Consider the following 141,787-nt stretch of genomic DNA (forward strand, 5'->3'; position numbering starts at 1 on the left):
TCGACAGGATAGCATTGCCAGGTTGATGATCCTGGCAATGCTTTCCTAGGATGTGCTGCTGCCTTGGAGCAAGGGTCAAAAATACTCATGCACCAACTTTTCTGGCTGCCGTCATACCAAAATGGCAGTGGAAAGCAACCCCTTCCTTTTTGGCTTCTAATCTTTGTAATGAAAGAGAAAGCCGCTGCGAACAGGCACACTGGAAAACTGTGATAACTGAGTAAAGCCGAGATTAGGTTTCTGGCTTGCTCTGGGCGCTTTGTAATGTGCTCTCTAACGGCACGAAAAAAGGAAAAAGAAGATGGAAATCCAAGCTTTAATTTCTCAACAAACAGGACATCGTTGGTCATCCAACATAAGTCAGTAGAGCTGTGAAACATATGATCTTTCAGTTGAAACAAAAGGTCATTTAGCCTTTAATGTCCCTTTAAGGACATTAATCTTTCTTGGGCTACGTAATTTCAAAAATTCTGATCTGTCTGTCTGCATCACTCGATTGCAACTGCCTTGCCAAAAAACAGTTGAAAATATGCTTGAAGACGAAGGGCTACATATATAAACAAGACCATTCCAAGCTGCTAAAACCACTGCCATAGCTCATACATGGCTGCATTAGTCAGCACAGAGGATTGAGGCAAAATAAAAGTCATAACCGAAAGTACCAGTTTTTTTTTTTAATCAAGAATACATGCACCATTGATTTTTATTATAACAAGTGGAAAAGGTAACACCTAAAATTGCTCTTGAAGAGAAGGTAAATAATGGCAACACTAAAACAAAGGAGCCAGCTCAAGCTGTTACAATCACAACTCAAACAAAAAGTCAACAAATGGGGCACAGGAAAGAGTGAGAGGGCAGAAGCCTGTAAAAGATGGTTGAGGGAGGGAGGAGTGGGTGTTATGGGGCAGGGGCAGCAAACAACTATCATTTTTCGACAACATTTGCCGTGAAGCAAGCAGTGTGTGGCCGATGTTCGAGCATAAGCATTCTTTGTTACGTACCTCAGAGTACCAACCGTGTAAGCTGCAGATGCACAGAAAATGCATACTTGGTTAAGTTGACACGTCCAATCATTATAAAAGCGGAAACAAAGAAAATTTCAATAGCAGTGATAGAAAGTAGTCTGACAAATACTAAAAATGAACTAACAAAATCAAGTGTCCCGCATACATCACCCTCATACAACAAAGCAGTCCCGAAAAAACATACCAAAATGCGAAAAAAATAGTGGAAAAGCACCAACCGGATAATGTCCTGTAGCTTCACAAAAATGCACAATTGGCGAAGTTAGCACATTTAATTATTATAATGGTGTAAGTATACATCGTCGGCCGAAAGAAACAAAACTCAAAGCGAAGAGAAGCGGCATAGGAATGCGTATGCATCAGTACACAATTCTCGGAATTTGTGTACATTTTTTTTTGTTCGTTTCATGTTTAGTGGGAATTAACCAAAGCTGCGTGAATATTTGAAGCTGAAAATACGTTGCGAATGGTGTTTGCTAGTGGATTTAACTTGTAGCGCACTTTTACTGTCGCGTTAGTCTAATATTCGGCAATTTATGAAAAATTATCAACTGAAACTGGCTTCGCCTCACGGCACACGCGCCTTGGGTGGGTTTTTTTGCACGACGCCGTGGTTGTGCAGGAAGGCTCCCCACGCGTGTGTAGTGCACAAAACAAAAACAAAAAACATCCAGTACTAAACATAGTGTACGGCGTATAAGGAGGAACGCTGTAGCACGTAAAATTTGGGATCTAAGGAAGGTCTATCAGCACTGGTACAAGTGAGTGAACAAAATTTACTCCCTGATGGTTATCCTTGCAACGAGATATCTCATAAGATCCACCACTGTTACCTGGCATGCACCTGTTTTCACTGACTTGACAGCCTGAAAATTGTCCACGGTTCTTCGAGAAGTCCGCCAGACAGCTCGTGATGTTGAAAGAAACGTTTTTAGTCCTAGACACGCACTGGATAATCACCATTTTCCGGTCACGCCTCTACAGCCGCCCTTTTCAGCGCACGCGCTTGCGGCCGAAAGTTCCACTTACTCTGGTGGTTCTCACAGTTTCGTGCGGGTGTCATTCTCTCGAAAATTTCGTTTACGCCCGTAGTTTTGGCCGCTCTGAAAAGTTATCGGTGAATTTTTTTAGCCTAGCTTTTGTGGCCGCGAAGAGAAAAAAGAGCCGATAGACGGAGAGTTTCGCGAAATACCAACTCTGGCGCAGGTGCGAGACTCAGTCTTCAAAAGACTTCAGAAGGCTTCGTCTTTTAAAAACGAAGTCGAGGGCGCGGGCGTCGACTAGACTTCGTGCCCGGCCTGAACTAGCTGAAGCAGACACTACTCGCGCCCGGAACACCTTACAGGCCCAGCTAGCTTACAGCCCCCCCCCCCCCCCCCCCCCCCACCAATCTTTTAGCCTGAATAGAAGTTCGTTGCATGAATATCTCGCGCTTACTACTTGTGCAAATTTGTCACGGCTAATTTTGCTGTATTTGCTGGGCTATTACGGATCAGTCGCATTCATAGAATTACCGATTACGTTGAATTTTTTCTCCGCCCCGCTCCCTTCGTTATAACGAGGGTTTACTGTGAGCTGTTGTATTTATTTGAGATCACTCACATCGTTATAGGTTATTTCTAATTAACTTGTTGCTATCAAGTTCATATTTCCCGATATCAACACTTAGCTAGAGTTATGTGGGGTGAGAGAGAGAGTATGCATGCACCCGTGCGCGCGCCTGCTTCTATAGTTAAAGGAGCCATGAAGAGAAAACACAAGTTTGGTTCATTCGAAAGATTGCCTCGTTAGAACCATAACGACACCACTTATAACGCAAACTTCGCTCAAATAAGCTGACAGGCTATTGTTTATCCGCCCTCTCCGGAAAGGCCAGTCATGTTTCTGGCTGCGGGTTTTGTGACACCACATGATAGGAACAGATTGAAGGGTTGTAGAGCCTCCGCAGAAGCTAACCCTTCAAGGGTTAATACCAGTGACGTATGCCAGTGTGTTAAAAGGAAAAATTCACAACTGCGGCGTCCGTGAAAGAAAATTGTACAGTCTGTGAACTCGTGCGCGGAAGCGCAACGCTTGAGCAGTCTCCAACTCTTTCAATTTAGAATGTGTATTAAATATTCGGTTTATTTTCTTCCGGGTATTTAATATCATCTTGCCTTCAGCTTTGGCTGAATATTCCGGAGTAACACAAAAATTCCTTGTGTGCCCAGAGAGGCATATCCGCGGCCTTTCCCGAAACGATCGTAGTCAACCAATATGCAGTCAAACCCGATTGTAACGAACCCGGATAGAGCGAATTACGCTATATATCGAACAAACGCAAATCTGTTACGAACATGCATGCGAAGCATATTCCTTATAGCGAAGTTCACATCGTATATGTCGAACTCGGCGCGCCTACAATTGCCACCGAAATGCGTTGTCTCGGAGCGGCGATTGAGGTGCTCATTGGCCACGATTGAGATGTTGAGTTTCGCATGGACTGACGGGACGCCCGAAACGTTCCGTAACTGTTTCCGACGCACGGGAGTCACGACGGAGCCCACCCAGCCAGCGAGTCCGGACCAAGACGGCATCATCGGCGAACTGCGCGAAGAGCTCGCCAACGTTCCAGATGCTGTGCCGAAAGGAGTGTCGTTAAAGGATTTCGTGAGTGGTGACGACGATGTTGCCGTCACTGCGAGCCCCTCGAGCGCACACACCGTCGCCGATGTCACGGCAGCTGATGCCGCCGAAAGCACTGAAGAGACTGAGGATGTCACAAGGTAAATCAGTCCGACTCTTTATGAAGCGCTTTTGCCACCCGATGTTCTCCGCTAATATTGCTTCGCTATTGAAGAACACGGACTTGAATTGGTACAAATTAACAAAGTCTCGTGTAGAGGATGTGGTGCTAGTTGGTGCCGCCAAAACGAAAGTGAAAACAAAAATCACCCCTTTCTTGCGAAGTGGGCAGTTAAGGCGGAAAATAGCTTTATTGCATGCAATGAATGGATTGCTTTGTGCAAGGTAGTGGCAAACTTTATGTGTTCGTTTCGTTATGTGGGAATGGCAGGGAAGAAATGGGGGGGTCTCCCGCGTATTGCGAACCCGTAACAAACAAACAAAAAAAACGTTTTAGACGGGTTCGGCTTTTCCGAATTATATATCCAACTAATCGCGGCGCATATTAGAGTCCGCTATAATCGGGTTCGACTGTAGCTAGTTTCGATAACACCAACGTATATTTAAGGCCGACCTCCATGCAGCGAAGTTTCTCGGCGAACTTGGCGCGGCGGACGCCGTGGTTTGACGCGCCGCTCAGTTTTCGTCCACCCAACCTCCATGCAACGTGACACGGCGAACGCCGCCGACGGAAGACAGGACAGGAAGTACAACGAAGTACGAGGCTGTGATTGGCTGCGGCCTCAAAATGCAGTTTGCCGCTTCCGGTCGCGTTCGCCGCCGCGCGTTCGACATCTAGCTCGCGTAGATCGCCGGCGAACAGCCGTATTTTCGACGCCGGCGGCAGAGCGGCCGCCGCCGGGCGACGTTCGCCGCCTTTTCGCCGACATTTCGCTGCATGGAGGTCGGCCTTTAAGTTAAATCGCAGCCGCGGTGGGCGTTTTAACAGCAGAACTTTTAGTTCGCCGTGTAGCGTTACAAGAAAAAAAAAAAAAAAGACCGAGCGCACATGAGCGTGCGCCTCGTGAGGAGCGCCCGGCGTCTACCAGCTCGACTTTCGAGTACACTCTGGCCAGCGTTCATGGCGTGATCTCTCGCGTGTTCTTTTATACTAACCGGTTCACGTGCATTCACACCTTAAGTGGGGAGCACAGACTCCCAGTTCGCGCTACAGACGCCAAGTTATCGAAGCCAGTTGCCGCAGGTTACAGTGCGTGCGCGGTCCACTTTGGGAGGGATGGGAAAGGCTGCGGACAAAAGGATCCGGGCTTGCCATTCATGGAGACCTTTCAGCGGCAAGTTCGGAAATCCATGCGAGGTGCAACAGCCGGGTCTCCGACGAAGGGAGAGGGACCGCCACCTCTGCTGCTTCTCCAGCTCTTCCAGCACTAGAGTGAGTTGCGCCAGTTTTTTTCTGACGGAGGCGAAATACAAAAACGCCGTATAGAAATTTCAGCGCATGGTAAAGATCCCCGGGTGATAAAAAGTAATCCGGGACGCTCCGCTACGGTCCGCCTCATAACCCAGGTGTTGCGTCCGCACGTAAAACCCCCTAAACTCTGATATCTTTGAACATATATCTGAGCACAATGCTATGTGAATTAAGGCCTCGGTTGACGCCTCAGCTGCAGTGTACTAATTTTAAGCGGGTATCCATTGAGTTTATTTTTGCCAAATCAGCGTATTGATATTCGAATATTCGTTTTCGGGGTTTGCGTTATTGAAAGTACATAAAACGCAGTAAAAGAAGCACAACTTAATAGATATGATAGGCCTAAACAACTACAGTCGAACACGGATATATCGAACTCCAAGGGGATCGCGAAATAGTTCGATATATGAAAAATTCGATATAAAAAATATGGGCTCTGAGACCTCACCTATGGCGGACGATCACTTACCGATCGTCGCATTCAAGAATGACAGCAATTCCGCACTCACGACGCAACAGGACGCTTTATTTCCGTGAAAAAAAATCGCTGATCTTGGCCTGCTTCTTCGCCCAGGAAATGAAATTAAAGACGCTGGTCTCGATCTTCTCGAGGCTGCACAACTAGAAAATTCCAGCAGTACGCTGCGCCTTCGCACACCATGCACAACACGCACGCAAAAGAAGAACAACGCGCACGTACCAATTTCAAGGCTCTCTGAACGGACTGCAACAAAGCGCTCGCGATGGTCATCTGCGAGAGAAACAGTGATCTCCGAAAGGTGCGGGACAACTCGCCAAACAGCACCAACAGCAGCAAAATGCAAAAGGAGGAGGAGGCCGCCAGCGCGCCTTCGTTCCCTCTTCCCTTTCCTGAGACGACATCGGGGGAAAACAGGCCCAGAGAGAGAGAGAAAAAAAAACTCTTTTTCGGCAAGCCGGGGAACGTACGCAGCCGCAAAAAAAAAAAAAAAAAAAAAAAAAAGAAGAAGAAAAAAAAAAAAAGAAAGGACGTGCGCAGTCGGGTCATCCCTACCTCGCACTGTCACATTTTTCACATTTTCCCAGCGTTCGGGCTTGTGTGCCTAGAGAGATTTAGCATACTGGGCTCCGTCCACTAACGCTACGGCGGCCGGTAGCGGGGCCCGACTGGGCAAGCGCAAATTCGTTCCGGTAGGGGGGATTAGTTCCTCGACCCAGTCTTCGCGATGCCCGCGCATTCCTCCATATCCTCCTCAACCTCAATCGGGGGTGCAGCGACAGCCGAAGAGCGCCTTCCAGCTCGCGCGGCGTTCGATATACCCAATCTCGGGAAAAATACGGTTCGATATAAACGTACGAATTCCTATATTTTTATACAGTATTTTCACGGGGATAATTTATGAGTTCGATATAGACAATAATTCGATATACCCGTGTTCGATATATCCGTGTTCGACTGTATACGAAATAGTATCGTTGCTAGCCCAAGTTATATAGTATCGTTGCTAGCCGGCTGCTACACTTGCTGTCGCCCATAATCCCAGAGTTCGACAATTAATTATGCATGTGCTGTGTGCACTAGGCAATTTTGTAAAGTAAATACAATGAGCCCTTGTTATAGCGAAGTCCTCCGGACAATGAACTGGCTTCTTTATAAGCGGTAATTCGTTAAAAGCGGGGATGAGTTGCTTTCCCCGCACAGCAGTTGGGTCCGCGAAAAACTTCGAAAAAAGCGATAATATAATAAAGCGATTTCGTCATCACGAGGGTTTGCTGTACCTGTTTATCACCTTCTGTTCACGTTTATTGCCGTGCCAGCGCATACCGACACCGGTGAACGACATCGCGCATATAAAAATATGATTATTATACGACTGTCATATTTGAGGCTAGTTTCCTTTTTTTCCGCCTTATGTACGGAATTTATTCGATTAGAACACTGCACTATTCGAACAAAGTATACGATATCTGCGGTACATCACTGCGGCGGGTGTGTTAGAAAAGCGTGTATAATTTGGAAAAGTATTTTCGTGCCTTGCGCACGAACTACAGACCGATCGTAGGTGCAGCCAGGGGTAGATCGCATTCTGTAATAAGGTGTCACTGAAAAAGGGAGGGAGGCCATGCAAGAAAGCAGCAAGTGCGACAAGTACTATTAACAAAAACCAAGAGGAAAAAAAATAAATAAAAATACGCACTATTTGCTTGCCATGCAGATCGATTTCCTGCCCTTTATTTAACGCCTCACGGCACCCTCACCGCCTTTGTGTTTTTCAGTGCTTGATTTGGAAACGCTGCGACGCGCAGACTGCTCAGCGCGTTGTAGAGTTTTTTGAAGATAGGAAAGCCGCGCTATGCGCGGTACATCATGGGCGCCGCTACGCATGCGCAGGACGCTCTTTGCCACTCTGGCGCACGTGCTGCAAAGACGGTCGACTACACTGTATCGTACCGGGTCCGACTATCTGCTCTATGGACAGTTTCCCTCCAAGGTCTCACAGGCCTCATCCAACACATTAAATTTCTGCATGCACGTCGCTTCACAGAAACTTTTCGAGTTCGAATTGTCACACATCTGGGGCGGTATTCTCGTGTTTTGTCCGTTTTGTGTCCGTTTCAAAAGGGGTCTTTTTGAGTAAGCCCTGATTGGCTTAAAGCGAACACCCGGATGTGACGCCATGCAAGCACGACGGAGCTATGAGCCGCGGCTTCTCCAAGCTGACGATTTGGAGCAGACGATTTTTCGTCGCCTTGCTGTTGGTTCGCTGGCGGAACAATAAACACACAAAATATAGTTTGAAATAAGTTTAGACTTTTAAAATGTGTTTACAAGAACAGTTGCCAAAAGTCAACCCAGAGCCCGCCAACACCTGGAAGTACGTAACAATAAAACGGACGCAAAACTGACGTTTTCAAAACGGACAAACACGAGAATACCGCCCCTGGGTACGGCCTCATTTGTAAGGGGGCCACACACTGTGCACAAGCTACACCCACTTCCTACCGTGGAGCTAAATTACTCGTAACAAAGTTCTCTCTGTTTCCCCCTCTCTCTCTCTGAGTGTCCCTTAATCTTACGAGGGAATTCATAGAAAGCAGACAGTGCGGGTTTAAATTACCCGTGATGTTTTTAAGCTTTTTTTTGTTTTTCAGCCAACAAGCTTGCACAGAGATGGCCTTGCGATAGTAACTCAAGCTCATGGTCCCGAAATGCGTGTTTTCCTCCATGTTATCTGGTGAAATACACAGAACACGATTCCCTAAAGAAAAAAAAAAAAAAAGAGCAGAGCCGCTTCGTACCAATCGCTGCGGAGCAACGACGATGTGTGAGACACCCGGTTTATGTCACTTGTGTTAGCTTTTTCGTGGAACTGCAGTAACAAAAAAATGCAGAAACTCTCGAGCGGTAATTGCCGGATAAATGCGTAAGCCGCTTTGCTATACACCGACCCATTTTACAGTCGCCTTAGCTACTGTGCACAAATGCATTGCAAGGAAGACATTTTTTCAAATTCCGCCTAAGCAGTCTGATAGCGAAGTCGGAAGGTCGTAAGGCCCTACATTAAATACCTCCATAAATGCCACGCATCCCAATTAAGCGCTGTACACCGAGTCCTTTTAAAGTCGGCTTTACGACCATTATAGGAAGACCTTCCCAGAGCCTGACTTCAGCATTACAAAACTGCACCATTACAAAGGTTTCGTGATTCCCACCCGATGGCTCCGCAAAGCAGCACTACTGAGCCTAAAGTGGGTGTCATTCCCCTCTAGGCTCTCCCCCCTCCCTACCCATAATCCATGGTATCAGGAGTGTGTAATAGGAAGTTCGACTCTGAACAAGACAAGCATTATTACTCTTTACCGGCCAGACAAAACGCCGTCTATACCGCGACAGTTACCAGAACGCCTCAAAACCGGAACAAAATTTTGTGGGCTCTACGCGCCGAAGTGCGCCGTGGGCACCGATGTGCGCCGTGGTGGAGGAATACTAATTCATTTACACCACCTCCGGATCTTTAACGTGCGCCGATATCACGACACACGGACGTATTCGTTATTCGTTCCCATCGGAAAAACGGCAAAAAAAGGGGGGTGGGTGGGGTGGAAGAAAGAAGGTGGCTATCCTAATTCGAGGATTCCACTAGCCTCCAACGCCGCTGTGGCTCTCTCTACCAGCCATCGCTGGAAGGCAGGGTCATTGCTGCGCAGGGTGGCCTCCCACTGCTCCCTAGCCTAGACGTGTTTGTGAGTGGGTGCATATAGTTGGTGTGTACTGGCATGCCCATACCGTGTGGTAAGCCTCCGCCTCCTCCCGGCAGTGCGGGCAAAAAGGAGAATATAGCGTGGGGTACCAGGAGTGTAGTTTTAACCAGTGTGGGTAGTGTGTCTGTCTGAAATTTCCTGAGAGTGTGCTGTACTTCTTCAGTGAGGCTTTTTTTCCGGTGATGGCTAGGTTCTTCTGTTGAGTCTCAATATGCTTAAGTATTTGGTGAAGGCCACAGTCACCATGTCGAAGAACGGGGATTGGTACAAGGGGGCCGGGATAAGAATACCTCGGGCTGTGGAATCGGCGGCCTCGTTCCCCTTTTTGACCCGTACGGCGTCCACATGATAAGCACCTATTCCGGTTGGCGTTTACAAAGAATTTGGTGGGTGAGTTTGAAGACATTGTCCCGTATAAAGTGTCTGCAGGCCTTTTGCGAATAAGTTTAAATTATTGCCCTGGGGTTGGAAGCGATTGCCAGGGCGATGACTACCTCTTCCCCCTGGGTGGCAATTTTCGTCTTTAAATTAAGGTAGCCGAGTTTACAACTCTTCCATCAGATGGTGTAACTGCCGCTACCATCTTTCCCTTTTGAGGTCCGGTAGCGTCCACGTACAGGGTGTTCCGGTTGCTGTCCCATAATTCCAGCAACCGGAACACTGTCCCACGGTTACAGCGGTAGTTCAGTGGTAAGGCGTTGTGCTGCTGGATACGAGGACGCGGGTTCGATTCCCGGCCGTCGCGGCCGCTTTTCTGGTGGAGGCGAAAAGCAAAAACGGCCGTGTGTACGAGATTTCGGGGCGCGTTAAAGATCCCCAGAGGGTCAAAATTAATCCGGAGTCCTCCACTGCGGCGCTCCTCATCGCCTGTGACGCGTCGGTGCGTTAAACCCCATAATCAATCAATCCATAGTCGCCCCAGGGACTCGACCGGAGCTAATCTCCTCTCGGCATTATGTAGGGGGTGCATATTTATAGGTATCCTACTCTGTAATTTTCGCTCTCATGCCTGGGCTAACATCTTCTAGAGGCTCTGGCTGAACGCCGACCATGGTGAGACCTAGCCGCACCAATAGCCACTTTCGATTGGTTGTTTGGTTTAGCCGCTGAGTTTGAGCTCTCTTCTGGTCTCCCCACAGCTTCTCCATTGTGCTTTATACCCAGAGCTCCAAAAGTCTGACTGTGGATGTCGAGTTCGGAATCTCCAGGGCTGTCTCGTACGACGCCATAGTTGAAACAAGCTTACTACGGCCGTGTTGCAATTATGAGTAATGCTCCGCTATAAGTGACGCTATTGCCTCGTGTGTATTATTACTATTATTATATTATTATTACTCAGGATCATCTGTGCCACAGTGGCACGTTGATTGCGTGCATGAGACTAATTCAACCGAATGGGTCAACCTGAAGCACGAACCACTACTCATATGCTTTCCCGAAAACCGCGCTCTCTCGAAATTTCATGAAATACGTGACGCAGGTAGCGTGAGCGAGGTATCAAGCGTTTCGTCACCACGTAATGGGGCACCCGATAAATGGTGCTCTTTTTTGCATAGAAAGTAAAAGTGTCAAATTGCAACAGTGCAGCTCAGTATATACGGATGATCTCAGGGTCGATTTTGCGTCGTGGACGTTCCATTTCTTCAATGCGGTTTCCTATTTTTCTTGCCGTGGCACTGCACTTAAACATATTCGGAGGAAAACAATAGTTTAACGATTTATGTCCTGCAGCTGCGGACAGTGCTAGCCTGCACGTCGCAAAATTTCTTAGTGGAGGAAGCATCGTCCGCAATATTCTATAAGCGCAGCGCAAACATTTCACAGGATCTCAGAGTTAAAACGTGATGTCCTTGAAAAAAAGCTCAAATATCCTGTACAGCTTGAATAAAAGCTGACAAATTTCTGTACACGCCATTCGGGGATTAAGCTATCCCACACACTGGCAGTACATCTCGGGGTATTGTCGGGCTCTGAAAAAAAAAAAAAAAAAAAAAAAACACAAGGCAAACCGTACGCTGTTGCGTACGTAGGAGCCAAAATTTCTATACTGTTGCTTCGTGGTGACACGCGCTCAGACTCGACATCCTAAGAGGGTTGGTTATCTTCTAGGTCAAGACTCAGTGTCTCGAGTTCTACTTCATTGGAACCAGTGCGACGAGACGCGCCGGAAAGTATTTGGTTTCGACTGTTTGCTGTCTTCAGCTCCGCGGTTTCTGTGCTTGCCGCAGATAGGGCCTGTCGAAGCAGATAGCAGTGGGGTCCTTTTGCCAACTCCGCAGTTAAAAGTTTTTGAGGCCACTCGCAGAACAGACATCGAAGCAGCAGTCTGAGGGGCGAACTTGTCTCAGCTTTTCGATCTTGGCCACTGAGAAGCCCGAACCTCAAGGTAAGCAACTTTCTGCTCCCTTGCTTTGAACTATTCAAGTTTCGTCTACGTTTTTCTAAAAACATTCTCTGGGAGACGCGACGTTATAGTCAAAGAACTGGGCTAAGTTCCTCAGAGAATTACAATAAAGAGGTCTCACTCTGCCTAGAAAATGGATCTTTCTCAATGCCCGCTAAATGTAATACTGCTACTGCACTGAAAGGACTAATTATTGTTGTCGTTATGCCTTTTTGTAAGGCGCATGTACTCTTAAAAAAGGTGGTAGCATTTACTAAAAGAACACTAACCAGTTACTTGTCACAGCATCCACTAGACACTCAATGTAGCACTAGCAAGTTTATTAACTGAAACATGTCGTAAGCACGACTACCTTCAGCACGAATGTCCTAGTGAATAACACTCTCCTTAGCTACATGCTTTTACCAACTGGTCATGCATAACCTAGTAAAAAGTGCGACCCTAACCTCGTGTGCGCACACTAAACTGCTTTGCACTTTTTTTGGCCGAAAATGGTATAAAAATCTTGTCCCATGGCACACACCCTTAAAAGGAGTTTTAACAAAAAAGAAAGGGGTGTAAGCAGGAAGAAAGGTTGCACTTGTGAACACTCTAAAATAATGGTGTGGGCAGCGCAGCTACGGGTGACAGTGTGGATCGACTGAGAGCGCAGCACGACATAGAGACACAATCAACACCCACATATTGCACTCAGACAACAGATATATTGTGCAAGAAAACCAGCAGGATGCACGGAGGGAGCGAATATAACTTCGTTAACTTGCAAATAGATCTGCTCCTCTTGCTTTCATAGCCAGCTGCCGAAAGTACACTGATGCAGTCGGTGGGCTTGGCTTGTCGCAAACATCAAATATTTTAGCGAAAATTTTGAAATTATGCCCTTTAATGTCAGCATATACAAGTCAGCATGCGGATTCGCAAAATATTTTTGATCGTGAGGTGGAGTGGCAAACTTTGTGAAGTTACCTTCAATAAGTCGTAGAATTTTGTTGCTATCAATGAAGGTTAGTATCAAACAAGCAGCAGTATATTTATGTTCACGGTTTAGACTAGTAACGATAGCATTTAGGGCCCACACTTATGGGTAGAACGTATGTACCGTTCTTGGGGGTACTAAAGTTCGTAAGGAGTTAGCAAATACAGCCGTTACTACCCTTTTACTAGCTTTTTTGTTAAGAGTGTATATATACTAAGGTCGGTGTTCTGGCCTGCATATCGGCCAAGAACAGGAAAGTGGGCCGGGCAGGAAATGCTAATGCAGATAAGCCCAGCTGGTTCATCTAAAAATGCACATTTAAAGAATACACATTGCCCCATAGCTGGTTATGATGTCGCCACCGTGTCTGACCTTCTGACCAGTACCTCCTCGCCGCGTCCGGTAGTACGGCTGGCACGCAGCCCGGGAAGAGTTCTTGGAGACTGCAATTTTCATCGTCGGCGGCCTTGCTTTTCTTTGTCTTACGCCTAGTTGTGAACTCCCTTTATCTCTCTCTCCCCGTTCTCTTGGCTTTTCTTTTCGTCTCACAAGTAGTTCTCTGTGTCTGGTCTTGTGTGTGGCAGAAAACGGTGCTGCTTCAGGATCCTTTGTAAAAAGCGTTGTTCTTGCTTTCTCTGGTTTAGAAAGAACGACCCGAAAATGCACCGCTACTGTCTCGTCGCCGTCGCTGTGCTCAGCTGTGGTAAGTAGTTGAAGAACCTTTGTCCCTGGATTTCAGTGATCTCAAAAAAAAAAGTGCATGGCGCCTCTCACCTGCGCCTTATCGTGGTGCTTATCACGGCACCACATCAGCATATCGACGGCACAACACATGCGGGACGAATGGTTATAAGCTGGATTCACACCAAAGAACCATAGCCATTGTTTTTTACATTTTAATAGACGGGCGTCAACTTCTGGGGCATGTCTGCGGGGAAACCGGTCAAGTGCGTTTGGTCGCTGTGGGTAAATTCTGACCATGCGTGTGAAAAAAAAAAGTACAAAGTAGAGTTCTAATACGTATTACATGTTCTTTAAATATCATCGTTAACATTTTGTGAGCCAGATGCATTGATTGCTAAATAGAAATACGCACGTCCGAAGTGAAAGTGTGCAAGGTCCTTTGCAGCGCAAGGGTCCATGTAGCTGGACCAGGAGAAAATAAACATGGACATTGCCGCCGACGGCGTGGTCTCGTCATGGCATCACGAAACAACCCACGTCTAAGGAGTGGTCAGAAACACAATTGCGGAGCTTCGTGGTTGCGTAAAGACCCATTGACGAAAGCGAAGGAACGGCTTGGGTCAGTGCCTGTCACAAGAGCGTCCTTCTGCCAACACGCAGGTGGTCTACAAGGTACAATATCGCAAGGTGTCCAGAGTACCGTCAAGCTGGACCCCGTCGCGTGGCCATCCCTACCAACGCGCGGCAGCGGTGCCCAAACCGCACTGCAAGCACCGGGTCAGACCACCACGTCTGATCGTCCGATCAAAGCTGACAACTCAGTGGGGTGTCGCAGCACAGTTGTTCTTTACAGCGTAACACGCTCCCCTCATGCCAAGCCTCCGGGTGGCGGTTCTTCATTAACAACAACAACAAAAAGCATCCGTTGCACCAACTCAAATGATTCACGTCGAATGTCGCAGCAAGTTCTCGCTATGCAGCTCATATAATTTTAGGTGCTTTCTAACAAACCTGCTTGTTAGCGCCTCTAAAGTGCACTGACTGCACGTTCTTGGCGTTGTTGGCTCCTCTTCCCCACGTTGGTTGCCCAAGAGCTCCTCTTCGCTATTTGCTTTTTCCTCGTACTCCTATACGTTAGGCAGCGGCATGATTATCGCGCTGATAACCCTCTAGAAGTAGTCAAGGTGAATGTCTACAATAGGCCCGTTTAAAAACATGCGCAAACGCTATTTGCTTGGGAGAGGGGGCTTTATAATTGTTGACATCCTTTACAGTGTTTAAGGTAAAGAGAAATCAGAATGCAAATGTATTCGTCAGCATTAAAGCGTCCCGTCAGGAACAGGTCTTTGTTCAGACCTTAGAATATGTCTGTTCTAGGCACTCTGTCGGTTTCAATCATAAAATTAACGACGAGCACGGAACAAGACACCTGTTGAGGACTCAAAATTGCCGTGTCCGCACTGAAGGAGACGCTTTTGTAACTTCTTCATTTGTTTTTTTTCTTTTACTTGCAGTGTCAGCAGGCACCATACAAGACGCCAACCGCTACATGGATCTTGTTCTCAATGAATATCTGCCACCACTAGTCAGGGGAACGCCTGCGCTATTCCCTGAGGTCCGGATCCCGGACTTCAGCTTCAAGGCTAGTCGCTTTATCCCATTTGGCTTGAGGCATTCTGTGCCTTATAAAACGTAGCTGTCTTAGAGTACGAGCCTCCACTATCTGCAAACATAGTGGGTTGCGGCACGAGTGCGTGTTTTAAATTAGGCGGCCAGACAAGAGGCTATTACAGCAACACAGCAGCCCTATATAAACCTGCTGTGTTTAAACTGTAAACCGGCATGATAAATCTTGAGACAGACGTGTGTAAGGTTAAAAAATAATGAATAAATGAGAAAGGGGTCAATTATCATTTTATTCTGTGCGCACCCGGTCATGGGTACGTTTGCTGGATGTAGCATAATCGCGTATACTATATCCACATGCCTGGTCCTAGCCTTGACCAGACTCGCGGTGATGTACGCTGAGATCATGCTGAGATCTTGTATACATCGAATCAAAACCTTCTTCTGCGTTATTGAGGTCAAACGGGGTAACTGGGTGACTTGGCTGTTAGCGCACGTTATTGAGGACTCGTGCTGCCTGTCGGAAACACCCCGATTGAGCTGTTATATTGTGACCGAAAACAGGGAGTGGAATTGAGGTGCAGCATAAGGACCCGCAGAATCCCCGACCTCAAGGCAACTGGTAATGATGGCGCATTTGATTGGCGTTAGCGGCCTACATAAAAAAATGTAGGAACTCTAGAGTGGGCATTGTCTTTCCAGTTGCTCATTTTCGCACTTACACCTCGACGTGTGCTTGCCTTGGAGGCCGTAGGCCTTAGGGCCTGAAGCATTTGATAAGGGACCCTTTCTTAAAAAAGGCACTAAGGCAGTTTATCAATTACCCCCGTTATGGTCCATGTATATCCATGGAGAGCATCGTATCACGAGTTACGGACCGGACGGACGGACAGATTTCTGGGGAGAGTCGCCAAAGAATGCTTACGCACTACAGAAAAATTACGCGACGATTGAGCGATGTGATGGCGCAGCAGCCACGGTGATAACAAGGGAAATAACGTGTCAAAGCGGCCGCCTGCTCAGGAGCATTGGTAGGACGACCCATTGGCGGATGTAAACACATGCTGCACCACGCTCCTAGCATGACTCCTCTGCGCCGGCAGGGAAGATATCACTTCAGGGGGTCACCCGAATCGCCCTTTTCCCTCTCCTTGTGAATGGTTCTCGTCTCTCGCCTCGTGAGCCTATAGAAGGTGATACCTTCGAAAAATATAGCGCCGATAAGCACAACAAAGGAAAGGGGAGACTGAATTCGCCCAACTACCTACCGTACTGCCATAAGGTAATACTGCTATAGTACTGGTAGTACTATAAGGTAGTACTGCATACCGTACTGCTATTTCGGGGTGAAGTAGGAGAAATGGAAGGTCGCTGCTGCTGGCTTTGTTACGAAGTAGTCGTTGCCGCAATGCGCTTTCTCGCGGAACGACATATTCGTGACTGACACCCTCTTAACGTCGGAGCTGCAGCTGCGCTTGTTATGGACTCCGCGGCTGAGAATCGAGCCCGTGACATCATGCATGTGACCTCATAGTGGGTGGCATTCGGTCTAATGACCGAGGCCTAGAGCCCAAAACTTTGATAGGGAGCCTGAGGAAGGAGAGAAAAAAGACTATTTTGCCAGCAAAATTTCGCACGTCGCCTGAAGTGATTCCAGCAATGAAAATAACCCGCGATATGTTAACGTAGTTTCAACCGACGTAGCTGAAGAAACGCAACAATGATGACTGGAGATAAAACACATCAAGCAAAACTGTGTCTTAAGATTTTTTCCCCCTGCATGTGTAACTCAGATCCTGAAGACGGGGATTACCAACAGAGACCTGAAGGCCAACATTACCGATGGCGGCATTCATGGCTTCGACTTAGGCATACAGCGCCAGGGTGACTGCGAACACCCAGTTCTCCTGGACGGCAACACCACCGTCAAGTGTGTGCTCAACATGACCGGCATCGGCGCCACATTCACCGCTACGGTATGAATACTCAGGCGTCCGTGCTCGGGCGCAATCAAGGCAATTTTTGGCGGGAAATGGGGGAGATTAAGTCTATTCTCTGAATGCAGCGCCCGTGCACATGACTATGAGTGCGGAGAAGTCAGTGCTCGTGCGACCTGGTAGTCTTTTCAATCGCTGCAAATCGCCAATGTTGGTGTGCTTAACGCCTACGGTTTAGGGTTCTTTTTTTTTAAATACCTCACGGACGGAATTCTGGGTTTTGCCCATTTACATTTCATGTCCGTTTCGAAGTGTCCGTTTCAAGAGAGAGAGAGAGAGAGAGAGAGAGAGAGAGAGAGAGAGAGAGAGAGAGAGAGAGAGAGAGAATTAGCGCATTTATGGTCTTCTTGTAGGAGTGGTTCCCTCTTCACCTCCCTGATTTCATGACTGAGAGCAGACGACACGCTTCTGACGCCAGTCAAATAATGGGGTTCGTTGGTTTCTGTGCAATGGTACTGGATGAAGGCGTCGCCATTGCAGCTATCGTCACGTCTTAACACTGACGCGAAATGACCATTTTGAAGTCGTATAACTCAGCCCCAGAAACGATCTTTTGTTTCTCTGTTAATGCGAATTTATTCAGTTATTGAAACCTGCAGGTCTGGCTGGGGACTTCCGCCGGAAGAGCATATATTTCGCCGTCCGCTCAGCGGTATTCTACTGCTGTAGTATTTGTTTGCAGCATCCTATTGCAGTGCTCATACCGTGGCGCCTAACTGCCCCCTTTTTCTTCTTTGCTTTCCCAGACTAAGGGAGACAATCTTGCGGGCACGATCAAGACGATCTGGGTCAACGTCACGCTGAAGCGCGAGGCCAAGATCAAGGTGGGAGTGACGGCACACATAGGGAAGACCCCCGCGCTGAACACCTTCATCATGGAGGACGTCAAGCTCAAGACCAAGTACGACAGCCACCTGAGCTTGAATGACGAACGTGAAGACCAATTCGAAGACCACATTGAGGAGGAAGTGAAGGACACTCTGCTCGCCACCGTATACAACGTTTACAAAGTGCTTTTAGAAAGGGCCATCCAGCTGGGCGCCCGGGATTTTCCAGTTGTCTGAAAAAGTGCGCCCTCGTTAGAACTATCTTCGAGAAAACGTCACGTGCAGTCATCGTTCAAGCTCGTTACTTTTGTTGTGAATATGAACAAAGAATAAGAATAAACCGAATGTTTTAATGTAATGGTGTGAGGTGTTGGTTCAAGCCTTTCTTTAGAGCTGACTACAGGTCGATCGCCGCAGTGGATGGTCATAACTCAATGAAAAAGTTTTCTTTTTGGTCGGATATCATATGCTGCATTCTAAAAAAAAAAAAAAAAAACCTTCAGTGAAATAGCAAGACGCCACTCTTACAATGTTCAGAAGTGTCATCACTTCAGAAAGTAAGGATTTATGAGGTGCAGTTTAAATTGTGAAAGGGATTCCGATGTGTTTAAGTGTGATGATACGGTTTAAAATTTTCCTGATTTACGCCATCTTAGATCCTAACATTTTGAAAACGAAAATAAAAAACACCCATTTTTTTGTGAGTGATGTTTTGTTAGTTTTGTTACTGGTCGCGAATCACGTATTTTGTGTGCGATTTTCATTAAAGAACACCATCCCTGACATTGAAAGGTGACCAGACGTCACCCTTGATTTATGCCCAAGAGCTTGTTACACTGGTAGCGAGGCCTTGCTTTGGAGTGGAAGTATTTTTACCAGGAATAAAGTTCTGCCCTAACAGTTGAAGAACAAGGTAAGCAACTTGAATGTTTCCATGCAGACATGAAACACTTGTTCACGGCGCACGCTTTCTGCTAAGCATCCGCAACAGCTGACCTGACTAAACTAATCGTAGCCAAACCATTTCCCTCAGTCAAACTTAGTGCATAATGATGTTGCAGGCTCCTAGCCGCAGATGATCTAAGGAAGGGAGGCGCCATTTTCCGTTCTAGGAAGCGTCGTGACTACCGTTGCCGAGTATATAGTGCGACCCCCAACATGTCACCATGGGCTCGTCCCTGGAGCTTTCATCGTGCGGTAGTTGTAATAACCACATCAGACCAGACGTGCTGCCAGTGCCGAAAATATACGAAAGCCCCTATATGGAAGGAATCTTGAATCGCACCACTGACATGCTACTTAGAGCTTCATAATATGCCAGTGCTTTCATTAAAGATTGTAGGTCAAATCACTGTCTTCGCAGTACATACTGTACCACTTGATGCAGTGTATCAGCACAAAAATGAAGCGGTAGATGTATGAGGTTGGGGGAGGAGGAGGGGGAATCCCCTTTTGAACTAGTTCTGCTAAATCTGGAGATCATGCCACTCCTGCCCCGCGGCGTCGTAAGAGAACACGCTCCCACTGTCTTAATAGGCCAGAAACCTGTCACTGCACAAAGGTATGGCATGGCCTACCTTACGTAACCTCTTTTATTTTTTGTTTCGCGTCAGCTTTTCGTACCATGGAATATCTTCTTTTTTATAGGGGTTGCCCGACATATTCACAGAGGGAATTGGCCAACCGTAATCACGCTGTTCGTTGGTAAAAACAAGAATTTTCGCCATCACTGCTTGATACGGGCAGGACACGGTAGCTAAATGTGCCCTGTGGGTGAATATTCGCCATGTTCGTACTCATATGCGCTCTCTTCCCCTCTCGGTCCATCTACCCTAACGCATACTTTCTAAGCCAAAATTCGGTTTTGTTGTAGTTTCTTGTTTTGCTGACTGCTGCAGTACCATACCTTGTCTTCTTTTTTAGCACAGATTAATCACATTACGCCCACAATCGCTCTCTAGGTCCATCATCATCATCATCATCATCGCCGTCGTTGTCACCGTCGTCACTACCCCACAACCTACAGCATACTCTACAAGAGCCATAAAAACATCACTGCAGGCATAATACCCATCTGACCCAAACATCTCATTCCAAGAGAGCTAAACCGCAAACACAACATGGCATGTTTCACTGCGCACGAAGCCCTAGAAAAAAAAAAAAAGAAAAAGAAAACGAGAGCGATAACTCGCTTGCGAGGAGCCTCGCTTACCAGCCGTATACGAAGATCACTCCTACGCCCTTCCACCATACGAATCCTACGGAGAACTTCTTGAAAGGAAAATACTTGAAAGAAGAGCGCTGCAACACCTAACATGGGACTAAACATCCACGAAGCACGAACACTGAGAAGAATACAAACACATTACCGAACAAATCCAGGCTGGCGCTTATATTCCCCGACAGATTTAGTGAGGGCTGTTCTAGATGTAATGAAAAAGCCTCCCTCTTCTACACTGTACGGAACTGCCGAGTTATAGCTGGCAGACCGAGAACAATACCACATCTCATTCACTAGAAACATGGGGGGCAACCCTAGCCAGCGAGGCCTTGGAAGACACGCGCAAGCTGATATACAGGGCCTGGGCCGGGGAACAAGGTCCTGGGGCCCCGGAACAAGGACTCCACCCACGTTTCTCCCTTTAATCCCCTCCCAACTTCGAGTTTTACTGAACTGAACAGAGCCTATCCATGCTATATATATGCTGCACGACCAAGCTTCTCCCATAGACTATCGCTGCTATCATGCGCGATCCGAACCCACTCTTCTGTTAGGCTGTTTAGATCGGCGCGTAAAATAAATAAAATAGGCTGTTTAGATCGGCGCGTAAACACGCAAGCGTCAGCATGAAAGTAAAGTTTTTCAGGCTTTGCGTAAGTGCTGCCAAAAATTCGTAGCCCGTGTCTGTAGAGGCGCTCTCCGTTGTTGGTATTTGATTCCGGCCTCACATACATACATGCCTACATGCATACGGGCATGCAATTCGATATATGTATGAGAGTACACGCGCACACACGCACAAAACAACACCGCATTCCCACGATCTCGCGGCTGAATTTTCGATTCAAGCGCTACTTCTGGGGGCTGCCTTGGCATCCCTCCCGAATCAGTGTACAGCCGAAGCAGATTGGTTCCACTCAGAATGAAACTTTATTGAACACAACGGTGGGAACACGTCCCTCACTCTTGGATCCCTCACTCTTTGCCACCTCCCCCCCCCTCACTGTCTTGCCCGCCAGTTCACGGTGCGACGAAATGCCCAGCCGTCACACTACACTTGTCGCACTTCTTTGCGGCGCAGGTCGCACTTTTTAAAGCTGCATGTACGAAGATTGCAGCGCTGCGCGTCCTTCTCTTTGCGTGTACAGCCGCGCCTCCGACGTCCACATTTTGGACCACCCACCAAGACGGGATCCATTGGACGAGAGGGGACAACGGCCCTTCTGGCTCTTTCCCCTTCTCCCAAGGGACTCACGGGCGCTCCTTGCGTGCGGACTTCGCCGACCCACTAGAACATTCTTTAGGATCGGGCTTGGGTGCTGACTTGGGTAGGCTAGCTGCGTTAGCCGTAGCCGCCAGCACAGATGTCGAGGCAGCTGGCCGATTCGCAGGCTGCTCGTCAGAGTCAGCGGTAGACGACGACGACGACTTTACAGCGTTGCTGTGAACCATGTAAACGTGTCTCTCGAACAGCTTGTAGAGGTTGAACGTTGCCGTGCACACCGTGCACTTGTAAGAGAGGTGGGCCGGCTTCAACACCGCCTTGTGCGTGTGGCTCATGTGGGCGACCAGCTTGTTGGCGTAGGTGCGGCCACACAGGGGACAGCGGCCAGCGTCCTTGCCCGAGTTGGCGAGTTCCTGCATGTTGGCAGTGACTAGGCCATGGGAACCCAGCAGGTGACGCTCCAACCCTTGGTCCGTGTAGAAGCGCCGCTGGCACTTCTGGCAGTTCAGTGGAGGCCGCGAGGCCAGCATCCTGGTGTGGATCTTCACCTTGTGGATCCACTGCATGTGCGTGCGGAACTGCTCCATGTCCTTGATGCTGCAGTCGCAAATCTCGCAGCTTATCAGGGATGCTCCCGAACCACCCGACTCGACGATCGCCAGCACTCGCGGCCGCTGGCCCGCTGCACTTTGCGGTGGACCCTGGGGGCGTGCTGGAGCCCGCTGCTGGTTCGAGCTTCCATCGCTAGAATATGTTGGGCCACGAGCCAGGGTGATAGCCAGCTGGGATCCTGTGTTGAGCAGGGGTAGGGGTATAACTTCTGAAGTCCCACGGACGACTTGAAACTCCTGGTTGGATGTAGAGGCTAGCTGGATTAGGGCAAGCCTTGGGCCACCACGTTCGCTGTTTTGATTTAGAGAGGTGGGGGACGTCAGCAGCTGGAAGAGAGACGGCGCCACGCCATGTTGTCCCGGCTGGGGAATGGGTCTGCTCCTGCTCAGAGCAGCGTACGTGCGCTTTGGAGTGGTTTTAGCTTTGGTTTCAGAACTTTTGGTCAGCGCCAAGAATTTTTCGTGAGCTTTAATGTCCTCTATAGTGACAGGCTTGGCTGTAACTCCTGGGAGCGGGTATTCGCCGTAATGCTTCTGGTTTACGTTGTTGTTGAAGTACTTCTGGCAATGCCGCACGTGACCTGTGGCTTTGACCTTGAGGTTGGTCTCAAAAGGGCATATCGGACATTCATACACCTGCGGTGGAGGCTCCATGATCGGCAGTTTGTTGTGGATGGCCTCCATATGGAACACGATAGCCTTAGCATCCCGCGTGGCAAAGTTGCAGAAAGAGCACTGAAGTTCTCGACGAGAGGTGAAATGCGGTGTGAGTCGGTGACCGTCCAGAACAAGGCTCGATTCAGTCTTGAAATCGCACAGTTTGCAGGATTTCATTTTGAAGACAAACGGGGTATTCGCAGTTTTAGCTTGCTGGTAGGCCTCCGTCAGTTTGCGATGCTCCTCTGCCATCTCCTGTGTCCCCACATTGGCCTTCTTCATTTCTCTTTCTTTATGGCGTACGAGGTCTCGCTTGACCACTTCAAATGCTCGGCTCAGCCCGATTCCTATGAGGAACTCACCAGCCGTGCTTCGAAAGAAACCAGCTAGGTCGCGGCTCTTTTTCGACGGCGGCTGTTTTTTTCCCGTTTCCTTCTTAGCCGCGCCGTTCTCCGCCAAAAACTGATGTGGTTTCGTTTTAAGTAATGGTGTCACCTGAGATGGAGCTTCTAGCAAACTTTCAAACTCTTCCATGCAAAGACCACCAGTCTGAAAAGGTACCGGTACGTACTCACTGATCTTCACATGGCGGCGAAGAAACTTTGGAAGCCCCGGCTTAGCGGCTCCTTCTTCACCCTCCTCTTCATCCTCGCTCTCCTCTTCCATCTCCTTCTCCTCTGGTTCTTTCGCTGCAAGCTGTTGGGCAGTGTTAACAATGGCCGAGTTGGTATCTTCTGATGACGCAGAATTCCCCTCGAGGACACCGTTGCGATCTGCCTCAGGGCTGGTAGTATCCATGTCGTCGTGGTCGTCTGGCTGGGATGTGAGGCCGCCACCCTCCTTCAACTTGGAGATCGGCGTTGCAGCGTCCATCCTCTCGGCACTGCCCCGTCCGGCCTCTCCTCGACCCTCAGCGGAGCTAGGCATTGACTCGGTAGTGCTCCCCGCTTAAGTGGACGCCATTCTTGTAGCAAGAGCCTGGTCTTCCACAAAATCTCCGCGCAGCAGCGCAGAACGCAGTTCGTCGTACGCGGTGGCGTGGGCCCACACGAACAAGCCAAATGTAGCAGGGCAAACGCAGCAAACGCGTTCCAGTAGTTCCAACGTGTCCTAAGGCTTCTTTGGAACGCTGCTATATGCGACTTGAAGAGGCTACATGGCAGGCGATGATGATATTTATTGACTCCCCTATGTATCTGCGTGGTTGCAAGTGCCCTCTCGCGAGGGGGGTACAGCCTAAGACTTACGTAGCTGCTTTTAGGCGGAGGCGGCGAAAGCGCTTAATGTCACGTGGCCTAACGGTCAGCAGTGCCTACACGTGCTGTGCTGTGGCAGTGTTAAAAGCACGCGGCCGCTACGCCTACACGACTCTCGCACCTGTCATCACGTGAGGGATTTCCCATAGCTTACGAAATAGACAGGCCGATGGAATTAATGATTAGTTCTCTTCCTGCCTTGGTTCAGACGTTATTTTGCAGAAAATTGAAATTTCAGCCGCATTAAAAATAAAAATACAAGTAGTTTTAAAAACCAGAGAAGGGAAGTAACGATGACGAAAACGGAAACCGAAGGGGGAAAAGCGGGTCGTTAAAATGAATAAAAAGGGCCGACAAGCCTTTCTTTTTTTTATTCCCCGCACCCCTCTATTTTTTTCTGTTCTCTTAATCATGATCTCGCTGTTGGAGTCCTTAGCTTTATTTTTTTCAGCTCGGTGCCCATTTCTTCGCCGGTCCCGATGAGTGGGTGCCCGGCACCACCATCGTATACAATCCGGAAACACTCGTATAGGGAACTAGAATGGGGTGCACTCTGTGCCTTTCCAGTAATTCTTGGACTTAAGACGATAAACTCAATCATCATCATCATCACTGGGAGCTGATAACGTGATTATGTGGACGTCACCGCTATTTTAACACCGACATTCGAAAGCTTCTTAACAGCAGCTTCGATGTTAAAAAGTCAGCCAAAATTTACGCGCAAAAGATGGTAAAGAAACGACAAACAACGCTGACGCCGCTACGCTAACTTCGTTACTTTAACGTATCCGCAGTAACTCATTGAATACAGTATCTACGGACCACATTGTTAGGCTGCGTTGTTGAGGTGACTACATCTCATAACGTTGAGGCATTGGATTTGTGTGGTCATGTCAGCACCGTACTACCTTTATTCTTACGTATCGCCTGTGATTTCACAGTAGCTCAGGAATTCCCAGTTTTCAGCTACATTGGCCAGGAACCCGTGAGGAGCACGCAGTCAGCACTAAAAGGTGACGATGTGAAAACGTTACATTTACGCAAAGCGGCAGGTGAAATAGCGAGAGCCGCAGTGGTACCTTGCAACCACCAATTGATCGCTTCGGAACTTTATGCTAATGCAATTGCGTAACGATGTCGATTACGTCCAGCAGCACCTTCCTAGCGCCTTTCCGCGCGCTCTTCCCAGGAGCAGACCTCGTTTATATTTATGTCTACAATGGTGTAACAACAGGACGAAAATGCCACAATATACGTAATGCGGTAAGTTTACACACAATATAATTCGAGCAAATGGTGGACCAATGCTTCGCATGCGTGCCTTAACGTTTCTGTGAACTGACTTGTAAGCACTCACAGAGGGTTCTTTTTTTCCTTTTTGAGTGGTCGGCGCCAGTGCAGAAACTTTACTAAAATATTTCTTCAGCGTCCGGCTTTGATTGATTAAGTGATTTTGATTGATTGTTTTAGCACCACATTTGTGGGGGGGGGGGGTGGCGTTGCCCCCCCATCATATCACAGAGTTTCTTAAAACATACTTACTAAGAAACTCTATGCATCATATGACGACGACGATGATAATGATGATGATGATGTTTTTTCTGATGATGATGGTGATGACGGCGACGATGATGACGGTATTGTCGCTGAATGATGATAATGACGAAGACGACGACGGTGGGGGAGATAATGCAGACTTCTAAAGAGAACCCTTGAAGCCGGCATCATAAGAACAGTGCTCCGTCCTCCCCATTCCTTTCCACCCCCCCCCCCCGCCCCCCCCCCCCCACCACCTGACTTTTGGCCTTCCTTTCTAATAAAGTTTACAACAACAACAACATAATGCAGAGCCATCTCGCGGCGCGAGGATGATTTTAAGAATGGCCAAAACTGTTAAAAGCTTTACTACTACTACTTCGCGTAAGGGAAAATACGTCTGGAACTCAAAGGTGCGGGTTTTCTCGTGCTCTCTCGGTTACCGTCCGACGAAAATACGGCGCCTTGCGGCAACGGGCCTTTGCTTGCGCGGTGAATTCTCCTATGTTGCGCGGACACAAGGACCCCATCAACGTTTGCTTGCAGACTTTGTTCGAGAGGTCGACGTTTTCCTGTTCATCTTTCCTCAACATCATCTGACTGTCATCGTATACTTATGCCCTGTGGCAACATAAACACTTAAAAGTGGTGGGGTAGCGCGCCGAAGGTGTACCTTGACCATGAGGCGCGCCGTAGGAGAGGGAGACATATTAATTTAGACCACCAGGTCATCTTTAACGTAATAGAATTCCTTGCTGGGCGAGTTCTTTGCTGGGACTGATATGTCGAAAAAAATGGAAGCATCTCCACTCTGTGGATGATGGCGAGGGTGCGGAGTACGGGGACTCGAAATGGCATCCAAGTTGCGCCCCGAGTGACATCCGATTTACCTCCCGACCGTCATTCGATTTGAGCCGTGAGTTGCACCTTGATTATTCCCTAAATGAAACTGCAACTCACGGCTCGAATCGAATTTCGCATCATTTTCGCTTAATGGTGGTGTGCGCGCGGATGGAAGCGGACGGACACTGGGAGGTCCTAAGGTACTCCGCACCGTTACAGGCGAGGGAGTAAGCCGTTTGACTCAGGGGTACTAACTCACCGTCGTAGCCCACTGGGTAAGACGACTGAAAGTAACTCCATCTGGTCTACCAGACACAGGCTCGAATCCTGCTGGTGCCTGTGTGACTTTTTGCGATTGTAAATGCTATGCGCAGGGACGACAGACATTGTACGGACCTAAGGTACTCCGCACCTAAAACAAGTTTACGGGACGAGAGCTTCTCCCGTCTACTCGTCTTTCGGTGTCTTCCATTTTTGCACTCTATTTTATTTCAAAATCTTTAATGTGCCCCGATATCTCGATACAAATGTGTTTTAGTTTTGTTTTTCCTCCATCAGAGGAAACGGTCGTGTGTGGTTAGGATGTGGTTAGGATCGAACACCCGTCCTCCTGCTGAGCAGCATAACGCCTCAGGCACTGAGCCACCATGAAGGGTAAATAAATTGGGGTTAAAAACAGAATATCCTTAGGAGTGGTTCGGTTGCAGTAAATGCACTACATACGTGCAATACATAATTTGGCTATTATGCCCAAGAAGCGCACTCAGTAGTTAAGAAATCGGAAATCAGAGGCCACATGTTTAAGGAACACGGTGAGGAGGATGAGGACGACGGTCCCGAGAATATATTCTAAAGACCATATAGGTAACTATATAAGTTTTTCATAACTATACAGACGGTTGCACTCGACGTCATCCGGTAGAAACGCTACTGGCGCTGGTAGCAGTCGCCATTTGTACGGTCGTCCTCGCGGAGGTTTCTCGCCAGCCATCCCGGCTGTTTGATGGCCGTAGCTTCCGCAGTTACGAAGCAACAGATTCGGTGTAGTAACCTTTTTACGCAGTTTTGCAGATATTATGGGCTAGGTGCCTACGCCCGTGACCAGAGTGGAACAGAAAAGCGTCGGTACTTGGAGAAAATACCAATTTCAGGGTCTATGCAGGTCTATGAGAGAGAGAGAGAGAGAGAGAGAGAGAGAGAGAGAGAGAGAGAGAGAGAGAGAGAGAGAGAGAGAGAGAGAGAGAGAGAGAGAGAGAGAGAGAGAGAGAGAGAGAGAGAGAGAGAGAGAGAGAGAGAGAGAGAGAGAAAAGGCTGTTTATGAGCAAAGAAAGCTGAGGTGTTTGCCGAATTTTCGACACCGACAGGCTACTCGGCGGGGGAAGGGGGAAAGGAGGATAGAAAAGGCCCGATAGATTGCAGGGTAGAAGAAAGAGGAAGGAAGAGAAGAAACAAAAGAAGACAGAAAAATAACAAAAAATGAACGTTCAGTTTGTGTCAGTAGTGTGATTAAAAATTCCGTTCTGTAAACTCTAAATCACTTCAATGACGTCAAGCTAGCCCGGGTAGTCGTACAACGCCGCCAGTACTTCGCGTTGAGCTGGTGGAGAGGGCCATGGACCAAGAAATACTTTCAAGGTCATTGGTCCTTGGCTGAGGCGCTCTAGTTTCTGCACAAGACTTCACCATTCGTGTATATATGCGGAACATTCCAACAGCAAATGCTCCACGATTTCTAGCCATGCGCAGTTGTCGCAGTAAAAGTTTGCAGTGGCACCAAGTTGAAAAAGGTATGACTTCGCAAATCGCAATCGCTGCGTTGAGACGTAGTCGGTGGTATAACGTCTCTAATCGGCGCGGAAGTACCTCTGGCAGCCTCATGCTGAGCTCAGGGTCTATGATATGGTGCTGCTCTAGAAGGGGACAGATGGTTCCGTTCCGATGAAGCAAGTGCCCTCGCCATAGTTGAGGCATCACGCTTAGTGAAGAAAATCTTCCTCACATTGCGCATTTCCAGGCCCTGCGAGCAGCTTCATCCGCCTTCTCATTTCCTAGAACACCACAGTTACCGGGAAGCCACTGAAACGCTATACGGTGTCCAGCGTCGTTGGCAAGGTTGTGCAGGTATGTGATGTCCCGAGAGGCATGTTCATGAATGGTGAAGCAGTCGCCGCGTTGCAGGTTTTGGAGAGCTTCTTTCGAGTCCGTTAAAGCAGTCCATTGCCTCGGCCGCTGGCGTAAAATGTAGCGTATAGCTTCCTTGATGGCGTGAAGCTCGGCGGTCATAGATGATGTCGCACGCTCGAGGCGATAGGAGAACGTCTGGCCAGTAGAGGGAATAAATATTCCGGAGAAACTGCGCTCAGGCGTGCAGGAGCCATCTGTGAAGATGTGGTTTGCTTCAGAATACAGCCGGCTGATATGGTGAAGTGTTAATTGAATGAGTCCACTTTGAGGCATGCTCTTTTTGGAGTCAATTCCGGGGATGCTGCATCTGATATGGAGGGGCGAAAGTGTCCAGGGTGGAAAGTTAGATGGCATTGCTTTTGTTGCCTGGGAGGGAATAGAAAGATTTAACGTCCTGAGTGTTTTCCCGAAACACGAGTTACCATTTTGAATGATGTGGGTTAGTGTTTGGCTTTTTGCGTGCATCCAATGTCGTAGATGTATTCGTACAGTTTACTAGAGCCGAATCACTTTCAAGGGAAGACAGCCAGCTTCAGCGACAGTACCCAAGCACGACGACCCTCGCACAAGTTCGAGGAAGATGCGGGGACAGTTGTTTCTGACCGCATCTAGCTGCTTTCTGCTTGTGGGTGGAAGCTTCTGGAGAACAGGGAGGCTGTAACACAGTAGACCGTCGACATGGCTTCGAAAAGCATTACCATAGAGCAACAGTAAAAAAACTCTATGTCAGTGAAAGTTTTGTGCGCATCATCTGACATTCTTCATTTTTAAAATGATTTTGGTTTTCTTTTTTGTTTTTCCTTTTATTCTATCATCTGGTTTTGCAAGCCAGCGCGACCGCTCAGCTAGCATCGCCGTTTTTCATTAAATTTATTCTTTTTCTCTCTCTTTCTTTCTTTCTTTACCATGCATTCGAAGTACAGCCTCTATTCGCGCGTACTAAGATATCTTGTTCTTCTCGTCGCTCTTGCTTGCTATTCGTCGCTGTAGGCAGCTCCCGGATAACATCGACACCTTCATCGACGCCAACTGGTTCGTTGAAAAATTAGTTATTGATTGTTTGATTGTGTCCTTTTGCTCATATATTTATACACGTTAGAACTGTACAACGCTTATTGGCCATCTACGGTCAAGCGCTATAACTTCCTACACGAATACGTTTTTCACGGCTATCGCTTTTATATTTATTTCATTCCCGCTCATTTCATTCATTATTCATTTCATTTCATTCATTCATTCATTTCATTATTTCATTCCCAATGTAGCACTCGAAGAGCCCTTGGGGTGAATGAATAAATAAAATAAACAAAACTAGCCCTGTTTGTTTTCCCCTAGCTATGTTCTAGCAATGCATGTGCGTTTAGTAGCGAAGCCGACTTATAGAAAGCCGGTGTAGAGCGTTCTGTAGGAACACACGGGACCTTCATACTTCAACAGTACTGCCAACATTACTTGTGGTAAAATCTTATGCCAGCAATTCAGTTGTGTGTAACACTGAAACAGATTTTTAAGGAGTTTAGTGTATAGCACAGCGGCGTGAATAATGATTACGCAATAGCAGACAATCCGCAATATTTCTGTTCGAGTTTTCTTTTCTCAATTTTTTAAATCTTTCTTGCGCCTGTTGCATTTTTCTAGATGTGTGCTGCCCCAGGGTTGAGGGTATTCTTAAGCGGTGCAATGTGGCCCCCTTCACTAGCTGCAAACAACGTACAGCGCACGTGTGTAAAATGACCCGAGTCGGCCGATAAAATTTCCTAAAAGAAAGCTAGATTTAAGGGAAAGCCAACTTCAAGCAAGCAATGTACTGCACACAGTACATGTAGGTGTTGCCCTCATTCAAGTGATGACGTGACGTTCGCGTTCGTGCGCCCGTAAACAACATATCTCTGACGGTAACGTGGCTTCGCGAGGTTCCGCTCGTACAAGGCCTCCTCGAAACCTGAGCAAGGGCGCTGCGAGGTCGCGGAATCGAAGGGGGTGCAAGGAGGGTAATGGGAATTCATCAAATAACGTGGCCAGCTGGGCTTATTGGCTCGTGGGGGCTAAATACACAAAAACCAGTGAAAAAAGACGCTGCACACAGAGAGAGATTGTGTCGGTCCTTGTGGTCTCTTTCTGTCCGCAGCATCTTTTTCCACCAGTTTTGTGTATTTAGCCACAAATTCATCAACGGCATACGTCACGTATAGGAAGCGGCGTCATGATTGTTATCGAGGCAGAGAGTGGCGTCCCTTCCACTTGCGATGAGAGATCTGACACCTTTGACGTTGATAAGCATGACGTCATTACAGTGCAGCAGTGTAGTAACGGCGGCTGAACTAGATGGTCCTGCAGCGGAATAAAGGGTAAAGCGAGCAAAGCAAGCTCGCAAACGCCGATGCATAGAATCCTCAATCTCGTCTTACGGAGAAAGACGTCTCATGTATTTGAGTTTCGACGAATCAACGAGTTAGCTGAGATGGTGTTCTCCCTTTTTAACGAGGTAATTTAGTCACACTTCATAGCACGTCTTAGCCAATGACTTGTAAATAGGGCAGAAGCCAATGAATATTAAAAAAAACTGTTGGGGGGGGGGGGGGGGGGATAGCTTTATCAATCAATACAAAACGTGAATCTGCACGGTACGGCAACCACAAGTCCCTAAAGAAGTATCTGGCTAGTATTAAGCTGACTTTTCCGCTGAAACAAGCAAACAAAAAAAAGGTCGGTTAGGTCAGTCTATGCATTCTAATCAAGGTACTGTTTCACAGAATGAGAAAATTGTCCGCGCCTTGTCAACACGAGTCTGCACTTCGATCTCTCCTGCATCCTGGTTTTCTCCCTGTACTTCTGCGATGCCCCACTGCCCCTACACTCTTTTTCTGCGGACGTAAGTGCATTGAGTCCTGCTCCTCCTTATTTCAGGGCTTAGAGCAACACGCTGTCGACGCAGGGCTAGTGTACACGTGCCCCTCGGTGACAACACGCGCGACCGACAAGCGCGGGCTCTCGTGGCTGCTAATGACGTGAGCTCTGCTCGACGGAGGACGCTAATAGAAAAGAAAACGAGGAAATACAAAAAAAAAAAGGATGGTGGGAGGGGGCGAAACTGGTTCCCGTTTGCCCATGGGCGCCGGTTAGCTTCACAAGGGTCGCGAACCGCTTATTATGCGAAGCGCCCAGGGATAAGATAAGAGACAAAGAAAACAAAAAGAAACGATCACGAAGCGCCGGAGCCATAGCGTCAGCGCGGGGCGGTGTCCCGTTTCAGTCTGACGGAACCGCTTGCTGGAGTCAGCTGGAAAGGTAAGGCCGCCGCCGCCGCCGTAGAGGCGTTTTCTTATCCGCGCCTTACAGCGTGCGCTGTGGACTCAATAGCGGAGTTTGTCTCTTTTAGGATAGAGCTAAAGGCGCGCCATCAGTTTCGCTGGTTTGTAGAGTATTCCCCCACTTAGCGTTTTTCTCCACCGAAAGAGGTTCGATAGTGTTGGAAAATTTTGGCAACAAAGCGTACATGCTGTAGTTGTTTTTTAGAGTCTTTATGTCAAAAACACGTTGCATGTGCAGACAAAGCGGGACAGAGAAAATCATTGGATTATTATATTCGTACGTTACGTACCAGGATGCTGGAATACCCTCACTGTCGTGTCACGCATGCGCAGACAACACAATATCAGTGTTCAAACCAGGAATGCATACCGCGCTCATCAGGGTCGTTTTGTGCGGCCCCATCAACGGCTGACGTCGATGCGGAAATAAGTGTCCCTGCTTTGACTTCTGATTTCGAGTTGTAAATACTTCAGTGCACAGTCAAGATGTGCCCGCTTCATACTTAATGAAAATGTACTGTTTTTGGGTGAGGCCGAGTAGGATAACGTTTATTCCATTGGTGACTTCCTTAGTGGAGGTAGCGCGCGTGCTTTCGCTGCTCGACTCGAAGGACCCGCTAGATCACAATTGGCCGATCCTGCTGGTCGGGGCTGGTCAGCACGCATCTCCGCTGCTAGGGAGAGGGTAAGAGAAGCATTGAGGGGTGGTGTGGGCAGAAGAATACGAGGTGAGGGGTAGTGGCTGGGTGAGAACGATAATTTCAAAAGGTGCACTTGGACCCAGAACACACACATGGACGCAATCACACTGCTTCCCCGTAGAAATAATGGTATCGGGCTCATCGAAACGTAACAAAGAAAATTTTATCAGAGTAATGTTCGCGAAACCATGGTGAAAAATGGGGAAGAGGGTAACATTCTATTCTGTGTGATGTTTCGTGTCGGGCCGGACGATTTGGACGCCAAAGGGCTGTTTGACCTCCAATTCCCGCTCACATTAAAACGTAGCTTTACTAGCAGCGAAAAAGAAATATTGTGCAAATGTAAGAGCTAGCCTTCAAAATCATACAAAATTATCAACAAATACCAAGTAGCCAGCTTAGCGCACATGTTTTGAAGCTGGCCGCGGTCGGGGTCACGAAGAAGACTTATTTCTGCTCGGTTCTAACCGCAAACTTCCGCCGCGAGTTTAGAATGTTGTGCAAGCGGAGGATAGAGAGGAGGAGGGCTGGAAAGGCAGTTGCAATTAGCACTATCAAGGCTACAGTACGTGCCATCGACCTCCTATGACTATGCGCCCAAACATCCTGCCCCTCCTCCCTCTTCCAGGTCTGGATCCGCCCCCACTCTTTACGGAGTTATGCGCTGAGATCGCCAGAGCGTTATAACTCAGCATTAGCCTGTACTGCAGCAAAGGTTATTGCTTTGCCATAGTATCTTAGCCAGGAAACACGAAAAGAGTTGCTAAACCTTGATTATTTTTACCAACTTTCTTGTAATCGTTGCTCCTTTAACTCGATAAAAAGGTCATCCGCGAATATCACTGGAGTTATATACTTATTTTCGCGTATTCCTTCCTGATACCCCTCGTGTTTGGCCAAGATGTCATTGAAGTTGACTACGACTGTGCTTTGACACTACGAAGAGCTGAGCTTTTCTGTTACTTTTTTTCCTCCATTTTTTTATCCTGAAGTATAAGCACTAAGTGAAACCGGCAGATTGCAGAATATTTCGAAGCTTTTCCTTTATTTCAACGTAAATTTGATGTTATTTATTTTTGCTTTTTTGTTACTAGTTATTATCTTGCTGGTTTGTTTGTTTTATTTATTTCCCTTAGGGATTCGGCATATATCAAGCTGCGATTTGCTCAGTCCCTCCGAAAATGTTTTCTGGCCCACGCCATTGTTTACTTGTGCACCCAAGCTATAGTATATCAAAGTTAAACTATTTTTAGACGACTTAATATAACAGGCATGGCTGTTTAGAGGTCAGAGGTCTGGGGGCGATCCGGTTGTGCAGTTTAAAGTGTCATCCGACTTTTTGGGTGGGGCAGGGGGTTCCATCTTTTTCTGTTGAGGTTCTCCCCTACCGTACAAAGCAAACTTGACTAGTCATACCCGGTGAAATTCTTAGTCCCTCTTTAAATTCAGTCGGTGTTTGAAACGGTTTGTCCGTGTAGGTGTCTAGTATAGTTAAAAAATACTTCTGCTTGCCTACATAATTTTTTAAAAATTTGGCAGTTGATTGGTCGCTAATCTTCCACGAAGCTACTGCCTCTGCAAAGTGCATTTATACGTCTCGTTCGAGATGTCTAGGTATGCAATGAAAAAAAAAATTATGTTCGATTTTTCTACGATACGCAAGCAAGCTTGGACAATGGGAATTACAGGTGGATTATTCCCCACCTCACTTACTTTTGTGACGACAGCTATAGCTGGAAAGTTCTCGGCCACTGGCCGTCGCAAGCCCCTCACCCGAACAGAGCTACGAAAAGTTTTCGCGTTCGCGTGCAACCGTTGGTGCAAGTACGATGAAAGTTAACCCGAAGACTCACCCGAGAAAGACGTAAATGTTGATATACCTACATTTTCGCTTTTCCAAGCTGGAAAACAAAGAAAAATGAGAGTTTCACGCCCCTGCCGAAAGCGGGACACATTTTCGCGATAGCGGCGCAAACTTAGCCCGACGTAACTTAGCACGTAAACGCACGTGAGGTCCACTATACTCGGGTACAACTTAAGAACGGCAATGGAATTCCCGCTGTGCCTCGTCACCACAGCCGGATGTTACTCCGCGCATCGCAAGTAGTGCGTTAGTTGGAATATTTTGAACATGGAACGAGCCGTTTTGGTGATTGTTTGGACTTAATATACTTATAAACTGCTGCAGCGACGTCAAACAAACTACGTGAGAGAAGGAGGATGACATCACGCATTAATTGCAGTCTCCTTTCAAAACGCGCGCGCCAGTTGACACCCGGGTCCGTCGCTTAGGAGGAGTGATACCGTACATAATCTATTGCCGTCCTTAACTTGTTCTTTACTGATTGCGTTGTACAGACCCAAAGTGCGAGGGGCAGCGTTGTGAGAAATCATTTCGTGCGAAACCTGCCCGCCTGACACTGAAAGTTGCATCACTCTGGGGTACTTTCTGTGCATTTCTCTAGAAACACGAACACAAATGGAACACGGGTTGCAAATTTTATGAGCCAAAACAAAAATCTAGCATGTCAGCGAGATTCTGGCCGAACAAGTGCTTTAGTCGGTCGTGGCTTTGATTAAACGGAGCGTGCTCTCCTTTTGCAGGTTTACAGATTTCAAGATGTTCAAGTCATATCTGATCTTCGCTGCCCTTTGGGCTTATGGTAAGCACTTTCGCTCGGCAGTGGATTTCTGCCGCGTGAAATGGTTAGAGGAGACGCTAAGTGTTGTGACATGGGCGCTGAATTAAAGATAGGTTAGGTCTATCCCGTACGAAGCTGCTTGACCTACGTCTCCCCGTTCAAACTTCGCTCGTGTGCTCTAAAGCTTTGTACACTGCACGCAGCAAGCCTAGTCGACCAGAAATTACTGCTCTGACATGGCGAGAATTAATTTAGAGAAAACCCTGTCATATCCGCTGTAACGTTGAGGAAAACGTTCTTTTTTTTCTAGTTATTTAGGCCCACTTTTAAGCAGTCTTCTTGATCTAGCTTAGTTCGGAATGAGGTTGTATGCGCTGTGCTTTTTAAAATGAAAGAAAATAAACCAATTCGTGCATGTAGCGGGAAACAACTGGTCACACAAGCTTGAAAAAGAAAAATGAAAATCCTTTTATACCCCCGAAATTCGATGTGCGTGACAGGAGTTTCTGTTATGCGGTTAAGTCTTGCTGATGACCAAAAATGATATCAAGGCGTGTCAATACACTACATCTTAAGTAGCTTAGCGTTGCTTTGCCTCCCTTGGTAGCGTGACCTGAATGGCACAGATAACAGTCTCGGAAAGAATTTGGTCGGCCCGCGAGTTCGTTTCTTCAATGTAGGCCAGTTACGGAAACGACGCTCACCCGATGTTGTTGACTTCCCCCAGCCTCCGCGGCTACAGTAATGGACTCCAACGTGTTCATGGACACTGTCATGACTCAGAAGATGCCCTCACTGGTCCGAGGAAACACCAAGCTCTATCCTTTTGCAACAATCCCTGACTTCAACTTCAAGGTAAGACCGAACACCCCGCTCTGTAGTTTAGACGATGGCCGCACATATTTGACAAAGTGCTCAATAATATTTCCATCACATGCCTTTGCATGGGTAAAATTTGCAGATTCAGAGGTGAACCAACTTGATAACTAGACTAAAGGGTGTTGTCTTATCTCTCCGTGCTGCGACAACGGGTCCCTACGGATTGGGATCCGTAAAAAGTCGCTCCTAGAACAAATTCGGCCTCTCTTCCGTATAATCTCTCTCCATGCTGCAAAAATGAACCCGAATGTAAGGAGTTCCGTGCTCCCAAAACTGGTTCCTCCTCGCCGACGCATTCCAACACCTCCTCGCATTCCTCGTTCCTCCCAAGATAACACGCCGGAGGTTAGCCGAAGTCACTTTAAATTTACCGCGTTCCACCGCTCCAAGTCGGGTGCCTCGATGCCAGCGCTGCCGTAATGGAGGAGACGCGCGTGAATCAAGGCACCCCACTATAACTTTTATAGAACCACGTTGCCCTACTCTGCGAACATTCCAAGCGGAACGTGAAACCTATCTAGTGGAACCTTTCGTTGCTGTTGCCGTTTGGTTTTTTAAATGTCGCCAGGTAGCGCGGGCTGCAGTTTTCTGCTGTTGATGTAGTATTTCATTTGCTATCGCAAAAACCAAGCACCCAGAAAATTTATAATAAAGGAATGCTGCAGATATCACTAATGCATTGATTTTCTGCCTTATATTTGCGGAATGTCTTCTTCTTGTTCAACAATGTTGGCAAGTATGAACATTAACACCGGAATTAGACGTTTACAATTGGCTGTGGGTATATAACAATATTGCGCAGTTTCTGCTTCACTTTGGCCGGGTGGCCGAATCGAGTCACAGGCAGACAGACCGACAGACAGACAGACAGACAGACCGCAATCTCTGCGTTTAAGTAGCCCAAGAAAGACTATTGTCTTAAAAAAAACGAGGCTTAAAGAATGTTCTATGGGCGTTCCGTGCAGGTCAAGTCGACAGGGTTGTTCAACCGTGACCTGAAGGCCAACATCACCGAGGGAGCAGTGCGGCACTGGGACACGGCGCCACGCAGAAGCGGCAGCTGCAGGCCGCCCGTTCTCGTCGGAGGCAAGACCACTGTCGCCTGCGACCTCGACCTCAGCGGCATCAACACCACTTTCGTGGCTAAGGTATCTGCCCAGCGGTTGGCGCGGAACTTTTACACATTTTGTTTAAGGAACGGAAGTGGCCACGGTTAAGGAAAAAGGGTTTAGTACATTACCTTCGTTTCAATATTAGGCAATAAGCCCACATTTTTACCTTCGTACGGCTGAGCAACTGCAAACGTTTTGGCAGACTTACGCGTACCACCGTAAAACCAACTTCATTGAGCTTTATTTGAAAAAGGCGGCGAATGAACAAATATAAAGGAAACTAAAATTTGATGTAAAAATGCTCATTATCTTTCAGAATAAAGAACATATTGTCAGAAGTTCTTAAAAATTATTTGTGCTTCGTTGCACAGCTTATTATAACTAATCAGCCCCGTGTGTTTCCTTTTAAAAGTTAATCAAATAAGCTCCTCGGGTTTCATGTTAAGAGTTAACGAACAAAAACTTTGTCAAGATTTCTCTCCCCAAAAAATGGTGTCAAAATTGGTTCGCAGAAGCCTTCAACTTTTCTGGCGCGGAATGTATGGTTGTAATGTGGTTGCAACTGATGTGGTCGTAATTTTTTTCCAGTGCAGTTTAAAATGCGGAGCAATGAGTGCAATACGTTTTTTTTTTAAAGTAAAGGTTTAAATGTGACGTAATTCATATCCTACGTGGACAGAAATGTCTGCAAAAAAGATTTACGAAAGGCTGCGAGCACCGCTAAATGCGGTGCTCGCATTTAGCGGTGATAAACTGATAAAAAAGGAGCGTCGGTCTTGTTATCACCGACTTCGTACGATAGCTTTAAGTGACGCCCTCTGACCACTCCCTAGTAGAAAACAATGCTGGCTCCTCTGCAATCACACCCATGCCAACGCGCCGTATAGTCACCGTAACTGTGACTCATATAGATGTATGTTCAAAGAACGTGTTAGATTGTGATTTCTCACCGCAAACGGATGACTGCTGGAAGCTTTGCCTTTAATGCTAAAGCAAGGGTAGATTTTGGTTTCTATCAGCTTGCGCCCGGGAAGCATTTGCGCCCGGGAAGCATCAATCACTCCATGAAGAATAAGGTCGGTGCTAAATTGGTTATTGCTGCCTGCACTTGAAATCGTAAAACACTGTGCGCGATAAATCGTCGTACGAAAAAAAAAATGACGAAGACAACAGACGCAGAAGTTGCATCAATGTCGACGAGTGGGATGAGCAGGCCGACGCAGTAGGCTTCCTTCTTTTCCTAGTACCACGACACTTAGCGAAGCAATGCGCACACTGAACCTGTGCTAAGCTCCGCAAGCAAGTAAATAAAGCTAAAGAATACTGAGTTTGTAATTTTTAATTATCAATGCAGCGCTCTCCTGTCTTCTGAATTAGAATGCACACGTATGCAGTGGGGTTGAAAATGGGATGCATAGATTGTAGAACAATATAGGACGAACAAGAAGCGCACAGGGAAGGTCTTCTGCCGCTTAGTATTTTTTGTAAAAGCAACGCCGCGCATTTTCCCGTTCATTTCACGTCCATGCAGGTGCTAGCAGCACTCATTTTCTTTCTTGAGGGAGAAGGGGGGGGGGGGGAGGAATCAGGTACTCCTGATCCTCGAGCTGGAAGCTGGTCAGCCTGTGCTCCCACTGCTCCAGGGGTACGAATACACGTCTTGATAGTCACCTTTTTTCCTCACTGCAGACGAAAGGGGACAACCTGGTGGGCACGATCAAGACCATCTGGGTGCACGTGAACACCACCAAGGCTCTGGCCGAGTTCGAGGCGGCCGCCCTGCCTGGAAAGGACGCCACTCTGCAGACGTTCCGCATCAAGGACTTCGAGCTGAAGACCAAGTACGACAAGGCGCTCAGCCTGGAGGAGGACCGCAAGAAGGAGTTCAAGAAGGAGATCGAGAAGAAGGTGCAGACGACACTCTATGAGCTCGTCTATAACGACTACAAGCCGTTGCTCGAGAGGGCCGTCGCCGACACCTACTTCCCGAGAGCCTGATTACGCGGCGTCAGGGCTAATGAGATTGCTTTCCAGAAACCAAAAATAAACAAAAATGTGGCACTGTGCCCGCTGTGATGATGCCCCCGCTGGCAGTTGGAGTGTTGGAGAGTCAAAGGTTATGTTTGTGAGTGGTGCTACAAATAAACGAGATAAAAATTTGGCCGCGTATCTGCTTGGTCCGCTGCAAATGCCGAAGGACAATATAGCCTCTATTCACTGGCGAGGTACGCATGTAGGCAACCATGTGAGTGCGCCGTCACTGATTACGTCGGGCTCCGCGGGATGGCGGTACTCGTCCGTGCTAAGCACATGACCATGATGTGTGTTGGACATTCCAAACTACCCCAGCGAACGCAAAGTAATGCCTCGACTCCAAGGTGAGTGCGATTAATAACATCTCTGTTTACACCACCGTTGAGAATCGGGTTGAAACGGAGCAGACAATGCACGCTGGTGTTTTTTTTTTTCTTCAGCGTGCAGGCGTAGTGGCACAAGCCGCGCGATGTCCGTGGCGCTTCGGCCATGTCCGTGGTCGCTTCCAGTGTTGCCAAGCGAAGAAATTGAGAGCTAAACTTTTCAATGAATACCACCTATAGACGTCTGCCGTCCCTGCAACGTAACGCGTAACATGGCGATTTTATCAATTCAATTTTCCCGCGCGCCATCAGGTAGAAAAGATTATGGAGGCGGTGGAAAAGAACTTCAAGTCTGTGTCTGAAAAAAAAGGCTTAGATATAAAGAAACGTGCCCTGCCCTCCCCATTGATTTGAATCTAGAAAGAACAGTTGCACTCTGGAGGGAGATCTGCAAAGGGTCTAAAGCTCGATACTTTTTTTCAATGCGGAGACACATAAAGCTAACATTCCTTTCCAGGCCATCGTAACATGGTGAAATTCATGGCAGCACGCTGTGTCACGTTTTTTTCTTTTTTATTCCACAGAAACATTTAGATACACTGGAGTTTTTCCTTGTACGCAACTCTGAGGAGGAGTTTGGCCAAGCGCAACCCAGCAGGCTTTTACGCATTTCGTGTGGAGATGCAGCACCTGTTTTATCCGTTGCCTCACGAGCACTTGATAAGTTGCGAAAAAGATACTAATTCAGGACAGCAATGAAGTCACGTTCAGAAATAATGCGGTCTTCCCAAAGAAAACTTTTTAAAACAATTATGGTTTTATTTGTGCTCCACAGTTGTTTCGTTGGGGCAGTGTCTTTTTGGTCAAAGGGCGGGGGCGGGAACAGTAAGATCTAGAGTGACGCCAGCACTAAGCAATATTTTCCCGCGAAAAGTTGACAGACCATTGGAACGAGACTTATACGGAATACGACACGTGTTCAGGTACGTGGATGATTACTTGGTGTTTGTTGATCGCGCACACTTAGCGCGCTCTGTGACCGAGGTCTTCAAACTGTTTAAAAAGGGGTTTGAGGGATGTAGAAGGGGTCATTTTAAGCGGGCAAGCCTCTAACTACCCCACTGCCGGACAGGTCGACCGTAACGGGAGTCTTTCAGCGCTTGGCAAATGCGAGAACAGCTCGAGGGAGATGTGGGGTTTAGTTTTTTTTTTTTCTGAATACAGTATAATTTAAGTGTGCTCAGACATCTTAGTCACTCATCAATGAGTGGATTTTAGGTCTTTCCTTTGTACTGACTAAGCCATGGTTTCAATCATGGTAGCAAACTGCCCCAGGTTTAGTAATCAACAACAAACTACATTTAAAGCGTCCTTTCGGCGGGGGAAGAGAAGGAGGGTGGGCTAATTTCTATAACGAAAATTTGCCGCCCAAGCGTATCGTTTGTTTAATTTAGCTGCCCCATTCGTTCATTCGTTTTTTGTTTTTGTTTTTTTACAGTAGTGGTCAGTAATCATCTTCCCAATCCGCCTGTCAGTTTTCATTGCAAGACAAAGACCTCTCCTACGTTATCCAAACCATTCCTGTCTTGCGCTACCCTAGTCGATTATTTGCCTCTGAATTTTTAAAGCGAAGCTTTACTACTTTTGGCCAGCGATTTCGTGGAGCGTGCGCAAATGACCTTTTGACCGCAGACACACCCCCGGCGACACACCCCTCGAAGCGCATCGCGTGATTCGCTGAGCCCGCTGTTGCCGCCTGCGGGAGCCGACAGAGGTCGCCACCGCCGTTGTGGCCAAGGCAGCCAACCACCCCCGCAGCCTCCCATGCATGCGGCTCTGGGTCTTTTCGGGCAACGTGACTCGTCTCGCGCCCGGCGAAGAGGAACGGTGCGTTCGATATGAATGAACGCCGCGTTCGCCCGGCCTCCTTCTGTGACCGTTGCACGGAACCGAACGGCTTTGTGACGTCGTCGGCCATACAGCTAAATCAAAGGTTAACCAAGTGAAACAAAGACTGAACCAGACTAAGCCAAGTTTTTGCTTTGCATATCCAAGGTTAGCGGGGCTAAGCCGCGGACATTTTTTTACTTCATCCCTCGTCTCTCGGTAGCCACTCTGTGACTCTATAACATGTGGTCAGTTCTCCTTATTGCATGCCCAGACCATGTCCGCTTCTTTCCACTCGAATTTATTGTCTGGCATGGGATGCTCGTTTTCTATTAACAAAACTTGTTGCTGAGCTAATTGGTACATACTTTAAGAAAGAAGAAAATATGGTGCAAACCAGACATGGACGAAGAAAACAAGGTAAGACATATATGGTGCCTGTATATTACCTTGTTTTCTTCGTCCACGTCTAGTTTGCGCCACGTTTTCTTCCTTCTTATCGTTTTCTATCCCTAAGCGTTACTCCTATCATCTTTCGCTCCATTGTTCGTAAGGGCGACCTAAGTTTTCCTGAAAGGTGCTCAGTAAAGTGCCATGTTTCTGCCCCTTAATCCTTTACCGGCATTATGCATTGGTTGCACACCTTTCTTGAGTGACAGAGGCTCATTATTTGAGCGTGCTCGCCGAATGACCCCCCCCCCGTTCCCGTTCGTTATCTCAACCAAATTCTGTACTGCTTCGGTATCATACATCAATGTTGCACATAAACCAGACCTGTAGGAATAGGAACACAATTTTTTAATGAAGTTATTAAATATTTCGCTCACAACTGTGTGCGAAGGTGACACAATGGATGTGAAACGTACGTTTATCACACGCCTAAAGAATATTCGCCGTAAGCCATCGTTTTTTTTTATTTCAAATGAAGCTAATCTCCGTAGCAACGACTGCAATAAATTCATACCACGTGCCTTCCCCGGGCTACGTTTCTGAAAGAAGCTTCGGAGAAGATTGCTATGCAACCACTCACGTCGAAACACACGCCATTTTGAAACTGAGGAAACGCACATTTAACGCTAAATAAATCTGTACAGCTATAGTTTGATCACTGGTGCCAAACGTGCCATAATTTGTTTTAGTTTTTCTTGTTACACCAAGATCCGCCTGTTTTGGCGAGCGTATACGCTCCCGTCTAAACTCAGAAAGCGACGCCGACAGACATGCGACGATTCGGCACGGTGCGATTCGCATACAAATAGGGTGCATCATCTCAGTCTACGTGTTTTTGTGTGTGAATCGTCCCCAGTGCGCACACGTGCAGGCCCGCCCTGTTGCCAGGGCTGACGGCAAGCCCATAGCACCCAAGGTTACAGAAGCGTGAAGAAATGCTGCGTGGCGCGGCAGAAGTCCTGGACAGCTTATAGCCAAGCGACCGCTGCCGAGACAAAGCTTCATACATATTCAGAAACGGAACTAGTACGTATGAGTCAGTGGAGTGCAACCTTGCGGCCCGACACCCTTACGGGTTTCGCTACTCGAAAGCATCAACGTAGCTCGACGTCACGAATGGCCGCAACCACTAGGTGCCGCCACCACGCCCTCACGAGTGCCGCCTCGGGGACAGTTCCGTACACAGGGACACGTTCGGCAATTACGGCCGCTCCAAGGGCGAGGACGCTTCGTGGAAAAGCCGGTCGTGATTTGGGTCGCCAACAGCGAAAGACACGCCCGAGGCGAGGATGAACGGCACACTGCGACATAGACAAAAGACACAAGGAGAGAGAGGAGAAGGACACGATTCAAAACTGGCGCTCGGAGTAAGCGGCGTTCGCCCGCCAGTTCCCAGTCAGGGCCACCGATTGAAAACACGAGAGACTCGAAGTACAAGGGCGCAACAATGAATTCGCTAATGAATCGCATAAATGCGTCTGATTTCGCGCGTGCGCGCATAAACATTGCAACGGCCGGGGGCAAGGGACAGATTGCGGACAGCGCGGCAACTCGTCTTCGTTTTCGTTTGTTTGCGTACTTGCTCTCTATCTGTGATAGCGAAGCTACGCCGACAGTTTTGTGTCGTCTCGCTTTTGCACGTGGGAGAGAGGGAAAGTTGTTGGGAAGAGGAAAGTCCCTTCGCGTGGACGACTTGCACGGCATCGGTGCTGGCCGCGACTCCCTCGTTTAGTTGAAGGAAACACCTTGACTGCGGCTAGCGGGACAGGTGAGCGTCTCGTTCATTCTGCTTGGCTGTTGGCTGCTCCAAGGCTACTCGAGCAGCTAATTTTATTCGAACAATGACGAATAACTGTGGTAAAGAAAAGCTCCTAGGCATTTTAAAAAGTACTATTTTATGAAGAGCTGAAGCTAAAGCATTTTTAAGTCGCACCAACCCACACCCTGAACTAGCGCTTTTAACGAGATGCTTACATTTACGAACGACGCCCGCCGTAAAATTGAGTGTCATTTCTTGGAAAATACATGCATAGCATTGTAAAGCAGCCGATTCATTGCAACAGTGGCAGAACGTGTAATAATTTAATTACTTTATAGTTTGTCTACTTCAATCACGAACGGTTGTTGGGAGCTCCAAATATCTACAAATTCCCCATGTTAAGTTATATGTTAAATGATCACTTAACTCTATTATTATAAATTACCCCAAAATATAATCACCATACTTAATTAAAATTACTATATATGAGTAGTGGTTTTGTGGCCGAACGTGATACACTTAGTGAACTTAAAGAAAATTTGCTTTGCCTGTTTTATGAATGTGAGGCAATGTAATTTCATTCTATTTCAATGAAAATAAAACAACGCCCTGTTCTGCTTTGTTGTTTCGCTTTAAGCAGTTCATTTTTGGTTTACGTGATTACAAATAATGACGTTATTGTAATTGGGTAGGAAGGCTAATTTTCTTCTTTATTTCTTATTCTAGACCATTACCTTGAAAGCAACATGCTTCTTTTCACCGTGGTTGTGCTGGCAATAGTCAGTTACGGTGAGTTCTTTCTTCCCTTATTTTTCGTTCTAGTAATTAGGCCTGCTAGCCGTAACATTTCTGTGCTACATGTGTTTGTAAGGACTCGCTAAGTGTGGTGAAGTTAATGTTTTCACAGGACGTCAATGAAGAACAGACGTACATGCGAATATGCCTGGGCAGAATACCACGAATTTCGATTACAAGTGTCGATAGTCCTACTGCTCTACCCTTGTATCTCATCCAAGCATAATGCCGCATGTTTAATGTAAACTGCGCCCAATTTCCTCGCCGGTTTCACTACCGGGAAATACAGTTTTATGGCTTTTTTGGTTATCGGCGTCTTTTTATAATAATTCACTCAGCCAAACGCACGGTTGGCTAATCCGGCATCTGTGTGTATTTGTTTGAAGACTTTGAAGTATAGGCGCTTGCTATTGCTGTTGTGTTGTTGCGGCGGGCTGAACACTCCTTTGGAGTTTTTAGCAGCCACTTCATCGCGTTTACGAGAAGGAGAGACGAATTTTATGGGCTCCTAATCACCTCTTATGTCGGAGTAAGCAGTTGTCCGTGTTTTGACACGTAGGAGCCACTTGAAACAGAATAATTTCGGACTTCCATCCTGCCTCTTCCTATGCCTTGTATAACTGGGAGAAATTGGGTTATCTTTTAAAATCTCACAACGCCACACGCATATGCAATCGTATAGCATGGCGACATCCATGCCTTTTCGCGAAGCCTTCTCCCGGAGCCATGAAGCCATGTCGTGATTAAACCGTTTTTCTTTCCGTCCCCCAGCGTCATCAGCATCCGTCAGCGATGCGAATACTTTCGTGGATGCCGTCTTCCGCGACAAGATGCCGCTGCTCGTGAAGGGATCGGCGCGGATGTTCCCTTACGCTTCGATACCTGACTTTAGATTCAAGGTATTTTTTGTGTGCTTCGCTTTGACTCAACGTGAGAATGAGAGTTTATCCGACAACGTAGTTGCTGTTCTGGGGTAAATTTTTGTCGCTGAAACTGACGTGCTCTTGAAGAAGCACTATAAGAGAAAAGAGATCACTGCGGATAATTTTTTTTTTTTTCGTAACGTGTCATGCTGCTTGGCGATTCACAGTTCGCAGCGAGAATTGCCCCACCTGCGGCTGCTTTACAGCGAAGATGCTTCGCGTGCACTCACGCATGACCACAGGTGTTCAAGAATGCCCTGACGAACCGCGACCTGAAGGTGAACATGACCCGTGGCGAGATCCGCGGATTGGACGAAGCCCTGTACCGAGCGGGTGACTGCCAGGCGCCCTTCCTACGGGACGGACAGACCGTCGTCACCTGCCGCCTCGCGTTCCGCGGACTTAACACCACCTTCGTGGCGCTGGTAAGTACCAGTAACCAGAATCGGGTCATACGCCGCACCATCTGACCTGCGGCACGAGTATGCGCTGTGAAGAGTGTTGATGCCGGGGTTGTGTGTGGGTCATCAGTCGAGGAGGTTGACGCGAAATGCTGGAGCTTCTACGACACGTGTAACTACAGATAGAAAGGGAGTTTTTGGGTATGGTCTTAGCAAAATGTTTTCAATGCTATTCGTGACTGATTGCATGTTGCCAATGCCAGCACTAGGATTCTCCAGTAATTTCCCCTGTAGCAGTACCTATCTGGAAGACCCAACTGATCCTGGCACCGGAGGTGTTTATTATTATGCTTGAAGGATGATTTCAACGGAATCCAAATAAACTTTGCCTATCCGTGCATTGATATATACGTCCTAACCTCCTGTGAAACATTCAAAAACCGTCATTCTTGCTATCAATTTATCTACAAGTATTGACTACACTCGACGTCCTTCCACTTTAAACACATAACTTGCACCCCTTTCACAGCTCTCTATCCTGCCTTTACTCATTCTTCTGGTACCGATTCATCCATGTTTAGTGTTTTAAGGGCGAAGCCCCTTAGGAGCTCGGGCTGTCGACGTCTAATGTCGTCGTCGTCGTATCTCGTCTCATGTAGTCGTGGTACTGAAACACTGGGACACTCGTTTTCCAACGCCTCGCGCTAGAACGTTTCGTGCTTCAAAGACACGAGACTTCTACAGCAAAGCTGTGTCTACTCCCCAACGGTTACGTCCCCTTGGGCAAAAACGCCAAGGCGGGAAGATTCACTTATACACTGCATGCTTCGCCCCTCCCCACGTTTGACGTTAGTAAAGATAGCCCGGGATTTTCTTATACACTTGAGCATGACAGTGACTTACCTTTCCAACGGCCAGACGTCAGGGAATCTCATCAGTAATCTTATGGAATCAGTAATCTCATGGAATCAGTAACCTGAGTAATCAGTAAACTCAAGGAATCTCATCAGCGTGTCAGCTTACTCCTGCAGAACCACGCTCATAAAAAGCAAAACTGACAAACGGTGGCTCAGTATCACCAAAGGCGTGCGCGACAACGTCGTCAGCGGGAAACTTCTCTCGCTCTCTCGCTATCTCTATTGATCGATTGCGTATTGTGCGCGTAGAAGAAGCATGTCTGCTTTTTACATAACGACAACTGTAATCGCAAGAAGCAACCGCGATAGGCATGAGCAATTATGTAAGCTCACTATATATTTTTCAAACATATAACAGCCCCACCCTGCCCAACCAACTTCTCTCGCAGGCCAAGGGAGACACCCTGGTGGCCATCTGGAAGACCATCTGGGTGAACGTGCTGGTGAGGGACACCTTGGCCCAGTTCGAGGCGAACGCCCCGGTGGGCAGGGACGGCACCTTGCGCACTTTCCAAGTCGACGATTTCAAGTTCGACACCACGTACAACAGCGACCTGAGCTTGAACGAGGGCCGCCGGGAGAAGTTCAAGGAGGAGATCGAGAGGCGGGTTCGGGAGGAGCTCATGCACCTCCTGTACAACGACTACAAGGACCAGCTGCGCAGGGCCGTCGAGTCGGTCACCTTCCCCAGGGTTTAGCGCCGCTCTCGCTCTCGCGTAACGAAACCGCTGTAAACCGCGAAGCCATTCTCTTTCAGTGGCAATCATAGCTCATCAGCGGTTCGGACAACAGTTGAACCTTGTTAAAATGAAGTCCTCAGAACTGTAAACTTGGTTCGTTATAGGCGCTTCTTTTTTAAAAGCGACGATAATTTTCTCTCCTCGCCTAGCAGTTAACGCCCTAAAAATTTCAAATAAAGCGGGACTTCAAATTAACCAATGTCGCTGTAACGAGGCTTAGCTGTATGCCTTCCCACCAAGGATCGCCCATCCCTATATTCACCATGCCATCTGAGGCCCAACATAATGCATTGCGTCTGACTTGAAGACGGTTTGTGACGCCCACCAAATAAGGGTACATTAGAGAGCGACTGTGTGGCTTAAAAATGCAGTGTATAAATGTTCCTCCCAATAAAAAAGATCTATATTTTCTCTCTTCTGTGTATCTGATATTTCAATGCAGAGTTATGGTTAGTTTTCTTCGTTTACTAGGGGATATTGCAGGCATGCTATGTTCGGATAGATTCCTAGTAAGGGTGTGCGAATATCAAATTTTTCGAATACGAATCGAATACGAATATCTAGCTTCGAATATCGAATCGAATATCGAATAATTAGGAGGGATGTGGCATTCGAAATCAACTTTTTGATTTCTTTGTGAATTTTGAGGAAAATTAGCACAGCAACTGGAAATTCTTCTGTGATAACACCATAAAAATATCAAAGTAATATTTTGAAAACTTTTTATTTAAATTTTTTTTTCTATCCCCCTTGTATCGAGATCGAGCGGTCTATAAAGCATGATAGCAAACTTGTTCAAACTGCTTTGAATTTCCAAATGAATGGACGAGGCCATGACAGTCTTAGATTTATTTATTAGAACACAATTTTTTTTTAGTTTTCAGTTTTTCAGATGTGAATTTACGACAGGCATATAGACAATGAATGACTATTTGAATAAAAAGATTCACAAAAAGTAAACCTGAAAAACTAAGAGTGTCACAACCTGAACTGTTCATCAAGGAATGGAAGGCAAAAAACGTAATCAAAAATAGACCTGCAGGTCACGAAGATATCACTGGAACAAGCGACGCAGGGGGCAAAAAAAAAAAACTGTTTTGAGAAGACGGCTTCCGAATTTGCAACATAGATTAACATAGATTTCATTCCCCAAAAGTTGCTAGGGTTGTAGCCTTTCACGTTCTTTTGAACACGGTGCTTCTGGAATGCCTTGCCTTGAAATTGGAGTGCCTTTTGCAGCCTTTTTCTTTACATAAAACATTGTTTTCAGCTTCTCTGTGAAAAGAACATAGTCCAGTTCGCGGACCTAACGGGGCGTACATTGCTTTCAATGCAAAGTAGGTTAGCTGGTTGCTTGTATTGCACTGGACAACTTCCCTCTGCTGTGTTGCGACCATGGTAACAAGTTAAGCACTCTTTTTTTTTTTTACTTAGATTTGAAAACTGGGTTTTGACTTATAACCTTGCCTGGAGCCGCAGCTTGCGTGCAGGCGTTCATTGCCAAAAGACACAGATACAAATGAGCTACTGTGAAGCTTGGTATAATATTCTGCATAAGTCCAACTTCAATACATGCACATTTTTTTGGTGCTCTTAAAATTCAGGCCATCCAATATTCCTCGCAGCACAGCCAATATGCACGAAACTATAGTTGTATGCATTGGTAGTATTAATTTTCCTGAAAAATCAATTTTCAAATTCAACGACAGTCAGGGACATTTTTAACGCCGTCAACCCGTTTTTATTCCGAACTCACACCTGTTTGCATGATTACTCGAAGTGCACGGGAAACGTTGCGCAAAAAAGCGATATGGCTCGCCCGCATCGCGGCGCTCGTATACCGCAACATGTCATGCTTCGTTTATCCCTGACCAGGCCCGTCAGGTCGCTTTTAAGATTAAATCTAATGTCAAAGGCATTAATTGCAACTACTGGCGTTCACTCGTACCAGGTTGCGCAGTTAGGCGATGCTCCAACGCGCAGCGGCTACGCCGTGCGCACCGAAGCTTTTGACGCGTCGGCCTTCTCTTTCCCAAGGCTAGCGAGCCTACTAAGCGTCTAAGCATCGCAAATAAGACTAAAAGTTCACTGCGCGGACTACTATCACAAGTGCGAACACCCCGTTTTACCTTCCAGGGTAAAGTCACGCGCACCACGAAGCGTTCGATGACCTCCGCCTTTCGAGCCACGCAACTTCCCGTAATACGGCTTGGGATCTCAGGCATTCCCATCGCGATAATGTCCGTGTTGAATACCACAACAGATGCGATGATTGAACAGAAACTTGGCCGAGCGAAGCAGTAAATGACTTCAGAAACGCGCACTACGCAGTTCAGGCGGCCGCCATCTTGCATTGCCGCAGCAACGCCCGATCAGAAGGGCCGCTCCAGCGCGCGCTGACCTGGAGGCCAACCGCGCTTCAGCATCTGTTTCTGGCTACGTTTGTACGCCTTTATTTTTGTGCCATTCGTGCGTTTGCGAATGAAGGAAGGTAAAAGAGACGGTAAGGGCAGGAAAGAGGATCGCTCGGTCGATCCAATAATACCAAAATGGCCGCGCCCAGTGGCACCATTGCGAAGATACAGTCAAACCCGTTTATAGCGAATTGCAATATGCACCGCGATTAGTTCGATATATCCAATAGTTCGATATAGCAGAACCCGCCTATAACGAACTTATTGTTACAAGTTCGCAATCCGCGGCCAATCCACATCTCAATCGCCGCTCCGAGACCATGCATTTCGGCGGCCATTCTAGGCGCGCCGAGTTCGATATATCGGATGTGAACTTCGTTAAAAGGAATATGTTTCCCATGTATTTCCGTAACTGAATTATTTTTGTTCGATATATAGCTTATTTATTTCTAGCCGGGTTCGTTATAGCCGGGTTTGACTGTATAGCGCTCCGAAAATTGCAGTTTTTTCGCCAATTTGCGCTGACATATTGTCACCGCGGCTGGCAAAAGTATTCTTTACACCACTTTGCGACGGTTTTCGGCGGAAGCACTTCGCAAACGCACAGGACAGAAAACATAGAAGCCGAATGTGTGGCTTTCAAAAAGACGATGTTATTGCCATTTTTCCGAAGTTGAAAGACGCGTCCCCCCTTGAATTAATCAATCCAAATATTCGATAGTGGCCGATTATTCGAACCCGTTCGAATATTCGAAATATTTCGAATACGTATTTTTCGAAGAGAATACGAATATAACATTTAATATTCGAGTGATATTCGAAATTTTCGAATATTCGCACACCTCTAATTTCTAGTAATTAGTTATTATCGGGCTTAGATCAGCCGGTGGTTTTTTTTTTAGAAACATTAACATAGCATGTGTCTTAGAAGCCAGGCAAATATTAGCACCCCATTTAACAGGCTGACCAAGCACGTAGCATGGTGAAAGGAAAATTGGCCGATCAATCGGAGCGATTTCTTTTCACGCGCACAAAACAATGTGTTCGTGGATAGCGCCAAACGTGAGCAGTTAAAAACAAGTCAATGCCCTACTAAAAAAAACCGCTAAACAAAGACCGTCGGTATAGCGACAAAGACCGTTTTGTCGCTATACCGACGGCGGCCACATCATTGAAGGTCTAATCCGGCTACGTGAGTTAAAGCTTTTATTATTTATTTATTTATTTATTTATTTATTTATTTATTTATTTATTTATTTATTTATTTATTTATTTATTTATTTATTTATTTATTTATCCTAACGGCCCGGGCAATACATAGGGGGGATTAGCTTACAACCAAGAAAGAAAACACTTCTTGGCAGCAATGTTTGGAAAAATAAGGCATGCGAACACTAAAACTGACGTTAAAAAACAAAGAAAACAAAAGAGCCATAACATAGGAGCCAAGCGTCGCAACAGGAAAAATTCACGAACAGAAAACCGCAATACATCAATAAGCATCACATGACTTCATTTCCAAGGAAGGCTAAAAGGGCAGTTTGAAATGAGGACGTCTCGGTTAAGTTGGTTACGTGTGATGGAAACGAATTAATTCCATTCGGCGATACTGAGCAAGAGCGGAGAATTTTGATAAATGTTTGATTTGACTAATTAATGCGGTTAATGCGGAAGCAACGAGTGGCCATTGAGCGTAAAAGCCTGTTTCGGCGTAAGCATTGGCATTGGCAGCCGCAAAACAGCTCACTGGTAAGGGTTCCATAGCGTGAGGCGTTCCATGGCGCGAGCCTAAGCGGCGTTAGGGAGAGGTGGCCGTCCACGCCAGTACACCGCAAATGAAGCAAGGGAGCGGATGGATGAAGGCAGCCAAACGAGCCAACTGACAAGCAGAGAAATACACCATCGTCGTCAACTCTCCCATTACACGGCAGCGGGGGGTCAGACAAGCGGATCAACGCGCAGGAGCGTTTAGGCGGACCACGAATCATGATGGGGGCGAAAAGCGAAAAGGCCCGTGTGTTCGAGATTTCGGCGCACGTAAAGATGCGACAACTGGGCTAGTTGGTAATGCATTTGGGACATCTTGAAGGCAGCGCACTTCAACACGAAAAGAGACGACAAACCACAGCGCTAGCCCAGTTGTCACTTCTTCTACAGTATATTTCTTCTACATCGGGCTCTTTTCTTCATCCTAACTGCTGCTACGACCTATCTAACCCTAAAACAGCGCTGTGGTTTGTTGTCTCTTTTCCTAGTGTCCGTGTTGAAGTGCGCCACCTTCAAGATGTCCCAAATGCACGTAAAGATACCCAGATGTTCAAAACTAATCCGGAGCCCTCCACTGCGGCGCGCCTCATCGCTTGTGTTGCATGCTGCTCACACCTTCGTCGTTGTCGGTGTTAGATCATGACGATGATGATTAAGATGCCCTCGATGTTTTTGGCTCGTACCCGCAAGAGGGGATTGGCCAGGCTGAATACATTTGGTTTTATTTGGCCAGAGGACTCGCAGTGCCAACCCGTTCCAAAGGGCATAAGCAATAAATTATCATCATCATCATAATTACCATACGGCTACACGTCGGTTTCTTTTTTTTGTCTTCTCGTGACAATATAATACTGCGTGTAGCATAATCGTTCCAAAAAGCGCGGGAAAATGTCTGTCAACATTTTTGCCTGTGCTACCAACACGACCACCACAACACCGGCAATTGTACATTTTGTTCTGCGCTTACAATATTCTACCTGCCGAGTGCTAAAAGGGTTCATTCGCAACGACCTGCGAGATCTGCTTACATGTATTTAGTTGGTTTATTTTGTCGTGGCCTAGTATTAAAACGATTAATTTAAATACAATACAAATGGTTACTTATAAATGATTAATACGTAAATCGAAGTATTTGTTTATAAATCACAGCTTTCGCACAATCCCAACATTTTCGCTATCTCTCAGCCTGGTGTACATACAGCCTGTATACGCACGAAAGAAACCCGAATGTGAATCAGCGGCTAAGTTAGACTACTGTGCGTGGCAAAGGGGATGTACAGGATGCGAGAGGAGGACTTGAAGATCCAAAACAAGCGAGACGGGAGAAGCAATTACAAAAATACAAGCCGAAAAAAATCCTGGTCAAAACAGTAAGCAACGAGTGTCAGCATTTGCGCCGCTGCTAATGACTTCCTTCGCCCTGCACCGGACGTGCATTATTCTCAACGAATGCCGCGTGCAATAAACTGATCGTATCCGCGTATCGGTGCTCCCAGGCTTCCTTTCCCGGTGGAGGTCATGGCCGCGCGATTTCTTGACAGCTTCGTGAAGTAGGGATGTAAGTGTATCAAAAATACGGTGACGCTTTATTAAACGGGTTAACACGAACGGAAGCCCTTCTCGTGTCACCAAGGTATAACGGGGTAAATAATGCAAAAGAAACATCCGTATTGAATCCGGCTATTCCGATTGAAAAATCAAAAGGCATGTAAAACACAGGATTATTACACGATATAACAAGACAAGATAAATGCACGAGATAATTACCACAGAATGATTCTCGCGTTACTTGCCGCTCATTTTGTGTCGGTGCACAGTGGCTGTGAATGTGTCTGTATAATTTTGTATTACGGGGTTGTTATGATCTAATATCATCGCTATTATATTGCAATTGCTTCTATAATTTTATTGTTTCTGTATTTCTTATTAATTCGGATTTTCTCGCCGAGAGATTACCCCTGTGGTCGATGCAAAGTTTTTTATGGGTTCTTTTGTAATGTTCACTGACACTGTCGATACTTGACGCAGGATGAACCTATCACAAAAGAAAAGTACAAATCCCACTTTCTATTGACTATGGATATTACAGCTCCAGTGCAAGTATTGTAAATTTGTCGCTCACAGCTTACAGTGAACTATCACAAAACAGGTGGTAGCGTAGAATCGACTACCAAGTGCTCCGGACCTATTGACATAGATCTAGTTATTATACACACAGGAGGCGAAACAGTCCGTTGCGGCGGCCGCAGGCAAGCGACCAGATAATATCACAATGAACACCAATGCTATACTCGGTGACAACTTAAGAACGGCACCGGAAGTTGCCGCTGTGCCTTATCACCGTAGCCGGATGTTTCTCCGCGCGGCGCAAGTAGGGCGTTACTGGGAATAATTTGAACATGGCGTGAGCCGTTCCCGTGATTTTTTGGACTTAATATGCTCCTAAACGACTCCAGTGACGACAAACAAACTAACTGCGTGAGGCACGGCAGACGATTTCACGCATTCATAGCAAACCCTTTCAAAACGCGCGCACATTGACGTCACGGGTCCGGCGCTTTGGCGGAGTGATACACTACATGAGGTGGTGCCGTTCTTGAGTTGTAACCGAGTATACCTGCGAAGCTATGTAGCCGCCACGGTGAAGAAAATGGTAGCGGGACCTGATGGACAAAATGATGGCGGCCAGAATTCTTTCCGCGGTGCGTAGTGAAATACTGATTGCACCGGCCGCGCACTTCCTTCTCTCCCGACAGATGCCTATAGGTTAACCTAAGGAAAGCGTTTGTGACATTATCTTGCCGTCCTAGGAAGCGTCGTTTCCCCACCTGTATTGTTCTTGCTCCGTCATAATGGCGAACTTGGCAGCGTAGAACGTCGTTAATAAAGATGGTTCACATCAACAAAATATCTTTGTTGGGCTAATTAGTGCATACCGCTTGAATAAAAAAAGAGCGCTAAAATCACGTGTTGTTTTTTAGGAAAAAATGGCAGCATCTCCACTCCGTGGAATTATGGCGAGGGCGCGGAGTACGGGGACTCAAAAAGACATCCAAGTTGCGCCCCGACTGTCATTCGATTTGAGCTGTGAGTTGCACCTTGATTATTCCCTAAATGAAACTGCAACTCACGGCTCAAATGGAATTTCGCTTTATTTTCGCTTGATGGTGGTGTGCGCACGGATGGACGCGGACGGAAATTGGGAGGTCCTAAGGTACTTCGCATCGTTACAGGCGAGGTAAGCCGTTTGACTCTCGGGTACTAACTCACGGTCGTAGCCCAATGGGTAAGACGACTGACACTAACTCTGTCTGGTCTACCAGACAAAGGCTCAAATCCTGCCGGTGCCTGTGTGATTTTTTGCGATTGTAAAGGCTATGCACACGGACGCGGACGGACATGGTGTGGTCCTAAGGTACTCCGCGCCTTTAAAAAAAACAGTGCCATATAAATGGCGCAGCTTGCACTAGTGGTGCAAGGCCGGAGAAACCGCAGATCTGGCGGCCCCTCTCCCTTCCTCGGAGAGCCGGCTGTTGCACCTCACATGGATTTCTGAACTTGCGGCAGCGATGCCGCTGAGAGTTCTCCATAACTGGCAGGACCGGATCGTTTTGACCGCAGCTTTTCACATCTCTCCCAAAGTTGATCGCGTTAGCACGCGCTAGAACCAGCGACAAGCGGCTTCGCGAACTCGGCGTCTCTAGCGCGTACTCGGCGCCTGTGCTTCCCACATCAGGTGCGAGCGCACGTGAACTCACGAGGAGAAGAGCACGCGAGAGGTCACGCCACGAACGCCGGGCAGGGTGTTCTCGAAGGTCGAGCTGGCCGACGCCTGGCGCTCTTCACGAGGCGCATTCTCACGTGCGCTCGGTATTTTTACTTGGTAATTTTTTGTGGGCTCCTCACGTGGCACAAGACCGCGGGAAAACCTGGCCGACGCCGGGCGCTCCTCACGAGGTGCACGTTCACTTGCGCTCGGCTGGGCTGAGTTTTCCGGTAACTCGCGAAGGTGGAACTATGTATGTATTTACTGCACAAAAACAAGAAAGGAAGGTCCACCAACAGGCGTAAATTGTCTCGCCTAGGGGAGGACACCGGAACGCCTGCTGGTGTAGGGGGAGGTGGGATAGGGAGGAAAGAGTACATAGGAATAGGGGGATAGGGTAGAGGGCTAACATAAATATATAAAACATGGGCAAGAATAACCTATATACAACGTTAGGTGAAAAAAAAAAAAAACGAAACACTAGACAAATAAATAAATATCAAAATACAGGACACGAAGGAGTAGGACACCTGCACACTTACACACACACACACACACCCACACACACACACACACACACACACAGGAATTCTACCCTAACAGCTACACTCCACTGCGACCCGGGCAGTTACGTAGAGTTGTAGCTTAGTGCATTGTGGAGCCCCGAGGCCCCCAGGTATGCTCCCAGGGCCTCGAGCCCCGCTCCCTGGCATTTCCTGGGGGCCAAAGCAGTTAAAAGAGGGATTTTTAGATGCGACTGCATCTCATTCACTCGCCTTGTCCCTGCATCCGGCGTCGGCGTTGTTGGCGTCCGCCCCTCCCCCATTCTTCTTGCCGCGCCAGCTGCGCTCTCCACCGCTCACCCCCTCTTCTCTCCGATAGCGAACACTCCCTCGCGAGGGGCATTGGATTGGATTCGATTGGCTTGGCTTGGCTTGGGTTGGCTTGGATTGGATTTGGATTGGATTTGATTAAAGTGGATTGTGTTGCGTCATAGCCGCGGCAGACGCACTGGCGCCGGCGCGCTCTCTCTCCCCTCACCGTTATGCACGCTATAAAACGCGGTGCCTGCGCCGCTCCGCTCCATCGTTCCAGCGCCGTTCCTCCGCTGTCCAACGCTGCAACGTGAACCCCCTATGCGTCGCATCTACACAGGGGTTCCCGCGAGGGGAGGTGGGCGTTTTTTCCATCAGTAGCGGCTCCTTTCTTTTATCGCATCTTTTAAGTTTTCGTGTTTCTCTGGGTATGTCTTCGTAGACAACCTGCGTATACCCCGTCCTTCCTTGCAATAAATTAGTTAGCTGCGTTGTCGTTCTTCATCTTTGTGTTGTGTTTGAGCGCTCTTTTTTCTTCAAACATGGTATTCATAATAATTTCGTTTTTTTTATTGATATCATCACTCATTTAGCGTCATCTCCCAGAATTCCGAGCATTTTGTAGCTTAAAATTTCTGATACATTCAACTTCAGGCGCAAGGTAGGAAATTAGGAAGGAAGGTAGGAAATGGGCAGCTGGTGCAACTAATTTTATCGAGTCCTTCTAGGAGTGGAAACCACCTCCTCCGGGGTGGGCGCACCCCAAAAAGACTGTAATGGTCCTGTGATCTTGCGAAATATACCACGGGGATACACACCATAATGAAGGCGCCTTCACCTCGCCTGCCGCTTTTCCCAATCCTTACAAGATTTCGGAACACCCTTCCTCTAATTAAATGGTAATAATGATTCACTTGCTAGCCGAATACACGCCGAGTGCAGCACCTGAGCGCAGGTGCCGTCGGAGCCTACGTTCCGGCGAGTAGTGTTTTAAGACAGCTATTCTAGGACATCCGATAATTCAATCCATTGGCGATTATCGTAACTATGCGGGTAGTACTGTCGCAATCAACTATATGGTTTTCTTATCCTACAGATAATTTTCAAAAAACTTTCGGCAAACCACATATACAATATGCAAAGATTGCCACGTCATGAATTTCAATGTGCGTTAACAGCATTATTTTTCTATACCTTTCCAACAAAATTCATTGCTATTTACACCAGCAAATCGCATATTCAATATGCAAAAATCGTGTTATCATTCTTGTCTCACAACACAATTTTTATCTGTGCTGACAAGAACAAAATTTTCAGGGATTAACTCTGATTGATGTGCTGTGTAATTACTGCGCAGCAACTGTTATTACCAAAACGATAATTTTACCCATATATGAAGGGGGCCGCACTGATTGGAAATGATAAGCACGGCCGTGGAATTGAACATCTTCCACAACCGGTTGGTTGGAAGGGGGGATGTTTTGTACGTCAACGCCACAGCGGTTAAAATCAGGTATATAACCTTAATTAATCATCGGTGTAATCAAACAACAAACACCCATTACAAACCCATTCAACACCATACAGAGGACACCCGCTGCGGTGGCCCAGTGGCTAACGCGTCGTGCAGCTGAGCCCATCCATGCAAGGACGGGGGTTAGAGTACGGTCGCGGTCGCTGCTTTTGCGGTGGAGGCGAAAAGCAAAAATACCGATGCGTCGAGATTTCGGCGTGCGTTAAAGATCGCTAGGTGGCCAAAATTAATCCGGAGCCCTCCTCTACGGCGCGTCTAGGTGTCGGCGCGTTAAACCCCACCATCAATGAAGCCTACAGAAAACAGAGGGTGTTGCAGTCGGTCATTACCGTTTTTGCCACTCAAATGGACGTAAAAATACAAATTAGGGTGTTGGGACCTAGAAATATGGGTGTAATAACTTTCCACCACCCTTATCAAACCTATACTACTCCTTTTTTAGGTTATTGTAAAAGTTTCGTGTGCACCAATGGTATCTCCCAATCCCCCTCAGACATGAGAAGGGATATAATGATTGTTCTCGTCTAACTGGGCTCTTTACGCTAACCAGGCACAAGAAGAAATCAAAAGGCACATGATTTAAGTTCCACCCCTCATTCCACTGCTCAGACGTATTTAAAAGTTCGTCACTTTTTTTTTGGACAAGATTCCGACTACACGTCACTTCTTTTTGGGCAGGATTTGAATTCCAAAGTATTGTGTGTGCGAACCAGTAGGGCTACAAGTCAGCGCAGGAGCGGCTAGAAGAATGTGTTGGCATAAATAAGCTAATGATGAGTGCATTACCGAATTACGATGGGCGGGTACCCCAAGACCCACCGACATGTTTTCATCGGATGAAGTGCAAAGGAGTGGCCTTTCACAGAACAAGATGACAGGGCGCGCATCCCAACTGAACACTGACGCGCCCGCCGAAGGCGCGTTATATCGATTGGGAACGAATCCGCCTCATATGCCGGCAGGCACGCCCTTGCCCTCACTGACCGGCCATCAGATTCGCAGAAACATGAGGGTGAAGTTGTACAGGCGATGTCATGGTCATCGACGGACACAGGCAGCCCTGTGGGAAGCGTAGGCAGCTTCTTTTACAATGACAGCTTTGTCAGTACTGCGGTATCAAGTGAGAGGATGGTGCGGGCTAAAGCTGGTGGCAGTTCGGGTGAGTGACACCAAAAAATACAAAAAAAAAACGATCACGAAGTTTGAGTGCGCGAACGAGGGGTACAAAGCGTAGACAACCTTCACCTCGAGGGGGTCAAGCTTAGCCTTTAGTCGTCAGTGGAGGGCGCAAAACAAAGAAAGATATTGAAGTTCAAAGAAACGTGTGACGCTTTTAATGACCCCGTGAACGTATCTGACTTCGTGCAAGAAGAAAACGTGGCAGTGTGGAGACGAGATATAAAGCGGTCGAGTCACAAACACGGTGGCGCTTTTCTCTTTCGTTTTTGTCCGTCTGCAAGAGTTGGCCAATAACTTCAGCTCCTCCGCTTCAGGATGTTGGAAAGGGAAAAAGAGTTCAGCGAGAACGGGAAGCCCTTCGCCAAGGGGTGTGCTTCGCCCGTGCCTTATATTCCGCCGGCATAAGACAACCGGGAACTCCAGCTGCAAGCCGGGTGCGAGTGAGTGTTTCAATTCTCGTCCATGATGTTAGGAGCTAAGCGAACACAGTAGTTGTTATTAGGGGTAATACACATAGCTGAACAACCTGAACAAGTGTATGGAGTACAAGGACGCGGGTTCGATTTCCGGCGGCGGCGGGCGCTTTTCTGATGGAGGCGAAAAGCAACAACACCCGTGTGTTCGAGATTTCGGCGCACGTTAAACATCCCCAGGTGGTCAAAATTCATCCGGAGCCCTCCACTACGGCGCGCCTCATGGCCTGCGTCGGCGCGTTAAACCTCATATAAAAAATATATGAATATGCGTATGTTCTGGCATCGTAATAGGGATAAAATAACTGTTTGGGCAACAAGAAGCGGTTTCAGACTACTTTGCGCGATGCTGACGACTAAACCATTCCTCAGTAAGAATTAGGCCGGGTTCGGACTGCTGCCGCCACTGTCGTAATAAATTTAAAGAATGGCGTAATTTCACGTCTCAGCCAGCCGAACTGCGTGACATGCCGTTTTTTACGCCCATAGATCACGATATGGCTTTTGTGGCGGTAGTCTGAACATACCATTAAGTATTGGGGTTGTGCTTAATGCAAGAGTGTTTCTTTTTTATTTTTTCGCTTTGTAAAAACTCTACTTAACCAAAAAAAAAAAAAAAGAAAACCAGGATCTCATTGCTAAATTATTGCATTTAAGGAACTGTATTGTAATAAGTTATCTTATGATACTCTGAAGTGCTCCTCATCGCATTAGAGGGAGACAGTGTGGTTATTTAAAGTTCACCGGCCTTTTCAAAAACGGATAAAAGTTTGGCATTTGTTTTCATGCAAAACAAATGTGACAAAAATGTAGCATTAGCATGGCAAAAAATTGTTATTCCAACGCCGCCAAACTTTTCAGTAAGGAAGTTGCAGGAGGAGTAAAAATCCTCGTTATAGTGCTGCTGAATCAGCGCGGATCATGTATCGAGAGTTTCCCCGCTATAATTACCTTTTTACATCGAACTGCAAAACCCTGTTGGTAAATTAGCGTAACGCAAACCATGCGTAACGCTAACACGCACGAAAATTTTCCAATCGCAATAATAAAACGCTGGATGACAAGAAGACTTCTTTTCGCAGCCAGTATCACAAATTGTCGATGCAAATCGCAAATCATCAACAGCGATTATTACTCACAACAAGCGTCTTGTAAACTGTTACTATAGTAAAGTTTATATGAAATAATTTCTCGCGTGCACGGCGAGCATTTTGGTACTAACTTATAAAACACTCCATGCATATTTTTTTCAGATAACAACTAGAGAAGAAACATGCTGAAGCTCTGCATCTTCTTTCTGGCGGCTGCCAGCTGCGGTGAGTTTTTTCAGCTTTCAAGCACTAGGGATGACGAACTAAGTAGTACCAAAAAAAACAAAAAAAAAGGTAAATGGTAGGTTAACGTCTGTGCTACGCACATTGTTTGGACAGGATTTCGTTCCTAGCAACATTCACGCAGCGATGGAAGGTAACAGAAAGGGCCAGCGAAACGCAGAGGCTGATGGACGTTGATAATGTTGGCAGCTTTGTTCGCGGGAATTCCCGGTGAGCTAAAGCGTTCTAGATCCAAGCGCAGCCAGCGAAATCTTTCCGACGACACGGTGTCCGTCACTGTGGCAACGAAACCCTACCTATGAGCAGAGTTTGGCTCTTATTCACCCCCTACTGTAGGCGGGATTACGTGTAGTCCTGGTGGCATATATGCCTGGATGACAGCCGGCATACACTGCGAAATTCCGATGGGAACATGAAAGAAGATCGCCGCCAGATGACAATGCCGTGCTGAGCGTTGCAGGGAGACAGGGGGTTGTAATACGTGCATGCCGTAAAGTTTTGAAACCTTGCCCACTCTAAAGATCGCCCGCCCCCAAAAATCCATCCTTTAGCGCCGATGAGTCAAACAAATGAACGCGAATCATCTACTCATGTGTTGATACGATCACCTATTTGTCCTTTGCGCACTTGACCTGAAAGTTCGCCCACCTCGTATTATTTCTTTATAACTCCGCAGTTTTGGTTGGGTGCGGTCACTTTTTTGTAATTTTCGCACCTGACCCGATAGATCGCCCATTGCGTATTTTTCACTTGCTATATATGTGCTTTGGGTGGGCGTTCTTTCGGAACTTTACGGTAGCGGCATCAAGGGCAATTCATCGGCAGTGTACGAGCATAAAGCTGGCTTTCAGAGGCCGGGACCAGTGCTCTAGCCGGGCCGAACGCAATGTTAGCGGTACAGGGCCATCGTGGACATTTTGCTCCACGCTGCGCAGTTCTGCCATCGGGAATCTACACGACGCGTGTCTCCCCGCGGGCGGCGAATCTTGCGAATGAGAGATGACAAAAGCGGCGTTAAAGAGGCCATGAAGACAAAATACAACCTTGTTCTATTTGAAAGAACTAGACTTGAGCAGCTCACCCAGCTCCATTCCAGCCTCGAAAGACATTTTTGTAACCGAGAAAATGGAAGGCATGCATATCGATCAAATTTCAAATTTCGCGCCATAGTGACGGGATGTGGACAGGAGTGACGTGTTATAAACCACCAGTGTGTTAACTGCGCCCTAGTATTCAGGTGATACGATCAAACGGAACTAGAGGCTCTACTAAAATCTCCCAGTCATGTTTTTACGATGGCTTGGTACAGCCACCGCCAATCGCACAAACAATATTCTATGACGTCATAGAAAAAATGCAGTAAAGTTGCAAGGGAGTCGCCACTGGTGAGTATGTTTCCTTTAATATCTCGAGTATTTTTTGGAAGATGGCGATAAAATTGGTATTGTTGTTATCGGGACAAAACAGCCTAGCCGAACTTGCATTTTGTATTCATTGCCCCTCTAAGCGTCATAGGGGGTCTTTGAAGGGAACAGGTGATCTTTGAATTTTGTAGAGAAACACACGCACCGATGGAGGAATACTTTTTGAAGGCAAAGATGTTGGAGCTTGAAAGTCTCACCATGGCGTTTCCGTAATTAAGGGCTTAATTGTGCTGTCCTGAACGAGAACACCCGCGTGCCAAGAAGGTTTCCAGGGGGCTTGAATTATTCCCTAGCCGTTCACTATGACATTACCCGCTGCGGTGGCTCAGTGGCTAAGGCGTTGCGCTGCTGAGCACGAGGTCGCGGGTTCGATTCCCGGCCGCGGCGGCCGCTTTTTTGATGGAGGCGAAAAGCAAAAACGCCCGTGTGTACGAGATTTCGGCGCACGATAAAGATCCCCAGGTGGTCGAAATTAATCCGGAGCCCTCCACTACGGCGCGCCTCATCGCCTGCGTTGCGTCGGCGCGTTAAACCCCACAATCAGCTCCACATCTTCCATCTAACTCCTGCGCTTAAACGTCAATTTAAAATTGAAATTTTAAGTTCAAGAGCCTCACATGTTCTTTTATCATTTTGCCTAACGAAAAGAGTTTACCCTGAAATTTACTCGTTTCAGCAAGGATGCCCGTTACGCCCCTTTGTTGCTTTCGAGCTGCTTCAGTAACCAGTAGGGGAACCAAGGCCGGAACTGAACTATCCCGATTGAGTGTATACTATATAGTGTTGTCGAAATACCCGCAATGCTCCACATCATACAAAAGGGAGAAGTACCCTGTGCAACCCTATAGAATGCCACATCAACAGAAATCATCTAGGCCAAACGTCATCCATCCCAAATAGAGAACATGTAGAGTCATTGACAAATGAAATGAGAACACGAATATATGAACCAGCACGCGCAAAATAAACGAATATGGATAGTGGAGATGACATAATGGCTCGATAGTGGTATACAAAGCAGGGAACAGCGCACATTTTGACGTAGGACGGACAGAAACACACACAACAAGCGCTTGTGGTGTGTTTGTCTGTCCATCCTTCGTCAAAATGTGCGCTGTTCTCTCATTTGTATCTCCCCACTAACTAGCCCAACATGGTACCCTTTTGGATAGTGGTATATTTCTAAAGACACATTTTAAATCTTTGTTACTGTAATAAAGGTACGCGAAAATTTAACTTTCACACAAGGGAATCGCGCTATTTGTGTGTTGTGGTTGATAATTTCGTTGCCAGGTTTTGTTGTCCCTGAATGTACTTCTGCAATGGCCATACCTTGTCCCCACCCCTCCCTTCCTCCTCTGACGGAACAGCAGGACTTGTAAGTGCTCTTAGCGTCGTCTTCTATTTCGCAGCGCTCTCGGCATCAGTCCGCGATGCGAACACTTACGTCGACGTCGTCTTCAACGAGAAGATGCCGTTCCTCGTGAGGACGTCGGAGCGGCTATTTCCCTACGCGGTCATCCCTGACTTCAGGTTCAAGGTACTCCCCAAACGTACATCGCGTGTACAATAAACGCTTACATAACGAATTAGATTACGTATATATTAACTAGCATTTATTTGTTTTCGGAGGGTTAGCTTCAGCGTGAGCACTCGTGAAGAGCAACTCCTAAAAAAAGGTACGTGATCGTGCGTAGGTTCAAAAAAAAAGAATAATACACATTGAGCAAGAAAGTAAAGACAAAATCAATTGAAAACTCAGAATCAAGTGAAGATGATATTTGCCAGCTCATATGAAGGGCCATAAAGAGAGGTGGCACTAGAAAAGTGATAATGTTTATTATAATGATAGATTTTACACTAGTGTTCTCTAAGGTGTGAGCAAGATAAAACCAGGCAACTATGTGTCTATCCAAAACTATTCATCCCTGAAGTCGACGCTGAGGGTTTGGGATGTGCAGCCATGGAAGGCATCCGGCATAATAGAACCGCATACATTGGCTTCTTACTCGCAGGTCTACAAGAACGCGCTGACGAACCGAGACCTGAAAGTAAACATGACTCACGGCGAAATTCATGGCCTGGAGACCGCATTGCGTCGAGCGGGTGACTGCCAGGCGCCTTACCTCCGGGATGGGCAGATGGTCATCGGCTGCAGCCTGATCGTCCAAGGAGTGAACACTACGTTCGTTGCATTGGTACTGGACACTTTTCAGGACTCTACGCTTGTTACGCATCTTGAGCCGATATTTCTGCTATGGACCTCTATCTGTGTGCGTGATGTGTAAAAACCGAATTTAAGAGCGCGGGTAATATACACCGACAGAAGAGAACCCAGCTTGAAAGAAGCCATCGATTTGCATGGGGTCGGAAATGAGCAGAAAAGCAAAGTAGGAGGACATGTCGCGTCTCCCACAAGCAAGACTAAAAAAATCGCCCAGCGCTTCTGCCGGTACGAAAACTACCGCCACCTTAGCTTACCTGTAGCCAGCGTACGATCAGCACAATAATAACTGCCATTGGCTACCTCAACAAAAATTTCAGGTTTGGACTAGCCTTTATGCTGCCAGCACGAAAGGCGAATACTATAATCGGGCGCGAACGTGGCTAGCAGAAGAACCACGTGACAACTTTTACGTCCACCTCAGCCCGAACTGTCCGCACAGATTTTCCGTACTGCCTTGTTTGTTTACTGCACATGTGGTTTAAGTCGAAAACAATGCCTCTGATGAGATGTTTTAATGGAAGCACCGCTCTTGCAATCCTCGCTTACATTTGTGCGCACTTATGATCGTTACCCTAGTATGCACTGCACAGAAATCAGCCGTGTCCGGGACATACAAAGGAGCGATTGTACTTCCTCTCTGCAGGCTAAAGGAGACACCCTGGTGGCGATATGGAAGTCTATCTGGGTCAACGTGGTGGTGCGGGACACCATGGCTCAGTTCGAGGCGATCGCTCCCCTCAACAGAGACGGCACCCTTGCCACGTTCCTGCTCGGGGACATCAAGTTCGATACCACGTACGACTCGGACCTGAGCCTCAACGCGGGTCGCCGCCAGAGCTTCAAGCACGAGATCGAGAACAGGGTCAGAGAGGAGCTGAGGCAGATCTTCTACAACCACTACAAGGACCTGCTGCGCAGGGCTGTCGAGTCGGTCCCTTTCCCCAGAAACTGATCCGGCCTTTCATGAGACCTCGTCTGATCGGGTCGCCTGTTTGTTCCGTGACATTTTCCCCCCAAAATGGCCCATACTGGCCATGGCCACCTTCTCTTATAAGGATGTCAACAAGAAAAAAAAACGAACAAAATGGTGCTTTGAAAATAAAGAATGAACGGTGGCTGAATATAACAAAATAGTCATGCCGTTAACGATAAAACATTGGTGTATTTTTGTCTCCTTTACTGTAATCAAGTTTTTCCCTAGATACGCAGTGCACGAGACTCTGTTACACACCCACTCTCCCCTCTTGATCCATCGTTTGCAACTGTAACCTTACAGGGATGCTTTGTTTACTTTTTAATTCTCCGTACACTACTACAGCAGTGGTAACGAATCTCACATATCAGTTTGGGTTCGCCCCAAACCTGAACTTGGCCCTCAAGGATGATGTTACCCAGGACATACCGGCCGACTGACCTAAGGTTCTCCTTCTTCCAGCATTCCATGGGGCAAAGTGGGGTTCAGCATATTCCTACAATACGCTACACCATAGGGACCACAGTATCTACCAAGACCCCGATGTAGTGTTCGACTAAAAAGGGCAAGATGATCTAGAGCATGGCTTTAATATCCCGTCCCCCCCTGTAGTCATGAGATAGCGACTCTTTTTATTGCATGCTCTTTATTATTGCATACCTGCAATAATCAAGTTTGGTCTCTCTCAAGACTCTGATGACATTTGGCACAATCGTCACTTCGTACCGCTTGCACTAACGATGATTGTGTATAGCGAAAAGATAAACCCGATGATTCCCTTCGGACAAAAGCACACATAAAAAAGTGAGAAATTAAATCACGCTTGAGTCCTCCCCAGTTTTGTCGAAAATGTGTGGTAAGCATATTTAACCCGACCGTGGCTAGTATTTCACGTTGCTAAATATCTTACAAGGGTTTTTAATAAAGTGTCTATAGTATTCCACGGTGGTATATCGGCACGCGTAGGGCTGTGATCAGATTACCTGCAGGTTTACTGTGTAAGTAGAGCGACGGACGGGAGTTGGAAATGCAAGAAAATATTAAGGAATGATTGGAAGTGCCGACCGTATTGTGAAGGAAGTCCACGTCATTTTTTAAACCGAAACAGGAGGAGTGACGCATCATTCCAGCATCTCGTAAGCGTCAGCATCATATAGGTGTTGCGACTGTTAACCTTGATGTAACGAATTCGCTACGCTGATTATCCCTTGTTTTTTGCATATTTCTAAATAATCGCCTGGAGAAATGCACTACTTTTGCGAACTTCGCCCGCACCGCAAACTTCCGTGCGTTTCCAGTGTCAGTTCGGTGTCCGTTAGGTGCTAGTTAGGCCTGCCTGTCGGCTTGTTTACTCGCGAATCTCCACTGCTATCTGTGGTGTCGGTGCGTCGGTGATTAGTTCTGCTGCCAGAAAACGGTAACTTTTGTATTTTCAAGACAAGCTCGCCATTTTAAATGTCGTCCCCGCCGGCGAGAAAGAAGAACGTCGCTGCCCGGCACAGTATCCCAGCTAGCTCCTTCTCAGCAATTTTGAGTACGGCGTAAAGTACCGAGTTCGTGAAAAGGCGCCCTTTCAGCACAAGTTTGGTCCTTCAAATGGGTTACGGCACCGAAAAGTGTCAAAAAGCAAGAGTTACATTTAAGTTACGATTGTGAATAGGGGGGTAAGTGACCTTGCTTCTTTGGACTGCATTGTAGGGACTAAACTCGTGCGAAAGCTGCAGGCGCAAATCACGCAGTTTTTTACTGTGAAATAAATCCCTGTAGGGTGAGTTCATCATCACTGATGTCTAGCATTTTGGTTTCATTTCTGCTTCGTTCACGCGAGCTTTAACTCGAAGCCTGCATGTAACGAAAACCTCTCATACCCAGCTTTCTCGCTCAAAATTACAACCTCTCGGGAACCTAGAAAAACCACTTTAGGAAAATGAAATTTGGCATAACGCTAGAAGTCAACGTGAAGATTCAAACGCTAAAAGAATCTTTCAGGTTTCTCACTATTTGTTTCTGTAATTCGCTGTCAAATCTGCCTCCCCATGCATTTCTATGGGATAATTCCCATGGCTCAGGAACCCAGTCGCGCAACGTGCGCGACTTGAAACTGTGCACAAAGCAAGTATTCACCCCAAATATTAGCTGTGCAAAAGAACTTTTCATTTCACTAAAAAATTGCAGAGTAATCACTGTTGAAAGGACTGCCATGAGCGGGAAAGCTGCACATGGGTAACGAAAAATTGCGAATTTTTGTCAACTTCGTTAAATCCAGGTTTGACTGTAGTTTAAATTGCTCTGGCACCCTGCAACATGAGCTGCAACTGGGAGCAGAGGTGCAGCACCGGGGCATCAAAGCACCAATAATCTCAAAAGTGTTTTTTTTCCCCCGGAAAAACAACAAAAAATAAAAGGGCACCTCATATGGTTTTAGATTATTACGAGAAAAACAAGCAAACTTGAATAAGCAAAACACCAAAAGGTGGATATTGCTGTATGGACATCCTTTCCATTGTCCGAAGTTTCACAACCAAACGTGTGATAAATGCAAAGGATGCGAGTGCCCAGGTTCCTGGCAGAATTTTAATTTTTTCAGGACGGTAGAGCGGACAAAAGTTCGTGTTTTTAACACAGAGAAATAGAATACATGTAAAAGGGAAAACTGTTAGCTTATGGTGCGCAGTTATCCCTTTTTCAAGAAACTGCATCTTAACTTTACTTCGAGATGTAGTTTCGTGAAAAAGGGATAAGTGCGCATATGTTATGTTAAAACTACCTGTTATGCCGTTGACCAGTCTCTCGCAACTAAAAAAAAACTGCATCCCAGGACCTTGTAAGCACTGCCATATTTCGTTTTTGAAAAGAAAAACAGCACTAAAGCGGATAATACGTGCATGAAAGGCAGGCCGGCCCACCCTGTCCCATTCGCCCAGCGGACGTTCTTTCTGCTTGTTCTGCAGTTTTCAGCTCTGATTTGTTTTCAGGGGTGGGGGAGGGGGTGCACTTTTACTGACTGCCCAACTCTCTACTTACTGCTACTGCTACCCGTTTCATAAGGGGTGTACTGCTGTCGACGAATTAGAGACCGCCTCCCGAAGAAAGCTCCACCTCGTGCTTCACTCTTCAAATAACCCTTTCAGTTGGTAATGACATAATCTCTTATAAGATGCCGCAATGTAGCGGACGAAACGATGGCCGAAAGCCAGGCGGGACGATGGCGTATTCTTGTGACGCACAAAACCGGGATAGCCATCGCGAAATGTATTACAGTGATCAGAGCAATAATGTAATGACTGAGCGTTAACTAAAGATTAGGTATTTTAAAAACACTCCCTCGAGAAGGTGACAGCTAACAGATTATTCTAGGTGACCAAATAATCGAATTCATTGGTAGCACTTACGTTCCTGCTGTAGGATTTTATTTTCTGATGCTACAAGTGATAAAAAATGTACACCGCTGGTATTTAAACACGCCAGTCAGCTGGTCAAATTCTAGGCTTTGACGGTTACGGTGACGGGCAATTTCATAGCGAGGGTTTCGACTTCAACAACAAAAAAGAAAGGGTAGAAAATAATCTCACCCTCATATATTTTGGCGGTGGCGTTACGCAATCCCTAGGAAAACATCAGATGTACGCCAGAAAGTAGCTAGTAAATCGGCACTACTTCATGTGATTTCTTAATATATTACCCATGTTTAAAACTTGCTTTGAAATTGCACCACTGTTATTGGGAAACAGCAGCATTTTGAAGTTTTGTTTATTGCTTGTTTTTGTCGTTTTAAACTACTAATTATTTTTTTCACACTTAGCTGAAAATTCAACTTATCGAACCAGTTCGTGAACAGGTTCGGTACGTGGTTTAGCCGAACCGAAACCGAACCGGAACAAATGATTTCATCCGAACCCGAACCGCATAACCGAACCGGTATTTTTTTCGGTTCGACACACTGCTTTTAAGGTAGTTAAATTGTTGGGTTCGCTTTGAGCTCTAAAAAATATCAGACAGAAACAACAGAAAAGAAGAATGTAGCCACACTTGTCTGAGGTTACGAAGCAAGGGTCGAATTTGGCCAAATGTAACACTTGATCGTCAACTGTTGCGCCAACCCGGAAAAGCGATCACATTATTTATACGCGCATAACTAGTCTCACACTTAGCTAACAATAATTTCTTATTGCGCCAACATAATGACTGGTGTGCAACAAAAAGGCGTAAGTGTAAAAGCAGACGTCTCTTCGTCCATTTTATAAGCCCCTAATTTCAAGGTTACGGGAAATAAATCCGGTACTACTGGAAAGTACAACTCGCTCACGGAAACAAATCAATGCTCCCGCCCGCTCGCACGCACGCACGCACGCGCGCGCGCACACACACACACACACACACGCACACGCACGCGCACACACGCATGCACACGCACACTCACACGCACGCAGCCGCGCACAAATACGCGCATGCACGCACGCACACACACACACACAGACACGCGCACACGCACACGCACGCACACACGCATGCACACACACACACAGTTTGTGCGGGTGTTCCACTTGTTTCACTTAAAGCATTTATACAATGGCAACCAGAAAAGAAAAAGAAAAAGGCTAGTACCTGGTACGACAGCGCCCATCCCAGAAGCTCAAGGCTATTGTGTGGATTAAATTCATGCCGCAGCATGACAGAGAGAGAGAGAGAGAGAGAGAGAGAGAGAGAGAGAGAGAGAGAGAGAGAGAGAGAGAGAGAGAGAGAGAGAGAGAGTAACTTTGTTACAGTCGTTGAGTATTACGGCGTGGCGGGTGCCCCTAGTCCAGGGCTCCAGTTTCCAGGTGACAGCTTTGGTGATTGTTCGGCACTGCTCGCCGTAGTCGACGCTGGACAGCGCCCCCTTCTCCTCTGCTCGAGGGTGTTTGTGTATTTGGTAGCCCTCTGCTGCCGTTTTGCAAAGGGTGGCTAATTGGTTGCTATTGTAAACGCTTCGTGTATTGGACAGGGTAAAGTATGTGTAGTCGGGAACGAGGTGAGCGGGAGGTGTTCGTTTGGTTTGGCGGAGTACTGTTTTATCCTGTCTTTGCAAATTGGGATGAGGTGGGAATTTAGCTCGGATTGCTTTGTAATAGCTTAGGATTTCGTAATATAAGGGCATAAAGGGGCAGCAAAATTTGTTTGGGGATGTCAGCTCGGGAAGGGGTGGTGCGAACCCAGGCGTGGGTCTATTGATTGCCCTCCAGAGTTTCGTGACCAGGTGTCCATATGATTTGGAATTGGGTGATTCGATTTGTAGCCTATTGCTACTCTGTGGGCTGTTTTGCTGATTTGCCCTCTCGCCCACCGCATGCAGGCGTTTTGGGAGTCTGCATCTGTGCATCCTGTTGGCCCTAAGCGGCAGGTGATGCGGTTACCGCTTCTTTTGCTTCAAGAGATGAGGTTGTCCGCACGCTGGAAGTTATGGTACGTTGCTGTATTGGGTTGTCCGCACAGATTGCGGCTATGCCACCAGTACTCGCAGCACCTGTGTGCCACTTGTGCGGTGAATTCCTGTAAATTCTCTCAATGTTACGGCATCTGACTCACCTTCAGCTGTGATGTACTTCTAAAGGCAATCAAAGCGGCTCTACCCAAATGGACGTCGACGCAGAAATTAAATGAATTTGGAATCAACAATACAGTCGCAGAAAGCCTCGAGGCATATAGAATCATCCAGTTTGAAAGATTAAAAAACCAGCCACACGGGCGGGGAAATTCTAGGGCAGCTGTGCTACTCAGTACATGACACAATGCACACAACTACCGACGAGATTCCCTATTGCGCGTCCAGAGCCATGACAGTAGCGCCTATACCTAAAAACATGAACGCAAGAACAAGAACGCGCTAGGAAGAGCGAGAGCGAAGGGGGGTGGCACAGGCGGACCTTTCGGCTGGCACCGGAAGGGAAAATGTTTTGAAGGACAAGCTGAAAGCGGAAATCGGCGCCGCGGAAATTCTAACGACTTCCTTGACAAGCGTGTTTTGACTTGCGCCGGAAACATACGATCGCGACAATAGCTTGCTCTACTAATGAGCCCGCTATGACGGGTGCATGTTGGCTGTCTAGAGATTGCGCTCTCGTTCCAGCCCACGCCAAGTTGCTCATCAACCACCATCAGAAACAGGACGCCCTTTGAGTGAAGGATAGAAAAGCGTTACACATTTTGAGCTTAGTGACCGACAATGACATTTGAGTTCTGCAACCTTGGCGCTTCACATGTTTCATGACAGTCCTGCCCCTTTTATTTGTGGCATGCGACTTCGCCAGAAAAGCCAAAGAAAAATTTGCTAAGAGATATTCCGATCCCGCAACTCAAACGAAATATCAGCGGCTCGTCTCTCTCCCCATCTTTCTTACCCACGCTGGCTCCACGCTAGTTTGACAAATGCAGTTTCATATGCGTTTTATGCCTTCAGAGACAAGCCAACTTTGCTGATCGCCAATCTGGCGATGACATTTTCTGGCTTTCCTGAAGGCGGAAACCCCGCACTGGAGTGGTCGGCTGGGACGTGACCAGCGGGACGCACACTTTAAAAATCGTTACATACACTTTGGCTTGAAAAAATGGTAGAAAAATGGCAGCTTCAATCACTTGTGTTTCTAAACCATCAGGGCAGGCCTCATAAGATTTAAGACCCCAATTAGCTCGTTTTGATTATCATGTCATTATACAAAATTGGGACAAAAATCATCATCTGCTGGTCTCAAGGCCATTGTGGTAGAGCAGAAATGAACCTGGGGACAGCGAAGTAGCTGCTGATGCTCTCTCCAACGCTGTGGACGTAACGTTTGTTCTAGAGCCTGAAACCACTCCGAGTACTTCGGCAGAGAAAATAAAAAAAACGGGACGAACAGGTCTTAGAAAAACTTTTTAAATTCGAAATGAGCAAGTGCACACCAGGAAAGTGATATAGAACTCTGGAAATCGCTCTTTCTCGATCACGAATCGGACATGCGTACGAAACCCACGGCACTAAAAGTCCCGTCTTGCCCCGATGGTAAGGCGAGCTTTCCATACTCCATCCCTTTGGTTCGATTGCAATGAACTTGAAAGAGAAAGACGCATACTTAACAGAACTGTGTGCACGAACTGAGTTCACACAGACATCCGTCACGTCACTCAGCGGACTTTCAGAAGACTTCAAGATTACGTTAGAAGAAGAGTCATGGCTCCCCACCACTTGTAACTATTTCTCTCTCCTCTTCTCTCCCTTTTTCTGAATAAACATTTCCACCATCACACCGTCTTTATAAATTTTAATTCCAACGACATATTTATATGCACTGAAACCATTTTGGTCCTTGTGGGGGCAGAGAGAATGGGCAAGGCCACCTACCCGGACTGCCATCTAATAACGACGATCTATAAAGGAGATTCCGCCTCCTGTCTGTTCCCCACATAAATTCCCATAGTTGGTAGCATGATTCATCAGCCTTTTTTTATGCAGCTGTGTGCTTTTTTACACACAGTCTGCTTCTAGCCTCTTGTGCGCTCTTTCACCAAATTAACCTGTCGCCATTAAAACACGCGTTCCTCAATGAACAACAAGGCACCGTTTGTCGTCGAAAAAAAAAAATCGGTAAGGGGTACGAAAGGTGGGACGTTTGTGTTAGAAAAAAGGTATTCAGCCCTGAGTACGCCATACGAATACATGTTGCATTTTTTTTTCTCTCTCTCTCAAAAAAAAAAAAAAGAATAGAACTGCGGCATACTTGATTGAGGTCCCTGTTTCTGATGAAACCCAGAAATGCTTCCAGGATTCTCGCTGCTTGGAGCGCTTATAGTGCATTCATCAAGTGTTCTGACTTTCATTTTTTGAGGTAGCCACTGACCTCCCGCTGTCTTTTCATTCTTTTGCGGCTGCGTTTTTGTTGCCATTTTTTAGGGTATACTAGAAGACAACAATCGACTTTTTGTACATCATCTTGGTGATATGTCATTCTGAGGTAAATTATGATCGTCAGTGTTAATGTTATTTATGTTACATTTGTGCACTCGAAAAGTTAGCCAATCAGCAAAGCACAATGAATGCTAAGCCTGTTTTTCTTTCCAGGCGTTTAACCTTCAACTCAGTGTGCAAGCGTTGAGTAAAAACCGGAGTTTCATATGCAACGGGTGATAGTGCGCCCGTCTGCCTCCATTCCGCTTGCGGGATATGTTCTGCAACACGAAGTCCACTCACTTATTGCCGCACCCATGTTTTCGCTGCTCTCGATGGAGGCCGTCTTCGTATATTTTGTTTCTCGTCTGTTGGTGTACAGAGTTCTTACTTCGGGACCTTTCGCACCCCCCCCCCCCTCACTTAAAAAAAAAAAAAGTTCAGTGCCCCGATAAGACTTTTTACCAAAGCTGACACCCCAGAATTTCCCGATGTTGCAATATGACGACAACAACTATCTGCTAATTGGACATCCGCGGAATTTCTGTTCCCGTTAAGCCCTGTCGGCAAGGGACATTCGCTAGGCTATGTGACCCTGGCTTGTATGTCTCTGGACCCATTTTGCACGCCGGCTACGTGACCCATACTGACCTGCGCCCTTCCTTCCCAATCCTGTATCTTTGCACCCAATATCAAGGGGGAAAGGAAGGAGATACACTTTGTTATACATAAATCGTTCCCTGCCGTGCTACAAGGGTAGCGGGTCCGATCCAATGTAACGTTTACGGCGGTCATGCCATTCCTGCCTATCTGTGACGATCTCATTGAGGGAAAGAATACGAGAGCGTGGCCGGTGTAGCTCATTCACCCCCGCATTACGGGGAGACCTACTATCACTCGAAGACACTCCCAGCGCACTTATTAAAGCCTGGAGTATTGCGCCTAGATGATGTTGAAACACTGAGCTCCTTAGCATAAGCCATCGATGACAACACTCAATTCCGCTGAGTTGGCTATGCAAGCCTCACGAGGAACGGAACCTTCGGTTCGTATGGCTGTGCTTAGATAAGCGTGCAGGCGCTATCCCGCATGCAAAATGAAGATACGGCGACGTCACGCAGGCCCACGATTCGCCTCTCGGGTGTCTGTATATTAACCATGAACGGCTTTTGGGAGGATGACTCAGTCACTGCCTAAACGACACGTAAGTCAGGCCACCTTTTTGTCTCGCACTCCGAGTGTGTGGCTCACATAAGTGGCGTGTCGAGCGACGTCACGATATAACTTAAATACCACTTTGGTTGAAAAAGTTTTCGTTCAATTTGGGTAGCTTAAAGAGCTGAGAAAACAGTGGTATAGAAAGAGTATTCTTCTTGGAGGATTCGCACATTAACTATGTTTTCCACGTATTTTTCTTCTCTTCTTCGCAATTTCAGCGAGCTTGTTTACCTACAGTGAAGTACAACAATACATAGCGTTACGCGGTTACGGTTCTATTGCCCGGTAAGCCGAACTGGTGGTCAGTGATGTAAAGGCGCAGAGTTCGCGAAACAACGAATCTTATTCGTCGGTGCCCGAGGATGCATTATGCTGAAGAAGAGCAACCAAAAAAGCTCCTCTGTACTAACGTGCCAACTATGCAAAGGAAATCGTTGATCTTAATATGAGGTGGAGGAAATCGGGAAATTTTTTCCCTGTTTAACAGAGCGGCTACCGAGAGACGGATCTAGAATAAGAGGAAGGCCTTCATGTTAATGGTGGGCCGAAATAGGGAAACTCCAAGGCAAAGAATGAACGCCGCAGGCACTGCAGGACGGGAACGGTGGGAGGCCAATGGAAGGGGTATTCGGCCTGCAGTGGACTTGAATAGGCTGTTGTTGTTTTTGTTGTTGTTGTTGTTGTTGTTGTTGTTGTTGTTTTTATTATTGTTGTTTTTGTTGTTGTTGTTGTTGATGATGATGATGATGATGTTGCTGCACTTTTGATGTTAGAGGAATGCAGTCGCAATTTTAAAGTAGAGTTTCTCATGGTAGAGTCGAAATGCGTTAGTAAAAAGACGTCGTCCAGGCGCTATACGATTTCGCCGAGAATTGCGAAGGGCTATTTCAGCGATAAAAGATGCACGGTGACTTTCTAAGAGTCATGACGTATTGCAGAGAGCGAGGCGGTGGGCAAGGTCACGACGTCTTTCAGTGTCGTAGAGTTTTGAGCCAAAAAGCCATCAGCGTCCGAGCAAAATTGAGCTCGAATTATTTTAAAATGTGCCGATTAATTGCTACAAGAATACAGAGGCAAGAACACAATAAGAGAAGTTCGATTCATCCAGGTGTACAAGGGTCGCTGATTGCTTAAAAGACAGGGCGCTATCGCGATGATGGGAGCCTTACATGGGTATTGAATAAATAATGAATTATGTGCTGTGTAGTGGGAAAGGGTGTCGTCTTGTTCCCCGCTGTACTAACTTGACCAGCAGCGTAGGGCGTCGCACCTTGGTCTCACTCGTCGAGAGGTGGAGCGGTGTCGCGAATGGCGCTTCACTGAAGACAGAGCGTGAGTATAAGCGGGTGGTGTGTGATGCTCCTATTCGTCAGCGCGCCCCATCCGCTCCCAGAGCACCCCGTAAAACTGGTTACAGTGCTCAAACTTGTACGAGGTGGCTTGTACGAGGTGGCCGTGGTGGCTCAGTGGTTAAAGCGGGGAACACATGTACAGAGAGCGAGGCGTTTTTCCTCTCTGGAAACCGCTCCGACGGCGTTCAGGAGCACGCATGAAGGCTACAGGACCGGTTTTGGACAGAGAAAAAACGCGCCCGGAAACGCGTCGCTCGACGATCATGTGTCTGACCCTTAAGGCGTTGTGCTTCTGAGCCCAAGGACGCGGGTTCGAACATGGCCGCGGTGGCTTCATTTCTGATGGAGGCGAGGAGCGAAAACGCTCGCGTGTCAAGATTTCGGGCACGTTAAAGACCCCCATGTGGTCAAAATTAATCAGGAGCTTTCCACTAAAGCGCGCGTCACAGCCCGCGTGTAGCTTCGACGTTTAAACCAGTAACATGATATAAAAGTTACACGAAAACAACGAGGAAAAAATTATAGGCCTTTCTCGTGCTTGTTAGCGTTGAGATATTGGCCGACGCGTATACAGTTCTCGAGCTTGCACTTTCTCGCTTTAACCCCATGTCAATTTGTTGGTTATTGAGGGAACTATGTGCTCGTAAACACACAAACAAATGAACGTAAACGAAAGTCATCGCTTCCGTTTCATCTTTTAAACAGTTCGATACAAGGAATCATGAAGTACCTCCTTCTATTTCCCCTTGCTCTGGTGTTCTTGGGTGAGTGACAATTGTTTTTCCATCTGTTCGTATTTTGTAACTGGGACTCAGCGTATATGAAAAACGAAACAATAACGGTGTGCTGAATTAAGTTCTTGATTGTCACTTTGAAATGAGAGAGTTTAGTATATTGGGGACCGTTAAATAACGCTGCTTTGATTTTGCGTGTCCATGATACCTGTCCAATTATGAAGCGTGATGCTACCTTACGAGTTAGGAAAGTAGCTGTCAGAAGCAGCGGAGGTTCAGGAACTGAAAGCGCAATTTGTCTATTCGCATTGTGTGCTGCATTAATTATGACTCCACATTTTTGACCCGATTTCCAATCGTTAACGTTTGCTCTGTCTATCTTAGAGTCGCCACTCCTATCTGCTTTTCCTTGTGTACCTGCGTAACCTAAATACATCTTCAGTGTAGTACGTAAAATACCAAGTTTGTGTTTGGTTCGGCAGCCATGGTAGTACGCAGTAACAGCACACTTTTATAGTGACAGGTGTAAATACCTTTCTTTCTACCCGCCGCGGTGGCTCAGTGGTTAAGGTGTTTAGCGCTGCTGAGCACGAGGGCACGGGTTCGATTCCCGGTCACGGCGGCCGCTTTTCTGATGTAGGCGAAACGTTAAAACGCCCGTGCGTACGAGATTTCGACGCACGTTAAAGATCCCCAGGTGATCAAAATTAATCCAGAGCCCTCTACCACGGCGCGCCTCATCGCCTCCGTTGCGTCGGTGCGTTTAAACAATCAATCAATCAAATACCTTTCTAGAACTTGGTGGTGTTTCCCAAGTCCACATTCATTCATCGTGCGATTTTGTTTAGTTGCCGTTTAATCTTTTAGCGCTTAATTGTGTAAAATAATGATGCTTCTTCTGTTCTTTCAATAAGGACGTTGAAAGTTGGTTCCGTTGCTTGGAAATTCAACATTTGTCATCAAGCCTTTTCATTAAGTTGCCGTTTACAGGTCCCTCGTACGTCATTTCAAGACCTTTCCGTTTATTATCCTCGGTGATTCCACTTAAAATCAAGCTCTGTAATCTCAAAATGATTGTGTCTCATTCTCAAATTCTTCATGCTAATTGACATCTTTGCCGTCTCTGTAGGAACTATCGAGATTCTCATCCTCCGCAATGGAAAAGGAACATCCCGAACTAGGGAACAAGTGTCGGTGGTTCAGACTATGGCGTAAATTGAGAGGAAGGAGGGGTATTGCTTGGGGCACGAGATGCGGAATACAAATAGGCATTCTCCGTAAAGAGTAGCACCAACATTGATGAATGGCACGAGAGTCAGTGAGAGGCAGGGCGCCATAATAGCGAGCGAGCGAGCGAGAGAGAGAGAGCGAGAGAGAGAGAGAGAGAGAGAGAGAGAGAGAGAGAGAGAGAGAGAGAGAGAGAGAGAGAGAGAGAGAGAGAGAGAGAGAGAGAGAGAAAATACAACAGAATAAAAGGAACCACTACTGTTTTCCGAGCGCCCAGAAGAACCAGACAAGAGCATTTAAGTGAAATGGATGAGGCTGACGATGGATAGATCAGTTAGAGAGACGTTTTATTCTGTACGCCTGGTTTTTCGGTACTATTCCTTCTTATATGGTTTGCATTGTTATTGCGGTCACTCTGTACCTCGCCGCCAAAAGCCTTGTAGTGACCCTGTCAGGCTGTGTGCAACAACATTTCGCCCAGGAATCTTTGTCAGGAACCTCAAGAAAAGGTTAAGGAATTGAAATGGATCGAATTCGAATTGAGCTCTAACTCTGTTCGGATAAGTGGGTGAAAGGAAGTTAGAGGATGGGTTGTAGGTGAAGTGGGCTCTTGTGTAAGAAAAGTCTTAGTCTTCTCCTAGGTCTTCTGGAATGAGGAGTCTTGTGGGGGTTGCACTAGGACTTGGAGAGAATGCCCGTCTTTCTTTACTTCCCATGCTAGACGTGCCATCTGATACCCCGAACAATGCCATTCAGATGCACCTCTAATGCACTCAACAATAAAGATATTTACAACACCTTTCAAGAAGGAAAAACATTGACATGAATATTTTACAAAATAAGTAGAATGAGTAGATATTTGATTTCACTGATTTCACCTAAAATGTCGTATTAGTAAACGATCAATCACAAGCTGTGCAAAATATAAAAGCTTCTTTTGCAGCTGTATAGAAGGAAGCAAAATTACTTACAACAAACTAATATTAGTTATCTGTACATGGCAACGATTTTGAAGCAGAAGCAGTAGTCACCCTGAAAGCAAATGAATACGTTCATACCCAGATTTAACGAAACAAGTGTACACAAGCAGTCTTCCAGCAAAAAAAAAGTATTCTAATTGCTCAAAACAGAAACCAAATAATTTTTGCGGTAGAACAAAAAAACACGAAACAAAAAGCTGAGATTCTATCACTGTAACTTTTGTATTGAGGCACAGCGAAAACATTCGAAATAAAACTGCAGGCAAATTGGCACAAAAGAATAAAATATGGTATACATATATACTCTATTGACACAAAAAAAACAAATTTCGTTGTTTGGTGTCTGCCTTTTTTTTTTTTTCAGCCATAATAATTGTGAAAATAAAACTTGGCTTACAGGGCACGCCAAAGATGGCAGCGGTCAAACTTACCCGTACGTCCTCGAAGGGAACGGAACGGTTGAACTACAAGACTTTGTGAACGGCACGTATTTCCACCTTCTTGTCACTGCCGGGATGTTCAAAAACCAGATAGAGCTACCACGAACGCCTCTATAAATCATTGTGTGCAAACTATCATGACCTCCGCTAATCAGCAGTGCTTTAAACAGGGTTTCATATAATTAAAGTTTTGATTTTCCTTGACAAAACGATCAGAAGTCTTCATAAAAGGGAAGTTGTGGAATGCGACCTCTCCAGCCCATCCACTTTTCGCAGTGGACGGGCTGGAGAGGTCCCATTTCGCAACTTCCCTGTATGCAATTTCCACTGTGAGACACTAAATTATGCTTACTCCACTGGTTACAACTTTCAGCAACATGAGATTCCGTCTTTTACAGAAAGCAGAGTCAACGATTCGAACAACTACATAGACATGGTCTTACAGGAAAGGATGCCTCGCCTCTTCAACATGAGTCCCTCATGGGATCCTTCTATACCTTCCTTCACGTTCACGGCAAGTCTAACGCACACTGTCTTCTCGATGAGACTTTCGCTTGTGACATCTCACAAACCTAATATCTACGGGGGGACATTACAGACGTTAAGATTTATCAACTCCAAGAAAAGTGCTGGGACAGGAAGAAACGAGTCTCCGAGCATTTTTACAGGGCGGAGCAACTTAGGGGCTCGGGCTCTCGGCGTCTCCTGTCATCTTATGTGGTCACGGTACTGAAACACCGGGACACTCGTTTTCCAACGCCTCACGCTAGAACGCTTCGTGCTTCAGAGACACGAGACTTTTACAGAGAAGCTGTATACCTCTAACCCCAATTGTTTCATCTCCGTGGGCAAAAACGACAAGGTGCCACCGTCTAAGTCGCCGAGGGCTCAGCATCGAAATCGCATTATGGACGATAAGGCACCCGTGAACAATGTGACCCTCTCTCCCTATGTGTTCCTGGTAAAGGTTATGCTTGTCGGTTTTCTTTGGAGGCTAGGCAGGATTCAGTGACACTAGCCAAGCGCAGGCGAAAAGCCCGCCAAGGTGACGAGAAACATTTCATACCCTCCGTCGCGAAATTCCGCCTCGAATTCGGTTTCGAAATTGGTTTCAAACGCCAGGTTTTCTCTTGTAAAGCATACTTTTCAGCATGCTGCTGCGTGTGACCCGTAGACAACTTGCGTCCATTATGTCTCTCATTTATTTCTTTAAATCCGGTTCAATGCCAGAGAGGGCGCCACCGCTTCAGCAAGCGCGCGATTGCTCCTTCTACCCGCGCTCCTCCGGTGCCCAATCAGCGCGCCTTGTGTGGCAAGACAGATGCCTACTATCTTTGAATACATTATACACTGCACGCTTCACCTCTCCCCAGGTTTCACGTTAGTGGAGATGGCCCGGGATTTTTTTCGTCGTTTTCTTTCTCCTCACCGTAGACGATACTCGCTACTTTCTGCTTTTAATCTTCGCCTTATTCGGCTACCCTGCTCTTGTTCGTGGCATTGGGGTTTTGGTTCGGTCACATACTAGGTGTGTTGCCCCCCCCCTCCAATTTTGTTGCTTAAGAAATCTGTTGGTGCTTTAATAGCGGAGCTGTTGTACAAACCATAAGTTCACCGTTGCAAGAAAAAATACCGAGAAAATACCGAACTCCCGTGAGCGCGTGTCTCGTGGCGACCGCCGAGTTCCCGGCTCAAGCAGTGGTTTTAGCAAGAAAAGAAAAAGGCTCCACTGCTGTCGTTAAGCACTTCCGCGCATGTAAAAGAGCAACTTCAGCGCTAATGCTAAAGATGAAAAGACACCCTGCTTGGGAGAGGTTAACACTCCCGCTGTATTCTCAAGAACCCATAATGGGTAACTGGCGACGTGGCTACGGGTGCGCCAATCCTTCCCAAGGCGACTTGCAGATCCCACAACCCCGCTGCCTCGAGCCGATGGCGTAGAGCTGGTGGAAGTCTACAATGCTGACGAGGACTTTGCATCTGCCACTTTCCGCGAAGAAGATGACCTCTTCTATGCATATGACGACGATTACTAGCACCGCAACTATGCAAATAAACAATGACACGGAAACTTAACTATGTGTCCGTCAACGCACACCAACAACAGCTTTGCCATTCAAGTCTTGCGCGTGAGTGCGAGCTTCGCTTAATTTTTTTTTATTCTCCCTTACACTAATGTGATTTTCACAGATGAAACTACCGGGAACACCCCTAGTCTTAAACAAAACGATGAGCTGATGAAGCAGCATATATCCCAATTCACTTTTAACAAGATTACAGTGTCATTAACTAGGAAGAGGTAGTGGAATAGACGAACGCCCCCGATCTCTGCTCTCCCGCAGGTGTACAAGACGGGCCTCACGAACCGGGACCTGAAAGTGAACGTAACCGAGGGCGCCTTCAAGAACTTCGGTTGGGCCATACGCCGCATGGGAGACTGCAACCCGGTGGTTGAGGAGGGCAACACGAGCATCAGCTGCAACCTGGAGTTCAACGGTATCGTGGCGGACCTCGCCGCCTTGGTACGCGATCCAACGTCTTTCTCATAACATGGAGGCCAAAATATGCGACAAGCCAGTCGAAGCCTCCGATACATCGGTGCAGAATTAGGGGATATGGGCACAACTGCAGTCAAGCTTAAAATTGAGATTCTTTATTTTGGCTGTTGCGTACAGAACAGATTACAACGCAAAAATGGTACCCATTGCGTGTAGGACATGTACCTGTTCTGTGCGTTTCTTTTTTTCTTTATATATATAAAGAATTATAAATCAATGAGTAAGTATGGATAATTCCGGCTGGTTGCACGAGGGAGTGGAATTTTTATGTAGGAGGAGGAGAAGGGATGCCTTTAATGATGAAGGGAAGTCAGCCTGGCAGTGAGCTTGGCTTGCTACTCCACACGAACATCAGAGGGGCGAAAAGTAGCGGAGGAAGCAAAGACACAAAAACTCGTATAACAAACGCAAATAAGCACACAGAAACTGACAGACGCCGGGATACGCACACAGCACACGCTCAGCACACGCTAAGTTAAGGCAGACGTTCAGAGGGTTTTGTTCAGGCCAGAGTCACGGAGAAATGGCACCAAGGTCCTTGTATTCCGTGTTGCCGCTGTAGTTGAGTGCCATGGACCAATGACGTCGCAAAGTTTCAGTGGTGCATCAGCGCGCAGTCCCAAAGTTGTCTTCAAGGTTAGCCGTGGGGTGTCCTGATTAATGAATGATGTAGTTAAGATGAATTAGGAAGGGTGACAAAGGTCAAGTCAGGATTTTTGGAAACGCCACAATGGTTTAATGAAGGAACGATCGTGGACTTATGCTTTTAGGAAATGAAAAATTGAGCATGGAATGTGATGCAAGTGAGTGGTAACCGGTTAAAGAGCTGATGCCGAAATACGGGATAGAAAGTTAAGTGTAGAACTCGGCTGAATGGGGTGGTAAAATCCGGGTAAGGGAATGCGTTCGGGCAACGTACGATTTCAGCGGTTGGAGCAGCTAAGAAAGGTCTTAATCCTACAAGGGGGGTGAATGAGCTGATAAAAAAGAAATCAGTATTTTATGTATGAAGGTAGCTAAATGTTTCCCTATTATCACACGTCCCAGCTTTAAACCTGCATCAACTAGCTAAAACATTCTGACGGATTGCTGGGAAAATTAAAATTCTCAATGCGGAAACGTTTTCGCATTGTTTCAGATTAAATATGCTTTTTCACCCAAGCTTTCCCCCTTCCGACCTCCATATTCCTGTAATGTCACGGGACCGCATGCGCGGTGGTCGGTCGGGCTTGCGTACGAATATTACAAGCCAAATTGGCCTCAGACGAGGATAAAAAATTCTTTGGGGTACCGTAAAGAAAGTCAACTATTAACGTACGGAAAAAACAGCGCCAAATTCCGATCCCCTTTCTGGAAAGCTTAAGGCCTGATTCCAACATTTAAATGTTTACCATGCAGCAGGAGTCGTTATCACGGTTTTTCTCCTGGTTTGCCAAATTTCTGAGTGAGGAGGGAACCTTTTATACTCACATTACTGCGCCATTTACCATTCACTTTCGGCCAAAAAACATAACAGTAGAAATCTTCAAGTTTGTTTTCTCGACTGGCTAGAATTAATTCATGGTAACCCGAAATTAAAACATTGTTTGGTGGCCGCAGCCCGCTAGACCCAGCGCTCCTTACACTAACTAGGTCCCTTTAGTTTCTCGGAGGTCATTCTTCACGAGAGAGAAAATCATAACTGCGGTTTTCTCACATGGTACGCAATATATTCATGCGCCATTCAACAAAAAAAAAAAAAAAAATTCGCAAGACACTTAAGTTTTCTTAAGTGCCCTGAAGGAGAACGCCTGGCATACCCTTGTGACGTCTATCTTTTACATGCACGTACCAGTCGACGGAGCAGCCACGATAATTTACCATTGGTAATTCATCGTAATCCACTTTAATAGTTTTAATCCACTTCATCTATGTTAATACATCTTGATCCATCTTACCCCAACATAGTCTATCTTATGCCACCTCAAATACTATCGTAATCTACCTTAAGTTTTGCCTTAATCCACCTTAATCCGTCTTTCTTGTCTTATTATACCCTAATCCAACCTTGGTACTAATTCTTATCAATCACTAATCAATCATTAACTCCTCCTAATTCATCTTAATAACCTTAATGAATTCATCTTATTTAGTCTTAATGTAACTTAATCTCACCTTACTAATCATTACTAGCAATCACCAATGAATGAATAACTTTTATCTTCACGCCGCTTAGGTAACGCGATTTTTGGCGCAATTCGTGTCGACGCCAATGACGACGTTAACTTTTCGCGTTTGATTAGCCGTGTAAGGCTATTGCCGTGAGAAATACAGGCTTTCCTTCTTACCGTTAAAACCCGAGCGCTCGCTTTCTGTCAGTCGCCATTGGCGCAGTCTCTCCTAGGTAGGCAATCGGATCCACAAGATTTCATGGTGCTTGAATGCTTACTCACGATCCTGGTACTCATCGAAAACATTGTCAGGCGTTGCTTGTTGAATGACTGCAAGAGCTTTTAGCAGACCGTGCCGCGGATGGACAGTTTTCAAGTGTTCATGTGATGGTGACGTGTATATAGTGCCGGTATACGGCACCCTAAGCATGGACGACGATTGGATGCCGCAAGATGGCAAGCTGGGCGAGTTGGTATTGGTTCATGGTGATAGAAAATAGCCAGCGCAAGGAAGACGAGGACGAGGAAGGTAACAGACACAGCGCGGCTATGCCGTATGCAGTGCCCGCTAGGAGGCTCCTAATGTCTTACTTGAAGTTTTCTCACACCTGACGAAGCAAGTGTTCGCATTTTCTTCCCTTTGACATTCATATCTATCAAAAATCTGTAGAAATTCAGGTAATTGTCTAGTAATGCGCAACATTATGTTGCCGCTTATCAAGCGTGTCAGTTTTTTAAAGATAGATTTGGCTATGAGTGCCCGAAGGTGTCCTCTTATTTCATTGTCTTTAAGTATCCTTTTGTTTATTTTCAAAGATGTGTAAATTCACACTAATATAGCGTTTAAGTGCCTTTACTTCGCCAATTACGTGTTTTTCTGCAGATTGCAGGCGTACTGCAAGTTTATTCCGCTTTCTCCAACTCTTATTCTTATACCGAACGTTCTTTTCCGGGATTTTTTGGTATGGACAGTTTTACGGAAGAAATTTAAAAAATGCTTATTTTTAATTTCGCCAGTTCATCTGAGCAAAAAAATTTTTGGTTGTGCTTTTATCTTTTTTATTTCCCAGAATTCTGTTCGACCAATTATCTCCGTTTACGCCATTATGAGGATTAAATGTGTTACTTCCTAAGTTATGCATTTTTGTGTGAATGCAGGGAGTTGCATGGTTTGCTCATTTTCGCTATATTTTTATTCGCATATGGAACGTTCTTATTCGCATATGGAACGTTCTTGGAGCATGTAGTATGCTACCTGACCAGACGATATGCCGTCCAACCATCGACTTCATGAGGTTGTTTTTGCAAAATTTTTATTTTGCAAATTTTTGCAAAATTTGTTTTGCGAATTTTGCACATTTTTATTTTTCAAATACTTCTTTCTTTGTTTTTCAAAATTTCGTTCTGCCAATTATCTTCATTAACGCTAATATAGCGATTAAAAGAGTTACTTCTGCCAGTTATGCATTTCTGTGCAGATTCAGGCGGTTACACTGTTTATTCATTTCTGCTACATTTTTATCCTTATTTAAAACGTTCTTTTCCGGCATTTTTCTGTTTCATCTTCAGTTTTTGAAGGAGATGCATAAGATGCATATTTTTGTCTTCGTGAGATTGTTTTTGTTAAATTTTTATTGCTGTTATTTCATTTCTTAGTTTTTAAAAACTTTGTTCCACCCATTATCTCCATTGACGCAAATATAATGATTAAATCAGTTACTTCTGCCAGTTATGCATGTTTGTGCGGATGCAAGGTGTTACACGGTTTACTCATTCTCGCTATTATTTTTATTCGTATTTAAAACGCGCATTTACAGGCCTTTTTTGTTTCACTTTCGGTTTTTGGAGGAGATGCATATGATGCACAATTTTATTTCGTGTGGTCATTTTTGTAAAATTATTTATCCTATTTCCGTTATTTCTTGGCTTTTTAAATTTTGTGCGACCAGTTAGCTTCATTTACGCTATTACATTGATTGAATGTGTTACTTCCGCCAGTTCGGCATTTTCGTGCAAATGCAGGGTAGGCCTCGCTATGTGGGCACTCGGCAAAGAATGGTACGCACTATAAAGCAGTAGTTCAAACCAAAGATCGGAGACATACTTAGGCTGCGAACAACAGAAAAAACTGAAACACAAACACAATAACGGTATAGATAAAAAAGGGTGGTTATTAACGAAATCTGCCGTTTATATGGAAGTGTAATAACCATTAATTAATGTCAAAATTGGGGAGTAAGTATTGTATAATCCATTATTGTTTTATTATTATTGACTTTGATGTTGATCGTAGTAATTATAACTAATTATTTATTCATCCTCGTATCTATTAAAGTTCTTTATTATTATTATTAAAGTTCTTTATTATTATTATTATTAAAGAAAGGTCCCCTTTCTGTATTGACTATATTCTGGTGAAGTACCATTCTGTAACGACAATAAAGTTCTATTCTATTCTATTCTATTCTATTCTATTCTATCTCATCTAATCTATTTATTTTTGTCTCCACAGACCGGCAGTTATTTACCCATGTAAAGTTTGAGGTTTATTTTACCACTACGGTATAAGTATAGCCTAACTGTAATAAAAGTTAAATAATTACAATATAATTGTTATTTACTTCTTTACTTCATTATTATTTAAATAATGTCGACGTTTCGTTAGGGAAATTACAACTATTTTTTATTATCTATCTATCTATCTATCTATCTATCTATCTATCTATCTATCTATCTATCTATCTATCTATCTATCTATCTATCTATCTATCTATCTATCTATCTATCTATCTATCTATCTATCTATCTATCTATCTATCTATCTATCTATCTATCTATCTATCTATCTATCTATCTATCTATCTATCTATCTGTCTGTCTGTCTGTCTGTCTGTCTATCTATCTATCTATCTATCTATCTATCTATCTATCTATCTATCTATCTATCTATCTATCTATCTATCTATCTATCTATCTATCTATCTATCTATCTATCTATCTATCTATCTATCTATCTATCTATCTATCTATCTATCTATCTATCTATCTATCTATCTATCTATCTATCTATCTATCTATCTATCTATCTATCTATCTATCTATCTATCTATCTATCTATCTATCTATCTATCTCATCTAATCTACTCCAATATATCTTTTTATGCCCCCACAGACCGAAGGAGACACCTTCTTTGGCTCTCTGAAGACCGTCAATGTCGAAGCGCTCGTCTACAATACAACAGGGCGACTTGAACTAACCGCGGGGAGGTACAGACCAGCTTACCTGCGCGCCTTTTACTTGGAAGACGTCAAATTTGACATCAAGCCGAGTGACAACTTGCATCTGAACGAGGTTCGCATGCGAAACTTCAAGACCTTCGTCACCAAAAATCTCAAGGGGGAGTTCTACGAGAACATCCACGGTAACTACAAGACGCTGCTGAGATTAGCCTGCACCCGCGACGGTCCCCTTTTCGACTGATCAGCTGTTCAACGGGGTAATGGAAGGAGCCGTCGCAGAAATGGTTCAGGGAACGACGAGCGGAAGACCATCCTGGTCGCGGACTGGTTGTTATTACTCAAACTTTACATAAACGTGCGTTCGCCGGTCTACAAACGAAGGCGAGGTTACGTGAAACTGCGAGGCCATGAGCAAATAAAATGTCAAGTTTTCACTAGTGTTGTGTATTTGTGCACTGTGGGTGGGTTGAGCTGTTCCAATCGTTTTGCGAAGAGATAGTTCGTGCCTGTTCCCAAACGCAGGCAATCCGGCTTTCAGGCAACTATAAATCAAACGAGTAAGGACGATTCAACGTGCTTGTTTACGGCCAAACACAAGGCGTGGAGGGGGGTGAGGGAGGGAGAGAATAAAAATACTGGCAATAAAGCCCTTTTTACGCAGATTAAATTAATGTTGTAGGGTGGTTCTCAACTGTTTGCAAAGTGGTTCCAGTCTCATGTCGTTACGGGGACCTGAACAGCAATGGTGAGATTGAGCCTAGAGTGAGGCAGGGAAAAGCAATTTTAATTTGAGGTTAAATCCCAGGTACTCAGATCGGCCGAGCACTTTGGGGCGTTGGTGTGAAATAAGTTGGTAGAAAATTTCTTTAACTGCTACATGTCTTTTCTTCAACTGCCAGAGGTCTGGGTTCGTGCGTACGTGTGTGCGTGTGTCAACGCAATATGGGTACACTAAGCTGGGTGAAACTGCGAGATAGGATCATCCCGTCGGAGACCAGAGCAGCTATGGTCTAGTATTCGGTCTCTCCCGCGCGACAAAACCCAAGATGTCGTCTCACTGGTCGCGCTTCTTTTGCGGCTGGGGAAAAAAACGGGCCGATAATGCTGTTGACGTCACCGGAGGCGGAGGAGAGCGCGGGCGACGTCGCGTGGGTGCCAGTCCGTCTCTCGGGTGCGTGTTGGTATATCAGCCAGAGTGTGCGAGAGGTTGGTTCAATCCTTGCCTACGAAACGTAAGTCCGCCTTCGTTCCTGATTTGCTTCCTGCGTGCCTGCGTCCTGATGCCTGCCTGTCATACAACGTGAATGTCACAAGACGCCATTTTAAGGCTATTTTTTGTTAACGTAATTACCGTTCAACCCCTTTTAAGGAGAGAACGGGCAGCCCGAAAGCGTCTTACCAGGTTTCCCCATCCTTCGATCGCCATTTATTTTGTGTTACGCATTGAAATAACGCCCTTTAGCTTTAAAGCTTGCTGCTTCTGCTTTATGAATGCATAGACTTCAGTGCTGCACTAAGGTCACCAGGACTTGCAGTGGTGTTTAAAGGACAGTGTTCACAAAACAGCAGACTGGACTTTATTGTGCTCGCGGAGGCCGTATATGTGACGAAGGAGGCAAGTTTCAGTAATGCCTGTCTAGTCAGATATAAATGTACTTTTACGAAATACCAGACGGAAAGATGGATCTGGATCAGCCGACTAGGATACGCGTCCTACAGGAGATTTATGTTCGACATAATGTACTCAAGATAAGAGGCAAAGGAATAAACGTTTAATCCAGCAGTGTATATGGTTGGGCTGACCGCCAGATGGGGAACCTCCTTGTCCAGGAAGCCCTGGGCCTTGGCGGCCTGTCTCGCCCGGTCTACCAGATGGGCTGGTGGTCCGAGTTGGAGCTGGTCAACCGACCCTCCCACTAATTAGATTTTTTTTACATTGCTGGAATTTCGCCATTCGGGATACGTACTCGAGATATGTTCTGGGACTCGCTGAAAGAGGAAAGTTGATAGGATTTTGTACGAGGGCTGATATGTGTATAAGCATGGGGAGAGAGAGAACAAACTTTTTTAGGCGCAGGACCTGGGTCCAGGTCCCAATTGCAGTGGGTTCATACCGTCGAAAACGTCTTTTCTGTGCAAAAAACATCGAAGAAAATTGAGGTGGCACCCTTTCTCATTAAGCTATGTTAAATTACCCCCCCATAACGTTATTTCCTATTATCGCAATCATTTAATATGACCCACTCTAACATAATAATAGGACTCACTAAATACTTATTTATTATAATTCACTGCTATATGTGTAGCATAGAAAACGACTTTAAAAAAATACTGGACATTTGAATCCTAGTGTGTCAGTGGTGTGAGCTGATGAGCTCAAATAGAAACGTTTTCTAGTGCAAGGCTGCTTCATTGGCCGTCTTTGCTTTCTACAGCTAAACATTTGGTAACCTGCGTGCCTCTTTTGCGGTTGCTTTTATATAACATCATGTGCTGTCTCAATAGTCATACACTTTTTGCAGTCTTGGCATTGCCGCAGCCAGTCTGTTTCAGCCACCTCAATTGTGGCCCCCGGCCCTTCGATGGATGTGCGTGCCCGTCGTCAGTTCAGCATTCCCAGTCCAGTCGTCTGATCAGATTATATGTTGCATTTTATCGTCTGTTTTTTTTTTCAAGAGTCTACACTTATCTTATATAAGAGGCTGAGCTGAAGCGATACCACCAGCCGAAGTTTTATCGGATAAAGCTGCCTCATTTTTCGGGATATATCTGCGCGTGTCATGTTTTGCCGGTGCTAGGACGTGTAATTGCTGAGCCAGAAGTATGACGACTTTCCCAGATGTGATGTCTTTCCAAGTACGAAATCGCGGCGGCTAAGGTCAGGACACCTTTGACGATATCAAGATGATTTTTCTTTGGGGTGTAAGGCTGCGATAGTTTAGGTATAGGTTCAAGGGCTTATGACAGCCTAATGAAGAAAGCTGAACGCCAATTAAAAAATATTTCTCCTTAATGCGATTGGTTCATTTTACAAACTTACGAACACCCGAGGATTTTTAACGTACGCCGAGACCCAGCGACATTTTTGTTTTTCGCTTTCGTCAAAAAACAACTGCCAAACACGGCGTCGAGTAAGAGCAACGGATGATATGATTAACTTTACAAGTCCTTTTATGAGCTTTCGGAGGCCCTAATGCAGTATTGAGGCATTTAGAAGCATTTACCGATGAAACTTTGTACTTTGATAATGTTTGCATATATGTGTCTCATGCAAGCCAATGCTTCCTATCAATTTGATTTCGTACTAAAATATCACGTCATTTTTTATTCTTGAAAGAAATAACGGCGTGCAAAAAAAGAGAAGAAGATTTCTAACTTTCTTTTTGTGTTTGATACAGGAACAAAAAGGAATCATGAAGCCCTTCCTTTTACTACTTTTTGTCCTCGCATGTTTTGGTGAGTGCCTTGAACCACAGTTTATTTACGTTTGTCATAACCCTAACTGATTAGTTTTGGTCAAAGGAGTGAGAATAGTAAGAGCACGCACAGTTTTTACGATTAGACTTCAAAGAGACATAAAAGGTAAGACTTGCTGCGATTTGGCGTGCGAGTGTTATAAGCTGTTAAAGTTCCGTTGATCTCCGGACCCGTGAAACCTTTTGTCAAAAAGAGTGATAAAATCAAATCATTCAGACAGCTGCCTTTTTCGTGCAGATTGTGATTAATCTAGGTAGTGTTTTAACACTTCTACTCAGCTCTACACCGCCAGGACACATATTTTCCAGTTCACCATGCTTTGGACTGAAAAAATCCTTTCGACATACGTAACAATCCAAAAATCTTTATCCGCACGTGGCGACCAAAAACTGAGCATTTATTTTGTTAGTTTTAGTGAATTTGTCATTTTATAAGTTTTCGTGAGAAATATGGTGAGCTGTACTTCGTTGTTATTTGAGCACGTCTCCCAAACGCACCTCGTCTCTTGTGCATTCCTTGCGGATTCGGGCTAATTATGTCGAGATACATTGCCTTCCACGGGCCGAGAATACCGCCTAGAAAGCCTCTTTTGCCGAAAGTCGACCTGACTTTGAGAGCCTTAAGTGGAATTGACTATTTCGTGCTCTATAAAGTAAGTTGGTTTATAGTTTCTTCAAAATGACTGGAGGAACCCATTGGAGTGTCTGCCAGCTCGATCCCACAAAAAAAATCTGCGAAAATTCAGAGAATTGTCTACTAATGCGTAGCATTATTATGCCGTTTTTCATATAGTGGGAGTTCTTTACAGCGCAATATGACTTTGGGTTATCTTATTCTTTTGAAGTTTTGTTTTGTTTCTTTTCGCGCCTCCACTTCGCTAATTGTGTTTTTTTCCTAATATGCAAGGCTAGTGCAGCGTTGATCCGTTTACGCAATTCTTTATTCGTGTTTCGAACGTTCTTATGCGGACTTTTTGTTTATACTTTAGTTTGGAAAGGAGGGATATGTATAAAATGCATATTTTTGATATTGTCATATCATCTCTGTAAAAATTATATTTTGTTTATGTATTTCTTTCTTTTTTGGTTTTTCACAATTCTGTCCGACCAATTATCTCCAGTTACGCTATTATAGCGATTAAAGCTATTATTTCCACCAAATCTGCATTTTTGGGAAGTGCAGTGCGTTACACGGTCCTGGCTGTGGGGGTAATCCGCAAAGAATGCTACGCATTAGAAAAACGCTTGGTTTAATCCTTACTGACATGCAACACGCAGTGCTTCTGTAGTCTTGCTTGCCTGAAACGAACATTTTTATCACTGTATCATCGTTGGCAAAACGTGCTGTCCGTAATTTTGTAGCAAGCACAAGAATGCTGAACTGTTGACGGTTGTTCGAAATGACCAAGACAGGCATGACTGGGCCGGGGAACAATCGGAATGCGTTCGGTTTGTCCTGTTTTTATTTCGGTCTTTTCGTTTCGCACTCTGCCCCGGACTGCGCTGAACTGGTTCTTTCCGTTTGACAGGAACGCCAAGCATTCTATGGGTGTACCTCGTAAAAAATATTGTGCATCGCTGTAGTGAGAACAGTTGTAGAGATCTCAGTGAAGCGGAGGTGACGTGACATGAGTTCACTTATACGCCACAATCGATTCCTGATTCTCCGCAAACTTGAGCAGTCATTCAATTTATGTTCTATTGGGTTGCAAATATTTACTGAAGTAGTTGACGTGCCCTCTCCCAGCCCCTTTATTGATATTGAAACGCGAAACCTCCCTTTCTTGTTGCGAAATAACATTTCATTTTCAGGCTATACAGATGCCGACAGCGGGCAAAGGTACGAGGACTCTCTTCGAGACTTCATGGGCCTCCTGGAACGGGACAGCACTCCTGAAGTTAACGCAGGCTCCGTTAAAGGCACGTGATTCTTTTCAAGGCTGACTCCGCCTGTGTGGTCAATAGCCTGAAGTGCGCCTGAGGTAGCGACGCTGTTAATACGTGTGTGTATATATAACAGCTCGTGAAGGGGCGTGACTTGCAGCGTCCAGCGTTGATTACCAGCAGTGGCGCGAGAATAGGAATGAGTGGGAGTGGGGAGAGAGCTTCCCTCCTTTCACTATGGAGAGGCCTGTGAATATCCGGCTTGAAATACAGAAAGGTTTGCGCTATAAACCATCGTTACAACAAAATCGTTTATATCGAATTCTCGCTTTTTTAGAAGTCCTTCAAAGTCCCAGTTTCAGTGCAGGGAGGGCAAATAACATTCGCTTCTAACGAAATACTGCTTATTACGAAGTCCCGAGCCCTTCGTTATAACAAGGGTTTATTATGTTACAAAGAGTACCAGTAATGGGACCGGTCTCAACTCCCACCTCACCCCAACCTCTCTTCCGAGGTTGGTATTTTGTTTGAGAAATTGCCTACAAGGTGGAGTGACGCAACTTTATGTTTCTCTTCTTTTCTTACAGGTAGCTCCAGAAACCCCGTACGTGAAGCGAACGATTTCATCGACGTTGTTCTCCTGCAAAGAATGCCTGAGCTCGTCAGAGCAACACCTGCGTTGTATCCCGTGGCGCGTCTACCCCCCTTCACGTTTAAGGCAAGTCGTATTCAGACAGGGTGTGCTGGGGAGCGAGTCGGTAGTTCGTTTAAAAATAGCTACAGCGCGAAAAGACAAAAATGATACAAGGAAACGACGGCACGAGCGCTGACTCGCAACAGGAGTTGTTATAAAGAAACTTTCACCTTTTTTTACGCAACCATCATACTAACAAGAAAAAAAATAAAAGATAAAAAACCAATAACAGGCCCCCCAAAACCAAGAAAACACACCACCACATCAAAAAGCGTTCACGCTATTGGCAGAATCTATAAGGATACAAGGTTAAGTGGTATTCCATATACACCACTTGGTTGGAAGACAAACAATCTCTTTTTGTGACAACGTGGTTGGCACCCTTGTAACGCATTTCCTAACTAACCTGTCAATTTCATGTGCTTCCATTGTCTCTCTCGCAGTTTGGCTTCCGCTAATTCCTACCACCTTGCACATGTCAAGCTGTGGTATGCAACCGCAAGATTTGCAATGCAAGGGTAGAAAACCAGCATTGCTTTTTTCTAAGCATGGTATTTAGAGTCTGTTGGATTTATTGTTGTCGAATTTGTGCCAGCCGGTAATTTTGGCTAGATGCTAACGAGTTGGTAACTGAAATAAAAACTGTAGCGTCAGGAATATCTCGGAGATTCATGAAAATTTTGAATGCAGTTCGAGCTAATAGCATTTTACCCGACCCGGAGCACCTGACCCATGGTTCAGAAAGGCTCGATATGAGCTCAAGTTCCAATGTATCAGAGTACGAGGATATGTGAAAACATGGCCGGTTTAGGGATTTTTAAACGAGGGCTTTTTTTGTATTCTCTGTCTCCCACTTCTGGCTGTAATATAACTGGCTCTAAAAGCAGTAGTTAGAAATTAATTTTTGTCTATTACACAATTGGTGGCAACAAAAGTCTTTGCACGTAGTGTCTCCCGAAGAACACGACCTGAATACCAAACAGATTTCGTCGCTCTGTCGTGGCCTTCCTCCTAAAGAAAATGCGACGCCCAGATGTAATCATCAGTACAAGGACAGAATGTCTCGTTGTGTGCCTAAATGTCTTGCAAACGTTCAAACTAAAATGTCAATAATTCCAAAACCAACCACTGTTCTAACACTTACAGTTCTTTGCAGACAAATACGTTCCATTCTATTTTCCTTGTATTATGAGACGAGAATTGCTAGAGGAGAATTTAAGTTGAGAAACAAGAGGGTTAATTATTCTTGCCATCAGTCGCATGCCAGATGCAACCCGGGCGTGATCCCGTCACATTCATTACACCGGGCTACCTGCACTGTTTTTCCCGCACCGATGATACCCTACGCTGGTAAAAATAAAGTGCTACTGCCAACCAAGTGTAAATTAATTACGCGTGAACAGTCCTTGGGGTGTACATCAGTACTCGCGTCACATCGGTGACGCTTCAGTCCTACCATTAGCAACAAGGCAGTTTGTTGCAAATAATTCCCTAAATTCCAACTGTACACCAAAGTGCACTAGAGGAAGAAGTGGCATTTCCCACAGTGTAACCTTGTCTCCCGCAGGTGTACAGAACGGCCCTCACGAACCGCGACCTGAAGGTGAACGTGACGGAGGGTGGCTTCAAGAACTTCGACACGGCCGTGCACCGAGTGGGTGACTGCCACCCTATGCTGGTGGCCGGCAACACGAGCATCACGTGCACTTTTAAGTTCGACGGCATTGCTGCAGATCTCATTGCCATGGTATGCAATCATGCGCTTCCTATTAACACTCGCATATGCACCGACATGTTTCGTCTGGGTCAATCGGGCGGGACGGTTTCGAATAGAACGGAGCCCACCTCCCTGGTGCAACTGGGTGCCAGTAAACAAGGAGTGTCGAGACTTAAAACCAAGAGTGCTTGATTTGAAAGGTGCGAAGTTCAAAATTTAGAGCGCGAAAAAAAGGGCGATGGTCGCCGTGCTTGGGGCATGGTGGCACCACCTCTGCTTAATTAATTCTTTTTGATGCTGCAAACTCTTCGGTTAATCTGTTTTAAAGCAATCGCTTCCACCATCCTGGTAGCCAAACGCAGCTCCGTCCACAATCCTCCGTCCGTTCGGAGTCGGCACAAAGGGGCGAGAGAAAATTTTCTATGCACTTTTATATCTGTTAATCTGTAATAAGATCAGGACATGTTCTGCGCTGTGTTGCGCATGCGTAGTTACAATTTCCTGTCGACTGCGCCCATCATAGAATTCCTAGCACAACCCACGGATAAAATGGCAGCTGCCAGGACGAAGAGCCTAAAAAGGTCTATAGTTCGGTTTCCGTGGGGAGAGCGCGCAGTGAACGCGCGCACAATTGCACCGCATGCGAAAACGCAGATACTGGTCGGCGCAGTCGGCGCGAACGCGCGGTGGACTTGGATGCAGCTAGAGCCTCCTTGTATCTTTTCCTGGTAACACGTGCCCCTACCATTACCCCGCGTCCCCCTTTCCGCACCCCTCCCCAAAAAACGAACAGCTATTAGACGCTTTCACTGCGCAAAGGTATGAGGCGCTGGCTTGACCTAGCTTGAGGTCCTGAGCTTGAAGCTCAGATTGACGCTACGAGGAACGAGGCGTTTTATGGGCGAAGTACCTAGGGGCTCGGGCTGTCGGCGTCTCCTGTCGTCGTTGTCTCCTGTATTCGCGGTACTAAAACACCGGGACACTCGTTTTCCAACGCCTCGCGGTAGAACGTACCGCGTACTACAAAAAAAGTGTATAATGGAAAAAAACCGGTTCCAAATGAACTAACGTGATTTAAAGATTTGTGGAACGCAGCCTGTCCGCTTCAGCAATTATAAAACACAAGAAAAGGTGTTTGTAGACGGGTTATATTTGGTGTTACACTCAAGTACCCACCGGCTGTTGAAGCTAGGCCTGATCGGGTCGCGTTATCGGTCGAAGCAAGAAAGGGCGTTCTGCCCTAGCGCCGGGGTCGTCGATGCCGGAGGATCTTTGTTTGGAGGAGCGAGGGTAGCGCGGCCACCGAGGCATGTACTCGGGAAACTGGGAACTACGCTCGGCTCCTTTTTCAGGGGTGGGAAAACTGAAAAAAATTTCCCCGCATTTCCCCGAGGGGAAGAATGTGAAAGTGCGAATGCAGGAGTTGAATTTGCGCGGTTCGGTAATGTTCGTGAAAGAGAGATCACACACACACACACACAACTACAAAGAAAGAAAGATACATTTATTCACAGACACCTATTTGTGTTGTCGTTGTACTTGATTGCTAGAGCGGATCTCAGCTTTGAAATTTCGTGTCAGTACTCCTTTAAGCGGGTGCATTAGCCCTTCTCACGCCCGATTCCTAGCCAATCCCCCACGTGGGTATGTGCCATGCACAGACACCTATTTGTGTTGTCGTTGTACTTGATTGCTAGAGCGGATCTCAGCTTTGAAATTTCGTGTCAGTACTCCTTTAAGCGGGTGCATTAGCCCTTCTCACGCCCGATTCATGGCCAATCCCCCACGTGGGTATGTGCCATGTCAGCGGCCAGGCAGCGCGCGCCCATCTCCCCCCGTTGCCAAGGAAGACGAGGAGATTCCTGGCCAATCCCCCACGTGGGTATGTGCCATGTCGCCCATCTCCCCCCGTTGCCAAGGAAGACGAGGAGCGCGCGCACCCGCAGCTGTTGCTATGTGGACGGACGGCGGTCACCGGAATTCAGGGTCGCTTATAAAGTGCATTCGCACTTAAAAGTGGCCCGCACTTGCTTGCGACTTCCAAGCAGCATGGGTGGTTTCAGTATCCCCTGTTTAGAAACTATGAGTAGTCTCCTCGCAATAAGGAACTTCTTATATCTAGCGCGTTATGAGGAATAGGGGAGGGGGGGGGGGGGCGAAAACTCTGTGAGTTCTTCCTTGGCACTGACCGAACATTGTTTTTCGATGGCGTGCGGGTAGGACCCTCAGCTGAGCAGCCACCCCCTTTTTATAAGCACGTCATAAAGTCGTTCAGAAATTTCAGAACGTAACTCCCTGACATAGACGTCCTCAACACACCGCCGACTAAAATTTCCGAAACCCTAGCAGTGACGCAGCTGACTGAGGACCAGCTCCGAAAGAGCAGGGCGGTAAGGTGGAAGCAGCTGACGGCCTCATTTTTACCGGCCGACGTCAGAGATTTCAGCAGGCAACGCGGCTGGGGGGTCCTGCCCCACGGAAGACCGCATCGCAGCATGGGGTGTGGCACCCTCCAACAGGTGCCCACAGTGCGGGCTGCATGAAATCCTAAACCCTGCAGCATGCGATGTTCGATTGCGAGGTTGCAAAGACCTACTGGAAATTGTTAGCGCGGATGTTTGGACACAAACTCGACGCACGCGCAAAGTCGCGCGACGCACTTGTTCTGTTTTTACTGCAAAGCAGTATATGTCTAACGCCCCCCCCCCCCCCCCTGTTTTCATTCCGGTGTCATCGATTTACTTGGCGCAATTCCAGGGCTCCTCCTCACCACCGCTGACACCTCTTTCACAGCTATTTTTCCTCTCGCCTCCACCGATGACCCTTTAGCAAGTTGCGCAGTCGGCACCTAACGGCGGTATGCGGTTATCAGATGATTGCAACAGAAGCACGGATGGGCGTAAAAAATGCACTGACTATTACTACACTCCCTGATATGAAATTTGTGCGCAGCGCGAGCTGCAGTCTTCTCGGTCACGGCACATTTGTGCTGCGCCTCAGGAAGTGTTCGCATGATCAGCGAACGTAGGGCGGCGTGCGTTACTCTGCTGCTACCTCGCAGTGCGCCGCCGCCGCCGGCCAGCATATTGCAAATCGTGTTTGAACCTCCCGCGCAAATTCACGTGGTTCGGATTAGCCCCGCACAAGAGAGCAGCGAGCATGTTGTTGCGTATTGTGTTTGAACCTGCCGCGTAAACGTAGCGTGGTTTGGATTACCGGAGAATGGAACTGTGTCTGGGGAAAGTGCCAGGTGAGGGTGCTACTTGGTGGCGACACATGAAAACATGTGTTAGGGAAAGGCAGTGAGAGAGAGGACGTCGAAGCCGCACGTGTCGTACTGCACTTGTCGCACTTGCCGCACGTGTCGCTGCTGCGTTCGCTCATTCGGTTATGCGGACATAAACAGACGCCGCTCCCACGAAGCCCAGGTAACGGCTGCCAAAGGCTGCCCCTAAAACGACCGATATCCGGCGTCGCCGTTTCCACTCAAATTCGCTTAGACAAGTAGCTGCGAATCCATCTCGGTAGTAGAGAAACTTCCCCAGTTGGAAAGGCGGCTTGAGCCCATATTTCTTTTTCAGCCTGGAAGGCGTTGCGATCGACATTTTCGCCGGTGTCTTTCGCGCCTATGTATGCGCCATCCCCGGTTACCGGTTTATGGGTGTACGGTTTGCGGGTACAAAAAGAAGAGCGTGCACGCACAGCTCGGCGTCATGCTGCTACCGATGGACTTCCGGTTGTGCTGGCATTAAGATATCGAAATTACATGGGTGTATGCGATTAGTCGCCTGTCCTACTCCATCGAGCGCTTCGGGTGTGGGTTGATGTGTTACACCGACATCTTACAAAAACAGTGAGATGCATACTTGGGGGAAAGAAAATGGACAGCCACATGTTTGTACGCGAGAATACAGCTCAAGGGCTTCCAGGTTTTAAATCGTTATGGGACGGATGCATGCCGTTCGTTTGGAGGAAGAAGAGCAAGAATCGAAGCGTTGGCCCGAACACAAGCGCGAATGGGTGCAAAAACAACGGAAAGCTGCTGACACCGCCGTTACCGCCTCAAGTTTAGCTCGTGGAGTAGCGGCGAATCCCTACCCGGTCAACAGCAAATTGCCCGCTTGGAACGCCGGCGTGAGCCATCATCACTTTTTCAGAGGGCTTTCAGGGGATATTTTCGACGGCGTCTGTCACTTCTAAGCACGCGCTCATGACCGGTGGCCGGTTTATGCGTGCGCAGGTTTGTAGTGGAGAACAGTGGGAGGGAGGAGAAAGGCGGGCCCACGTAGCCACAGGTTTCATGCCCGTTATGTAGGATCGAGTGTCCCTTGTGGTGGTGCGAGATTTAAACGCAGACGTTAAACGGCCAAATGGGACCGGTACCGAGTCCTTAGTGGTAGAGCGGATTGGGTTTGTGTGTTAGCCTATGTTAATATTACCGACGCAAAACCCGTTTTGCCATCTATGGATCTAAAAAAATGCCATGTCACGCAGTTCGGATTGCTCGGACATGAGATGACGTAATTCTTTAAAGTTACTACAGCAGTTTCGGCAACAGTCTGAACCCGGCCTTACACAAACAGTAAGATGCTTACGACGAGGGAGGGACACAGGCAGTTCCATGTTTATCTGCAAGAACAAAGCTTGGATCCGTAAGAAGTTCATTCGTCGAATTGGCTTGGAAATGTGCTCCATCGCAAATTACGATAAACATGTTTTGTTTCGTGCACTCCGTGCACTGCATCAGCTTTGCAGGTCATCCTTCTTCACAGAATGGAAAGGCACTAATTTTTTACTGTGCGTTAGTGCCCAGATCATCTGGAAAAGGCGCGGCTTTGCGGCGCTCAGAGCGCGGCCGCAAAAGTGCATGTTTCCAATGATTCGGAAAATGAGCTCGCGTCTATTCGATCATCTGGAGGCTGAGCTCGCCGCGCTGGGGGCAGAGCAGTTCCTTCAGCGGTGGTCCACTCGGTTTGTCCGTGTGGTAAACAAGTAAATAAAAGTGTCTATTCTACCCTATTGACTTTTGTATTTATGGTGACGTGTGGTCGCGAACTGTCGAGGATGTGCTCTACAGTGATCTTTCGGTGTAATAGTGGTTCTAGTAGTGTGTGTACTAGTAAACTGTGGAGAACTGTAGAGTGAACTGCGTGTGTAGTGATTGGTGTGATAGAGTTGTGAGGGGATACGTGCAGTGTGTCGTGAACTGTCGAGGATGATCTACAGTGATCTTTCGGTGTAATAGCGGTTCTAGTAGTGTGTGTACTAGGGAACTGTGGAGAACTGTAGAGTGAACTGTGTGTGTAGTGAGTGGGGTGATATAGTTGCGAAGTGATACATGCAGTGTGTATGGTTTAGGCGACCCGTGTAGTATTTAGCACAGCGGGTCTTTGTATCGGCTATTAATAAATTTTCTTTCTGGACGAGCCCCCCAGGGCGAGGCGCGGGCATTGCACTACGCTCACGTTGACCACTGCCACTACCGCAAACTGGAGCAGATGGGGGATGAAAATTGCGCAAACGCGGTTCAACGCAAGACAGGGCGGAACCGCCTCAGCAAGCTCGCGATTGCTCCTCTCACCGGCGCTTCTCCGGCGCCCAATCAGCGCGCGCCATGTGGCAAGAGAGAGAGTTACAATCTTTGATTACACTTATGCACTGCATGCTTTGCCCTTCCCCATGTTTCCCGTTGGTGGAGATGGCCAGTTTATTTTGAATGGTTTGTGCCTGGAGTTTTCGTTCTAAAGGAAGGCGTTTAAGCAGGACCTGTCCAGATTGGGCACTGACCCTTTTTTCCACTGGAACCCCTGCTTTCCTTCGTTCACCGTCAGTGTATGAGCCGATTTTGATGCGGAGTTGTTGTTTTGAACAGTATTACGTTCAAAGTTTAGGATAACGTACGCGAAAATGGTTTGGGAACGCTTCCTCATTTCACCCCCGTTTGTTTAAGTGCAAAAACGCGAACTCAAACGCGTGATTATGGCATATATCCGCAATAGAGGTAACATGAAATACAAGCACACAAAGAAAACGCTCCAACTTAGGAACGTTCACTTATCACCGCACACTTCAGTTCAATAAACGAACGAACCAGGCTCGAAATTAATCAAATTAAATCAACTGGATCAATCTCTAGATCTTCCAAAAGATCATGTCAAGTTGTTCGATCAGTCAGTTGACCAATGAATTATTCCTTCCCCGACAGACCAAAGGCGACAACATCTTGGGAGTAGTGAAGACAGTGTACGTCGAAGCTGTCGTCTACAACACAACGGGACGATTCGAAGTAACCGCAGCACAGAACAGGCCAGGCTACGTACGCACCTTCTACGTGGAGCATGCCAACTTCGACATTAAGGTCAGCAACAACCTCGACCTAAACCAGGTCCGCATGCGTAATTTCAAGTGGTTCATCGCTGAGAAGCTCACGGAGGAGTTCGACATGAACATGTACGGGAACTACAGAACGCTTCTGAACTACGCATGCGCCCGAGTCAACTTTTCACTCAACTAATCGACGGTGTGAGGAGCGGCGGAAGGAGCCGTCGTCGAATCAACGCAGACGGGAGAAAAATAAAATGGCGAGCATGGCGTTAGTAGCAGCTTTCTTTGCTTTGGGGTTTGTTAATATTCCAAAAAAAATGCGAATACAGCAAATGTGCATTCTCTCGTAGATCAACGGCAGGCGAGAAATCAGCGAAGCAGGAAACATATTTAAAGAAATAAATTATCATGTTCTGATAAAAGCCCTGTTTTTTTTGTCTCTCTCTGTGTGTGTGCACGAATTTACTCCGAGTGAATGACCTGCCGATCGTCTTCTCAAGCAACATCTTTTACCTGCACGGGAGTAGTGAAACACATATTTTGACATTTTGGCCAGTTTTGAAGCAAATCAGTAAGTATGCTTATTTATTTGCTGGAACTTTACCGGCTTCACGCCACTTCAAAACCGTTACAAGCACGTTACGTGCTATTTGATTAGCTCAACCTAACAAAGACTATATAGCACTCCGCACATATGATCAAAATTTTAGCTTAGTTCTTATATCTATAGGATAGAAATTCGCTGGTGGAAGCAAGTCAAATTCTTAGTTGGCATTGATGCGCGTGTTAATCAAGATTGTCTAAACATTTACAAAAGCGGCATACTTCATACCGAAAAACTTCAGACAATTCTACTATAACAAAAATTTCAGCATTATAATCGTGTTCTTTTTATGTGTATTTCATCTTGTAGAAATTTATACATTGGGTGAATAAAGCAGATAGCCTTTCATTTATCACGGGGAAGTGTTTATTAGAAGACGGAGATTAATACAATTACATTGGACAAACTGCCAGTGCTTACACAAACACGTCAAACATACTAGCCCTGCCTTCAGCTAAGGTAATGAAATATCAAAGAGTTGGATGGATATAACCAGAACTAAGCACAAATAGGAAGTAAGGGTCCAAATCCCTAGAAATATAATCACATCAGAGCAGTGTTACTTTTGAGAATAACAAAACAATCCCTAGCGGAGCTGGTACTTGAACAACCGCAACTCTTCCGAGTGTCCCGACGTACCAGCCTCCGGTGTGCCACTCACCAGGTGCTTCTTGCCCGGTATGCATGGGCTCTGGCCGCACCTGCCTCGTTACTCTGCGTTTTCCGCTCGAGCCACCGGAACGACTTTTGTATAATGGCTGCGTACTTCGGCCCCGCCTGTTCCAGGCCGGAGTGGTGCACTGTTACCGATGCTTTCGTCAGGGGCACATGAGCACTTCGTGCCCCTCCGCGGCGTCAGAGCCACCGGCTACCTCTGAATCGGAACCACCAGCTACCCCGTCGGCCGCACCGCCAAAGGTCACGTTTCGATGCGGTCTGTGTCGTAGCGATGACCATGACATTACGGACAAGAAATGTCCTACGAAATGCAAAGCTACGCTTCCTAAAAGACGAGCGTGGCGCCGCCGGTCTGAGCCCAAGGGAATTCACACGTCCAACCGCTTCGAGTGTTTGGCGGAGGATAACGAAGACGCCATGGAGGAAGTAACTGCAGAGCCTGCTGATTACACACAGCCCTCGTACCGTGATGTGCTCCGTCGCTCCAGCCGCCGACAGAATAAGCACAACAAAACTGGGAAGGCATCTACAGTTACGGACGAGCTAGTGGAGGTGGACGAACAGTTGGCTGTGCTGCAAGCCGAGGTCACCAAGCTCAGCCAGCGCCGTGCTCGGATAATTCGTCGGTCACAACGTCAGCAGCCAGAACAACCAAGCCATTCCAGTCAGCCCCGTCTCTCACCACCGAGCCTGCACCAGCAAAAGCCAGTCCCTTCCATCCTCACCCACCAAGAGCTCCTACAGTTTGTGGTGCAGCAGCTACAGAACTTGGTGTCTGTGTTAGCAACCCAACTTCGCTTGACGCACTTTTACTATGCCTGACCCACAATATGTGGTACAGTGGAACTGCCGGGGGCTCACAACAAAGGTTGGTGAGCTTCGTGAACGTCTTCGCCTAGGCAAACTTCGAGCTTGGGCGTTCCTGCTCCAAGAGACGAACGGTTTTCCTCGCCTCCCAAATTTTAGAGCCTATGCTACGCCTTCCATACCTGATGGGCGTTGTGGCTCCTCCACGTCCACACCAGGCAAAGCCGCAATTTATGTGCACACGGCGTATCCACAAACTTCGATTCCACTAGAAGCATGGTGCACGGCTTGGCAAGAAGTGGTTGCGGTAAAGGTGCAACTGCCCAGGTGTGGAATAATTCTTGTATCGTGTTATGTGCGGCCTCACAGCGGACGTGCACCCCGGCTACGATTGGGCTGGCTAACATCTCTGCGCCGTTCGAACGCTGGCTTTCCCATACTTGTAACTGGCGACTTCAATGCGCCCCATTGCAATTGGGGATACCCTACCTGAAGTGAACGTGGACGCATGTTACTTGAGCATTTCAACGATGCTCAATTCGCACTACTAAATGATATAGCAAGCCCTACGCGTCGATGCACTCATCCCCGGATGCCGCCCTACTCACCCGACTTAACCTGGTGGCTTGGGAGTGCAGTGGTATCTTGGCAGCGAGAGGCTAACTGCTGGGGTAGTGATCATCACCCTATCATGATTGGCATTGCCCCGAACTCGACGCGTCGACTTCGGCGAAGCTGCACTCTAGTAAACTGGGATGAGTTCCGGTGCAACATCAATGCAACCATCACGGCCCCCAGCATAGACCCCACCACAGTGATTAAAGAAGCTCTCAGCAGTGCCAGTCGGAAGACGTGGGTAGAGGAGTCCCGGCCAAAGCCTGACCTCCGACTTTTGCAACTGTGGGCCCAGCGCAAACAGGCTGAAGTGGCTGCCTCGGGAGATCACTCGTGTGCGCCGGCTCGAATGCGTTTGCAACGCTTGACCGCTGCGGCCAGACGACATGAGAAGCGTCTTTCACGGCAACGATGGCTTAGCTGGTGCGAGTCACTCGGCCCTTCGTCCACCACATCGTCTATTTGGCGCACTTTTCGGGCAATGGAATCAGGCGGCCGCACTCCGGATGCAGCAGCCTGTGCGTGCCTGGCATCAGGCAAGAACCCGGACCAATTTGCCTTCGATGTGGTTCACGCCTTGTACCCTGCATTTGACATCCTCTCGGCTAGCAACCCGTGCCCGTTTCCTCTACCGCGCCACGTCGGTGCCTCTCCGTCTGATGATGCAGTCCGTGGAATACAATCGGCTTTCACTATGACAGAGTTCCTGGCTGCGATAGACCAGGCGAAACTTCGGTCATCTCCCGGCCCAGACGGCGTTGTGTACGAGGCTTATAAAAACCTCGACGATCCGGCCCTGAGCCGTCTTCTCGACTCCATCAATGAGGTGTGGCTCTCGGGCCAAATACCAGAGTCATGGCTCCGGGCAGATATCGTCGCTCTACCGAAGCCAGGCAAACCACCCGAGCATCTCCCCAATTTGCGCCCAATCGCATTAATGTGCACCTTGTGGAAACTGTTGGAGCGAATGCTGGCTACGCGACTTCAGTGGTGGATGGACACTTACCAGTGGTACCACCCGGCACAGATTGGGTTCAGACCTCGTCTGGGGACAGAAGATGGACTTGAGCACTTATCATCAATAATGCTACTTGGCGGCCGATCTCACAAAGTGCGGACGTTGCTTGCCTTGGACATTCACAAGGCATATGACAACGTCAGCCACAGCGCTATCCTGGAAGTTCTCCAAAGCCTACTTGTCCCGGAAAAGGTCCGCTCTTTCATCCGGACCTTCTTGACTAAAATATCATTTTCCGTACGGATTGGTGTAACTAGTTATGGCCATTTTACGGCCGTCCGTGGAGTGCCTCAGGGGTCGGTGATTTCACCCTTCCTCTTTAATGTAGTTATGCTGCCGCTTGCCTGGCATCTTGGCTCCATATCAGACCTACACCTTCTGGTGTACGCGGACGATATTACAGTATGGACTGTCCACCCAGACCTGTCTCGGCAAGCCGCCAGCCTGCAACAAGCTTTAACGGACACACAGAAATGGTGTCAATACGCTGGTCTCTCGCTTTCAGCTGAAAAGACAGCCATTCTGTCCGTGGCCAATGCTTGGGGCCGTCGTAGACTGGAGATGTCACCGATCTCGCTACAACTCTCCGGCCAGCCTGTGCGCACTGCCACCTCTCCTCGTGTGCTGGGATTGGAGATTTCATCATCAGGGTCAGCTGCCTTGTGGCTTCGATCTGCCCGCCAACAAGCAGGTTAAATGCTACACCTTATACGACGCATTTCACAAAAGTCTGGAGGCTCCTGCTTCAAAATGGCCCGACTCTTGGTGCGGTCAATACTTCAGCCGCGACTTGTCTACCAGGCTCAATTCCAGCATATGACCCAAGCGGAGTGGGCCCGACTTGAAGCAATTATTAGAGCTGCAATGCGGACGATCACCTGCCTCCCTCAAACAACGCCAACACCAGCTCTTCAGGCCGAAGCTCAACTTAACACCCTGGATGAGCTTGTACATCAACGCCGCTCCGCACGCCAGAACAAACTAAATTTTGTTCCGGAGGCAGCGGCGTTGGCGATCTACATGGGCTGTTCTCTACCCGCCTTACCAGCCCGCCCTGTAGCTAGGCCGCCCTGGCTATACCATCAAGTGGCCGACAACCGGCCTCTCATTCGACTCCACAGTCGGTCGATGGGAAACACAGTCGAGCAATCCGCGGGCGTGCCATTACTAGCGACTGCGAACCTGCCCCAGGTTGTAGAGGCATTTGTGGATGCTGGGGCCCAAGACGGCGTTTTAACTACAGCGATCGTATGCCCCTCTCATCCAGAAGCAAACCAAAACTGTGCTTATGAAACACTCCGCACCTGGCCTTCTATGCTGGCGGAGCTTACAGCCATCCGGGACGGACTGCAAGCTCTCCTACCGACACTTCTTGAAGCTCCTGGAAGTTTTATGGCACAAATTTACACGGACTCAACGGCGGCCATACGGGATTTGCGACGTGTAGCCTACAACTCGTCTGTCTCAAGGGACGTTCATGACCTGCTGGACACGTGGCCCTGCCCTCTCCGACTGTCGTGGATACGGCGTAATACTATCACCGCTCATATTGCGGCGGATAGTTTCTGTCACGTTACGTCGGTTCCACGGCCCCCGCCCTTGCTGACAACTGACCCACATGACCAATTTGTCCAACTAAAGGAAGATCTGCGTCGCGCCACACGTGCTCTCATCCCACCGTGTGGAACAGACCTTCTCAGTGGGCTTGCTCGCTGGGAGGAGGTCCTGCTGCGTAGACTACGAGTTGGGGTGGCCCTCTCTCCTGCGGTAACCCGGGCGTGGCCACCGCGATCCCATGCCCCGTTTTCCACGACCTGCCCCTTCTGTACGGCTCCTGCCGAAGACGCCGACACCAACCATCTGCTATGGACGTGCCCCTCACTGAGTGCAGCGAGATCCCGACACCTTCGCGGCACAGGCCTGCATCCGGGGAGACCCCCCGATCTTCAGCGATGGCTCTGGGGGCCCCACCACCGCTGTCTTCTGGACTTCATCCGGGAAACGGGTGCAAACTTGTACCTGTAGGAACTTATGCCAAAGGGCATACTGTCGCAATTTAAAAAAAAAGAAAACACTCAAGGCCACATCGACGAATTCTTGACGCCATTAACAATCTATGGGCTTAGTAAAAAGTGCGTATCACACTCTCACATCAGTGGTTATATGCGCCATAGCTCAAATTAAGAGAAAAGGCAGAGTTAGGCATTTCATGGAAAGTACTGAAAATAGGCGGACCACCGAATAAACGGCATATCCATCAAGGAACGAGGGGCAGGCCGAAGAGTCAATGGAGGAGTTAGGCGAGAAAGTTCAGGGGCAAAGAAATGGATTCGGATGGGGCATGGCCGTTCTGCAGTGGACATGAATACGTTGACGATTTCTACGCTCAGCCAAGAACCGCACAGGACAAAATATTGTACATGTCGGTCCCCTGAATATTTTTATTGCATGAACAATAGCTGGGAGTCTGGGACATGTCGGCAAAATTTTCGCGTTGCTCTGACAGCGAGAGAGAGAGAGAGAGAGAGAGAGAGAGAGAGAGAGAGAGAAAGAGGAAAGAGAGAGAGAGAGAGAGAGAGAGAGAGAGAGAGAGAGAGAGAGAGAGAGAGAGAGGGTGGGAGGGAGAGAGAGAGAGAGGGATAGAGAGAGAGAGCTTTAATGAATAATGAAGAGGTTAGCCCCATAAGTGGCGGGGTTTGCTACTTTTCCTCAAAGGCCCCTGTACAGGGGTTTCACATGAGGGGTGGGCATACACAATAATACAATGGTTAAAAGTCAGTACAGTTTTTCTTCAATGGCTTTGTGAGAACGAATGGGACTGTAATGGACCACGATGTTGGTAGGAAGATCATTCCAGCCTTTCGCTATTTTTGATAAAAAAAGAATTCTGATGGGCAAATGTGAGCGTCTTTCCTGGGTAAACAGCCAGTGGGTGGTGGACGTGGTCAGAGTGACGATGTACTTTAATGAAGTTGGGAGCTGTTCTAGAATGATAGAACTTATAAAACAAGCAGAGCCGCCTAACTTTGTGCCTTGTTTGGAGTGGAGGAAGATTAGCTTGTTTTTTTAGATTAGTGACGCTCGTGTTCATCGTTCGAAAAAAAAATTCTCCCGCATTTCCCCGAGGGGGAGAATGTGAAAGTGCGAATGCACGGTTGTCGGCCCGCTTGCGGCGCTTGCGCTCGGCCCCCGCAGCCCACCGCCTCGCCGCCTTCTCTTCCATCTCTTCCATCGGGTTTGTAGTATCACGTGTACACCACGCAGTTATCAAGCCGCTATAACGCCGCTGAGTCGCCAACGCACGCCGCTGACGACGTAGTTTGAATGCGTTAAAGATATAAGGCGCGTCACTAACACTGATATCAGCGTCGTGTCCGTGGCTTGGTCGGTAGAGCGTCGCGCTGCGGCCGCAAAGTCCTCGGATCGAAACCTGGCGCCGGACGCTGTTTCTTTTTCAAATATAGAGGAGCACTGTGGACGCCGCCGCCGCCGGCGGTGGATGGTTTGGGGTCGCTTATAAGGTGCATTCGCACTTAAAAATAAACCTTGTCGCGCGGTTTTGTACAGATTCAAGTGTATTATATAAGTTTGAAAGGTGGTGATCCAAGATTGCACATGCGTATTCCAGCTTCGGTCGTATAAGTGTTTGATAGATTAGCAATTTGACGGATGTAGAACAAAAACGTAAATTTCGGCGCAAATACCCAAGAACGCGATTGGTATCATTGGTCACGTTCGTAATGTGAGTTGTCCAAGTAAGATCCTGTGATAAAGTTGCACCTAGATACTTATAGGCTTTTACAGATGAAACGTTAAAATTACCAAATACATAGCAATGCGAAATGTAGGCCGGCCTGCGATGGAATGACAATACTGAGGTTTTAGCGACATTTAATGACATTAACCATGTATCACACCAATGTTAAATAATATTAGGGTCACGCTCAAGAATTCTATTATTGTTGCTAACGCAGATAGGACGATATAGGACGCAATCATCAGCGAATTGACGTATGTTAGACTGGATATTAGTTGGCAAGTCGTTTTTGTAAATCAAGAATAGCAAGGGCCCCAAAACTGTTCCTTGAGGCACTCCTGAGAGAACGGGAGATAGGCTAGAAGAGTGCGAGTTGGCGAATGCAAGCTGCTTATGGTTAGTTAAAAAATTTTGCAACCAAGCGAATACAGCGGGGCAAGGTTTAGACAAGATAACTTAAGAAATAATCTGTTATGAGGGACTTTATCAAATGCCTTTTCGAAATCTAGAAATAAGGAGTCTAGACCATGTCCAGTTCATGTCCAGGTAAGTACTTATGTCGTAAATAAATAAAGCTAAGTTGGTGTCGAATGAGAGTCCTTTAAGAAAGCCATGATGATTGGGCTGAAAAAAGTTCAGGGACGTTAAGAATTTTGCAATGTGGGCGTAAATAACACGTTCCATTAGTTTGCACGACATTCTAGTGAGCGAAATAGAACGGTAGCGGTTTTGCGACGATGGAGTATGTTTTTTGGTATTGGAATAATCTTACCCACCTTCCAGTCCTGCGGCACCACTCCAGATGATAGAGACTGCTGGAAAATGAGCGTTAGTATTATACTAGATATGTGTTTACTATTTTTTTTTTATTTTCGAATTGATGCCGTCCACGTCTGATGAAGAAGTGAGCTTGAGCGATTCGATTAGTGTCAAGATACCGTTAGCCTCAAAGGGGATGCCGCGCATGACTGGGCGATCGTAGAAAGGAAAGCTAGGTAATTCTGTGTCGGGCCCCTTCGTGAACGCCGAGCAAAAGGTAGAATTTAATTTGCGGGCAACATCAGACACTGAAATGGGACAATTATGTTCGTCAAGCAAGCAGATGGGTTTTGAAAGGTTCGGGCTTATTGCTTTCCAGAATTGTTTGGGGTTATTCTGTAGCATGCTGGGCAAGGATGTAGAGAAGAAAGACCATTTAGCTTTAGTCGAAAGCCAAAAGAAAAGTTTCTCAGATTGGTGATACCTATCCCAAGCACTAGCATTATTTTTTAGTTTAGCCGTTTAATGTTGGCGCTTCTTTTTGTTCTTGAGGCGTTTGAGTGAGTTATTAAACCAAGGTGACATTGGTCGTTCAGTCACAGATATAGTGGGGCGTATTCTTCATTATAGTCCCTATATTATTTTTGAATAGTAACCAGTTACATTCAACGGAATTATCAAAGAAGTTCGGAAAAAATTCCGCATAAATAGTTTTGAGGTCGGCATTCATACTACGGTAATCACCTTTGTCGTATAGAGTTATTGTTTTTTGAGTTCGCGGCTGGACTTGCACCTTACCTCCAACTGCAACGTAGATAATGGAGTGGTCCAATAGCCCTGGGTGATATGTAATAGATGAAATGCTATCTGGGTTAGATGAAAGAACGAGGTCAATGATCGTTGAAGTGCAGTCCGCCTGTCTTGTCGGAATCGTGACAAGCTGTGCTAAACCAAAAGTGAGGCACGTGTTAACAAAGTCAGCTTCCGTGTTATGTCTCTCTTTCTGGAAAGTTTATTTATTTCTGGAAAGTTAAAACACCCGAACAAAAGAATAGAAGCCTGGCGATGGGAAGAAATTAAAGAACGAAGCACTTCATGCAAATCTATACGTATGAAAAGAAGTGCCCGACTGACTGAATTACTGTCTGACTCATCAACGCCCAGCCAAAACTGTTAGACCTAGAGACTTGAAATTTCACGAGTTTATTTGCGTCATTGAGTAGATGTTCACTAAGGCGGGTTTTTCAGAAATTGCCCTCCTAACCGAAGAAAAGGGCGAAATTGTGGCTTCGCGAATTCGTGATTTTCTCGGTCACCCATTCACATATCGAAGCGCTTTTTATTGATATAAGTATTGATATATATACACCAGCGAGGTGATTCCGCATTCCGGAACTAAAACGGTGTTCCTAAAGGTTCTCAAATAAATCTTTCACCGATTCAGTAATCCAACTGATTTTTGCTAGAATATGTTACTCACACAAATGCACAGAACCGGTTTTAAGGATTTCGCTCTGCGACGCCGCTACAAGGGTCAAAGTGTTTTTTACAAATGACACGGCTAATGAGCCAAAAAGGCCTGACAAGTTATGTACACGTCTAGCCAAACTGCTCTTTCAAACGGCCACAGATTACAAGGGCACATTCTGATTACGGTGTTGAAGGTCAATATTTCTTAAAATTTTAAAAATTCCACCATGGAGAGAGTGAAAAGCGGTGAAATAGTTTTTCACATATTAATTTTTTTACCGCCCGCCATCTGAGATATCGAACTGGTTTTTGTTGAGATAGGTAACTAACTCACGTATCTCAACACTGTTATACAAAACTTTTCAATGACACTCTCCCAATAGAGACAAGCGGGATTTCGGGAATTTTCGGTTTTCCTGTCGTAGATACAGTTCGCGCACGTCTTAGTTTGAAAGTATTGGCCTTTATGTAAAAATTTATGGTGCTTTTATTTACGACGCTGGAGGCCTAAGACGTTTTTTTTTTCCTGCCTTTTTTTGGCCCCTACAACGCGTTTTTTTAATGCCTACTATCGGGCCTCTAGTGATAACACACATCGGGCCTCTAGTGATAACACATAACACACCGAACACCATGACGTAGGGCCGAGCTGGATGCGCTAGTGTTAATGTTTTAGCGATGTTTTTTTTATTTTCAATACTGTGAGCCCTTCCGGGCTGTTACAGGGTGGGAATACAATGCAAGGTTCACAGAAACAATGCATTCAAATTTTGCACAAAAGCGTCAACCGTATTGTTGATAGGAAATACACATGGGTTTAAGTTGTTCCATTCAACAATTGTTTTGACAATGAAGGAGTGTTTAAAGGCATCCACTCTAGGCACGTAAGGCATAATGGCATAAGCATAACTAGTTCGCGGCAAAACTCTTCCAGGAGGCTTTAGGTACAAACTGGGGCTCAAGTTTAGCTTATTGTTATAAAGTTGATATAAAAATTTAAGGCGTGCAATTTTCCTACGCACAGCCAATGTGGTAAGACCAGCCCTCCCAATCATAGTGGTTACCGAGTGTGTTTTATCGTAGTCAGAAAAAATAAACCTGACCGCCATTCGCTGAATTCGTTCTAATCTATCTATTATGTATTGCTGATGTTGGTCCCAAATTATACTAGCGTACTCTAGATTTGGACAAACAAAAGTGGTGTATGCTTTAAGTTTAATATCTGGAGCAGCATCCCTTAGTTTACGTCGTAACAAACCAAGCCTGCGTTGGGCAGATCCACAAATATTTTCGACATGTTCATTCCAATTAAGGCCCAAGGATTTTGTATTTACATTTTCACATGAATTCGGCAACGCTGTTTATTACACACCGTTGCAAACAAGCCTCCTGTGAGTACAAGACCCTTATTCAATGCTACCGGCCTTTGAGGGGAAGCAAAAAAATGATATTGATATCGATCAGCTGATACTTCCGATCAACAATAACTACACCTAAAAATTGCGGGAGTATCACGCCCGTGTGATCTTGCCTCCTTTTTTAGTCTCTCTTACAGTAATGAAATGAGAGTTTCAGACAGGAAAAGACAAGGAAAACTCCTGGTCGTAAAAACAATGATAAGAGCTCATATAAACAGAATGCATCCCATTTCGCTTTTAACAAGATTAAACTATTAATTAAGAGTAGGTAATGGCATAGACGAACGCCCAAGCTCCATGCTCTCCAGCAGGCGTACAAGACGGCCTTCGCGAACCGGGATTAACAACTTCCATTCGGGCATACGCCGGGTGGGAGACTGCAACCCGGGGGTTGAGGAGGGAAACACGAGCATCAGCTGCAACCTGGAGTTCAACGGTATGGTAACGGACCTCGTCGCCCTGGTACGCGGTCCAGCGTCTTTTTCCAAACACAGAGGCCAAGCTATGCGACGAACCAATCAAAGCTGCTGATACGGTGGTGCAGAATGACGGGATACGTGCACAACATAGGTCAGTCTTAAAATTGGGACGCTTTATTTTGGGTGCGCGTACAGAAGCGGTTACGGCACGAAAAGGGTGCCCGTTGGGTGCAGGACATGCACCTGTCATGCGTTTCCTTTTTTTCTTTATCTTGTAAGGCCTTTGGGGCTCTTATACACCAGTGAGTAATTACAGCTCATTCAGGCTGGTAGCGTCGATAGAGTAGTATTTTTATGGCATGAATAATGAATGCTATAGTCACGATGAATTAGTATTGATGAAAAGGGTCAAGGGTTTGAAAAGACCACAATGGTTTAATAAAGAAACTTACGCGGACTCCAGGTGTTCAGACATGGGAAATTGAGCATGAAACGTGATGCAAGTGAGTGGTAACCGGTTACTAACGCCGAAAGGAGGGATGAAACGTTAAGCCTAGAACTCGGCTGATTGCATCTGGAGGTAAAATTTGGTTCAGGGAATGAGTTCGGTCGACGTATGATTTCAGCGTTTGGAGCCGTTAAGAGAGGTCTTTATCATTATCACTGCCAATTCTTTTTTCTTGGTTCGCCCAAGTTTCCTCGAACTGGGGAGGACGTTTTACGCTTACGGAAGTTTTACATTACTGCTTATTTTACCATTCGTTCCCGGCCAAACGACATAATAGTAGAAAACTTCAATTTGTTTGCTTGAGAGACTACGAAGTTAATTCATTAAATAACATAAAATAAAATAAAATCATTATTGGGTGGCCGGAACCCCTTGGAACCAGCGTTCCTTACACTTTCCATGTCCCCTTAATTTGCCGGTGGTCATTTTTTGGAGAGAAAAACTCGTAATGGCGGCTTTCTCACATGGTGCGCAATTGCTTTGTTTTTAAAAAGTCAACGAAAAAAATTCCCAAGACACTTAAGTCTGCTTCGGGATTCGAAGGCGAACGCTTGGCCTGACATTGCGACAGGTATCTTTTACATACACGTACCAATCGACGCATCTACGCTATTTTACCGTCCTTAATTCATCTTAATGCACCTAATCCATCTTGATCCACTTTAACCCCAGTATAGTCTACCTTAACCCACCGCAATTATTTCCGTAATCTAAGTGTATTCCTGCCTTAATCCACCTTAAGGCCTTTTTTTCGTCTTATTCTACCCTAATCCAATCTTACTAATCCTTACTATCGCGCTCCATCAGTCATTAATTCATCCTAATTTATCTTGTCCACCTTAATTAAACTTATTTAGAATTATTACACCTTAATCTCATCCAGAACTGCTCTGGCACCATAGAATACGATAACGCGATCGACACGTGCATCGCGAGGCTCGGCCAGGAGGCCCAAGAAGCACAAAGAGCAAAAAAAGAAAACGGAGCGAGAAGCAACGCCCGCGCCTTCTGACAGTAACCGGAGCTCTGCGAATCCGAATGTGAAGCTGCCGAAGCTCTTCCTACAGCGTTCTGGGAGCGGTTTAGGCAAGCTATGCACGACAACAAAGCTCTGTCCAACGCGGAGATGTTCTTGTATGTACAGACAGCGCTTCCTGGGAAAGCTGCATCGGCAGTAGCCGGGAGACAAGTAACAGGAGCCAACTATGCCACCGTCAGCGAGCTTTTGAAGGAGCGTTTTGGCCGCTCGGAGGTGTTTATCCGGGAGCATCTCGCCCAGTTACTGGACTTGCCTACCACACGAAGTGAAAATAAGGTTGACGGCCTACGTCGCCTCTACAATCACTTGCAGCGCCACGTCGGCTCTCAGAACTGTGGGTGGGAAGACCGAAAGGTACGAAGCGATGCTTAGGTCCACGCTGCTACGAATTCTGCAAAGCGAACTTGTCGAATTTCCCAGGCATCGTTCGGCAGTCAAGAAAGACAACGGATTGCGCATAGAGGCCTTGTTTGATTTCTTCACTTACTGGAAACTAGAGAACAGGCATTGCAAGTTGGTCGGCAATAACGCAAGAACCCCAGTAGGAAACCTCATTTCGAACATAAAAACACACAAGGTTCCAAAGCGTCGGCGGCTTCCATCTTATCATTAAGTGGGTGGCAGCACATCAATCCATGTGCATTTTGTGCTCCGAAGAACCGCACAACGAAGGAAGAAAAGAAGACCCTCCATGATTCCGGTAGATGATTCCGCTGCGCTATCAAGGGCCACACTTCTACAGTGCCACAACAAAGCCGTCAAGTGCAAGAATTGTTTCAAATGGCACCTGTCTCAAAGCGTGACTCTGGGTGGAATAAAAGTGAGAACACAGCAACGGAGCTGCGCTCCACAACACGCAAGAAAACTGACAAGGAGTCTGCCGTGCTACTCCAAATGGCCTAAGTTTGCGGAGAAGGACAACAGCGAAGAGCACTAGCCCGCCTCCTGTTTGATGCAGAAGTAGGCAGCGTAACTGTGTGACCACATAACTTCCTCTCGAACTCCAGCTGGAGTTTCTTCGCGAAGAGTAAGTACTGATATACGCTTTTGGAGGAGCAGGTAACATCAAGGAAAAACGTCAACGAAACATAAAGGAAAATTACACCATCTTCCCGTGGGGAACCCTGATGAGGATGCGAAGCATGTTGCCGGTTCCGTGTGGTTCCATTGTGTTGCCGTTATGTTGAGTGATCTGGTTTTTACTAGCGCCAGAGGGAATTCCGCGTCCGGGTCCACACCGGTGGCAAAGGCACGCAAGTGCTGTTGTGTTACGGTGAGTAGGCGGTGGTTCTCGAGGCGCCGAATCTCGTCCATCATGTTCTTGTCGATGTTGTCTCTGTGGTAGAATCGGTAGTCTCCGTCAGCTTTGGTGAGGTAAAGGTTGTTGACATTGGTGCACCGGCTGAGAGCAATGTACACGCCCTCCTCTTCGCAGCTTTGTCTTCTCGTTCTTCTTCTTCGGCGGTTCCCCTACGGGAAGATGACGACGGTGGTTGAACGCGAACCTATCTCGTGATGGATTCTTTGGTTGACCAATCCCTAGGGGCATCCTGCCACAATCAGCATCAGAGGCGCTGCGGACCGGGCTGGTTGAGCTGCAAGGCGCGTGGCGCTTCCCGCCACGGCTTTCCCACGGGAAATTCAGCATCCCCCTCTAAAGTTTTCAGTTCGTCGTTTCCGTTGACGTTCAGCTTCGCGTGCCTTCATTGTATCAGTAGCTTCTTGACGTAGTTTCAATGAGTCAAGGACATAAGGCGCGTTCGTAGCACTTGCTCCTGTCCCGGATTTGTAGCGTAGTGGGAAGAGCACCGCGTACCTCCCGTTGCGGCCAGACAGTCGTGGGATCGAAACCGGGCGCCGCTAACTATTTCTTTTTTTATAGTGTAGTATCGCGGAGCTGTGGGTGTAAGGAGGAGAGTTCCGCATGCGCAGTGAGCGTGTGGACGGCGCCGCCATCAACGACGCAGGACCAGGCGAGCCTAAGAAATGCTCCGCATTTAAAACGTAAACGAGTGCGACTTTCGCTGAGGAGCCAATACACTCTAAAGGAGCATTCTGGGGAAGCTCTAGAAATACCGGAGATCTGCACTGAGAACTTGATTCTTTCTTAGCATGAACCAAAGCGGAGATAAGTGAACTGGTGGATCTTACTGTGCCCCCAGCCCACTTAAGGAGAACTGGCATCGACACTCTCATTGGAGGTGACTATTACTGAACTATCGTGTCTGGAAATGTGCAGAAACTACAGGGCGCTCTCGTCGCAGTCAATACGGAGTTCGAGCGGGCACTTCAGAGACCAATTCCCCGCAGCAGCACAACTGCCTGCTATTTGACTGCTGCTGTTCTCCGGACCCACGTTTGGTGAGAAACGCACAGCTTGTCCGCCGATCTAAGGTCCTTTTGGGAGCTCGAGAGTATGGGTATTACCGAACCAGTCGCCCAACAAAACGAAGAGAACCATGATGTCAATGAATTTACATCATCCATCAAGCTCGTTGACGGATGCTACGAAGTAGGACTTCCCTGGAAGCAGCTGAAGTTCCAATTAGCTGACAGTGAATCTTTGGCAAAGAAGCATTTGGTCAACCTTACTAAGAAGCTGGTGAATGAAGAACGAATAATGACTAAGCATGATGAGGTGATACGTCAGTACGTTCAGCAAGTATTTGCGAACGAACGAGTTACTGCAGCCCGAACAGGGAATGTACTACAAGCCGCGTCGAGCAGTCTTCAAACCTGACAGTCTTACAACCACAATTAGACTTGTGTTCGATGCATAGTACAGTGATGCAGAGTGTGACTCCCTAAATGAGAGTCTGGAGGCAGGACGAAATTTGAACCCGGACCTTCTGAAGGTACTACAGAACTTCACGATTAATAGCATCCGCCTCTCTGCTAACATTGAAAAGGGCAGATTTCGGTGCGCCCTGATGATCGCGATGCTCTGTGATTCTTTTGGTATGAGCGTATGCCAACGAAGAAAGGCCCAAGCCCACCGACGGAGGTCTGGAGAATGACGAGGGTGCCTTTTGGAGCGACCAGCAGCCCGTTTATTTTCGCGGCAACTTTGCGTCATCACTTGGCGAAGGCGGAAATTCATCCCTAGACGACAAAAAGATTGCGGAAAGCCTCTACGTGGACGATCTAATCACTGTAACGGAGTCTGAACGAGAGGTGGAAGACTTCTGTCGTCAAGCAGCAGAAGTCATTAATCTTGCGAGTATGGCGGCTACCGAAGTGGAGCACAAATTCCAAGACATTGCTACGACTTCAAGACAATGACAGAACAGGATATGCGAACAGCCAATGGGAATGCCCCACGGCTAGCTACTCACGGGTCTTTAGACTCGCGTGCAACAAGGACCAATATTGCTTGGCCTTCTCGTTAAATGCCATTCTGGACTGCTTGGATCAAAATATAAATACAAAACGCTTAATCTTTCAGGCATCGGCGCGCATTTATGACCCGCTTGGACTCATCCGAGTAACGGTTACAACGAAGTTAATGTTTCAGACACTCTGGGAACTGGGACTCGAATGGGATGCACCTCAGCCTGAAGACGTACAGGCAGCTTGGAAGCAGGGGCACACACAGCTCTATCATTTAATGGAGGTCACAGTACACAGAAGAAACGGTGGTCTCAAGGACGGCCAAGTTGACGTCCATATTTTCACGGATGCAAGCCCCAAGGCATAGGGACCTGTAGCGTACTTGTGCCCAACCGCAACCAACCGTGACTTTAATTTTATCAAAGTGAAGTGTGGCGCCAATCAAGAAGCTTTCTTTTTGAAGACTGGAATTGATGGGGATGCTGGCGGGTGTGAGAATGAAAGAATATTTGTCCCAATCTTTACAACTACCAGTTGCGAGGTGGTACATGCGGACAGATTCTAACGTTGGACTACACTCGGCCCGAGGGTCAGCGCGGTTCTGGGAACACTTTGTGGCCAATCGAGTTCTAAAGGTTCAAAAGCGAAAATCCAGCTGATTTCCTGACGAGCGGAGTGATTCCTAAGGCCCTCAAGGAAAACATGGTTTGGTGAATGGACCGAGCTGACTCGCTGAACCATCTGCGGCTTGGCCATGACAAGAACAGGTCGATGGGACCGAGGCAGAGAAAGAAAGAAGACCAGTTTTCGTTCACAACGTAACGGAAGAAGAAACGGTCTTGCCAAGGAAGCAGTACAGCTCTCTCTTTAAGATTGTTCAAGTTGTAGCTTGGGCGCAGTGTTTCTTGCATAACTCAAGACACTCAACGAGAATCACGCGGGGCATCTGACAGGAGGCGAATCCGCGCGAGCTCAGACGCTTGTGATAGTGCAGGTGCAGCGCGAGGCCTTCCCCGAAGAACTGCAACGAGTTCAATGGTCTACCCGCTTGGCAAGCAAGCCTCCTTCGCGTGACCTGGATGTCTAGTGCGACCAAGGCGGAATATTAAGGGTCGGAAAACGTCTTAACCACTTTGCCCTCCCCTACAGCACGGAGCATCCTTCTCCCTCATCTGCGCTATCCATCGCCGACTTCTACATGCTGGCACACTTGAAACGCACACGGAGCGTAGGGAACAGCACTGGGTGGTTCGCGAAAGACTGATGGTAAAAAAGGCCTTGAAGATGCTTGACGTGCAACTGTTTTAACAGCCACGCTGCAACTGAACCAGTAGCTCGTTCACCACGTAGCAGGGTGACCCAGGCTCTACAGTTTGAGGTGAGTGGCCTTGACTTCGCAGGACCATTTAATACAAGGAATCAAGGCAAGAAGAACATGTCATACATAGTGGTTTCTATGTGTGCGGTTACACGCGCCGTGCACTTGGAGCTAGTGGCTAACATGAGTACTTCTAGCTGTGTGATGGTATTCAAAAGGTTCATAGAGAGACGAGGAGTTTGTCAAACCATCTTTTCGGACAACAAAAAAACGTTCACGCGAGCTTCAACGGCTGTGAAGCAGCTGCGGGAAACATTGCGTGGAGAACAGGTCCAGAACAATTTCACAGGTCATAGCATTCAGTGGAACTTCATCGTTGAAAAAGCCGCCGGGTGGGGAGGGTTCTAGAAAAGAATGGTCCGTTCCGTAAAGGCATCTCTGAAGGTGTCGGGCAACTGCTACTGCAATTTTAAGGAGCTCGCTACGGTTCTGAACGAAATCGAAGCCGCCATAAACTCAAGACCGCTAACCTGCGTGTACGCGGAAGCCAGAATCACTGACCCCCTCACATTTTCTTGTGGGAAGACGTTTGACTTGCCATCCCAGTTTGAATGCTCTGGAAACACTCATCAATGCAAGATCAGTAAACCCGTCACTGGCGATACCGACAAAGGCTGGCTGATCACTTCTGCTGAAGATGGCGACAGAAGTATCTGACTTCCCCACGCTCCGTGCATTATGCCGTGCCAAGTGCGTTCAGTGCTTTAATGAAATGGACTGTTGTGTTAGTTAATGCGCGTCATCTGCCAAGACAGCTGTGGAAAACGGGAGAGGTTCGCGATATGCTGGTCGGACGCGACGGACGTATTAGAGCATGTATGTTGCGCCTACCAAGTGTAACCACCCTCAGAAGACCGATTCAGCTGCTGTGTTCTATAGAATGTTCCTTAGAATCATTTGAAGCTCATTTCTGGGGGAGTATGTAGAAACCTCCAACTTCGGCGCTTTTCTTCCAACCGCCTGGCAACACTCGTTGTCTCGAGCTCGCTGAGTATGCAGCATCACGATCGCAATAAATTCAGTTGCTATTTGTTCCTCCCAAGGATGTGGTATCGTTCCCTCTGGCGTCGGATAGTTTCATTAGTCCCGTTCGCTGTCCGTAGAGACGAGGGTGGCTTCCGCTCGGGTACAATACCCATGTTACTCAGGGATAGTGCATTGGTGGCCGAATAGATATGAAGTCTCGACGGAGCACCCCCCTGGAATGTGCGTTGCCCCTTGACTCCGCCATGGTTGGGCGGCGACACAACGCCTGTTCTGTCAACTGATCCGCAATCTCGTTTTCCTTGATTTCTATGTGGGCGGAATCCACGGAAACATGGCATTGAATCCCTGAGTGCGGAACTGCTAAAGCACATCAATGACCTAATTCGTGAACGTACCCGCCGTAATGCCCTGGTGAAGGAGCTGGGGCTGTGGTTGTATATAACATTTTATGGGAGCGTCTGTCTCTCTGTGCGCTAACGGCGGGAAGGAGCCATGAAGACAAATAAATACAAGTTGGGTTCATTAGAAAGACTGCTTAGTCCCGATAACAATGATACCGATATCATCGCAATCTTCGAACAAATAACGGAGATATTAAAGAAAACGTGTGAAGCAGTCGCGACTCCCTAGCCAATTTCCCGCAACTTTTCTATGACGTCACGGAACCTTGTTTGTGCGTTTGGCGGCCGCCTAACTGACCTGTCGTGACGACACATGACTGGACGTCTGTAATGGCGCCTCTAGTTTCATTTGAACGCATCATTTGAATGCAAACGTGCAGATAACGCACTGAAAATTATATTTTATTGTTGGCCCGTATGACGTCATTCTTGCTCATAACACGTCACTGTGGCGCAAAATTTAAAAGTTTTTAAATACTTCTTGCTTTATTTTTGTTAAAACACATATTTTGTGGCTCTAATGGAACTTAGTGAGATACTGGATCCTAGTTCTTTCAAATTAAACGAAGTTTTATTTTCTCTTCATGGCTCCTTTAAAGATTTCCACACGCCGCGGTCGCTTAGTGGCCCATGCGTTGTAGGGCTCAGTCCAATGACGTGGGTTCGATCCCGGTGGGGGGGGTGATTTTCTGATGGAGGCGAAATGCGGAAGCGCCCGCGTGTCGCGATTTCGGCGCATGTTAAAGATCCCCAGGTGGTCAAACCCAGAGCCCTTCAATACGGCGTGCCCCATACATAGCCCAGGCTTAGCTGGAGCGTTATATGGCATAATACAATTAAATGTGCTCGAGAATGATCGACCTCTCTACCAACAAACCCCTGATTGTTTAGGTATAGGTTGCCTAGATAAGTATTGTGAACTTCTTTCAATACCGGAGAAACACGTATCAGTAAAAGTGCCCGACTTCCTTTACCGTTGTCCTGACGTCTTGAGATGACATTTCACCATGTGAAATTTCCATGCGGTTTACTTTTTCAGGTGTTTTATGGATATCTAAATGACAAATATTAAAGAGTTATTCTCAAAGTCGCGAAAAATGTGTGAGAGAGAAGTATCTTTAAATGGGGCTGGCGATATTAGCTGATGAAATACGCTTGGCTTGCCACACCACTGAGAGTGCGCTCTTCACATTTTACGAAGGATGTAATGGGTGGTCTTAGTCTCTCCCAGGTAGGCGATGAGACCTAGAGGTTTCCATGGGGCTTGAATGTTTACTCAAAGATCGCGGTGCTCACCGAAAACCTTGTCAGACGATGCTTGGTGAGTGACTGCAAGGAGGAGGAATAGACTTTATTGAATCCATAAAGGACTTCGGGTGATCAACCTGGGCTGGTCCCTACGTCCGGTGTCCCCTAGGCCTCATCCGTTAAAGATTAAAGGATATCAGCTAGCGCTGGTCGTCCGCGTCCAAGGCCCTGATGGCCATCTCCCAGGGATTGGGGTGATCTCGCGTCGTGCGGCGTCTGGAGAGGCTGGATGGTTGGGGCAGGCAAGGACCATTTGGTAGATGGTGCCGTGGGCCCGTTGGCAGTTAGGGCATGCGGGTGAGGGGTAGAGCTAAAGGTAGAGCAGGTTCATTCTGGGTGTTGTTGGGTAGGTGTTGCTCTGGAGTAGACGCCACTTGAGAGAGAGAGAAAGAGAGAGAGAGAGAGAGAGAGAGAGAAAAAGAGAGAGAGAGAGAGAGAGAGAGAGAGAGAGAGAGAGAGAGAGAGAGAGAGAGAGAGAGAGAGAGAGAGAGAGAGAGAGAGAGAGAGAGAGAGAGAGAGAGAGAGAAGAGAGAGAGAACGATCTTTAATGAAAACTGGTGATGTCAGCTGAGCTAAGGGGCTTATCACCCCACCACGCTACTTGACTTGCTACCTCTCGTCAAACAAATGATGAGGTGGTTGTAGAGTGCGGCGTTGCTCCAGATAGCGTCTTGTGGTGCTCCTAAAGTTGGTGAGTGGGGTAGGTGGGTCCAGTCGCTCTTCCGGGTCTTCGTCCCGCGAAAGCATGGCACGGGCGTTAGCTTTTCCGCGTGCAAAGGGATTTGGGCATTATCCCTCACTTCAGTCTGAAACGGAGTCCAGATGATGCTGATGGTCCGCTTCCCTTCAGGTGGTTGGTGGGTGTCGAGATTGTGATGAGCATCAGAAAGAATGAGACCAGGTACGTAGGCACGGCAGGCGTCCTGGGAGTCGGTATAGATGTAACGGGGGTGCTGGATGATGGCGAGAGCAATGCCCATCTGTTCACCAATCGGAATTTCTTCTCCTATAGTGGCACGAAGAGAAGCGACTTTCGAGGTGTCGTGGCCAGTACACGCAACGGCTACCACTTCACCTGCACAGACAAGGGCTGCGTCTGTGTAGGCTACTCTGTGAAGAGCTATGTAATAAATTAAGGTGGACTGCACGTGCTTTAGTAAAATGTGCCGATGAACAGTTTCCAAGTGTTTGCATCACGGTGGCATGTAGTTGTGCCGGCATAGGGCAGCCTAATCATAGGCGGATATTGGCTGCCCGACGTAGTGCCCGCCAGGAGGCTCACAATGTCTTGTTTGCTCAAATCTCAGCAAACAATCATTCGCATTTGCTTTCCTTTGATATTCGTATTTATCAAAAAGCACTAATTCTAACTAAACTTTGGTTGTACTTAGGCTCTGAACAACAGAAAAAACAAAAACAGAAAAAGATGTAAACTATGTGAAAAAGGGCAGTTATTACCCTTATTACCGAATTTTTAAATATAATGGATATTAAGGCTTATTATTTAAATATAGTAAATAGGAGTATTAAATTATTATCCTTGCATCTATTAGGTAGTATTATATAATCTAACCTGTGTATTTTTGGCTCCACAAACCGGCAGTTATTTACGAAGCCTGCCGTTCATATTGATGTAAAATTCACATAAGTAATTACTCTATTAAGTGATAATTAATGAATGTTTCTTAAAATTTACTTCCTAATTACTAATCGTGATAAATAATTAACTATCCTCTTATCTATCTATCTATCTATCTATCTATCTATCTATCTATCTATCTATCTATCTATCTATCTATCTATCTATCTATCTATCTATCTATCTATCTATCTATCTATCTATCTATCTATCTATCTATCTATCTATCTATCTATCTATCTATCTATCTATCTATCTATCTATCTATCTATCTATCCGACCTAATCTAATCTATATTTTTTCCCTCCACAGACCGAATGAGACACCATATTTGGCACAGTGAAGGTCGTCAACGTTAAGGCTTTCGTCTACAATACAGCGGGACGATTCAAACTAACCGCGACAAGGTACAAACCAGCTCACCAGCGCGCCTTTTACTTGAAAGATGTCAACTTTGACATCAAGCTGAATGACAACTTGCATCTAAACAAGTAATCGGATAATGAATAAAATTAATTCGTTTAAATATAATCATTCACTAAATTTGAAGGTTCAGTTGAATTGAAATGAAAACTAAGAAATTAACAAAAATTATCATTTGAATTACACTTACATTTAAAATTTTATATAGGTATAAAATTAATTACAGAAGTTAGAAGTAATTAAAACGTTATAAATGTTAATTAAAAAAATACTGCTCTAAGCTAACTTTCAAGCAAACGAATAAAGACGATTCAATATGTGTATTTGTAGTGTCTAAAGATCGGGAAGGAAGACAGTGATGACTTTACACAAGACGCGGATGGGAGAGGAAAGAAAATAGGGGTAATAAAACTATTTCACGCCAATTAAATTAAGTTGATACCTCGGTTTAGCACTGTTTGCTAGGTAATTCCAGTTCTATGCCGTTTGCACAGACCCTGACTGCAATGGTGAGATTAGGGATGAAGCAAAGCCGAAAAGAGAAATTTTAATTTGTGGTGACACTGAATGAACACCTACTGAGGCCGGCCGATCACTTCTGGATGGGAAAGTTAAATCAGCTGGTAGGAAGTGCCTTTCACTTCAACACAGACGACAACAGTCCAAGCAGTAGACTAGAGCTCTGCGTGCGTATGTGTGTGTGTGTGTGTGCGTACTCCGGGTGGGCAAAAACTAGTCTGTGCACTAATTAGTCTACAATTTGTCTATAATTGCGGAATTATCCACTACAGCACGCATCTCGTGGAGTGGCGATCGCAGGATTGGTACAAAGCTCCAAATTGGTTGTTACGTGTGTGAGCTGATTGTTTGATTGTATACAGGGTGTAAGGCGCCGACGCAACGCAGGTGATGAGGCGCGCCGTAGTGGAGGGCTCCGGATTACTTTTTACCACCTGGGGGTCTTTAACGTGCGCCGAAATATCATACACACGGGCGTTTTTGCCCTTCGCCCCCATCATAAAAGCGGCCGCCGCGGTGGGGAATCGAACCCGCGACCTACGTGTGTGTGTGTTTGTGTGTGTGTGCGTGTGTGTAGGTGCGTGTGCGTGCGTGTGTGCGTGTGTGTTTACAACATGGCTACGCTAAGCAGGGGGAAACTGTGAGAGGGGTCGGAGACTAGAGCAGCCATGGTCTGGTATTCGGTCTCTTCCGCGCGACGAAACCCGAGATGCCGTCTCACTGGTTGCGCTTATTTTGCGGCTGGGGAAAAAACGGGTCAGATAATGCGGCTGACGTCACCGGAGGTGGAGGGGAGCGCGGGCGACGTCGCGTGGGTGCCAGTCATCCTCTGGGGTGCCTGTTGGAATATCAGCCAGAGTGTGCGAGAGGTTGGTTCAATCCTTGCCTGCGAAACGTAAGTACGCCCTGATTCCGGATTTGCTTCCTGCGTGCCTGCGTCCTGCTGCCTGCCTGTCATATAACGTGAATGTCCCAAGACGCCATTTTAAGGCTTTTTTTTTTGTTAACTTGATGCACGTTCAACAACGGGCAGCACGAAAGCGTCTTACCTGGTTTCGCCCATCCTTCGACCGCCGTTTATTTTGTGTTACGCATTGAAATGACGCCCTTTAGCTTTAAAGCTTGCTGCTTCTGGTTTATGAATGCATAGACTTCAGTGCTGCACTCAGGTCGCCAGGACTTTCACTGGTTTTTAAAGGTATAAAGCACAGCGTTCACAAAACAGTGGACTCGACTTTATCGGAGGAGGCAATTTTCAGTAATGCCTGTCTAGACAGATATAAATGTACGTTTAGGAAATATCAGACGGAAACATGGATCTGGATCAGCCGACTAGGATATGCGTCCTACAGGAGATTTATGTAGGACATAGTATGCTGAAGAAAATAATTAGATTTTTTTACATTGCTGGATTTTTGGCATTTCGGATACGTAATCGAGATATGTACTGGGACTTCCTCAGCGTGAGCGCGTAAGATGAAAGTTGATATGGTGTGTAGAAGCATGGAGAGATAGAGAGAGAAAACGAACCCTACTAGCCGCATTACCTGGGTCCAGGTCCAGATTGCAGTGGATTCATATAATTGAAAACTTCTTTCATGTGCAGAAATATCGAAGAACATTCAGATGGCACATTTTCTAATTAAGCTATGTTAAATTAACCCCCCCCCCTGCCAAAGAAACGTTATTTCCCTGTGTCACAATAATTTATTATGACCAGCTATACCATGATACGATGAGCCATTAAACATTTATTTATTCACTGCTATTTGTGTGCAATAAAAACGACATTTTTGGAATTGCGGGACATTTGAATCCTAATGTGTCAATAGTGTGCGCTGATGAGCTCAGATAAAAATTTGTTTTATGTACAAGTTTATTTCGGTGGCCCTTTTTGCTTGCTACAACCAAACATCTGAAAACCTGCATGCCTGTTCTACGGTTGCTTTTATATAACATCATGTTCTGCGTCAACTCTCATGCCCTTCTTAAAATTTTGGCAATGGCCCAGCCAGTAAGTTTCAGTCACCTCAATTTCGCCTTCCGGCTCTTCGATGAAAGTGCGTGCATGCCCGTAGTTAGTTCAGCATTGCTGGACCAGTCGTCGTATAACATTTTTGTTGCGTTTTATTGTCTGTTTTTTAAGAGTCTACACTTTGTTATTTAAAAGAGGCTGATATAAAGCGATATCGCAAGCCGAAGTTTTGTCGAATAAAGCAGCCTCATTTTTCGGGATATATCTGCGCGTGTCATGTTTCGCGGGTGCCGGGACTTGTTCTTGCTGCGCCAGAAATATGGCGACTTTCCAAGACGTGACGTCTTTCCAAGTACGAAATCGAGGCCAAGGTCGGGACGCCTTTGGCGGTATCAAGATGATACTTCTGTGCGTTGTAAGGCTGCGATAATTTAGGTTCAACTTCAGGAGTTTATCTTTGCTTAAGGGGGAAAGCAAAGCTCCAATAACACAAATATTTCTCCTTAACATGACTGGTTAATTTTGCAAACGCACTAACACCTGGGGACTTTTAACATGCGCCAAGATCTCCGACCAATCGACATTTTTTCGCCACCGTCAAAAAACAGCCGCCACGCCGTAAATCGATCGCTCGGCATCGAGTCAAAGCAACGGATAACACGATTTAATTTACAAGTGATTTTTGACGCTGACGAAAAACACGGGACGGAAAGAATACACACGAACGAGCGCTCGTCCGTGTGTATTCTTTCCGTCCCGTGTCACTTTCACAGGAACCTTTTTACTTAGATGATTCCTGCTTATATGTGCCTCATGACATGGAGTGCTCCCCAGTTGTGCACACTGGTTTGATTTCGTTCGCTGACATCCGCTAAGATACAGCTGACAGACAATGTAAGACAGGAATGAAGAATTTAGAAGCATTTGCACAGAAAATTTTTTACTTTGATAATGCCTGCTTATATATGTCAACCAGGCAATACTTCCTAATGACGCACGCTGAATTTTGATTGCATACTAAATGTCCCATCATTCTTTTTCCTTGAAAGAACTAACGGCGAGCAAAAAAGGGAAGAAAAGCTCTAACCTTCTTTTTGTCTATAAAACAGGAACAAGAAGAAACCATGAAGCAGACCATTCTACTATTTTTCGCCTTCGTGTGTTTTGGTGAGTGCCATGCACATTCGATTATTTACACTTGTCATAAGCCTAAGTGAGCAGTGCTGGTCAATGGAGCAAAATTAGTAAGAGCACGCGGAGTTTATTTTTGACGATTGGGCTAAAAAAGACTCGTACACTCCGATTTTGCGAGCACTGGATATAAGCTCTAAAAGTTCGTTGGCCTTAGGACCTATAAAAACTTCTCGACGTACGTAATTTTAACTCCCGGAAATGTTTGATCCAAGGTGGAACCCAAAAGTTAGCCATGATTTTACGGATTTTAGTCATTTCTTGGTCATTTTATTTTTTTGCGATGTATTTGGAGAGCTGTATTTCAGGCCACTTGGATGTTACTTGGGTTAGCTGTAATTGGGATAGCTGTACTTGGCGAGCTGTGTTTATAGTTACTTGGTTGAAATATTACTTGAGTATGTGTTCCCCAAACGGACCTCGTCACATATTTATTCCTTGAAGAGTTGGGTTAATTATTTAGGGCTACATTGTGAGCCACCCGTGAGAATTTCGCCTGAAGACAGCGGTCTTCAGTAGAAGGCCCAAAGCCTGGCTTCGAGTGCCTACTGTAAAGTTGACTATTTCGAGCTCTAAAATGCGTTACCTCATGCTATCTGCAAAATGACTCGAGGATCTCATTGGGGCTGCCTGCCCGCCCAATTTTTTTTAGAAATAATAGCGCTTGGTGCGAGCCTTGCTGGAAGTCTATTTATTTGGGCTTCCGTAGTGTGGCCTAACTATAGATAAAACGAAAGGGTGTTTATCCTTGTTGGCAGACGTGGTTTTACTCCTTTTGTCGCATTCCTAATTATGCTGAATTTTTAACCGTTGCTCAGGGTTGTTCGCAGGGAACAAGAAGCGTAAATAGACAACAACAATTCGCCGCTGCGCCCTTGACTGCATTCAAATTTTCTTCCCGTTTGACAGCGATGTCAACTGTTCTATAGGTGTACTCGTAAGAGCATTGTGCTTCGCTTTAAAGAGCAGTGTTGAACAGACCTGAATGAAGCGACGGCGACACGCAATGACCTATGCAGTACATTTCCCATTTCTGTGCAAACTTGACAAATCATTGCATCTATGTTCTGGTGAGTGAAAAATGATCACAAAAGCAGTTTACATGCCTTCTACCAGCCGCTCTATGAATACTGAAACGCAAAACATTTTTCCTGTTGAGAAATAACATTTTATTTACAGGCTATACAGATGCCGAAAGCGGGCAAACGTATGAGGATTCTTTTCGAGACTTCATGGGCCTCCTGGAACGGGACAGCACTCCTGAAGTTAACGGAGGCTCCGTTAAAGGCACGTGATTCCTTTCAATGCTGACTCCGCCTGTGTGGTCAATATCTTGAAGTGCGGCTGAGGTAGCGACGCTGTTAATACGTGTGTGTATATATAACAGCTCGTGAAGGGGCGTCACTTTCAACACCCAGCGTTAATTACCAGCAGTGGGGCTGGTAGGAATTAATGGAAGGGGGGAGACAGCTTCCCTCCTTTCACTATCGAGAGGTCTGGGAATATCCGGCTTGAAATACAGAAAAGTTTGTACAGTAAAACCTCGTTATAACAAAATCGCTTATATCGAATTCTCGCTTTTTTCGCAGTTTTTCAAAGTCCCAATGGCAGTGCAGGGAGGGCAAATAACCTTCGCTTTTAACAAAATGCTGCTTATTACGAAGTCCCGAGGCCTTCGTTAAAATTTACTATGTTGCAAAGAGTACTAGTAATGGGACCGGTCTCAACTCCCACCTCACCCCAACCTCTCTTCCGAGGTTGGTATTTTTGTTTGAGCAATTTCCCACAAGGTGGAGGGATGCAAGTTTATGTTCCTCTTCCTTTCTTACAGGTAGCTCCAGGAACACCGTACGTGAAGCGAACGATTTCATTGACGTCGTTCTCCTGCAAAGAATGCCTGAGCTCGTCAGAGCAACACCTGGGTTGTATCCCGTGGCACGTCTACCTCCCTTCAAGTTTAAGGCAAGTCGTATTCAGACAGGGTGTGCTGTTGAGCGAGTTGGTAGTTGATATTAAAATAGCTACAGCGCGAAAAGACACAAAATAGATACGAGGAAACGACGGCACGAGCACGGACTTGCAACGGAATTTGTTATAAAGAAACTTGCACCTTTTATACGCACCCGTCATACAAACCAGAGAAAAAATAAAAGATAAAAACCATAAATAGGCCCCCCCAAAACCAAGAAAACACACCACCACATTAAAAAGCGTTCACGCTATTGGCAGAACCTATAAGGATACCAGGTTAAGTTGTATTCGATATACACCACTTGGTAGGAAGACAAACAATCTCTTTTTGGGGCAACGCGATTGGGGCCCTGCTAACGCTTTTGCAACCTAACCTGTCAACTCACTGTACTTTCATTGTCTTTCGCGTAGTTTGGCTTCCGCTCATTCCTACCAACTTGCACATGTCATGCTGTGTTATGCAGCCTGAAGATTTGCAATGCAAGGCTAGAAAACCACCCTTGCCTTTTTCAGCATGGTATTTAGAGCTCAGATGCTGTTGGATTTTTTGTTGTCGAAATTGTGCCAGCCGGTAATTTGGGTTAGATGCTATAGAGTTGGTAACTGAAATAAAAACTGTAGCATCAGGAATATCTGGAAAGCGATTTATGAAAATTTTCGATGCAGTTCGAGCTAATAGCGTTTTACCCTACCCGGAGCACCTGGCCCATGGTTCAGAAAGGCTCAATATGAGCTCAAGTGCCAATGTATCAGAGTGCGAGGATACGTGAAACCACAGGCCGGTATAGGTATTTTAAAAGAGGGGCTTATTCTAATATTGTCTGCCTCCCACTTCCCGTTATAATATAGCTGGCCGTAAAAGCAGCAGTTAAGAATTAATTTTTGGCAATTACGAAATTGGTGACAACAAATTTTTTTTTTTTTTTTGCACGTAGTGTCTCCCGGCGAGCACGACCTGAATTTCAAACAGATTTCGTCACTCTGTCGGGGCCTTCCTCCTAAAGAAAATGCGACGCCCAGATGTATTGACCAGGCCCGTGACAGAATGTCTCTCTGTATGCCCAAATGCCTTGCAAACATCAAGACTAAAATGCCAATAATTCCAAAACAAACCACTGTTCTAACACTTCCTGTTCTGTCCAGCCAAATACGTTCCATGCTATTTTCCTTGTGTTATGAGACGAGACTTGCTGGTGGAGAATTCAAGTTGAGAAAACGAGAGAGTTAATTATTTTTGCCATCGGTCGCAGGCCAGATGCAACCGAGACGTGATAACGTTACATTCATTACACCGTGCTATCTGCACTGCCTTTCCCGCACCGATGCCGCCCTACGCGACTAAAAAGAAAGTACTACCTAATTACGCGCGACCTGTCCTTGGGGTGTACAGCAGTACTTGCATCGCATAGTTGACAAATAATTGTCCAATAATTTAGAACACGGCAATTGGGGGCAAAGGATTCCCAAATTCCAACTTTACCGCGAACGGCACTAGAGGAAGAAGTGGCATTGCGCTCAGTGTAACATTGTCTCCCGCAGGTGTACAAAACGGCCATCACGAACCGCGACCTGAAGGTGAACGTGACGGAGGGTGACTTCAAGAACTTCGACACGGCAGTGCACCGAGTGGGTGACTGTAATCGTATGCTGGTGGCCGGCAACACCAGCATCACCTGCACGTTCAAGTTTGACGGCATTGCAGCGGACCTCGCGGCCGTGGTAGGCGATCATCCGCTTCCTTCTTAACCCTCGCAAACCCACGTGGTTCGCCTGGGTCTATCGCGTGGGACCCGTTCCGAATAGAATGGAGCCCTCCCTGGTGCAACTGGTAGCCACTAGACAAGGAGTGTCGAGACTTAAAACCAAGAGTGTTGGATTTGAATTTGGGTTCTACAAAATTTAGGCCGCAAAAAAGGATGATGCTCGTTGGCTCTGAACTTTTTTTTTCGTTCTATAAACTCCTAGGTAGTATTTTTACTACTGGAGAAAAAAATTAGTCCTTACCATTCTGGTAAACAAACCTTGCTCTGCCCACAATCCTCCGCCCGATCGGAGAGTGGGTAAAAAAATACAAGAGAAAGTTTGCTTTAGTTGAACGTTGTTAAACCAAGTTTGTAGAGCTCTAGCTCGGCTTTCGCGCCCTGAGCGCGAAGTGAACGCGCACACAATGACACCGCAAGCCAAAAACACATACGCTGCTCGGCGCTGTCAGCCCTGTAGGAGCGAAAGAGCAGTAACCTGGATGCCAGCAGCGCCTCTAAATTTCCACTAATTTCTAATGGCACGCGCTTTTACTTCTTCCCCGGGTCCCCCTCTGCGCACCTTTGCCCTCGCAAATAACGAACATTAGACGCTTCCACTGCGAAACGGTATGAGGCGCTGGCTTGACCTTGCCAGAGCTCCTGAACTTGAAGTTCAGATTGACGCCACGAGGAACGGGGCATATTTTTTTTCTCTGGGACGTGCACGGGACTGCACGCAGAGCGCGTCTCTTGCCAAGCAAGCAGCGTCACGTGTTTGTAGGACGGGCTCTACCCGATGATGATGATTGATGATGATTTCTATTGGTTTCCCCTTTGTATCGGGGTGATGACATGTCATCTTACCAAAAAGGACGAATATACATATGTTTTACGCTTTTGGTTCAATACTTGCGCTGCTTAGGGCAGGCACAAAAAGCTTATTGGGCACAAAATACTTTTTTTTCTGTTACAGGTGGTAACTGTCCTAGGCAATATTCCCCTCTCTGCTTTTCGTCCACCAGCATTCTAATCTTATTTTCGTCCTCTCGACAGCCTTGAAGGTAACTTCCTTTGTGATACCCTTAAATCCTAGGGCTTCTGAAAGCCCAATATTCCCTTCATGTAGATTTGGATGGATACCCTCACATTCTAACACGATGTGCCGCATAGTTTCTGTTTCTTTTCCGCAGACCACGCATACCCCATCATTTTGTGAATACTTCCCCACAAAACTCTTAGTTCGCAGGCAACCTGCTCTAGCCTCAAAAAGCAAAGCACTGCACTGGGAATTATGGTAGAAATTTTTCTTTCTGATGTTCATCTTCTCAGCCCTGTACATCTCTAACGACGTTTTAGCCTCCATTTTTTCCGTCCATTTATTCGTTTCAATCTGCCTTGCCTCTTTTTTGGTTACCTTGGCTGTTTTGGATTCCCCACTGTTCTTTCCGTATTTCATCGTTAGCCTTCTAGTCTTTCTTAACCACTGCGTGTCCACGCTTTTCAAGTATAGGTACCTAAAAACCTTAGTTGCCCACCTTCATTGATCCATTGCCCTCAACCTCATCTCAAAGCATATTTTACTCTGAGCTTCTCTAACTTCAAACAACGCCCAGCCCATATCTCCCTGAACTGCTTCGTTAGTTGTTTTTCCATGCGCGCCTAACGCCAAACGTCCTACCGTTCTCTGGTTTACTTCAAGGCCTGATAGAACGTCTGATTTTAAGCAGAGTACAGCATTCGCAAACGTGAGACCCGGAACCATTACTCCTTTCCACATTCCTCTTACTACTTCATATTTGTTATACCCCCACAGAGCTCTATGCTTCATTATAGCTGCGTTTCGCTTTCCCTTAACCTTAAGTTGCTCCTCGTGAGTACTTAAGTAGTTATCCCCTTCGTTTATCCACACTCCCAAATATTTATATTCCTTCACTCTAGGTAATTCGCCTTACTGGATAGACACTACGTCGGTGGTAGCGTCATTGAAAACCATTATTCCTGATTTTTCTGCACTGAAATTTAATCCGAGGTCACTGGCTTCCTGACCAGAAATATTTATTAGCCGCTGCATATCGGTTTGGTTATCAGCTAAAAGAACAATGTCGTCTGCGTATAACATTCCCGGAATATGCTGTTGTACCACTTCGCCTTGCAGCATATGGGTTAGGCTAAACCCTACTTGACTTTCTTCCATTTTCTTTTCTAACCCTGCCATGTAAAGCATAAACAGTATTGGGCTCAAAGGGCATCCCTGTTTCAGTCCCCGATGGATGTTGACCTGCTGGGCGCATTTCTGTCCTTCCCAAGTAAGGTGCACTCTATTGTCTTTATAGATTGCTATAATGAACTGTACTAACTCGTCATCTAATCCCTGGAGTTTCAGCGTCCTCCACAGCCGTTCTCTGTTTACGTTGTCATATGCCCCTTTAATGTCCAAGAACGTAATCCATAGTGGTCTATTCTGTGCTTTCGCAATTTCAATGCATTGCGTTATCACGAACAGATTGGCATCCAGTCGCCTGTCTTGTCTAAATCCATTCTGCAGTTCCCCAAGTATTTCATTTTCTTCCATCCATGCTTCAATTTCTGATTTTATCGCCTGCATTACGAATCTATACACCACTGACGTTACTGTGAGTGGTCTGTATGAATCAATACTGGCTTTGTCTCCTCTGCCTTTATATATTAAATTCATCCTACTTTCTAACCAGTCCTCTGGTATTTGTTTGGTTTCTATCACCTTATCTATTGCCCTCATAAACGATTCCTTACTTTTAGGTCCAAGTAGCTTTATCAGTTGCATTGGTATTCCGTCCGGGCCCACTGCTGTCTGGGGGAAAACCTTTTGCTCTGCTTTTTTCCAATCAAGGTTGCTCAAACTTATTTCCCTTTCCGCAGTCTTTTGTGGCGCTGATGTTATCGGTGCAGGTTTCCCTACCACTATTGTCCTAAACTTCTCACTAATCACTCGATGAATATGCGCCAACGCGTGCTCTCCTTCTAAATGTTCCCCCTCTTCATCAATCAGGAATTTTTGATGGTTATCGATTTTTGAGCTTAGTGATTTTACATGGTTCCAAAACTTCTTGGATGCGCTTTTGTCCTTCTTCCGTATTTCTGCCATCCATTGTTCGCTTTTCTGTTTGATCTTTGTTTGCACCATTTTCTGCACTTATAGTTTTTTCCCACGGTAGACCTCCCACTTCTAGTTCACTACCTCCGGTTCCATACCAGTTCTTTTTGCTTCTCTATGTTCTCTCGACGCCTTTCTTCGCTGGTCAATAGCCTCTTTTATTTCCTTATTCCACCAGCTTCTCGGTTTTCTCTTCCCTTTCCATCGGTTTCGTTCCTTTGCTTCATTCATCTTACCCTTTATGAACTCAATCATTTCGTCGTAATCCCAATTTTTGCCTGGGTATTTATTGATTTCATCTTCCAATTTATCAGCGATGATCTTTAACTGCTCATTACTCAAATTATTTCCTCCTATTGTACCTATTTCTGCATTTTTCCGGGTTGCGCCTCCAAAGTGCAAGCTAAACCGCTTGTGGTCGCTTCCTAAGCTGTCTGTTCCATTTTCATCTATCCTCATTTCCCGCAGCCTTCCTTATACTGTAGCGGATACTAAACTGTAGTCTATGCTGGACTGTCTGTTACCGCTTTCCCACGTTATTTGTCCATCACACTTGCTTTCCGTGTTTACTATTACAAGCCGGTTTTCCTGGCATAGATCTATCACTAGAGAACCGTTGTGATCTGTGTATCCATCCAAACCTTCTATACGGGCATTCATATCTCCAACTATGATTATTTCGCCCGAATCTTTGAACTCGTTTATATCTCTTCTCAAACAGTTTACCATTTCCTCATTTTCCTCCCTAGCACTACTTCCGGTCCACAGATACACCACTCCTAACCATGTATTTTTCCCCTCTATGGTGCCTCTTACCCATAGATGCTCTTTACAACTTTCATGCACTCTCTGCCAGTCGGTCCCTTGTTTAATGAGCACCCCCCCCTGCCCCTTCCCCCCTCCCCCCCGCAGTCACAGCCAAGCAGGTCTTCGCCTCATTGTGAGACTTCACTCTGGCCACCGGCGTCCATTTGCGCATGTAATCTTGTTTCGACTTCCTTACCGACACTCTCCCCACCACTTAGGCCGAGTCGCCACCAATGCCTTTCCTAAGCCAAGCTTTATCCATTCACCAACAATTTCTCGACTTATGTGTGCACTTTAATGCAACTCAAATGGTCTTAAAGATAAAATAACAGCTACAACTGCTACAATACTAGATTTAGTGCTCACAACTTGCCCTGACCCATGTTCGGAGATTACACATATACCAAAATTAAGCAACCACGCCCTACTAAATTTTTCGATGGATTTCCCGGTGCAAAAGGCTACTAGTCGAACCAAAGTACTAAGTACCGTATTTACCCGATTCTAACGTGCACTTTTTTTCGGATAAAATAGGCCGAAAAATTGCATGCGCGTTAGAATCGGATACAAACCGAAACTGCCGAAACAGCGGAAATTTCGTCCCACCCATTTCCATCGCCATCTCAAGATGGCGCCAAAGCTTTTAGCAACGAGTATTCTAGTTCACTATAACGATATTCCAGACGCAGCAAGCCTAGGCGTCTAGGCTTTTCCATCGGCGTTCACACAAATCGTCAAATCGTTTGACTTGCGCGCTTGATAACAAAATGGCAGCAGCGGCTCCCACGTGTTCAAAACGAGCGGTTGGCTGAAGCGTGCACCTCTGGAGAAGCTCTCGGGGGGCGTGCGAGGCGTGGGCCACGATCCCATCGACCATGGTTGAACGTTCGTTCAGAAGTGTGGCATCCCGAATGCGCTTGAAGGCACCGAGGACGAGATGTTGTGGTCAGCGGACAGCGACGAGGAGTGAGATGAATGAGATTACTTCGGGAAATAAATCGCCCGTTTCTCCCGTATTCGTTTGTCTGGGTCACAAAGTCCCGTGCGTGTTAGAATCGGCGGTGCAAGTTTTTCCGGTTTTTTTTTGCCAGGAAAATCGGGTGCGCGTTAGAATCGGGGGCGCGTTAGAATCGGGTAAATACGGTAATTTCAGCAACGCCGATTTCACGAGAATAAACCAGGAACTAGACGCATTTTTAAGTTAATTTTTAAACGGCTTTGATAAGCGTACTGTTGAGTCTAATTGGACCCTTTTCAAAAATCAAGTAAAACACCTCATCAAGCACTTCATACGCGTTCGGTAGACAGACAGGCAGAATAATTTTATTTGGCCAAAGCTGGGGCGATTAGGCCGGCGACGTCTTCTCGGTCGTCTGTCGGGCAGCAGGGCCCCTTTTGGGCAGGGGTCCGGTGTCTTTGGCCAAGCGGGCGAGGTCTTCTGGAATTTGGGGGTTCGGGTCCTGCAGGGAGGCCTCCCAGCGCGCCTTGCTGGTGATGGGAAATTTCTTATAACCCTAAGGCCCCTTGGTATAACCACAATATCACGCGTTTAGCGAACAGAAAAAAAGGGCTTTTACCGTTTAGCCACGAAGTCTAACAGTCAGTGCCGTTGGTCACAATGCCATTCAGCAGCTGAAGAATACGTGTTTGGAATTAAAAACGCGAAAACGAACTTCCTTACTAACACTTTAGCGGACATGCTGCGTAATAACCCTAGAAAATTTTGGAGCGTAATAAACTTACCCGAGAAGACAACAATAGCTCTGACTGATTCAAACAATCACCCAATACCAGAACGTGAGTATGCTAGTGTATTAAACAATGCCTTTTCCGGTTATTTTCACGCACGTTAACCTGTGATTCGCCAGAATTTAGCTTTTAAGATTATATCCCGATCCACCCTGCGCGCATAGATCCCAATGAAATTTGTAAAATCATTGACAGCTTCAAAACATCGCTTGTTTTCGGTATTGACTGTATTAATCCAAAGTTCCTCGAAAGTACTAAACAGCGTTGTTCTATTATGTTATCTAAAAATTTCCAACAATTATTTGACGTCGGGGAACTGCTGTCGGACTGGAAAATGAGGAAGGTGGTTGCAGCATTTAAATCAAGGGACAGACCTTCACCATCAACCCATATCAATCACCAGCGTTCAGTGCAAGATCCTTGAGCACATACTTTTTTCTGACATAGCAAACTTCTTGGAATCTAACTAATTTTTTTCATACACCACAACATGGTTTTCGGAAGGCATTTTTATGCGAGAATCAACCACTACTATTCACTCACAAACTGCACAGTATTCTTTACCGTAGTTGTTTTGCCGATTGCCCCTTTTTAGATTTCGCGAAAGCATTCGACAAAGTTTCCCACCGATTACTTCTAGTAAAATTAAAAATTTTTGGTCTTGATACTAATACACTAAAATGGATTGAAGGTTTCCTCACTAACCGCCGACAATTGGTAGTTGCTAACGAGACAAGCTCTTCATTTCAGCCTGTGCTATCCGGTGTCCCCCAAGGGAGAGTATTAAGACAATTACTTTTTCTCATCTATATTAATGATTTGCCTAACTGTATTTCTTCCCCAGTCCATTTATTCGCAGACGACTGCGTCATTTTCCGTGAAATAACTACAATTAATTATGCGCATGCGCTGCAGGATGACACTAACGCTATCCCTTCCTGGTGTCGTAAGTGGTAGATGATCTTAAACGTTAACAAGTGTAAATTCATGCGAATCTGTCGTGCCGATACTAACATGTTTTCGTATCACTTAAACGGCACCCCTCTGCAATCTGTTTCATCTAACAAGTGTTTGGGCCTTCATATTACATCTGACCTATCATTGAAAATCCACATCCAATTCATCACCAACAAAGCTAACCGCATGCTTGGCTATTTAAAACGCAACTTTAATTCCGCCCCGTCGTCCGTAAAACTTCATTTTTACATTTAAAAAAACTTGTACAAAAGTTTTTACAAAATCATCACACGCTCACAACTTGAATACGCAACATCACTCTGGGATACTTCCACGGAAACTCGTACTCATTTACTGAAAATGTCCCATAACAACTAGGCACGTTTTATTAACTCAAACTAACACCGGGCAGCGAGCCTAACCACGATGAAAAACAATTTGGGACTTCCACTACTAATTTCACGTCGCAAAATCACACGTCTCTGCCTTTTTCATGAAGTTTTTTTTCCCACATCACTTTACGAGATTGTTTAATCACTTCACCATCATATGTATCATCGCGTCTGGATCACACGCGCCAAATCGGCGTCATTGGTTGCGCTACTAAGACCTTTTTAAATTCATTCATCCCGCGCACATCCAATGACTGGAACCACCTTCCACAAAGACATTGTTGAAATTAATGATGTCAATTTATTTCTCTCTGCATTGTGTAGTGTTGCTTAATAAATCTTGTTTTGTGCACACGCAATTTCTTACCCGTGATATGTATTTAAATTAGTGTATTACTTCCGAAATTTGTATGTGTACAAATTTGTATGCCTGTAGAAATGCGTTAAGTATTGTCTCCTACATTTCTTGAGCCAGATTGGTAACGTTGTTGAATATCTGCCTGTTTTCATGCTATTTTCGTCCTTCAACCCACTTCCCTCTATAATTTCTTACCCTGAGGATACCAATAAATAAATAAATAAATAAATAAATAAATAAATAAATAAATAAATAAATAAATAAATAAATAAATAAATAAATAAATAAATAAATAAATAAATAAATAAATAAATAAATAAATAAAATCTCCTTATTCATTCACTTTTTGGGAGGGGAGGAGGGGATTGTGCCAGGAGTAATAGAGTTTTTGTTCTGAAAGAAGGGGTTATGCAGGACCTGTCCAGATTGGTCACTAACTCATTTTCCACTGGAACCCCTGCCGCCGTTTTCTTCGGCCGCCGTAAGTGTATGCGCCGACTTTGGTGCGGCGTTTTTGCTTCAGCCATACTTTCGCAATTTCTGGCAACATAAGCAAAAATGATTGGGGAACGCTTCCTCACTTCACACCCGTATGTTCAAGTGCAAAAACGCTATCTCAAATGCGTTATTCCGGCATATATTCACAACAGAGGTAACATTAAATACAAGCACAAAAAAACGTTCAAACTTGAGAACGGTTACTTATTATCGCGAACTTCAGTTCAATAACCGAATGAGCCGGACTGCAATCAATCAAATAAAATCAAATGATTTAGATCAATCACCAGATCTGCCAATTGGCGGTACCAGTTAATAGATTTGCCAGTTGACCAATCATTATTTTTTTCTCGACAGACCAAAGGCGACAGCCTCTTGGGAGTAGTGAAGAGAGTGTACGTCGAAGCTGTCGTCTACAACACAACGGGACGATTCGACGTAACCGCTGCACAGAACAGACCAGGCTACGTACGCACCTTCTACGTGGAGCACGTCCACTTCGACATCAAGGTCAGCAACAACCTCGACCTAAACCGGGTCCGCATGTGTAATTTCAAGTCGTTCATCACTGAGAAGCTCACGGAGGAGTTCTACATGAACTTGTACGGGAACTACAGAACGCTTCTGAACTACGCATGCGCCAGAGTCAACATGTCACTCAACTAATCGACGGTGTGAGGAGCGAGGGAAGGAGCCGTCGTCGAATCAACGCTGACGTGGGAAGAAGGAAATGGCGTGCATGGCGTTGAACATGGGTTTGCTTTGGTGACTGTTTATATTCCAACAACAATGCGAACACAGCAAATGGGCATTCTCTCACAGATAAAGTGGCGGCAAGAAGGCAGCGAAGCTGGAAACCCATTCGTAAAAATAAATTATCATGTTGTGATAAAATCCCTGTTTTTTGTGTACGAATTTACTGCGAGTGAAGCCCTGTCGATCGTCTTCTCAAGCAACATCTTTTACCTGCATGGGAGGGGTGAAACACATATTTTGGCATTTTGGCCAGTTTTGAAGCAAATCACTAAGTATGCTTATTTATTTGCTAGAACGTTACCGACTTCACGCCACTTAAAAAACCATTACAAACATATTACGGGCTATTTGATTACCTCAACTTAACAAAGACAATATATTAATCAGCGCATGTCACGAAAATTATTTCTTATTTCTTGTTATCTACTGGATAAAAAGATAAAAATCCTCCGGAGGAAGCCAAATGTTTAGTTGGTGTCGAGACGTGTGTAATCAAGATTGTCTAAACATTTACAACAGCGGCATACCTTATGCAAAAAAACTTCATATAATTCTACTATAACAATAAATTTTAGAGTTAGAATCATGTTCGTTTTATGTGCATTTCACTTTGACGAAATGTGGACAATTCGTGAATAAAGCAGAGAGTCTTCCATTCAGCACAGGGAAGTGTTTATTAGAAGACGCGGAATAATACAATTATCTTGGGCAAACTGTCAGTGCTTACACAAATTCGTCAAACCTGACAGACCGCCCTGCCTTCAGCCAAGGTAATGAAATATTGAGTTGAATTGACATAACTAAGGATAAATGGGAAGTGCTGCTCCAAACCACTAGCAATATAATCATAGAAGAGCAGCGATACTTTTGAGAATAACAACTCAATTCCCAGTTGAGGTCGTACTTTTTTTGTTTACGATAATATGCCCATTGGCATAAAAATAACATTTGCAGATACAGTAGAATCTCGATAAACGGAAATCGCTTAAACGGAATTGCCGCTTAAACGGAACAGCTGCCTGGAATTTGGTTGGTTTTGTATTCAGATAACGTAAAAAAACTCTCGGTAATCGGAACTAAAATTTCCGCATCACCGTGTAAACGGAACCAGAAATGGAACTTCTTGTGAAATCCACTGGCATGAGAATCAGCTTTTTATGGTTCCGGCTGTTTCGTTCTAGTTTTTTTTTTCTTCCTCCATGCTTTTTTAGCCTTGTTGGCCTCGTAAGCCTCGTCTCGTAAGTGGTTAGCCGTGTTAGCGCAACGAATGCAACATCGCAGTTCTTGTTCCAGTCATTCGGTCTCGATTCTAGACGCCGAGGCTACAGGGCTCACCTCCTGTCGCCTCGTTCGTGCCATCGTTGTGCTATTAGTCCTTCATTACCACGTTGCCGTCTTCTAAATTCGGTGGCTCGTAAGCGCTCGCGAAGTTGAGGCCTCTAGCCTCCGTGAAGATGCAGTTGCAAGGATTCAAACAAAAATAATTGACGCATTTTGTAGTGCACAGCGACTCATTGTTGCCAAATCAACTTTGTGAATGCTGTGCCTACGCTTCTTGTAGTTTTCTTGCTTTCTGAAAACTATCAGCTACAGTCACTTTCTAGTGGTTAGAGTTCCGTGGAATGCCCTTAGAAGTGTGTACGCACATAAATTTTCACCTTAGAACATCTCTCTCACTAAACGGAACTCCTGTTAAACGGAACTAATTTTTCCGGCCCCTTAAAGTTCCGTTTATCGAGAGTCTACTGTACATATAGGCACCCGTCTCTCGGAGGAAGGCAAGAAGGGAGCGGCGGTGGGGTCCCGAGAGCCACCGCTGGAGGTCGAAGGGTCTTCCAGAATGGAGGCCTGTTCCTGTAGGTGTCGACTTCTAGCTGAGTCCAGTGGAGGACACGCCCATATTAGATGGTCCGCTTCAGCTTGTTCGGAAGGAGCTGTGCAGAAGGGGCCGGTGTCATCGAACGGGGCATCGTAGCGTGGTGGCCACGCCCTGGTAACAGCAGGTGAAAAAGTCAGTCCAACGCGAAGACTGCGCAGCAATACCTGTTCCCAGCGAGCAAGTCTACTAAGTCTACTGGGGAGGTCAGTTTCACCCGT

General features: G+C 46.4%; 8 protein-coding genes and 1 long non-coding RNA gene across 12 annotated transcripts; 8 read left to right on the forward strand and 1 right to left on the reverse strand.

Annotated features, from left to right (window-relative positions):
* The first annotated feature begins 11,593 nt into the window (after positions 1 to 11,593).
* On the forward strand, positions 11,594 to 18,235 carry LOC144170152 (salivary anticoagulant protein P23-like). Of its 2 annotated transcripts, XM_077699755.1 has the most exons (6): positions 11,610 to 11,749; positions 13,388 to 13,446; positions 14,088 to 14,204; positions 14,942 to 15,069; positions 16,847 to 17,029; positions 17,797 to 18,235. In XM_077699755.1, exons 2-6 carry the CDS (start codon positions 13,404 to 13,406, stop codon positions 18,112 to 18,114), a joined length of 789 nt encoding a protein of 262 aa, XP_077555881.1. In that variant the 5' UTR covers positions 11,610 to 11,749; positions 13,388 to 13,403; the 3' UTR covers positions 18,115 to 18,235. The 2 variants fall into 2 exon arrangements, with proteins under 2 accessions (XP_077555882.1, XP_077555881.1); XM_077699756.1 differs by lacking the exon at positions 14,088 to 14,204 and having other exon boundaries at positions 11,594 to 11,749.
* Positions 18,236 to 21,118: 2,883 nt separating this feature from the next.
* On the reverse strand, positions 21,119 to 23,700 carry LOC144167700 (MOG interacting and ectopic P-granules protein 1-like). Its single transcript, XM_077696882.1, has one exon. The coding sequence runs from the start codon at positions 23,516 to 23,518 to the stop codon at positions 21,350 to 21,352; it is 2,169 nt and encodes a 722-aa protein (XP_077553008.1). The 5' UTR covers positions 23,519 to 23,700; the 3' UTR covers positions 21,119 to 21,349.
* A 7,897-nt stretch (positions 23,701 to 31,597) lies between these two features.
* LOC144170154 (salivary anticoagulant protein P23-like) lies at positions 31,598 to 39,216 on the forward strand. 2 transcript variants are annotated; one of them, XM_077699757.1, is made up of 5 exons: positions 31,598 to 31,698; positions 35,027 to 35,085; positions 35,792 to 35,919; positions 36,909 to 37,091; positions 38,745 to 39,216. In XM_077699757.1, exons 2-5 carry the CDS (start codon positions 35,043 to 35,045, stop codon positions 39,051 to 39,053), a joined length of 663 nt encoding a protein of 220 aa, XP_077555883.1. In that variant the 5' UTR covers positions 31,598 to 31,698; positions 35,027 to 35,042; the 3' UTR covers positions 39,054 to 39,216. The 2 variants fall into 2 exon arrangements, with proteins under 2 accessions (XP_077555883.1, XP_077555884.1); XM_077699758.1 differs by lacking the exon at positions 31,598 to 31,698 and adding an exon at positions 31,704 to 31,822.
* Positions 39,217 to 43,378: 4,162 nt separating this feature from the next.
* On the forward strand, positions 43,379 to 47,695 carry LOC144170155 (salivary anticoagulant protein P23-like). Its single transcript, XM_077699759.1, has 5 exons — positions 43,379 to 43,517; positions 44,235 to 44,297; positions 45,075 to 45,202; positions 45,469 to 45,651; positions 46,934 to 47,695. Exons 2-5 carry the CDS (start codon positions 44,255 to 44,257, stop codon positions 47,240 to 47,242), a joined length of 663 nt encoding a protein of 220 aa, XP_077555885.1. The 5' UTR covers positions 43,379 to 43,517; positions 44,235 to 44,254; the 3' UTR covers positions 47,243 to 47,695.
* Positions 47,696 to 59,084: 11,389 nt separating this feature from the next.
* On the forward strand, positions 59,085 to 65,373 carry LOC144170156 (salivary anticoagulant protein P23-like). Its single transcript, XM_077699761.1, has 5 exons — positions 59,085 to 59,199; positions 60,486 to 60,548; positions 63,403 to 63,530; positions 64,006 to 64,188; positions 64,861 to 65,373. The coding sequence occupies exons 2-5, from the start codon at positions 60,506 to 60,508 to the stop codon at positions 65,167 to 65,169; spliced, it is 663 nt and encodes a 220-aa protein (XP_077555887.1). The 5' UTR covers positions 59,085 to 59,199; positions 60,486 to 60,505; the 3' UTR covers positions 65,170 to 65,373.
* An 8,717-nt stretch (positions 65,374 to 74,090) lies between these two features.
* On the forward strand, positions 74,091 to 79,115 carry LOC144170157 (uncharacterized). The gene is made up of 3 exons (XR_013322571.1): positions 74,091 to 74,294; positions 76,366 to 76,424; positions 79,001 to 79,115. It is a non-coding gene; the product is annotated as an uncharacterized LOC144170157 (long non-coding RNA).
* A 324-nt stretch (positions 79,116 to 79,439) lies between these two features.
* Positions 79,440 to 87,426, forward strand: LOC144170158 (salivary anticoagulant protein P23-like). Its single transcript, XM_077699762.1, has 3 exons — positions 79,440 to 79,555; positions 81,384 to 81,563; positions 86,922 to 87,426. Exons 1-3 carry the CDS (start codon positions 79,475 to 79,477, stop codon positions 87,228 to 87,230), a joined length of 570 nt encoding a protein of 189 aa, XP_077555888.1. The 5' UTR covers positions 79,440 to 79,474; the 3' UTR covers positions 87,231 to 87,426.
* A 608-nt stretch (positions 87,427 to 88,034) lies between these two features.
* Positions 88,035 to 101,506, forward strand: LOC144170159 (salivary anticoagulant protein P23-like). Of its 2 annotated transcripts, none has more exons than XM_077699763.1 (6): positions 88,035 to 88,221; positions 90,388 to 90,445; positions 92,278 to 92,389; positions 92,941 to 93,067; positions 94,611 to 94,790; positions 100,966 to 101,506. In XM_077699763.1, the coding sequence occupies exons 1-6, from the start codon at positions 88,036 to 88,038 to the stop codon at positions 101,272 to 101,274; spliced, it is 972 nt and encodes a 323-aa protein (XP_077555889.1). In that variant the 5' UTR covers position 88,035; the 3' UTR covers positions 101,275 to 101,506. The 2 variants fall into 2 exon arrangements, with proteins under 2 accessions (XP_077555889.1, XP_077555890.1); XM_077699764.1 differs by lacking the exon at positions 88,035 to 88,221 and adding an exon at positions 89,516 to 89,577.
* Positions 101,507 to 124,855: 23,349 nt separating this feature from the next.
* Positions 124,856 to 139,828, forward strand: LOC144170160 (salivary anticoagulant protein P23-like). The gene is made up of 6 exons (XM_077699765.1): positions 124,856 to 125,056; positions 127,246 to 127,303; positions 128,507 to 128,618; positions 129,163 to 129,289; positions 130,838 to 131,017; positions 139,292 to 139,828. Exons 1-6 carry the CDS (start codon positions 124,871 to 124,873, stop codon positions 139,598 to 139,600), a joined length of 972 nt encoding a protein of 323 aa, XP_077555891.1. The 5' UTR covers positions 124,856 to 124,870; the 3' UTR covers positions 139,601 to 139,828.
* Positions 139,829 to 141,787: the final 1,959 nt, after the last annotated feature.

This window comes from Haemaphysalis longicornis, unplaced genomic scaffold, assembly GCF_048455015.1.
Source record: "Haemaphysalis longicornis isolate Haplotype H1 unplaced genomic scaffold, Haemaphysalis longicornis Haplotype H1 scaffold_2, whole genome shotgun sequence".
Lineage (NCBI taxonomy): Eukaryota > Metazoa > Arthropoda > Arachnida > Ixodida > Ixodidae > Haemaphysalis > Haemaphysalis longicornis.

Bases quoted from the DNA above. Each gene is read 5' to 3' on its own strand.
- LOC144170156 (XM_077699761.1), top strand. From the start codon at position 60,506: ATGCTGAAGCTCTGCATCTTCTTTCTGGCGGCTGCCAGCTGCG. The intron at 63,531-64,005 runs GTACTCCCCAAA...TCTTACTCGCAG, and splicing joins TCCCTGACTTCAGGTTCAAG to GTCTACAAGAACGCGCTGAC. The intron at 64,189-64,860 runs GTACTGGACACT...TCCTCTCTGCAG, and splicing joins ACACTACGTTCGTTGCATTG to GCTAAAGGAGACACCCTGGT.
- LOC144170155 (XM_077699759.1), top strand. From the start codon at position 44,255: ATGCTTCTTTTCACCGTGGTTGTGCTGGCAATAGTCAGTTACG. The intron at 44,298-45,074 runs GTGAGTTCTTTC...TCCGTCCCCCAG, and splicing joins GCTGGCAATAGTCAGTTACG to CGTCATCAGCATCCGTCAGC. The intron at 45,652-46,933 runs GTAAGTACCAGT...CTTCTCTCGCAG, and splicing joins ACACCACCTTCGTGGCGCTG to GCCAAGGGAGACACCCTGGT.
- LOC144170158 (XM_077699762.1), top strand. From the start codon at position 79,475: ATGGTCTTACAGGAAAGGATGCCTCGCCTCTTCAACATGAGTCCCTCA. The intron at 79,556-81,383 runs GCAAGTCTAACG...GCTCTCCCGCAG, and splicing joins TACCTTCCTTCACGTTCACG to GTGTACAAGACGGGCCTCAC. The intron at 81,564-86,921 runs GTACGCGATCCA...ATGCCCCCACAG, and splicing joins TGGCGGACCTCGCCGCCTTG to ACCGAAGGAGACACCTTCTT.
- LOC144170160 (XM_077699765.1), top strand. From the start codon at position 124,871: ATGCCGTCTCACTGGTTGCGCTTATTTTGCGGCTGGGGAAAAAACGGG. The intron at 127,304-128,506 runs GTGAGTGCCATG...TTTTATTTACAG, and splicing joins TTTCGCCTTCGTGTGTTTTG to GCTATACAGATGCCGAAAGC. The intron at 129,290-130,837 runs GCAAGTCGTATT...TGTCTCCCGCAG, and splicing joins TACCTCCCTTCAAGTTTAAG to GTGTACAAAACGGCCATCAC.
- LOC144170152 (XM_077699755.1), top strand. From the start codon at position 13,404: ATGCACCGCTACTGTCTCGTCGCCGTCGCTGTGCTCAGCTGTG. The intron at 13,447-14,087 runs GTAAGTAGTTGA...GCCAACACGCAG, and splicing joins CGTCGCTGTGCTCAGCTGTG to GTGGTCTACAAGGTACAATA. The intron at 14,205-14,941 runs GTCAGACCACCA...TTTTACTTGCAG, and splicing joins AACCGCACTGCAAGCACCGG to TGTCAGCAGGCACCATACAA.
- LOC144170154 (XM_077699757.1), top strand. From the start codon at position 35,043: ATGTTCAAGTCATATCTGATCTTCGCTGCCCTTTGGGCTTATG. The intron at 35,920-36,908 runs GTAAGACCGAAC...CGTTCCGTGCAG, and splicing joins TCCCTGACTTCAACTTCAAG to GTCAAGTCGACAGGGTTGTT. The intron at 37,092-38,744 runs GTATCTGCCCAG...TCCTCACTGCAG, and splicing joins ACACCACTTTCGTGGCTAAG to ACGAAAGGGGACAACCTGGT.
- LOC144167700 (XM_077696882.1), bottom strand. From the start codon at position 23,518: ATGCCTAGCTCCGCTGAGGGTCGAGGAGAGGCCGGACGGGGCAGTGCC.
- LOC144170159 (XM_077699763.1), top strand. From the start codon at position 88,036: ATGTCGTCTCACTGGTCGCGCTTCTTTTGCGGCTGGGGAAAAAAACGG. The intron at 93,068-94,610 runs GCAAGTCGTATT...TGTCTCCCGCAG, and splicing joins TACCCCCCTTCACGTTTAAG to GTGTACAGAACGGCCCTCAC. The intron at 94,791-100,965 runs GTATGCAATCAT...CTTCCCCGACAG, and splicing joins CTGCAGATCTCATTGCCATG to ACCAAAGGCGACAACATCTT.